Source organism: Peromyscus californicus, unplaced genomic scaffold, assembly GCF_007827085.1.
Source record: "Peromyscus californicus insignis strain IS unplaced genomic scaffold, ASM782708v3 Scaffold_9__1_contigs__length_137607984, whole genome shotgun sequence".
NCBI lineage: Eukaryota > Metazoa > Chordata > Mammalia > Rodentia > Cricetidae > Peromyscus > Peromyscus californicus.
Window position 1 is genome coordinate 94130685 of NW_026294617.1, and position 144179 is coordinate 94274863.

The window sequence follows — 144179 nt, forward strand, 5'->3', positions numbered from 1 at the left end:
GCAGAACTAGTACTCAGTCACAGACGTGTGGAGAAACACTATAATTTTTCCCCACTGAAATTGTTGAGATTTGCAGGTTTTTATTATATATCACTTTTATTTTATTTTATTTTAAATTATATGAGCAAGAGATATTGAGAAAGGTCTGGAATTCCCAGGAGTTTCTGGACACTGTTTGCCTGTTTTCCGTATTAGAATTAATGACACACCTGCCATTATAGCTGCTTCAATAGGAAGTTGAGAGAAGTCGCCCCAGGAATTTATTCAGGTGATGATGGTTAAGTCCAGAAGAGATCAAGGTGGTAGTGGTGCACACCTTTAATCCCAGCACTGAGGAACAGAGGCAGGAGGATCTCTGTGATTTTGAGACCAGCCTGGTCTACAGAGCCAGTTCCAGGATAGCCAGGGCTACACAGAGGAACCCTGTCTCGAAAAACAAAGACCAAAGTCCAGAAGAGATGTTCCTTTAAGCTTCTTAGGGTAAGGGGGCGTGAAACCTTTTGTTTTTATTGGACCAGCTTGCTGTTTTTCATCATACTCTTTTTTCCCTTAGAGGCAGGTCTCCCTAGTTGTGGCTGGTCTGGAACTCCCTGTGTAGACCCGGCTGGTGTCAATCTCTTAGAGATCCTCCTGCCTCTGCTTCCTGAGTGCTGGCATCACACCTGGCCCTCTCATATTGATAAAATTGCTCACTTGGACTTTGGGGTTGTGTTTTCATCTTGTTAAAATAAAATAACCCATTTTTCAGATAGGGAAATGGAAGCTTTCGTAGTCTCACAGTTGGCGTTCGATAAAACTGAGATTGAGATCACATTCCACACTCTTTTTATTACAGGCTGGCCTTGAACTCACAGAGATCCACTTGCCTCTGCCTCCCAAGTGCTGGGATCAAAGGCGTGCGCCACCACCGCCTGGCTCCTGCCCGGTGTTCTAAGAGCTGTCATACTGTAGTCTGATGATATCCGCAGGTGACGTGTTCTTCATCTGGAGATGGCGGCCCCCGAGTTTCCCGTGAGTGCCCTCCTGTTTGCATTGCTCCTTTGTTCCGTGGCTAGTTACCCCAACGGAAAAGTCACCATGTCCTGCGGGGGGATGACCCCCCAACACGGCCACAGCCCACAGTCTGAGCCTGTTCACCAAATCACAGTGAGTCAGATGAAGTTCAAACCCGGAGACCAGATTCAAGGTACTAGTGCTGGGTATAATGATTTGCATTTTGAGTTTGGCTCTTTTTCTACTTGTCTTTACTATGACTGGAATGAAATCATTTCGTTTTAACCTATTTACTTGAGTTACCACAGCGTTATCTACTTCCATTTTTTGTTTACTACCGATGTCTTATTATGTAAGTGGCATCTATTCCTTGTTAAGATCAAGGTCTAAAAAAGTGTTTTTTTTTTTTTAGAGTACCAAGGAATATGTTTGTTTTATTATATTAACATTGCATTCATTGTGTACAGAAAAAAATATTTTATATTGTTTTACTTCTCCCCACTTTAAAAAGTAGTTCAATCTCTTGTGGGTCCCTGATTCCTTTGGCAAAATGTAGGCTGAGTGTTAAGGTTTATCTATAGCCAGGTGTGGTGGTATGTGCCTTAATCTTGGCACTCTGGAGGCTGAGGAAGAATCAGGGTTTGAGGCAGTTGGACTATATAGCAAGACTCTGTCTCAGAAAAACAAAACAAAAGGCATGTCTGTCATAGCATATGAAATTCCTGTATTTTGCAATTATAGAAATACATACTGTTAATAGGAGTTTTTTTATTTGTTTTTTGTTTTTTGTTTTTGAGACAGGGTTTCTCCTTGTAACTGCCCTGGCTGTCCCGGGACTTGCTTTGACCTCGCAGATCCACCTACCCCTGCCTCCTGAGTGCTGGGATTAAAGCGGAGCACCCTCACTGCCCAGCTTGTTAATAGGAGTTCTTAACAAAAAGGATGCATGAAGAAATAAATGTGGAATATCCTGTGTGCTTTAGATATCTCTTAGAATTTTACTCTGCACAATAGAGTACTAATGATAGTCAGATTTGTAATAAAAAAACATGTTCTTTTCACCTAGAATTTTCTAAATTAATTTTTCCCATAGACAATTACCTAGTCATCATCCATGCTTTACCCTCTTGTGGAACTGCTATTAATATCTCATGATGCTAGGCCTAAAGACACAGGTCTATAATCCTAGACACTCAGTAGGCTGAGACAAGATGATTGCAGGTTCAAGGCCAGCCTGTGCTACAGAACGAATTCAAGGCTAGCCTGGGTTACTTACTGAAACTCTGTTTCCAAATAAAAACTAAATGAGGATTGAGGATGTAGTTCTATGATGGAGTGGTTGCCTAGCATGTGCAAGGTCCTGGGTTCAATACCTAGTTCTACAGAATAAACAACCAGCCTACCCAAAACAAATCAAAAAAAGCCTCCCAAAACATGGCATTTGTGCTCTATGGGACATAATTTAGACATTCTTCTGCAGGATGATTTCCGTCCTGTGTGTTTTGCAGAGATACACCCAATTCTGACTAAATGAGCTTCTTCTAAACAATTTTTCCTAGCATATTACTAACTCTTTTACCCTACCCTCTCTCTTTATCTGTTGCTCAGTTACTGTATCAGGGCCGCCATTTAGAGGCTTTCTCTTAGAAGCTCGTGATGCCGAGGATTTGAGTGGTCCTCCTCTTGGCTCCTTTACATTGATTGACAGTGAATTGTCGCAGCTTCTGACTTGTGAAGATGTACAGGTTTGTGTGTGGTTTGGAGTTGATTTCTATTGGTTCCTTTTTTTTTTTTTTTTTTTCCGAAGACAGGATTTCTCTGTGTAGCTTTGCGCCTTTCCTGGAACTGCTTTGGAGACCAGGCTGGCCTCAAACTCACAGAGATCCACCTGCCCCTGCCTCCCGAGTGCTGGGATCAAAGGCGTGCGCCACCACCGGCCCGGCCCTTTGGGCTATTTTTAACTCAAGGGTGGTGACTAGCTCAACGATGGCATCACCATGTGTAGCAGGCATTTGGATAGATTTACAATCATCAAACCTGACCACTGGTTTACCTAGCAGCATCTAGGGATGTGAGGGTAATAGCCTGAAGAGTTTATACTTGGTGATGGTTATATTACATTGGTAAATACTGACCTCAATGTAGGACAATTACATGCCCTTAATCCCAGCACTTGGGAGACAGGGGCAGGCGGATCTCTGAGTTCGAGGCCAGCCTGGTCTACAGAGTTAGTCCCAAGACAGCCAGGGTTACACAGGGAAACCCTGTCATCTCAAACAAACAAACAAAAGTTTAAAGACAATTTTGTGTGTGTGTGTGTGTGTGTGTGTGTGTGTGTGTGTGTGTGTGTGTGTGTATAGAAGGTACAGAAGGGGGCATGCCATCATACATGTATGGAGGTCAGAAGACAACCTAGTGGCGTCAGTTCCCTCCTTCCATCTTTACATGTGCTCAGCTAATCAAACTCAAGAGTCAGACTTGAGTCATTGGATCCCAAGTGCCTTTATCTGCTGAGCTGTCTTACTGGCCCCAGTGTACTGATTTTTAAAATGATTTCAGCATTGAAGAGACAGTTGTAGAATGGGACAGGGGTGTAAGGTTTGATGTTCATTCATTCACTCATTCAGTCAATAAACACTATGTCAGGAGCTTTGCCGAGCACAAGGATATGGTAACAAACACAACTTACTCCTTTTCCTTGAAGACCTCAAACTCTTACACTAGATGAAAGCCTGTGGCCACAGGGTAGCTGGCATAAGGGTGTGGCATGCCACTTAGGACAGAGACATCAGTAGAATAGTATGAAAACTTAGGTTGGAGTGCGTACAGAGTCAAGGAATTGTAGCAGAGGAAGTCACAAATTGGGGCATGTGAATTTTAAGTTAGGTTTTGAAGAATGTGTAGGAGTTTGGCAGGTGAAAGAAAGTGGAAACAGAGGGGTTGGGGATTTAGCTCAGTGGTAGAGCGTTTGCCTAGCAAGCTCAAGGCCCTGGGTTTGGTCCTCAGCTCCGACAAAAAAAAAAAAAAAGTGAGAACAAGACTGTTCAAAAGTAGGAATTGCTAAAACAGGATATATGTTTGGAGGTGTGAAATTGGTGTTTTTGTTTTTTTGTTCTTTCTTTTAAGGAATCTTCTGTATTTTATTCACATCTATTAATGAGAAGAATACAAATTTAAAGTGTAAAATAAGGCAAAGAACAACCTTCAAATAATATTAACACACCCAATATTCATGGCTTCCTTCAGTATTTAAGTTTCTGATAACTCTACTTTATCACAGAATTGATAAATATGACTGATAATACATTGTCAACCAATGGGTATGAATTTACTGAGGACCTAGCCTTGCTCTATGTAAAATAGTCTTCATCCAAATGCTCTGACCATTTAGTGATCATTTATTTTGCAAATGATTGCATTCTGACCATGCTGAGCTCTCCAGTGATGGGATGGTTGTGCCTTTCCACTTTATCTCAGGGTTTCGCTGTGAGTCATACGAGTTCATCCAAGAAGACAGAAATTAAAGTATACTGGAACGCCCCAAGCAGTGCCCCAAATCACATACGATTTCTGTGAGTATGAGAGCACTCACCTCTGTAACCACTGCCATTGAGATGGAGATCCTCACGACGTGTACCAGTTTGCCATTGGCTGCTCACCTGTGTAGGAGAGCTTTAGCAGTTACAGCGTACTGATGGAAGGTTATCTTGCTTCTTTCCTTTGCTATTGTTTGAGGCAGCGTCTTGCGATGCAGCATTGGATGACCAGGAACTCCCTATGTAGATGAGGCTGGCCTTGAACTTGTAGCAATCCTCCTGCTTCTGACTTCCAAATAGACCTGGCCTTTTTTTCCCCCCTTTGCTACAACAGCAAACTTTTAGCACATAGCCCAGGACTTTGCACTGTCTTTTTTTTTAAAGGCCTCTTCCTGCTTTTTCCTCCCACGTGCTTGGATTACAGGCATGCACCGCCAAGCCTGGCAGGACTTGGTACTTAAGGGGCCTTTACTAGACATTGTTGAGTGAGTGAAGTATTACACTACTTTAGGACTCCCAAGAGCCATCAACTAGTACTTGAGCATGTGGTGTGTAGAGTAATACTTCCAGGTTTTGTGTGAGAGTATAAATAAGCCAGGGCTGAAAGTAGGGTGACTTCTTTGGCAGCACTACAACTTGTAGATAGCTTATCAGGAAACAAATCTGCTGCGTGCCTCTTGGAACTGTGAAATCAGAATTACGATAGGGTCCTTTTCCTATTCAGCGGCACAAGGCAGAATGGAATGCCATAAAGCCGGGTAATGATTCCTGAGCTGTGTTCCAGACATATGTCTATCTTGTAGGAGAGAACCTTCTCTGGACATGTTTCTTTTCTGCTTAACTTTGTCCACAGGCCCCCAGCACACTGGAGCACTGCTTTGCACCCGTGTGTTAGTTGCTAAGGTGGACCTCAAAGACACTTAGCTTTAGGCGGTCTCTATGGAGCTTCGGTCGGTGGCTGCCTCTTACACACGCCCTTTGGAGGAATATGATGCGTGCACTGTGAACTGATTAGAAGTGTGTTCTTGTCAGGGAGTGGAAGACTATATAGTTGAGTTGTGCAATTCAGCATTTGTGGCTGTTGTTAATAAAAAAACATACAACCAATAAGAAAAAAGGGAGGCAGGGAGAGAGAGCAATAAAGTTCGTCTAGTAATGGGTGGAGGACAGGCACAAGAGCTGTGCCCCACACATGTGGTTTTTTTTTTTTTTTGAGGCAGAGTTTCTCTGTGTAGTTTTGGTGCCTGTCCTGGATCTCGCTATGTAGACCAGGCTGGCCTCGAACTCACAGAGATCTGCCTGGCTCTGCCTCCCAAGTGCTGGGATTAAAGGCGTGCGCCACCGCCACCCAGCCTCACTTAAAGTTTTGATTTGCTTATGATGGGCCACTGCTGGGGTTTTGTCTAATCCCATTGGTACTCTATTTCAGAGCCACAGTTGTTGAGAAGTATAAGATCTACTGGGTGAAGATTCCCAGTCATGTTATTTCACAACCAAATGCTCCTCCCTTTACGACGCCTGAAGCTACAGCCCAACCGTTGACAACATCACCTTCTGTCGCCCACTTAACCAAGCCAGTGAGTAACGTTTCTGTTCCTTCACTAAATGCAACTGAGAGGAGCTTGCCTGGCAGCTGATCCTGTGGGTAGCATTAGCTGGACTGCGCTGTGGGAGGGAGTTTTGGGGGTCTCTGTAGAAGTCTGAAGGAAGAAGTCTTTGCTGATTTACAGGTTTGAGTAAAGGACATAAAAGTTTCTCCTTTCAAAGCGTAGGTGCAACACTCACAGTTAGTTTTGCTAACAGGAAGTGTGTGTTCACTTGAAAACGAAGCCAAGAAAACTTCGCCCTCTCTTCACGTCTCCTTCCTTTTTTTCCATTCTCCTTTCCTGCAGAATATTAAACATAGAAAGGAAGTTTCAGTTACATTTAGACAAGATTTGGAGGAGAGTCTTGAAGTGGTAGTATAATATAGACTTTATCTTATTAAAATTAGAGTGTTGGGGGACTCTGGGGTATGGTGGCAACTGCCCAGAATCCCAACAGTTAGGAGGCAGAAGTAGGAGGATCGTTGAAAATTTGAGGCCAGGCTGGATTACGTGGTGAGTTCTAGGTCAGTCTGAACCATATAGTAAGACTATGTCAACTCCCTTGCCCTCACCAAACAAACAAATGAAACAAACGACATAGGAAGTTTGAGGCCACATGAGGTTCTGCTCTCTTTGTCCCCCACATCCCTGAACAGTACCAGACAGTTCAGTGTGCTGAGTCACAGAAAAGAAAAATCGCTCTCAAATCATGTCAGCTGCAGTTCCATTTAGGCTGTCTGAGTCAAAAGAATGATGACTGAAAAAAAATGTGGAAGGGGTGGTCATACTAGAAACGTCAGGAAGGTTTTCTCTGGAGGACATTTGGGTGAATTAGACTGCTTCTTGCAGAAGTGCACACACAGAATGTGTCGCCATAGTTACAAGAACATGCTTGTGCCTAAGTCTTGACTTGCCTGCCTTCTGGGGGTCTTTGGGGGAAATTATTCCTATGTCAGCTTCAAAGGGGAGAAACAATCATGTGTAGCTCTTTATGGCCAAGAATAGCCATCAAAATAATGAATGCATGCTTTTACCTGTGCCTTGTGCCGCACAGATATGAGGTGAAGTCTAGGGCAGAGGTTCTCAACCTTCCTAATGCTGCAACCCTTTAATACGGTTCCTCATGTTGTGGTGACCCTCCGCCCCCCGCAACCATAGCATTATTTTTGTTGCTACTTTGTAACTGTAATTTTCTACTGTTATGAATTGTCATGTAACTATCTGCAATTTCCCATGGTCTTTGGAGTCGCGACTTGACCGCGACTCATAGGCTGAGAAACACTTCTCTAGGTCCTGTTTTCTTTGCTTTTTGTCTGCATAGGTATCTCTTCTTTCCCTAAATAAGGGATTGGAGAGGTGGTTCACCAGTTAAGAGCACTTGTTGCTCTTCTAGAGGACCCGAGTTTAGTTCTAAATCCCACATCAGACGAATTACAGCTGCCTGTAACTCTAGCTGCAGGAGATCTGATGCCCTCTTCTGGCTTCCTGGAACCCCTACAATACATTTACACAGACATATATACAAATAAAACTAAAAATGACTAAATAAACCATTTCATCTACGTAATAGTGGTCTTATTTAGCATTCTTCTCCTCCACAGTTTTAAACACTTCCATGGATGTTGTATTTGATCACATTGTAATGAATGCTGCACTTTTGTTTGACTGAAAAGTTATTGAAGAGGTTATTATCTGTATTAGCTCCTACTTCACTCTTAATACTTATTTAAAAGCTGCTTTAAGTAAATGCAGTTTTGTACAGCAGCTTCCTAATAAAAAATATTGCCTTTCACGTAGTCAACAAAAGGGGCCTATTCTTTGAAATTTTACCATGCCTCTGTGCCAAGGTGATAATCTTTAATTATAGGGAGATTCATTCAGAGCCCTGGCATTTCTAGGGTTAGAAGAGACCTCAGGGTCTCTTTCGGATTGCCAAAAGTAAAGAGACTTTTAGAGAATAGGTTCTTTGATAAGCGGAATAGACCAAAGTGGAGCTCACAGACCACAGTCACATTTCCAAGGTCCTAGCGGCTCTATTAAGCCTAAGGTGGGAGTTGGGTGGGGGGGCCCTTAGGTACCACCACTGGAGGCTCTGAGTTCAGTCAGTGTAGAACTCCTACAGTTATTTGCGGTGGTGGTATTTACAAGCATCCCATCTTGTCCTGTCACTTAACTGCAAGCTTTGACTGTAAATGTTAAAAGCTGTTCCCAAGATCTATACATAAAGACTTGCCCATGTTTGACTTGCCTGCTTTTGAAAATACTACCTCTTGAAAATTAGAAGGTACCTGCTTAGACAAGATTGCCAGTGTAGACTTTTTCCTAAGAAATGTCTCAAATTTGCAGGGAACCTTGCTCCTCCGGCTCTTGGATGGTGGGAAGTATTTTATATATTAAATGAACATAAGCACTCTTGTACCACTACAGGCTGACTAGTGTAGTTTTCCAAACTGTAATTAAGACTAGCTACATTTAAAAATCCACGGAAGCTGAAGAATGCTCTGATCATTTCTAATTTGTGATGTGTCTTCTGTTCCCTTTTTTGAAGGTTTTCTTGTTGCGGCGCGTACTTGAAGGTAATGGCTGTCCAGTCCTTGGCGGTGAACTGCTCGTTTCGTAATTAGGACCTTCCCCTTCTTGTCATTTTTCTAGTTCAGTGCCTCCGAGTGTGGGGACACGAAGTTCTGTGTCAGGAGTCCTTCGAACTGTGATCCACAGACCGAGCCTGCCTGCGTCTTCTTGTCCTTCACCAGAGATGACCAGTCGGTGGCGGTCGAAATGAGTGGTCCCAGTGAAGGCTACCTGTCCTTTGCATTCTCTCGTGACCGCTGGATGGTTTGTATCTGTTGTTTGCATTTGGGACGACAGCAAGAGACTAACACCAGCAGTACATCAGCTGTGTCTTCCAGATCTGAGGGTAGACTAGGAAAGGAAATACTATGAACTGATCTGATCACGGTGGCTGCTCCATGATCTCGAGTGTTGGGCAGTAATTTCTAAGAGCAGGTCAGCTGGGAAGACCATTTGCCATCCTATGTTCTTGTCTCTTTGTGTAAAAGCAGGAATCACAGACAAAAGAAATGCCTACATAAAATGTCGGACTATTGTTCACTCAGGCACCAGAACTGAAGCCAGCGCCCCCTACTGGTGGTGTCCCTGTCTTAAAGTCTTAGCAAGTTTCCCACCAATGAGGGCAGCGTGTATGCAGGCCATGTTTACTGGCTGCTCCTTTGTCTGATGTGTGGAAGGCAGCGTGTATTTTTCCTGATTCTTTCTCTTCTGGAAGGGGGCTGCTGGATGGATTTAGGGATTCCGTAGGTGGTACCCTTGTGCTGCTGAGGAAAAACAGGATGCTGCAGAAGTGTCTAGTTTCCCTAGGGAGAGGAAAGAGGACCCTTCGTGTAAGTCCTCTTCGTAGAGGATTGGCAGTGAACAGAGTGGATGGCCACCAAAGTGACTCCCTCATTAGGAAAGGCAGTCTTTGGAGACTTTCCTTCATGTCAGGGTCTAAACTTGACATCCCCCCTTTTGAGGGAACCATAGTTCAAAATAACAAAACAAAACCAAGGAAAACAGAACTCTGGCATGGTTGTGAAAGAAGAACCAAGATTTATTCTAAAATGCACACCACCCAAGTTGTTGGCACAGGCCTTTAATCCCAGCGTTTAGGAGATTAAGGCAGGAGAATCAGGAGTTCGAGGTCAGGGGGCCAGCAGCATGGGGATGTGAAGCCCTATCCCCAAACACAGAACCATAGTGACAAGGCAACACGTTACCTCATGCACTTTCAGAAGGAAGAACATTTCAACCTTTTCTCTTCAGAGTTAGTTACTTTTATGGGAAGCTTTATACATTTTTATGGAACATAATGCTGCAATTGTGCAAAATATTTCCCCTGCTTTCTCTCTGTAATTACCATCAGACCTGCAGCGTATTCTTTTGGGTGTTCTCAGTACTAGCAAAAATGAATCAAATTTGGTGCCTGAGATGAATAATGAGGTTGAGATCAGAGTCAAATGTGACTCTAAAGCAATAAGGAAAGGCCGTGGTAATGCTTGTTATTCGAGCGGGATGGAATGGGTTGTGAAGCAAATTCTGAAGAGGACTCCAGATAGGGTTAAAAGGCCTTGTTGGATAAACACATAATTTCCTTGAGGTGGATCTCTGGGACACTGCAGTCATTTACGTATGTCAGTTATGCATTATTATACATGACATATTACATCATATTTGTTTGTCATTGGAAAGTAAAAACAACTTATTCCTATAACTGTATAGCTCAGATTCATGCTATAATGTAATAGCGCCTTTCCTCCTACTGGCCACAGTGAATGGGAAAGAGGGAAGGGTACTGCTGTTGAGTGTGATGGCGGACTTCCCACAGGCAGGTTAGTTCTTGTAAATTGTAGGCAAGATGGCACAAAAGCATTTATCTCTAATTTGAGATATTTTTATCTCACTTAGAAATCTTACCTATTTCTCTTATAGTGCTCATCAAAAGTGTTTATAAAAAGACTTAATTATGCAGGTGCAGTTGGTTTACAGAGAGAAGCCTGCTTAATGATTAAAATCAGTTGTACACCTGGTTGCCTAAATTGGTGAAAATGGATCGTCCTCAGAATATACTTTAAAAGTGGTTATATCTATTTAAGGTTGTTATTTTCAAAACTTTAGTGTATTTTTATGAACATTTTTTTTGAGACAGGGTCTCACTATGTAGCCTTGGCTAGCCTGGAACGCTGTAGACTGGGTTGGCTTCAAACTCCCATAGATCTGCCTGCCACTGCCTCTTGATTACTGGGATGAAAGGCATGTGACACCACATTCAGAGTTCTGTTATTTTTGACTATATCATATAAGTTGAGATACTGAAGATGTTTGGTATTTTAAATGTTGATTGGATAACAACCTAAAGTCTACCTAAAAAAAAAAAAAAGTCTCATAAATTGACAGCAATTGCTTTCATCACTGAAATTGAAAAGTATAATTTTCCAAATTTTTGCTAATACTGGCTTGCTTATTTTTGCATTTTGGTCTTCTCTGTGATTTTCATTATATAAAGTTTAACAAGAAAACACGTTACTAGCTTCTCTCCCCATCCCCCTCTTAAGTAGAAAACAGTCAATTTCTCCAACTATATACTCACAAGTTGCTTCTGTGATCCTCCTAAGTGTGGGGTATCTCACCACACACCAAGCAAGCAATTGATTTTGCAGCAGGTATTCAACCTGGAGATAGTGTCAGACCCCCTGGGTTGAGGACTCAGTCCCTGGGACTGCCCAGCCCCTACTGTTCTTACCTGTGCTTTTGACTCTAGGGATGACAAACCAGTATTCTCAACACCCCGTCCTGGGGCTGGAGAATTCAACAAATTCAGGGAAGCACTCTTTTCTGTTTATTATAAACGATATGTCAAAGGATACCAAAAGAGAGGTGCACATGGCAAGGGGTGTGTGTGGGAAGTGGCAGGAGCTTCCGTGGCCTCTCTGGGCACACCATCTTTCAAATCCAGGTCTCTCAGAAGAGCAGCCAGTGCTCTTAACTGCTGAGCCATCTCTCCAGCTCCTTTCAGGAACCTCAAGTTCAGCTATCTGGAAGTTCTCCAAACCCTGTCCTTCTGGGGTTTGTACATACTTCATCACATAGGCATGATCCATTGAGCCTTTGACCGCTGATGACCTACTTAACCTTCAACACCTTCTACTCTCTTGGTATATTAGGGGTGAGATTAGGGTCTTAATCTTTTAATCATGTGGGTATCAGGGGCTGCCAGTCATCAGTCAACTCATTAACACCCCTTCCCCCCAAAAGAAAACTTTTAGAGAGTCCAGAGGTTATAGGAGTTCTATACCAGGAGCTGGGGATGAAGACAGAATATGTATCTTGCTGTATTATATGTGCTGCATACATAACCTTTCAGTGACCAAACTCTAGGTTATTCTTAGCTCTGACCTTACTTGGGCCCTGGATTGTAGATTTCACTGTTGGCTGGTCTCATGCCAATGATTGTTTTTGGACAATACTGTAACATTGAATTTATGATCATTTTCTCTCCTTGTTTTCCTTATTCTTGGTGGCCAACAATTGTATTAAGTCACTTAGCATTATTGTGTAGTGGCTCCTCGTCAGGTACAGTGTGAGGTAAATCATAGGACATCTTTTCTATGGCTGTCATCCTCTTCCCTTGTTTTTGGAAGAATTTTGGTTTTGATCGTGGCTTGGATTCCCTTCCATTCATAATTTTGGTTTTGATCGTGGCCTGGATTCCCTTCCATTCATAATTTTGGTTTTGATCGTGGCCTGGATTCCCTTCCATTCATTATTTTAGTTTTGATCGTGGCCTGGATTCCCTTCCATTCATAATTTTGGTTTTGATCGTGGCCTGGATTCCCTTCCATTCATAATTCCTTCTTCCTCCTGTCTCAAGCTTCTCTGTCTATGTTGTTTCTCTTTTGCGTGTAGGGAATCGAACTCGGGGCCTCAGTGCACATTACACGGAGCTACATTTCCAGCCTCACTGTCCCTTTTTACAAACTTTAAGGCAGAAATGCCGAAAGAATAGTCCAATGAACGCCATTAATCCTTCACCTAGATTTGCCCTTTTACCTTCATCCTTCTGTGTTCAGGTCCATTACTCTGTCTCATTTGACTCGTGTGGTGTATATAAATACAGTTTTCCCTCTTAAACTCTTCGAGAGGAAGTGGATATGACAGCATTTCATCTCAGAGATTTTGGCACTTCTCTCCTAAGAACAAGAATGTTCTCTTGCAATTACCACAATTTTATCACATTGAGAAAATTTGATAATGAGACTATCATTTTGTGCACTACATAGTTTATATTCCATTTTCCCAGTCATCCCAATAATGTTCCCTTGTACCTGTTTTTTTTTAAAGAAATTTCTTATCCAAGAGTGAGCAATTATCTTTCAATGCATTTATGTATCTTGATCTTCTTTACTTTAGCAGTTATTCTATTTTTTTCTTGATATTTTTTTCTCTTTTTTCAGGCCAGTAGCTTTGTCGAGAATTCTGCTATTTTTTTTTTTTTTTTTTAAACAGGGTTTCTCTGTGTAACAGCCCTGGCTGTCCTGGGAACTCGTTTTGTAGACCAGACTGGCCTCAAACTCATAGAGATCGGCCTGCTTCTGCCTCTTGAGTGTTGAGTTTTGGGATTAAAGGTGTGTGCCACCATTGCATGCCTTTAGTGTTCTGCCATTTACATGGTAGATTCATATTAAGATGTAGCCAGAAGGTTTTCTCTGGTCCCGCCTGGCCCCGAGGTCCCACAGCCACTTATAAAATAATCACTCAGAGGCTTAATATTATTTATAAACTGTATGGTCTATGGCAGGCCTCTTGCTAGCTAGCTCTTATATCTTAAATTAACCCATTTCTATTAATCTATGTTTTCCCAGGTGTTCCCTGGCTTTACTAGTTCTTTCACATCTTGCTTCTTCTGGCAGCAGCTGGTGTGTCTCTCCTCTGCCTCTCCTTTCTTGTCTCTGTCTTGGATTTCCTGCCTGCCTATAAACTGCCTTGCCATAGGCCAAAACAGCTTTATTTATTAACCAGTCATAGCAACACATATTCACAGCATACAGAAAGACATCCTACAGTATTAAGATTTTTGTCACAGGGCTGGAGAGATGGCTCAGCCATTAAAGGCTAGGCTCACAACCAAAAATGTAAGAATTTTGGCACAATGGGCTGGTGATATGGTTCAGTGGGTAAAGGTGCTTGCTACCAAGTTTGGTTACCTGAGTTCATAATGGCAGGAGACAAATTACTCTTACATGCTGTCCACTGGCTTTCCCTTGTGCGCGTGCGCACACACACACACACACACACACACACACACACACACACACACACCCCAGTGTAAGTGGTAGGATTTTTGACAAAGTACTAATAATGACTCACTAACAATGAATCAGCACGTCAAATCAAGGTGTACATCGTTCTGTCTGTGGTATCTGCTAGCTTTCTCCATTGGGCAGGTGAAAAACACAGGTCTTTGTATTTAGTAAGTAATACACAGGGTGATGTTTTAACTCTTTGTGAACTTTGTGCTCTTCAGTAACCCATGGCCAAATGACTTCAGCATGGGATGACTGTAAAGCAAGTTGCCACATCTGGCCTTGCAGAGTGGTGACTTCCGAGTTACCAGTTGAGAGTCCTCTGAAAAGAAGAGCTTTCTCCTCTACACTTCTTCCTTTAGAGACTCACTCTATAGATTGATGGATTGGATTTTTTTTTATAATTAAACAATTTTATTCACTGTGTGTGTGTGTGTGTGTGTGTGTGTGTGTGTGTGTGTGTGTGTGTATAGCATGCATGTGGAGGTCAGAGGACAACGCTGTGGAGTCAGCTTTCTCCTTCCACCTTTCTGCGGGCTCTGGGAATTGAACTTGGATCACTAGGCTTGCTCTGCTTACCTGCTGAGCCATCTTTCAGCTCCTAGACTAATGGCTTTTTCTTGCTCATTGTGTTGCAGTTTATTGAGGAACTCTCTTCAGCTTGCCTTCTGACCTCTCTGGGCATCTCTATCCATTTTGAGCATGTTCTAGATTTCTCTGGTGTCAAAAGATGTTTTCCACTCGTACTTCATCATTCCTCAAAAAACCTGTTTCTTTTTAGCAGTAATAGTTTGTAGAAGTTAAGGTTTGAATGTTAATATGTTAGCAGATACTGTATCTTTCTGTGGATTGATTTTGAGAGGAGTTTTCAGGATAGGCAAGTACTCAGTACTGCTGAGCGACCCACATCCGCCCTCCAATGTACTTTTTAAAAACTTTATTATTTTTTACACTTTCTTACTTTGTGTATGTGTGTGTCCCTGTGCGGGCACAGATGTGGGGGTCAGAGGACAGTGGGTGGGAATTTCTTCCACACTGTAGGTTCCAGTCCAACACGTAGGTTCTGGCGATCAAACTTAGGTCATCAGGGTTGGCAGTGAGTGCCTTTTCCTCCCGAGCTGTCTTACCACCCTTCCCACGGACCTTTGACCCCGTCTCCAGCACTGTGCTTTAATTCTCTTCACCGCGTTGTCACCGTCTCTGGTGTGGCTCATCCCTCTCCCTGGTCTTCCTGTCTGTAATCTCCCCTCTGTATTTCCGAAGGTGTGTGCTTCTGTAACTCCGAAGAGTGGCGTCTTCTCTTCCCTTCATTTGGGAGGTGAAGACTGCGTTCTCTGCTCCTGTTCTCACCTGTCCCGTCTTCTCCGATAGTCAGGATGCCTCTCTGTTATCGTTAGTACTGGAGTTCTAATCCGTTTGCTTCTAAGTCAATACTTGGACTAAGTAATACCTGGACTGTATTATTATTATTATTATTGGTTTTTTTAAGACAGGGTTTCTCTGTGTAGCTTTGCACCTTTCCTGAAACTCACTCTGTAGTCCAGGCTGGCCTCAAACTCACAGAGATCCGCCTGCCTCTGCCTCCCAAGTGCTGGGATTAAAGGCGTGCGCCACCACCGCCAGGCTATTATTATTTTTTTGTATGCATATTTCTTTGCAGGTGCATTTGGAGGCCTGAGGTTAAAGTTAGGTGTCTTCCTCAATCGCTCTCTACCTTTTGTTTTAAGACAAGGTCTCACTAAATCTAATGCTTTCACTAATTCATCCACCTCTGGGATTGCAGGTGTACATCGCCATATTGCCATGCCTGGCTTTTTATGTGGGTACTGTGTTTTTTTTTTTTGTTGTTGTTACCATGTTGGCTTTAGGGATGAAATTCAGGTCACCAGGCTTGGCATCGGGCACTTTACCCACTGAGTCATTTCATTGCTTCCCTCCAATTTCTTTAAACAAATTATATTTTTATCTTTATAATTACATCATTTCCATTTCCCCCTTTCCTTTCCTCCCTCCAAACCTTCCCATGTAACTCCCCACCCCTTGTTCTTCTTCGAATTTATGGCCTCTTTTTGTTCGTTGTTACATACCAGTCCCAGGTGGGGCATCTGCAACCCAGCTCCTGCCCCTGAGGCTCAGAGATCAGTGCCGAAGAGGGCATGGAGAGGTCCTCGGAGCCAGAGGACCAGGGAGTTTGCTGGGAGATTTGGTCTCTTAGAAATGTTCGAAGCTATACCCACAAAGTCTCACCTACATGGCTGCCTGCATGTAACCTGAATAAGGACAACGCTAATAGGCATGCTGATGTGGAAGGGGGAGGAAAGCTCACTAGGCCTCAGCCCTAGAAAAAGAATTACAGGCAACTACGGGAAGCTGAGAGTGAGGGAAATAGTCTTCCCCAGGGTAGAGCAAACCCATTGGTTATCCAGTATCAGATGGTCAGCCCTGAAAACATATATATATATGTATATACACACACACATTACACAGATGGAGCACATTGTGCATACACACATATATAATAACAATAAAGAATTAAAAGGAGTTAGTAGCTAAAGGGGCTCGTTAGCTTAGTGGGATACGGACAGTGACTTCAGACTGACATTTGTACCATTGCTTCAATGTACTCTGAAGTCACAGCCTGACTTCTCAGAGCCATTCCAAAGAGGAATAACGTAACTTTCAGAGTTAAGGAATATTGGAGACTAAAGGATTAGGAAGAATTGTACTGATAGGAAGTTCCTACCTCAACTCTGGTATTTTTGATCTCAAAATTCCATGTTAAATCCAGTGAATAGGTACAATATGCAGCAATATTTTATATATATATATATATATTATATGTATATATAAAATGCTGTATATTCACAGTCACAAATGTGTATGACGTGTATATTTATTTGAAAGTCAGTCTCTCATACAGTGCTCACAGTTAAGTGATACGCAGGCAACAGAACTTATTTTCTCCTCTGAGAAGGAAGAAACAGACAGATGCCAATGTTGGAATCCATATGCACGGAAGTGCTAACAGTGGCATCCATTTGTGGGTATAAGAATAGGAAAGCATGCTATATGTCTTTTAAAGGGAGCAATTCGAGACCTATACATGCTGGGTAAGTGCTCTACTGTTGTATACTACCTCCAATGTGTCTATTTTGATCTGTTACTTTAGGGATTTTAGTGCTCTTTTATTCTTTTTTTTAAAAGAGATTTATTTATTTATTATGTATACAACATTCTGCCTACATGTACTCCTGCTCGCCAGGAGAGGGCACCAGATCTCATTACAGATGGTTGTGAGCCATCATGTGGTTGCTGGGAATTGTGTTCTTAACCTCTGAGCCATCTCTCCAGCCCCACCCTTTTATTCTTAATTAATCTTTGAGACACTGTGTAGCCCTGACTGGCCTGGAACTTGACATGTAAAGTAGGCTGGCTTAGATCTCAGAGATCGGCCTCCCCAGGGCTGGGATTAAAGGTTTGTGTCCCCACTCCCAGATATTTATTTATTTTTGAAACAGGGTCTTACTATGCAGCTGTGCCAACAGGCCTCAAGCTCACAAAGATCTGCTTGCCTCTGTCTCCTGAGTGCTGGGGTTAAAGGTGTGTACCACCACACGTAGCTCACAAATAAACAACTGGTTCTCTACATAGATCATTTACTGCTGAGTCAATTATGTTTTAAAAGCATCAAATGCTACTTGATTAGGGGTGCCTTAAAATAATGCGCTTGTTTTCCAGGGTGATGACGATGCTTACTTGTGCATTCGTGGAGACCAGACAGTGTATATACAGCCTTCCTATTTGACAGGGCGAAGTTATCCTGTGATGGGCTCCAGGGTGAGTGTGAACATGCTGGCAATGCACATGCTTGGTCCACTGCTACGTGTCTACCACTGATGTGGCTGTGCATGTAGCCAGCCCTGTAGTTAGCCTCTCACCCGGGCAAGGGCCCGACCGCAGCGTTCTTCTCAGAATGATCGCCAAGAAACATTCTGTACTTAGAAAGCACAGGACAAAATTCTCTGCTAGGAAGTGATCAATTATTGCTCCCATCACTTAATTCCTTTTCGTTACATCTTATGGAAAGGTATTTTATGGCTTCTTGACATGATCAGAAAGCTTATAGGACAGGATTTTAAGATGAGACCTGGGGAAGGGTGTGCCGGGGATCAGTCCCCAGCACGGCATAAGCGGGGTGTGGAGGCGTGTGGCTGTGATGCCAGCACTAGGTGGGTGGAGCACCAGGATCAGAAGTTTAAGATCAGAAGCCCCTGTGGAGGCCCATACCTTTAATCTCAGCACTTGGGAGGCAGGTGAATGAATCTCTGTGAGTTCGAGGCCAGCCTGGTCTACAGAGTGAGTTCCAGGACAGCCAGAACTGTTAAATAGAGAAATCCTGTCTTGAAAAACCAAAACAGGAGAAAAAAAGAAAAAACAAAAAGAAGGAAAGAGGAAAAGAAAAAGTTCAAAATTGGGACTGCAGAGATGGCTCAACAGTTAGGAGCACTTGTTGCTCTTGCAGGGGACCCTGATTATGTTCCCAGCACCCACATGGTGGTTCAAAACCTTCTGGAACCCTAGTTTTAGTGGATCCAGTGTCCTCTTCTGACGTCTGTGGGCACCAAGCATATACATACATATATGCAGGCCAGGCACTCATACGCATATAGGAAAATAAGTAAATCCTGAGGGTGGGTGGTAGTTTAAGGTCCATATTCCAGCAGCAGACAGGAGGAACAGCTCCCCGAGGGACTGTCCCCACACCTAACCATTGTCCTGACATTTGCCATTGAATGGTGACCATGCAGCCACGCCAATCACAGAAGAGTCAGCAGAAGCCAGAGTCACCGCTTGGAGTCAACTACAGACCATATGCAGGGACTCGAGTATTATATAACTTGGCCAACAAGAGTGTTTGGTTTAGGCAAATGAGATGTGAGGTTTTGGGATTTGTTTTTGTTCTTGTTTTTGTTTTTGTTTCTGTTTCCTCCCATCCCTAAAATATTTTTTTCCCCCAAACTTGGGGCTGGATGTAGACTCTCAGCCTGTGGCCCAACTCTGACCCCCAGAACTGTGGTTCCCTCTGGTTTGACTTGTCCTAACCAAATAGAGAGCTTGTGGTCACATTCCCCAGTGGGCATGCCTATGGGATGTTGAGAGGGGGAAGAGGGACAGAATTCCACCTATTTGTTGTAGGCAAAGAATATTAAAATGTGAAATACTATAAACAGATGAAGTTGTTAACAGCACACTGGAAAAGGACCAAAACCCAAACACTCCATTGGTCCAAAAATGTGTCAGGTTAACATCGCCTTGGAGGAAAGCCCCTCAGCGTGGGTGGCATTGTACGTGGGCACTGGGACCATCCCAATGCCCTGGGCCTAAATCATGTTCCCTTTGGTCATGTGGCTTCCCTTTGTGACGCCACTGCCACTGTGCCTAGCTTTCCTGTGGGGTTGGTCGGCTTGCTCAGAAGCCTGGGACTCCTGTCTAGATATGTGTTGCATGCTGGCCTCCAGGGTGTTCCTCAGGTTTCCTGTTGGTGTGCGGATGGCCGATTGGGGTTAGCACGTCAGTTAGATTTTCTTTTTTCTTTTTTTTTGTTTTACGAGACAGGGTTTCTCTGTGTAGCTTTGCGCCTTTCCTGGATCTCGCTCTGTAGACCAGGCTGGCCTCGAACTCACAAAGATCCGCCTGCCTCTACCTCCCAAGTGCTGGGATTAAAGGCATGTGCCACCACCGCCTAGCTGTCAGTTAGATTTTCTAAGCTGGGTAGAGGAACTGTGAAGATCTGGCTCAGAGTGAAAACATAATGTTTGCCAAGTGGCATAAAGACAAACTGGAATAATAATAATGAAAATCTTGGTGTTCTTTGATAAGGAAGGACACTATAGATAAAACAAGCTTCTCCAACCTTAGAGAAAGGAAACAGAGCAGGGCAGGGTTTTGAGCGTGTCTTATTTTTTTAGCAAATCTTTGGAAAGTGTTGAGAAGCTCCTGTGTTTGTAGGGGACTCTCAAGGATATGGCCTGGAGGCTGGCGGATGGCGTCATACAGTGTTCATTCAGAAGAAACATCACCCTGCCTGGGGTTAGGAACAGATTCGTGTTAAACGAAAGCTACTACATCTTCCTAGCAGCAGGTGCTGCCCACGACGGTAAGCACTTGGGTTAAATCTGTCTTTGCACATCGTCCTTTTTCTCTCTTCCTCTGGCCTCTCCCATGCAGATACCACTGCAATTGCTCATTTTGAGTTATGGAAGGGGTTCTCTTTTGATCGTGAGTTACGTTTCTGGCTTAACTTTCATACAAAGAATGTCAGCCAGGTTACAAGGCAGCATTGCTTCTGATTTCAAAGGTGCCTGTTTGGTACAATGAATTTGCACCAGAACTGTAAGCACCTTACAAGAAGTTACGTATGTCTTTGGGCTTTGCTGCACTTTCCTAGGAACAGTGCCTTTTGGATCGTTGCAAGAAATACCAGCTCTAATCTATACTGGACAATCTATCCAATCTGGGTCTGGTCTCCTTGGACATGAGCTTCTCCAGGAGGTAGAGTACCAGCCCTGGCAGTGATTCATGCTAGAAGGCGCTTGTGTCTGCTTGCTCTGCTGCATCATTTCCTAAGTAAACGGATGCCCTGGGATCCCAGTATACTTTAGGAATCTGAATGTTTGTTTTGTTTTGAGACAGCTCACTATGTAGCCCTGACTGGCCTTCATGACACTTTCTGTAGATCAGTCTGGCCTTGAACTCATAGAGAGCCACTCATCTGTCTACTGAGGGCTGGAGTTCAAAGTGTGCGCCGCCCTGTGCAGCCTCATCTTCCTTTCCGTCAACAGTATCTTCTGTATCAGCAGCTTTGCCATCTTGTTTACTTCTAACATCATCTGTGACACTTCTGTGCTCTGAATTACCAAACACTTAATTGATTCTACTGACATTTCCTTTCTGGTTTTATAGATTACTGATTTAGTTTGCTTCTCTGATGCTCTGAGCAAAAGCAGCTTGCGGGAATGAAGGGTTCTGTTTGGCGGGTTACTGTCCATCATCAAGAGGAACCGAGGTGGGAGCTGGAGGCAGGAACCGAAGCAAAGACCATGGGGGAACACTGCGTACTGGCTTGCTTCCTCTGCCTTGCTCAGCTACTTATGTACCCCAGGACTACTTGCCTAGGGATGGTACCACCCACAGTGGTCTGGGCCCTACCACATCAACCATTAATCAAGAAAATGACCCAGAGATGTGTCCAAAGGCCAATCGGATGGTGGCAATTCCTCATTTGAGATTCTTTCTTTCTAGGTGACTCCAGTTTGTAAAAACTAACCAGTACAGTTACATTTAGTTGTTTTAACTAAACCACAAATTAAATGATCGCTTCAATCCTTTGTCTTTACTGTGATTGCATCCAGGTGTTTTGAAGTATCTTCATTGTTAGCATCTCTAAGAAGACTTGTGATTTTAGTTTTGATTTCCTGTTTAAACCAATAGCTTAAAAAAATAGTGTTGGGGCTGGAGAGATGGCTCAGCTGCTAAGAGCACTGGCTGCTCTTCCAGAGGACCAGGGTTCAATTCCCAGCACCCACATAGCAGCTCACAACTGTCTATAACTCCAATTCCAGGGGATCTGACACTCTCACACCAATGCACATAAAAAAAAACCCGAATAAAATTAAATAAATTATTAAAAAATAAAAAATAGTGTTATAATATCTAGTTGGATTATCTTCCCTCTTTTTATTTTTTCATTTTGTTATACAGATAATATAACCTGTATCTTTCATAAATTTTTAAAAGTTAATTTAGTTAATTCAATTATTATTATTTGTGTGTGTGCAAGTTCTATGACTCGCTGAGACATTCGCCCCCTCCCGCCACTGCCTTTTGAAATTACTGTGATATAGTCTGGTTATAGTCTGGTGCCTGATAGCTAGCATTTGTTTTCAACAAAAGTTTATATATCTGTTAAGTTTCTTAACTGTTTTTGTGCTCACATATTTTTCTAAAAATATGTTTTTGTATGTCCTATAATTTATTCTATTCTAGTGATGGACATTTAGTTTACATTTTCTCTTTAAACAATATAAAAATGTTGCAGTGAATATTCTTGTGCCTATATTTTTGGTTCATTGTGCAGAAGAGGAGGCAGAGAGATTGTAGGAGCCAGAGGAGGTGGATGACTTCAAGGAAACAGCATCTTCCAGCCACAACAGGGCTGATGATGTATGAACTCACAGAGACTGTGACAGTGTGCACAGGCGTGCACAGGTTCAAACCAAACAAAATCCCGTCAAGGAGAAGGGGAAGTGGACATGGAGTCCTAGTTCTAACCACAAAGCTATTTGCAATTGATACCTGCTGGGAAAGGGAAAATAGGTTTTCTCCAATGCAGAGTTACTAGGTATATCGACCAGATGCTGGGGTTTAAAAAGTTATGTTACCTGTAGAGTAGAGTGAGCACATACACACATATATACACACACTTGGAATAGTCCCATATTTTCCTGATTTGATTTCATGTACAACAAATAGTAATAAAAGACACAAATAAGGCCAGACATGGTGGTGCATGCCTTTAATCCCAGCACTAAGGAGGAAGTGGCAGCGGCAGGGCAGGTGCAGGTGGAGTTTGGGGCTAGCCTGGTCTACATAGTGAGACCCTAGCTCAAAAAACAAAACAAAACAAAACAACAAAACCCGAAAGAATGAAAGAAAGGGAAAAAATAGAAAAAAGATAATGTTTTCTCAGTTTTATAAAAAAGTTGTTTTAGATTTCTTTTTTGTTATTTTGCATGTTTGGGTGTTTTTCTTGTGTGTGCCTGGTGCCCTCAGAAGTTAGAAGAGGGCCTCAGGTTCCCAGGTCCTCTGCAAGAGCAAGCGCTCTTAAGCACCAAGCCAACTCTCAGCTCTTCTGTAGCTGGAGTTTTCCTGCCTGGCCCATAGTCAGGACAAATCTCTCTCACCTGCCAGTCCCACAGCCGCTCAGACCCAACCAAGTAAACACAGAGACTTATATTGCTTACAAACTGTATGGCCGTGGCAGGCTTCTTGCTAACTGTTCTTACAGCTTAAATTAATCCATTTCCATAAATCTATACCTTGCCACATGGCTCGTGGCTTACCGGCATCTTCACATGCGGCTTGTCATGGTGGCGGCTGGCAGTGTCTCTCTGACTCAGCCTTCCACTTCCCAGCTTTATTCTCCTCCTTGTCCCGCCTACACTTCCTGCCTAGCCAATGGCCAATCAGTGTTTTATTTATTGACTAATTAGCAACACATTTGCCATACAGAACATCCCACAGCACTCTTCCCTTAGTTTCTTTATGTCACTGGTATACGAGACTCTGATTTGTTACTTCAACCCAGTCGGAGCTGCCCGTCCGACAAATTCTGTATCATCAAAATGCTTTTCTTAGCTGTCTACGCATGGTCTTCCCAGGCCCAGTGTCTGCGAGCATATCCTGGGATTTTAGAACGCAGGCGTGGTTAAAAGGCTGATAGGTTTCCATTACATCTGTCAGTGTTGGAGAAGCACAGTGGGTATCTCCAGTGACTGGTCATCAGCCATTATTTTGACATTGTTTAACCTGTTAATTGCACACACTGGTTCTTTTCACTTTAACCCTTCCATTCCCAGTCCTTGTTTTGATTCATCTCGTTGTTGGTTAAACTATTTCCTTGATTTTCAGGAAAGTCACTGTATCTTTGTGTTGCTTCTACATGTGGATGTCAACTCTTCCTAGCCGATAATGTTTCATTACTGTAAGATGTTTTCTTTCTATTCTGTGTCCACCTCTCAGGCCGAATTTTTAGGCACTCTCAGCAACCTTTGATAACGTACGAAAAATACGATGTGACAGGCACGCCAAAGAACGTAGGGGGGTCCCACTCATCACCCCTTTTAAAGGCTCATGGTGAGTTAACAGAGCATCATTATCACGTTTTGTGGGATGTACTAATCAGTGAGCAGGCGCTGGCTGGATCAGGCACGGTGGCAGGAGTCACCCTGCAAATGTTCATGTTTCTTTTATCTTTCAACATTAACATTTTCAAGTAGATTGTCTCTCTGAATGTTTGTCAGTTTTTATTAAAAGAGGAAAGGAAATCTCATTCAGTGGTACAAACACCGGCGACACATTAAAATCAGCAGTGGGAATTTTAAATTCATTTGGGTTGAGTATTACTGGATGAATGAAGTTAATGCTTTTGAATCCTTGATTTTTTTTTTATTAAAATAAATGCTAATTCAAAAGCGATGTGTGGTTTTGGTTGTTTAGTTGTAACAGCAGTTTGGCTTCACAAATGTCGTTTCACTCTTGTGTTAGTATTTCAGCACAGGAAGTACTCAGTGCAGTGCTTAGGTTTTGGCTATTTGGATGAAGAATGTCACCCACATGGGAGGATAGTTGCTTGGATAAGGGATAAGGGGCTCTTCTGTGCTTTGGGTCTACCAATGGAAGTTGATTCTACTTGCAAAGTGCACTGGCTTACACTGAAAAGCTAGGACTCAAAAGCAGGAACACATGCAAACTGACCGTTACCACACGTTAGCCTCTCGGGGATTTTTCTCACCACATTCCCCTTACGTTCTCCAGAGTTCTTTGTGGCGATGGCTTTCCAGGATTATCACCACAGCTCCCCTTGAAAGCCACTTTTCCTGTCTTCGGCTGGACTCTGCTCCTGCTGCACCCCCAGTTGGGCAGGAATGAGATTCGGAAGTCACACGTCTTCTTACCTTTCATTTGTTGTTTGGAGTGAGATTATGGGAGAAGAGAGCTGCAGACAGGCTGCTGGAGAAAGATGGTTACCACGCAGTGCCTGTAGTCAAGCTGTTTGAGTGCTGCTCTGTGCCTTTGTTTCCCCATTCAGCCAATTGGGACACTATTAATACCCATAAACAATGGCAAAGGCCACTTGGACTAATACATGTAAAGCACTTGGGGTGTCTCGTAATGGCTAGGGTATGGCCTTGCTGGCTGTTAGCAGCAACAGTGGTGGTATAATAAGAACTATGATAAATTGTGTGTGTGTGTGTGTGTGTGTGTGTGTGTGTGTGTGTGTGTGTGTGTGTGGCGGGGAGGGAGATCATATTTCTGTCACTTTAATGTAGTTTGCTGGTTGTTTATATTTTCTGAGCACTGGGTTTGGCCATTGATGAAGGAGCTAACTTACTCTGTGATATGAATCACTACTACATCTTTCCCTCCTGCAGGTGCCTTAATGTTTGTGGCATGGATGACCACAGTTAGCATAGGAGTGCTGGTTGCCCGGTTCTTCAGATCTGTGTGGTCCAAAGCTTTCTTCCTCGGTGAAGCAGCTTGGTTTCAGGTAGGTGACAGAAAAGGCTTAAAGCCATTTCTGTGTTATTCAAACGCTGCAGCGTGAAGTTTGTGTGCTTTTGATTTTACATAATTCTGTGTGTGTGTGTGTGTGTGTGTGTGTGTGTGTGTGAAGTCAGAGGACATCTTTTGGGAGTCAGTTTTCTTCTACCATGTGGGTTCTGGGATCACTCACTCATGTCAGCAGGCTTCCCAGCATGTCCATTTACCCGCTCAGCCATCTCTCTGGCCCACATGTGCTTTCCTTTTTTCAATTACAGCTATTGCAGGTCTTAGATCCCCTCCCCTCCCCCCAGTTTCCTAAGCAGCTGAGAGCCAATGCAAGATCCCTTACAAAGTCTGGCTTGGTGATTTTGGAGAACGTATCAGGGTCAAATGACCCTTCCTGACCCCTAGGTTTGTAGTGGGAGAAGCTGAGAGAGGTTCACTCACGGCACTAAGTCACTTTGAGGTATGGAGGGCTGGCAAACAGAAGAGAGAAATGGCGGTGCTCACGGCATGTCTGTCCTCTGCTTGGTGAGCCCGTGAGAGCTGGACTCTCCCTACTTAACAGTCAAGGTCGTCTGATTATGTGTGGGAAGAGAAACTGGAAGTGCTCTTTTCCATGCTGAGCTTTCCTGTGGATGGGAAGTCGGGGTCCTACAGAACACAGTGAGGGTCAACAAAAGCCTTTCACAGGAAGGCAGAGCAGCCTTGTCTCCATGGGCTGTAGATGATGGGAATTTGCATATGTAGGGAGCCACCAGTAAGGGTGTGTCATGAAAATGAACACATCTGCATTTTAGGAAAATGGAGGCATTGTGACCTCATCAGAGAGTGCCCTTCACTCTTCATAGTCATATAAACGTATAGATTTGAGGTTTCTCTTATCTTACCTCATTTCCCTTATCTTACCTCATTTCTCTTCTTGGTTGACACAGTTATCTATTTTATTTACTCTCTTTAAAAACACTTCTAGCTAGGTGGTGGTGGCGCATGCCTGTAATCCCAGCACTCAGGAGGCAGAGGCAGGTGAATCTCTGTGAGTTCGAAACCAGCCTGGGCTCTTGAGTGAGTTCCAGGAAAGGCACAAAGCTATACAGAGAAACCCTGTCTCGGAAAAAAACCAAAAACCAAAAACCAAAAAACTTCCTAAAAATTATTGTATTATTATTTTTTTAATCTGTATGGTCATTTTGCTTGCATGTGAGTCTGCATCACGTGCATGCCTGGTGCCTGAAGAGGCCAGTAGAGGGCATTCAGATCCCTTAGAACTGGAGTTATAGATAGCTGTGAGCCACCATGTGGGTGCTGGGAATTGAAGCTGTGCCCTCTGCAAGAGCAGCCAGTGCTGAGTCATTTCTTCAGTCACTTAGTGAGTCTCTTGTATGCTATGCGTCGATTCTGTCTGTCTTTGCCTGTGACTCGTTATCTCTCATGCCTGTTCATGTTATCTTTCTCCTCCTCCAATCTGCTCTGTGGATTTTCCAGCTGGAAGACTGTGTCCTTTATCAGTCCAAGCCTTCTACTAGTTTCTATTCTTTAACATTTATTTACTTATGTATGTGTGTGGGGGGGCACTACACAGTCATGTGACTGTTCATGATGTGTGCATGTGTTATGCTCAGCTCATGGGAACCCCCAAAAGACCACCATGGAGATCGAATCCCACATGTAAAAGCAAAGAGCCTTTATTCTTTTCAAGCTCCGAGTTTGGTCTATCTGTCTGTCCAATGCAGCGGTGAGAGCAGAGGGCCCTGAGCTCAGTTGGGGCAGAGTTTTTAATCATAGCAGAGGTTGGGGTGAGGGGATTTCCAGGGTTCAGGACCCTGATTGGCTGACAATTGTCTTGGGGTATCTGTATAGCAAAAATAGGTGTGTGCTAGACTCAAGGACATCTGGCCACCTTATCTAATGGTTGGAATGTTTGGGATGTCAGGTACTTCCTCATCCCTGGGTGGATCCCTGGGTGGATCCCTGGGTGGTATGAGCTTAAGGCTTTTCCTGGATCTGGGTGTTGCCTGCCAGTAAGCCTGTCACAGAAGCTGTGTCTAGGCCCCTAAGCCTGTCATGGCTGCTGTGTGGTCAAGCTGTTTTGGGTCCGTCCACACATGGGGGAGTGTGTACCATAGTGAGCATGTGTGGAGGTCAGAGGACAATTTTGTGGAGTTGATTCTCTCTTTACAAAGTGGGTGTGCGATATCCGTTCCTGCTGCTGTGAAGAGACAGAGCCTACCAGGAACTGAACTCAACATCATCGGCCTTGTGCACCAAGTGCTTTTATCCACTGAGTCATCTCATCTGTCTTTCTGCTGTTCTTCAGCATATGTTATTGATGTGTATGTATGTTCGTGACAGTCACACATTCACAGAAACTTATAGGGTCACTATCTATTATACTATATATCATATAGCACAACCTTTTCCTGGAACAATTTTGACTTAAACCAGTTGCCCAATACATAACAGTGCCCATTTTCATTCTTAATATTTTCTTGATCTTCCACAAAGAATTATATGTTCCATATAGTGTTCATTTATCTTTTCTGATTATACGACAAGCCCCACAGGATACAGTGTTTTTTCTTTCCTTGCTGTCTCTCACTCTGCATGGTGACAGAGCTTAATACATACCTTTGGAAGGAAGCGAAGGTCTTGGCAAGTGAGCGAGCTTTGTGTGTGAGCGATCCATGCTTGCGGTAGGGAGTAGGCGAAGCCTTAGTGAGCCCTTTTGAATGATGAGATGACAGCATGGGGTTTTCTTGAGCTTAATGGTCTATGACATTTTACTTTTACTGTTTGGATGTAAGTGGAATGCATACCTCCGGTGAATCTCCCATGATTGCCCTGCTGTGACACCAGGTGTCTTTTATAAAGCTAGTCATCTTCTCCCCTTGCCGTCTCCCCTCGCAGGTGCATCGGATGCTCATGCTTGCGACATCTGTGCTCACCTGCATTGCCTTTGTTCTTCCTTTTGTGTACAGAGGAGGCTGGAGTCGGGTAAGTGTGCCTGCGACAGGATGTCTCCCTGAAAATCTGTTTTGATGTCAAAGCAGACTGCTACTTTATTCTCAAAGGTGGATAATGAGACATTTCTGTGTACATCCTTTTTTCCTTGACTTATCTGATGACTTCACCTGGTCGGGGATCTGGACTGAAGGGAGGCTGTGAATACAGATTGCCTGGTACTGAAATGTGTTTTTAGGCCATATCTCATTTCTTGCATTCCTTTAGTGAGTGTGTTTTCCTTGTAGAATGTTGAAATTTGAAGTATGATGTCTAAAATTTATTTATTTATGCATTTATTTATCTTTGTTTGTTTTTTTTAAGATAGGGTTTCTCTGTTTAGTCCTGACTGTTTTGGAACTTTTTCTGTTGACCAGGCTGGCTTTGAACTCAGAGATCCGCCTGCATTTGCCTCCCGAGTGCTGGGATTAAAGTCATGAGCCATCATAGCGCAGCTATTTTTGTTATTTTAATGATGTGTATGTGTATTTGTGTGGATCTGTGTAACTCCAGCTCCAGGGGCAAGCATAGTGGTTGTGAGGTGCCTGATGTGGGTGCTGACTGAAGCTGGGTCCTCTGGGAGAGAGCAGCAAGCACTCTTAACCCCTGAGCCATCTCTCCATCCCAAGTGTGATGTCTAAGAAACAGGACCCATTAAAGTGGTTTTCTCTTATGATTATCATTAAGCTAGTAGAACTCGCCTCAACGCTATATGAGCAGTCTTGCTAAGTGCTGTATATATACTATCAATTTTTTAAAAAGTAATTGAAATATAATAATTACATCAGTCCCCTTTTCTTCCTTTATTCCCTTTAGCCCTTCCCATGTTTCCTCACTCTGGCTCTTCACATTCCCCCTCACTCCTCAAATTGATGGCCTTGTTGTCTTTGATTATTAGTCTCATTCTCTCTCTCTCTCTCTCTCTCTCTCTCTCTGTTTCTCTCTCTCACACACACACACCACAAACATAAAAATAATAATATAACCTTCTGTGTTCATTTAGTGTTGCTTGAGTACATATAACTTTGGAGTTGATACTTTGCGTTGGATAACCAATTAGGGGACTCGTCCCTGGGAGAGACTAATTCTTCCTCTCTCAGCAGTCAGTAGTTACCTGTGGTTCTTTGTCTACGGGTGGGACTTCACGACATTTCCCCCTTCTGTGTTAGCATGCTTGTGGGTGGTGGTGGTGTTCAAGTCTTAGTCAGGCTGAAGGTAGTTTCTATGTCATCTCTAGGACACACAATCTCACAGCCGACTTCCTGGTCCTCTGGCTCTTACAGCCCTTCTGTGCGCTCCTCCGCAATGTATGGTTTTACATTTGATTTCAATTGGCAGGCAAGGCTGACTATTAACGATGCCCTTTGTTCAGCGCGCAGGCTACCACCCGTACCTCGGCTGTACGGTGATGACTTTAGCTGTCCTTCAGCCTCTGCTGGCCACCTTCAGACCATCTTTACATGACCCGAGGTACGGACAGCTCTTACACAGAAATGCTCTCAGTGTGTGTGTGTCATTAGATGGGCAACCAATTTCTTTTCAAAGTAGAAACACTTTGCATTTTGTAGCACGCAGTGATTGATTGTGTTTGCATCCAAGGACTTTAAAATGGGTTTCAGATACCCAATTCCCCGGCAATAGGGAAATTGCATGCTTCTTACTCTCTCGGGGATAAATTGCTATTGCATCACTTTAAAGACTAGCCGCTGCTTCTTTCTTTTGGTAGGAGGCAAGTGTTTAACTGGACTCACTGGAGTGTGGGGACAGCTGCTAGAATAATAGCAGGTAAGTCCCTGCAATGCCACTTACTCATATATAATTGCTGGTTGTTTACAGTGAAAGTTGTAATTTGGCTTAAATGATTTTAGATGCATTAGTAATTGGAGTAATTGGTTGTTGAGGAGAAATCAGCCTGAAACATTGAAATCCAGAAAGTAATTTCTACAAGTAACTATTTAAGTCATTATTTAAGCTTCAAGTTTTAAAAAATGACTTTAAAACTTTAAAACTCAGCCCTTTCTTTCCCATTTCCCTGCATCTGCCTTTGCAAACAAATGAGGTTATGGTAATGACTACACACAAGGACGGCAAGTGAGGTCCCAGGGCGAGGTGGATGGAGTGTGCTGGTCCCAGGGCGAGGTGGGTGGAGTGTGCTGGTCCCAGGGCGAGGAGGATGGAGTGTGTTGGTCCCAGGGCGAGGAGGATGGAGTGTGCTGGTCCCAGGGCGAGGAGGATGGAGTGTGCTGGTCCCAGGGTGAGGAGGATGGAGTGTGCTGGTCCCAGGGCGAGGTGGGTGGAGTGTGCTGGTCCCAGGGCGAGGAGGATGGAGTGTGCTGGTCCCAGGGCGAGGAGGATGGAGTGTGCTGGTCCCAGGGCGAGGTGGGTGGAGTGTGCTGGTCCCAGGGCTAGGAGGATGGAGTGTGCTGGTCCCAGGGCTAGGAGGATGGAGTGTGCTGGTCCCAGGGTGAGGAGGATGAAGTGTGCTGGTACAAGCCCTCTGGCTCCAGCCCATCTCCCGACTGTCTGTCCTTGTAGGGCAGCTGGTCTCCAGAGGGCAGCTGGAATTATCTGACACAGTTTTTCTTTTCAGTACCGGGGACTCAGTCCCCGGGGCCTCAGAGAACACTAGCACCCACCGAGCTGCATCCCCAGACCTTTTATACTTTTTATTTTGAGACTAGGTCTCACCAGTTTGTCAAGACTAGCGTTGAGCTAACTCTGTAGCTCAGATACTCTTTGAGCTTGTGGTCCACCTGCCTCAGCCTCCCGAACAGCTGGGTATAGAGGCCTGCACCAGGCACATCTGTTTGACTCCGAGGGAGGCACCTGTCACCTTACATTCTATTGCTTGTGGGATTAAGTGCGGGATGAGTGTAAGGTCAACAGTCATTTCTTCATTTCTCCCCTTTTTCTTCATTGCAGACTTACATTTCTGGAAAGGTACCTTTGTGGTTGTTATGGGTATCGAACCCAGGGCTTTTTAGGCCTGCTGGCTAGTGCTCTACCCCTGAGCTGCATCCCTAGTTCATGGGTGCTTTCTTAGCAATTCTTAGATCCTAATTTCCTATCTTGTCTTATGTAGTCTTACAATAAGGAAGATCAGATTATCTCAGCCCCCAAGATTATTCTTTCCATAAATGTTTAATATATTCTAGTTAATGTAATGCATCAATTATTCTTTTTCCTGGGCACTATATTTGAGTACATTTTATTTCCCCTCTTTTCTCCATAGTGGCAGCCATGTTCCTAGGAATGGATTTACCAGGACTGAATCTCCCCAGTCCACAGAAGACCTATGCCATGATGGGGTTTGTGGTCTGGCACATCGGGACGGAGGTGCTTCTGGAGATCCATGCTTATCGGCTCTCTCGAAAAGGTACCCAGCTTGAAAAGTCTTACTGTGGGGCCGGAGAGATGGTGCAGGGTATGCGTTTGCTGTGCAAGCATGAGGATCTGAGTTCAAATCTCCATGTGAAAAGTCGGGCATGATTATGTGTGTCTGTGACCCCAGGGCTGTGCAGGAATAGAGACAGGAGGAGGGATGGCTGGGATTTGCTGGCTGCCAGCCTAGCTCCAAGTTCAGTGAGAGACCTTGGTTGAAGGAAATAAGGCAGAGAGTGTCTCTGTGTGCTTGCACATGGCATGTGTGTGCACGCACACCCCATCCCACCCAGGTGCAGAAAGTCTGCGACATTTAGTAGCGTGAATGGCCAAATCTACATCCTAGAAAATGGGGACTGTTAGGATTCAAGTTTTATCTTCTTTTTGTGACAACTAGTTTACTTGCATATCCCCATTCTTACAAACATACTTTGTTCTTGACAGTTGAAATATTGGATGATGATAGAATTCAGATCCTTCAGTCACTAACTGTTGCTGAAGCAGAGGTGAGATTCTCCTCTCTTGTTGATCGACACAAATCTTAATGATGATGCTTTCTGCTAAATCTCAGTTTTTATTTCAGGGCCATGTTTTTAAGAAGGCGGTGTTGGTGATTTACATATGTGGGAATCTGACTTTCCTCATGATATTCTTATCTGCAATCAACCAAGTATGAGCAAGCAAAGACTGTTTTTTTGTGGGCCTGGGTCATAATCATCAAAACAAGGAGACCCGGAGCTTGTCCTGACTGCCAGGAATATGTTTTAATTCGGAAGACTCATGGGCATTTCTAAAGAGGAATTCTGAAGTCTGGTTTATCCAGATTATATTCAGCCAGGCCATACCAGCCTGTGCACTGATGTCAATCAAGCCTTTGTGTGTTACTGCATCTTAAAAGGAACATTGTACTTCAGATGACGGGACTCTCAACATCCCATGCCATATTTAAAACAGTTAACTAGAATGATTAACAAATGAAGAGAATTACCTCAGGCAAAGGATAAATGGAGATTGTATCTTTGGGAATGGGACAGATTTTGTGTAGCCCAGGCTGGCCTCCAACTGCTGTGTAACCAAGGATAACCCTGAACCTATCTTCCTGCCTCTGCTTCTGGATGGTGGGATTACAGGTGTGTGCCACTCTATCTGGTTTTAAAGGGACTGTAATTTTCATGATGCTGCTGCTGTGGGAACTTTAAAGAAAACATTTATGTTGACTAGTTTATTTAGAGATCTTAGATTTTAAAAAATTCTTACTACATTTTGATGTTTTTATGAACACACACACACACACACACACACACACACACACACACACACACACTCCAAACAAAGAAAATCTACAAGAAAAAAACCCCATGTTTTCAGTCCTGAGTTTGGGACACGTTCTTTGCTGTGTGTGTTGCATTATTTCTGGTACATTTTGTTAACATTTAACTATATTGTGAATATTACGTTTTCTTTGTTAGCAGTGAAATGCAGTAGGCATCTTCTGCTTAGAGATATCCTTTATTTTTTTCATCTATGGAGCTGAAACGACATTTTGTTTTGTTTCAGCTCTAAGATGAGTCCTTCCTTATAGGAGAGAGAGATCAAAGCCATGAATTCCACATTTGCTAAAACTCACCCTTGTGAGCGTGTCCAACCGGTGCTCTCATGTCTTGTGAGGATAAAATAACATGGACGTGTTCCTTTGGAACATCCCTGGTGCTCTAGTAACTCAACGCAGCCAGTGAGTGATATTTTCCTCTCTACTTATCATTTCTATCTCGATGTTTGCTATGAGGGCTTACAGCCAGTGGGTGGCGCTGTAACACCGGAGGACTCATCTGTTCACCTTAATTTTTTTTTTTAAATGGGGCTATTTTCTTATACTCTATGGCTCTTAATTTTTTTTTTTCCTTTTTGGGTTGGGGTAGTAGGTTCTATAAACTTAAATTAGTGACTGGTGCTACTACATTATGACAATTTAAAAGAAAATAATTTATACCGACTGATATTTTCTTTTATATTCCTCCAACCCTGTAGCAAATGAAGATAATTTTCTTAGGCAAAGGAGACAAACAAAATTGGATATTTAAAAAATAAAAGAATTGGGAGGAGATATATTTTATTTCTTTGAATATTCTTTCCGATTATGATATAGTTTCTGCTTGGCCCCAGAACCCTATTTCTATCTCTGAGTAATGACTTCAGCATCATGTTTTTATTTCTAACAAATAAAGTGAAATTTTCCTTTTATTTTTTTTAAGTAGCTTAGGGTTCAGATAGGCATTTCCTATGTTCATGTTCAATGGGTTCCGTGGTATAGTTTACACTATCCTGTGAGAATGTTTTTATTTTAAAAGGAAAAGGGCTGGAGATGTGGCTCAGTCGTGTGGGGCTTGAGTAGCATTCATGAGACCCTGGCCCTCGTACTAGCATTGGAGAAACAAGACATTCTGAGTAACAATGTAAATCTACATGAAGACATTTTCTTTCGGTTTTCCATTCTGAGCTGCTGAAGGCCAAAACATCTCTCTTAATAAGTCATGTTCAATACCTGACAAGAAAAGATTCTTTTCAGGAAAAGGTGGAATTTACCTGGGTTCTGTTTCCAGATAGGTGAACTTGCTGGATTTCTAGTGCTGAGACCAATATTATAATGTATTCTTTGAAAAGAAATATTTTTATCAATTCTTTAAGGATTTCACATAGTGTATTTTGATCATATTCCCCTCAGCTCCTCTCAGATCGGCCACGACTTCCCTACTTCCAGACTGCATCTTTATATATGTATTATATGATTCTGCTCTAGTTTGTGCGATCTATACACTTCTGGGTTGGGGGCCACCCACTGGGCAGCAAGGTCGATTTATCACAAGCCACACTCTTAAAGAAAACGGACTCACTCCCACCAGAAGCCTGTCCATAGGTCCTCAGGGATGGGGCGCATGGACCTCTTCCAGCTCCACGCTAGAGCGCGGACTGGCTTGATCTTGTGCGGTTTTGTGCAGGCAGCTACAGTGGCCCTGAGTTCAGGAGTGGAGTGGTCCTGTCAACTCCTGAAGACACAGTTTTCACCGTTTCCTTCTTCCCCAGCCTCTGGCTCTTACAGTCTTGGTGCCTCTTCCTCTGAGATGGTCCCCGAGCCTTGGGAGGGGGGTGCCATAGTGGGTCCCACTTATGGCTGAGCACGTCAGACACTTATTCTCTGCACTTTGACCAGCTGTGAGTTTCTGCATGGCACATTCCTTTTTACAGATGGATGCTTGCTCTGGTTTGTTCCTCTGTTGACTTGTGCAAGGAAATCTGTGCCGCTTAATCCTAGTATGCCTGTTGTTTCCCTGAGGAGCACATTACGACCCTTCGGCTCCCTGTGCTTACACTGTCTCCACAAATGACAAACGCTGCTTCTTACCCCTCAGTTTCTGTAATAAACAATCTGGGTAGTTATATATCTATATCTATATCTATATCTATATATATCTATATATATCTATATATCTATATCTATATCTATATATATCTATATATATGTCTCTCTCTATATATATCTTTTGATAAGAACAATTGCTAAGCTCAGTGATTTTTCTGTGTTAGGCGTGTTTTCAAAAACAGTAAAATCATGTTTTCTTCAGGGATGTTCTGTAAAAGAGGGATCAATATGTTTTTCATACAATAAAAAACATAGTCTAGGAAACCCTGGTTAAGGTAGCACGCATAAACCGAGTCTGGGGCTCGGAGGAGATGAAACAGGACACAGGTGGCCTATAACTTGCTGTTGAACATGTGAGTCCTATTCATGTTAGCGCTTCTCAGTTTGTGTCAGGCTTTGGAGCTGGAGGTTGGGTGGCACCTCGCCCTTCCCGTATCCGGCTGCAGCCTAGGAGGCTGTGGGAAGGCTAACACAGCAGATGCCAACCAGGAAGCCGTGGGGGCTGTGTGGCTCTTGGCTGCGAGTCTATTTATCTGCGTATTCTAGTGAAGTAAGGGGAAACAAAGAACAAAGGGCCTTGTTCGAGATAATCCATTATTAATGGAACCAGAGAAACGACTCTTTTAAGTTCTTTATAAGCGGATCAGCCTCCTCACAGCTCCCATGTCCTTCTTCCTTCCTTGTCTAACCCTGCCACACACTCTCCTGTGCCCACAGGCTTGTGCTCACCCACCTGCAGTGCCGCCCTCCACCTGCAGTGCCCTTCTCTTCCCGCCCTGGCCAGAATCGGCAGATTTATGTTTTACTCAAGTTCTTTGGTCTCCCTGGTGCCTCCTTATCTCGGTCCCAACACTGTTCCCTCCTTGCCCTGACTATCTTTGTCAGTGGGTGGTGGGGCAGGAGGCAGATGCTACTGCAGATTAGAAAGGGCCAGGGGCTCGGAGGCCAGAGGAGCCACTTTTGCTCCTGAGTTCCATGCTCACGGTAGGGTCATTTGTGTTCTGTGTCCTCGTCAAAAGTCGATCTCACTAAACTTCGTGAGGGCTGAGCAAAACGAGGCCAGCCTAAGGTGCTTGCTTTGGACATGTTGCTGGTAAGGTCTCTGCCACTTGGTTACAGTGTTAAACTTTAATGGTTTTGCATATGAAATGTGTTTATAAGAATGTGTGACGCTCATCTTGAAAACATTGTGCCACATGAAATAGTCCAGACACAAAGATAATTGATTCTGTTGTGGGACCCAGCAGGGTCAAATGTGTAGAGAATCACGGTAGAATGCAGGTCAGGGGGTGGAGAGCTGATAGCCAGGGGGTGGGAGTTGTTCTTTAAGGAGTAGGAAGTTTGTGTCTGGAGAATGGGTAGCGATGATTGTACAACTTTCTGAATGTATTTAATGCACTTAACTCTGCACTGAAACATGATGAACATGGGAATAAACAAATGAAAACCGAGAACAATGTTCACTGTGGTGCTGTTCATATCAAATGATGAATGGTACAGCCCACACGCCCATCGCCAGACTGTAGAATGTACATGCATGGAACATTGCTCAGCCATACAAAGGAATAAGGCACCGATACCTGCTATAATGTGAATGAACCTTCCAAATATGCTGAGTGAGAGAAGCCAGAGGCAAAGGTTCACTATTGTGTAGTTCCGTGTATATGGAATATTCAGAACAGCTGAATCAGTAGAAACCGGGAGAGTACTGATGCTTGTTAGGGGCTAAGTGGGGGCAGGGTGTGGGAGGCAACTCCTTAGTTGATGTGAACTTTTATTTTGATCTGACAAAATGTATTGGAGCTTGATAGAGGCACAAGATGAATGTCAGGATTGTCCATTTTAAGACAGCTAAATTTCGTGTTGCTCAGGGATTTAAAACGTGGGGTTAAAAAGATCTGGAGGCCATGCTGGCTGTAAACTTAGTTTCAGTTCAGTCGCTTATTTTGTTGTCAAAGAAGTTAATGTGATTATGCGCTGACTGGTCTCTTAACTCTGTTTCGGGGGTGAGGAAGGTCCAAAAGAGTATACTAAGAAATTTGTCTTTTTCATATGACAAATGTGTCACATATAAAGAGAGTTCCACTGCTTCCCTGTGGGGACCTCAGTAACCTTTAGCTTTACATTCAGGCCCTGATAATGGTGATCAGAATAAATTTCCTCAAACCATGGAGTCTAAATATCTGATGTTCATTAGCACTGTTTTTGGATGTTCAAAAAAAAAAAAAAAGTTTTTAGTAAGCCCCTGCCCAGCCCCCACAAACAGACGGACAAACAGCTGGTGTCAACACTGAGACCGTTAGTTTCTAGAGGAAGCAGATGCAGCAAGGTTCTGGTAAGGAGTGCACACTCCGAGGGGAAACCCTCTGTTTTGGAGCCTTGGTTTCCATCACTTCAAATAGTGGCAATCAGCGTGCTGCCGAGTGTCAGGGACCCCGCGGAAAACTAGCAGGTTTTCTGGTCTAGAAACCTGAGGACTCATGGCCTGGAAAGCAGCAGCTCCCAAGGAGAGGTTGAGAAGATCCTTCGGAAAAACGTTTGGGGGAGGGGGACCCTAATTCCTGCCTGCGCAAATGAATCTCTGGTTGGCTCCTGACGTGGAAGCACTCGTTGCGAGCCCTATGATAATGTCACACTTTGGAGGTGAATGACCGAACACTTCTCCCTGAGATGCAGTCCAGGAAAAAGAGCGTCTGGCCTCTCCACTTTGTCCCGTGTAGTTGAGGCTGAAGGAGGAGCACATGGGTGCCACAAACTCTTTCGTAGACAGACCTAAGAGACCCACGAACCAACCAACTGGGGCCACCAGAAAGCTGGTGGGGAACACAGCCGTTGCTTGGAAACCAGCAGCATCTCTCTATGGTAGTCATGAGCATGAAATCTGAAAAATACAGTTCCCTTCACAATAGCGTCAAAAAACTAAGAATGCCTTTAACAAAAGAAACACAGGACTACATGGAAAACTTCGGAAGTCCTGCTGGAAGCAATCAGAGGATCTAATGGACTGGAAGTAAACACTGTGTTTTTGGATCAGAAAACAGTAAAAGTAGCAATGTTTCTCAAATAGCTCTACAGAGTCAACACAGTCACGGCCAGGCTGCCAGCTGTCGCTTTTTGTAGGAATTGGTTAAACTGACCCTAAACTTTCTTTTAAAAATACTTTAGCCAGGCAGTGGTGGCACACTCCTTTAAATCCCAGTACTGGGGAGGCAGAGGCAGGCAGATCTCTGTGAGTTTGAGGCCAGCCTGGGCTACCGAGTGAGTTCCAGGACAGGCTCCAAAGCTACACAGAGAAACCCTGTCTCGAAAAACCACAACAAACAAACAAACAAACAAAAAACAACTTTAGATATGTATATAAGTATGTTGGTATGTGAATGTGCACGTGGATACCCACCCAATGAATCCCCCTGGAACTGGAGTTACAGGTTGTGAACTGTCTGATGTGGACACTGGTAATCAAACTCAGGTCCTTTTAACTATGGAATTATCTCTCCAGCCCCTTACCTTAAACTTTCTATGCAAATATAAGGGACCCAGCATAGCCAAAATGCTACGAAAGAAGGACTGTGAGGGAGAACACACACTTCCCAATATTAGAACCTGTGAAACCACAGTAATACAGGCAGCGTGATCTGGGTACAAGGATAGGTATTGGTTAACTGAACACAATGAGTTCAGAAGTAGAGTTTCACATTTATGATCATCTAAAAAAATTACTTTATGGTGGGTGTTTTTCCTGATGTATGTCTGTGTACCACGTACATACCTGGTACTGGGCAGAAGATGGTATTTGAGTCCCTGGAACTGGAGTTACAGAAAGCTGTTACCCTCCATGTGGGTGCTGGGAATTGAACCCAGGTCCTTTGCAATAGCAGCCAGTTCTCTTAACTGCTGCCATCTCTTTAGCTTGTATAAACACTCTTCAAAGGCACTAAGGTAATCTAAAGAAAGATTATGTGACATTTTCAAAGAGAGTGCTCAGAAAGCCATGTCTATATGCAGCAGGATGACTTTAGACCTTTGCTTCACACTAGAGAAAGATTCATTCAAATTTGATCATAGACCGTAGATGAAAACATAAAACTAATTTTCCTGGCTTTGAATTAAACATTAATTTCTTAGATAGAACATCAATAGCATAAAAGATGAAAGAAAAAACCGAAATAGAAAAATTTTCTGCTTCACATGACAATATCAGGACTCTAAAGACCCAGTAGGCATGGCGGTTCATGCCTGGAATTCCAGTATTTGGGAGGGTAAAGTATGAGTATGGCTTGAATTCTAGGTCATCCTGGTTACATTGTATGATCCTGTCTTTGTTAGGGTTACTATTGCTGTGATGAAACACCATGACCAAGAGCAGGGAAGGGAGGAAAGGGTTGATTTGGCTCACACTTCCACATCACACTCCATCACTGAAGGAAGTCAAGACAGCACTAGCAGGTCTGGAACTTGGAAGCAGAGTTGATGCAGAGGCCATGGAGGGGTGCTGCTTACTGGCTTGCTTCTCACGGCTTGCTCTAATAAAAAGAGTTCACACTGCTCTTTTCAATAGAACCCAGGACCACCAGCCCAGGGATTGAATCACCCACAATGGGTTGGGCTTTTGAGGAATACTCCTTTACACTGTGTGAAGATGTATTCCTGTGATTGGCTTAATACAGAGCTGAGTGGCCAATAGCTAGGCAGGAAGAGGTTAGGCGGGACTTCTGGGGACAGAGAGGACTCAGAGAGGAAGAAAGGTGGGATTGCCAGTCAGACTTGGAGAAAGCAGCATGAGCAGTATGGAGAGATGAGGTAATGAACCACACAACAGGACACAGATTAAAATAAATGGGTTAATTTAAGTTATAAGAGCTAGTGGGACAAGCCTAAGCTAAGGCCAAGCTTTCATAATTAATAATAAGTCTCCATGTCATTATTTGGGAGCTGGTGGTACAGAGAAAGACTTGATACTTGGGCCCTCCCCCATCAATCACTAATTAAGAAAATGCCCTACAAGCTTGCCTATGGTTAAATGCCTGATCTTATGGAGGCATTTTCTTTTTTTCTTTTTCTTTTGAAGATTTATTTATTTATTATATATACAGTGTTCTGCCTGCACACCAGAGAGGGAACCGGATCTCACTGTAGATGGTTACGAAACACCATGTGGTTGCTGGGAATTGAACTCAGGACCTCTGGAGGAGTAGCCAATGCTCTTAACCCCTGAACCATCTCTCCAGCCTTGGAGGCATTCTCTTAGTTAAGATTCTCTCCTCTCTGATGACTTTAGCTTGTGTCAAGTTGACATAAAACTAGCTAGCACAGATCCTGTCTCAAACAAACTTAAAAAAAACTAAACAAACAAAACCAAAAACTAAAACAAGCAACCACCAACCAAACCAAACCAAACCAAAACAAAACAAACATCCCTCAAAGAATGTAAATATAGCGCATACATTGGGAGAATATGTATTTTTGCAAATTACATTCCACATGTTCATGAGGAGTTCTTACAACTAGGTAAGGAGACAATGTAACTAAAAGTGGTCAAATAGATTGAATAGTGATTTCTCTAAGATCACGAAAAGATGCCCAATGTGATTACTCATTGGAGATATGCAAATGAAAGCCACAATGAATACCACAGTGCATTCACTCTAATGACTACAATGAAAAATGACAGGTAATAGCAAGTGTTGGCAAGGATGTAGAGGATTTAGAACCCCGTGCATTGCTTCTTGGAATGTTAAAACAGTGCAGTCTTATTGGAAAGTATTTTAGGAGTTCCGCAAAATGTGCAGTGTAGTTATGGCATGACTCACCAATCTTAAGTGTGTATGCAGCAGGAATGAGAACAGGCCCACTAAACCAGTTCATGAATGTTGATAATAATGCCTGTGCTGGTTAGTTTCTAGTCAACTTGACACAAACTAGGGTCTTCAGGTAAGTGGGAATTGCAACTGAGGAATTGCTTCTGTCAGAGTCTAGAGTGCTTGCCTAGTATGTGAAGGTCCTAGAATCCATCCACAACATCACAAAAGAAAAAAAAAGGACACTTAATCTGGGCAATGATTAAGTGTCCTCTTGTCCCGTCAACAGTACTTTTACTTGCATATACTATTGTGCTGCCATATAAAAGAAAAATATTGAAGATATTCTATATTTTATATATAGGTTTATGTATTGTTGGGGATGTTTATGCTGTACTGTTTTGGACAGAATAAAAGAATTGTGTTTTGAGGCAAAAAAAAAGGGGAAAAAAAAAAGAAAAAAAAGTATGTGTGTGTGGGGGGAGGGTAAAGCAAGAAATTCATGGAACCTTCTTTTTTTAATCTTTTTTTATTTTTTATTATTTATTTATTTACTTATTTATTTATTTTCATTCCATGGAATCTTCTTAAAGGGCAAAGGAATTTATTAGGGGACAAAATTCACTGCACAGAACAGAATTGTTGCAGGTTCTGGAATGCTGTTCTGGCCGCCTGAGTCAGTACTGCATCCAAGCCCAGGAGGGAGAGAAGGGAGAGCCTACATGCATCTTAGGTCACAAGGGTAGCCCTGAGCCATGCCTTAGGGGCAGGTACGTCAAGGTCATAGGTAGGAAGGGCAGTGACCTGCTACATCTGTAGGGGCGGTGCTTCAAGGTCCTGGGTAGAACAGCAGTCCACGACAGGAGGAGTACAACATGCAATGGTAAGAGGTTTCAATGGCCAAAACTTGAACAATTTGAGCAATAAATTGTCTCGGCTGATAAATGATTTATTTGTTCATAGTAACTTAAATAAACTAATGAAAATATTGATAAAAACAGCTATATTTGTCTAGAGGAATTGTAAATGAATATTGTGTAGTGTCTCAGATCTCCAGGAGAGGACTCATACTCTACTCCTTCAAAGCGGACAGTCTTCCTCCCAAAGGGGAAGAGAATAGCTTTGATGATAGTACAACACTCTTCTGATGATTCCAGCGTATCAAAGGGAACATCAGCAGTTGTCAATCATGTTGAAAGAACGTGTGCCCTTGATATGTGATGAAAATTTCGTTTTATATTTGTAAGCTTCTCCAAAATCCCCAGCCCCAGCTTAAACTCCAACGACAACAACAACAACAAAACAAAACAAAACAAAACCCTCCAAAAACCCAGAAAGTATGTAATGGAGCCATGTCCTACAAAATACCTAGCCAGCAATTTTCAGAACTGTCAGTGTCATTAAAACAGCTGAAGTCTGAACCAATGGTCACAGCCAAGAGGAGGCCAAGGACACATACTAACTAAAAACATTGTGGCTTTTTAGATTTTTCTGAGGTATAAAAGAATGTTATGCAAAAACTGAGACTATCTGAAAGAACCATGTGACCCTAGTAGCAGAGTGCTATAAGACACTGACTGAAGCAAATGTACAATGGTAACATACAAAGTCAATCACAGCCCAGACTAGGTGTGTGGGGAGCAGGGGGAGGATGGAGAGACAGAGAGAGGCAGAGGGAGAGACAGAGACAGATATAGAGAGGGAGAGAGACAGAGACAGAGACAGAGATGCACACAGAGAGGCAGATAGATTTGCTTGACTGAATCCAACAAGTTTTGTTGTTTTGGAAGGCCCAGCATTATCTGATCTGTGTTCTTTCTTTCTTTCTTTTTTTTTTTTCTGTTCTTCGAGACAGGGTTTCTCTGTAGTTTTGGTGCCTCTCGCTCTGTAGACCAGGCTGGCCTTGAACTCATAGAGATCTGCCTGGCTCTGCCTCCTGAGTGCTGGGATCAAAGGCATGTGCCACTGCGCCCAGCTTGATCTGTGTTCTTATTTACAAAGGTATAGTATTAGCAACTAGAGGTAAAATGTGGTCTTGGCATGATGGATATATTTGAATGAAGCCAGAGACTCCATCTGTCTGAAGGTCAGCACTTAAAAAGCAAATAGATTTTGAGCAAAAATGTCAAAGTAATTCAATGTGGGAAATACAGTTTTTAAACAATCAGAGCTGCAGCAACTATGGTGGTCTGAATGAAGCGCTCTTAGGAGGTGTGGCCTTCTGCGAAAAAGTGTGTCACTGGAGGTGGACTCTGGGGTTTTCATAAGCTCAAGCCAGGCCCAGTGTCTCTCTCTTCCTGCTGCCTGTGGATTCAGAAGCAGAACTCTCAGCTACCTCAGCTGCACCATGTCCACCATGCTTCCTGCCATGATGATCATGGACTAAACCTTTGAACTGTAAGCCAACCCCACTTCCAGTGTTTCCCTTTATAAGAGTTGTTGTGGTCATGGTGTCTCTTCATAGCAATAGAAACCCTAACTAAGACAGCAACTGAATACCTCTTGGGGAAAATTACCTTAATCTCTCTTATTTTTAAAATTCATTTGATTTTTTTAAAAAATTTCTCAAGATGGTTTCACAAGGCAGCCCAGGTTAGCCTTGAATTTGAGATGCCCCTGCCTTGCTCTCCTGAGTGCTGTGACCAAAGGCTTGTGCCCCACGCCTGGCTCGCCCTACCTCTTGTTTTATTTACCCTTCCATAAACATTTATTTTTCTAACTTAAGCACTAAACCTATAAAACATCAAAGTGTACAACGAGGGGTGTTGTGGGGTTAGCCTTAGATATGTGACTTCTCAGCCAAAATTTACTAGGCTGGGACACTTGATATAGTCCACTGACAGACCTACTGAGTCCTCAGACAACCCTGTCGGGCTTGTGACACTAATTGGCCTCATTTTTGAGATAAGAGACCAAGTTTAGGAAGGTTGTTTGCCTGAGTGATAACAGCAAGTGTGGCGGATGCTGTTGGTGTCTCTGCCACGATTGCAGCGGACCGCCCCGAGAAAGCTGAGGTGCTGCCACTGTCTCCACGACATGTCCTGTGCTCGTGTCTTTTTCTCACTCTGAACCATCTCCAAGGCTGCAGGAGCCGGTGTGTCTTTATTGGAAGTGCAATCCGAAAGTGTGGGAGAGTCAGTCCTGACAGTAGTGACCCTCAAGAGGGAGAGGAGCTGTGGGTCGGGTTTTCCAGCATCCTTCCCTTCAGACAGACATATTTAGATGTACTCAATTCAGTGTTTAGAGTTATGGTCCGAGTCAGTCTTGCTGCCTACAGCACCATCTTGCCCTATAAATGGCCGTTCTCACCTGCGTCTTTCTTCCTGCTGTTGAGATCATTTCTTCGAGAAATCACTAGTTCCAGTAGGAGTGTCTAGTCACTGGTCAGATGGCAATGAAGGCGGTAAGTAGATGGTGACAGCCACTGGCAGGCTGTGCTGTGACCATTTCCAAGAACCACACTTGCACTGAAATGGGATGATGGGGGCAAACCCAGAACAGTTAGATTCTGTGGTAGTTTTGAATTTGACTGGTTGGGACAAATGTATTGCTACATACTGACCTGTATGTAATCCAAAGTTATCTCGTTTTTGATAATTGTCTCAGAAATCTTGAAGAAAAAGAATTCAGGCAAGACCAGCCAACTATTGGGAAATGCCAGGAAGCCGGAGAGGTTCCAAGGCATACCTAGTGTCATGTGTTGCAGACTGTGTTTAAAATAAAACTCATACTGCAAGCTTGGAAGTGGCAGGACCACACAAGGCTAATTTGCAGGTCACTCACTCATGCTAAAGCCAGAACCATGAAATGAAGGAGTCCCTTGGACCCAGAGTAGGGTATCTTTTGAGATTATCTTAGCAATGTAAACCGTTTGGTTGTCTAGAATCTTCCAGGCCAGCGAAGGAGCTCTCTCCTGCCAGGGAACAGCTGACCTTTGGAAAACAACTCATCTGAGATACCTTCATGGGCTAATGCTTGTCTTCCTAAGAAGACTTACTGTTCTTACCTCTTATTGCCTCTAGAGCAGCGGTTTGCAACCTGTGAGTGGCCACCATAGAATACGTATTTCTGATGGTCTGAGGAAGAGAGACACTGCTTAGTAGCAAAATTACAGTTATGAAGTAGCAGTGAAATAAATTTATAGTTGGTACTTTTGCCTGCATTTATGTCTGTGTATTACACAAACAGTGCCTACTTTTGACCAGCTTTTGATCCCCTGGAACCGGAGTTACAGACCACTGCTAACCATCATGTGGAAGTGGGGAATTGAACCTGGGTCCTCTGGAAGAGCCAGTGCTCTTAACTGATGAGCTACCTCTCCAGTCCCAAGGGGGAGCAGTCTTGAGGATGTTAGATGGAGGACAGGATAATCACTGGCACAGAAATATTCTCTTTCAAATCAGGGTTGAACACCTTGGAAGAATACCTAGGAATGACATGCTATACATGCTCCTTGGCTTTTTTTCTTGTGTGTGTGTGTGTGTGTGTGTGTGTGTGTGTGTGTGTGTGTGTGTGTGTGTGTGTGAATTTGTAGCTACACATGCATGCATACATGGAGTGCCATCTAGAGTGCTGTTCTCAGGAATATTGTCTACCTCCTTTGAGAATGGTCTTTCATTGAACTGGAACTCACCAATTAAGCCAGACTGGCCGACCAATGAGCTCCAGAGATTCTCCTGTCTGTGCCTCTCCCATGCTGGGATGGCGAGCACATTCCGCCGTGTTCAACACTCACATGCACTCTGGGGACAGAACTTGTGCTTACAAGTCTGTTTTTACTTTTTACCAACTGAGTCATCTCCCTCATCCCCTCTTTCTAGTTTTAATTTGAAGATTCTCACTTGTGCACCTAGACCAGATTTGTGCCCTTGGAGACTATGGGAAGTTCTTTACTAGTGCCCTTAAGCTACGACTGTTTATTGCACATTGAACTGACTTAAGGAGAGGATGATGGTCCCTGAAGAAGAATGAATGTTCCAGTTCTCTCCTAGAAGGTCATGCGTATTAGCAAAATGATCTAAGCACACTCTCAAAACATAAGCATGATTGTTATCTATGGGTTTTGGAGGCGTGCGATGGTTTGGCGTCTCAACTGAGCCAACTGAATTGATCTTCGGTGTGAGAGTTCAGTTACCTCAAAGAGTTACTGACTTTTAGAGAGTCGTATCAGAGTGGAAGGCTGATATCTGTGGGATGAGGTGCACCTATGTATGATCTTTGCGTTTAGCAACATTACAACGCCAGTTAAGATAGTCAAAGTATTTTAAATAACTTTATTCTTAAATTTAACAAGCTCTTATTAGAAATGCTTTGGTATCAATACAATAAAAATATACTGGTTCTCCCGACCCACTGAGTCATGTCAAGTAACTGGAAAAGTTAGCATTTGTTTTCCCCAGCTTTGGGGGGCATTTTTTCCACAAATAATGACTACTATTTATTTATGTGGCTTACTATAGGTATAATTATATATATATATATATATTTGGACTTTAGGAAAAAGAAATAAAAGTATTCAGAAAAGAAATTTTCAGGCATTTCTTGGCTGCTTCTCCGAAGGTTCCTCAGGTGGGCACTACAGCTCAGATTACCTTTTTCCCCAGTTTTGCCATCCTTATCCTTAAAGCTGTAAATTAAAGTAAAAAAAAAAGCAAGTTATAAAAGAATCATAATTTTTACTCTGAATGACCATTTCATAGAAGGCAGGAAAGTTGAGAACATACCTCAGATGGTTTTATCCAACAGCGTGAGCATTGTTTTAGTAGCATAAAAAGATAGTAGAAATAATGAGCTCTGGTTAACTTAGGGCAGGGGTAGGTTGAGAACTAGGAGGAACCTACGTCTACAAAGGTCAAGAAAGTGAGCAGAGAGAACACAGTACAGGTGGATGTTACATATTTTCACGATCAGCCTAGATACATATTCCTTTACATCAGTTTTGTGCATATCCTTAACTATGTACCATTGAACCAAAAAGATACTAATACTTAAACTATACTTAGTGATTAGATCTTCAAAAAAAATCTCATTAAACTTGGTTGTCCAAAGGCTCTCTGACCTTTGGATGTGCAATGACAAGAATAAATTTATGTATGAAACAATGTGAACTAATAGTTAAGCATTAATGTGGAATTATGTTTTCGAATGGCAGGTGTATCTTTGCATATGCTCTACTGCTGAAGAAGTGTTGGCTGTAGAAAACGTTTATAAAATTGTAGGTGTGGAATTTATAATACTCCTTTGGTGTTCTGGTCTCACGCCTTAATATTTAGGGCCTTTGAGCAGAGCTGTCTCAATCATGTTCCAAAAGTTGAAAGATGCTTTCAAGGCACTGAGCAAGTGATTGTATTAATTACGTAATATTACATTCATGTGTAAAATGGCCCAAGAAGCAGCCATTTAACTAATTGCACAATTTTGTTTTAATGAAACAATAAAAGGGAAGACATGTTTTTTTTTCCCATCTCTATGTCACACATTATTACCTATTAACCAAAGAAATGATCCTATCTCTAAGAGGCTTTTTACAAAAACCTAAGAAGAGATGGGGACCTGCTACTGTTTTGAGGTCATTTTCATATGTCTGTGACATAGTTTCATTTCAAGGAAAGTAAAAAGCATTGTTTTTTTCCCTTGGAAGAGAAGAGGAATGATCACTTCTAACGGCAAGACCAAGAATATTCCTTTGACTTCAGGATGTGTTGAGAGAATTTCCTTTGCTCAGTCAGCAGGATGGGCTCTGTTGCTGGGAGCTGCTGGGTGGTGACCTCTGAGGAGCAAGCAGCCCGAAGTCCCACAGCAGAACAGGCAGCAGGCAAGGCTTCAGGAAGGGCTGCTCTTGGGTTTTGTGGCCCCTTGCATTACCAGTGCCGGGAGAGAGCAGGGATAAGGGATTGTTTAAAGGTCTGTTTTAAGGCAGGGACAAAAATCCTCTTCCCTATAGGTACGTCTCATCTTGCGAGTCTGGAAATAGAGACCACCCTGTGTCCCAGGACCTGCAGTGAAGTCAGCTAGCACCAGCATTCCCTTTTCCAAGCCTGTGGCAATAGCCCTAACTGCAGCTGGAGGTGTGTGCAAGGAGCGGCTCCCCAAACACTGTCCCATTGGTTCTCTTGCCCCTCTTTCCTGCTCTTGTCTGAATCCCAGTCCTGTTTCCCTACAGCCACACAGACAGACACTTTTAGCTGTTTAAACTTGGTGGAAGAGAGATTTGTGGTTCACCCTCCGTCTTCTTCCTTGACCTCTACTGGCGGTTTCTGAATCGATGGTGTGTGAGGGCTCCAGAGCTAAGGTTTTTCTACCTCTTCATCCCAAAGTGCCATTGACATCTCTAAGACCATAGAATATTGAGCTGGAACAAGACTAGGTGTGTGAGGTCTACTGAAGAAAGCTTAGCTGTCTAGTTGCTGTCGTTGGGGTTAGTGGGATCTCATGGAAAGCTTTTGGAAGCCACACAATAGTGAGTGCGTCTGGACCATATCAAGTAGATAGACATAAGATTACCTAAGTTTTTCTGTCATGTTTAACAGTGTTCAAATTTTTACTAAAATATACTGTTTTTAGACTATCCACATTGGCAAGTTTTCATCTTTCTTCCATCTACATATAGTTTTTCCAGTTAAAAACTGCGTGTGTGTGTGTGTGTGTGTGTGTGTGTGTGTGTGTGTGTGTGTGTGTGTGTGATGCATGCACTGGTGTGTACAGGAGGCCAAAGCAGGACCTCAGGTGTCTGCCTCTATCACTCCATGCCTTGTTGCCTTGGGACAGGGTCCCTCCCTGAATCAGAAATCACAGTTTTGGCTAGGCTGGGTGGCCAGCAGGGTCCTGGGATCTGCCTGCCTCTGCTGCAGTGGTGGGGTTCAGGCATGCGCACCCGTGGCCGGCTTTTTCCGTGGGTGGATGGAACCAAACTCATGCCCTTATTTTATAGACCAAGTGCTCTTACCCACTGAACTATCTTCCCATCCCCACGAATTGCTTTTGAGACAAGATTTTGATAACTATATGTATAACAAGTGAAAAGATAATTCCTTATTATTGTATCTACCAGAGCTATTAGCATTTAATAGGATATTTGTACTTTAATAATGGAATTGACTTAATTGTGGGTTTTTAAGTATTGTATCATTTCTCTCTGTGTGTATGGATGTGTGTGTGTAATGTTGAAAGCACAATGTAAAACGTACTTGTGAAATTGAAGTACATAGGTAGCTATGTTCTTAATGTATGTAGATGGTCCTTGAAAGCATAATATGATTGACTTTTGTAAAACTCACCCATACTAAACACCTCCACTCTAATCCATGTGATGATTTGGAAGGCCGAGACGTAAAACAACGTCACAATGAAATGTAAGGAATCTGGAGCATTCTCTTTACGAGATATTTAGTTTGCTAGTACAAGACTTTGTATTGTTACTTTGTCTGGCATAAGTTTTCCTAATTTTAGTTCAGTAGCATGGTTAGTGTTGTCTGTAAATGTTAGTCACTTCCTGTCATTTTTCTAGGGGTAAATGTTAATGTGTTTAGGGGAGAAGGAGTAAGGGTGTTTGGGAGGAGCTGGCTAATATCCAAGATCAAAAAGGGAGTTTTTGCTTTTGTTTTTTACAGTGGTTCATGTCTTTGTAACTGACCATAAAATAGGGCGTTCCTTTTCTCTATGCCTCATGCATTGTTTTAAGAATGAATTTCAAAGGAAACATTTGACTGTAAACAAAGCTCATTCTCTAAATGGAAAGGAACTTACTATCTGCAGCTTTCCATTGTGGGGAACATTACTCCACAGTCTGAGGAAGATATATGAGTGGACACTTCTCAAGAGGGGAGGAATTCTTCAGATGATTAAACTCACAATGGGTTCACCTAATTCAAGGATTTAGAAGAATGGAAGAATGTCCCTATTACTGTGTTGTTAGCAACACAAGATTGAGTTTATGGTTTGATGAGGAAGAAACATCTTGAATTTCTGCCACGCTTCTATAAAACTATCAAGTTATACTCACTGGGCTGTCTGCTACTGAGTAGTTATTGCTTTTTAATGATCATTCTTCAATTAGCAACATTTAAAATTACTTTCCATTTTTAACATTTAGAACCTGTGTATTTGTGTAATTTGACTTAGATTTTTAGCTAGGGTTTGCTCAGTTATTCTAATTGTTTTTGTCATTTGCTATATTCGAGCGATAACAAGGAATTTAAAATTGAGGAGCTGTCGGTTTGTAGAAAAAGTGTTACAGTTACTTTTCATTCAATGTTGAGATAGCTAAAGAGATACAAAGCTATAAAAACTTCATAGAGAATGAGAAATGTAGCTATATAGAAAATAGAAAAAATAAATCTGCTAAGTTGGAGAAGACCATGAAAAGTTGAGTCATAGATAATGCAAGATAAAATGTCATTCTATGTTTAAAGTGTAGAAAATTAAAGAACCAAAGTTAATAAAATAAAAGTATAGAGAAAGGAGATATAGCTGAGTAATAAAATGAGAAGAAAATAGTACATGTTCTCTATTTCTTTGCAAAATTAAGGCTACTTGTTAACTTATGAATAAAGTGTAAGTCACAGGAGGCACAGGCAAGTAGTCATCATTGGATTCTGCTGGGAAAAGTATGCTTCTGATGATCAGGACGTTAATTAGCATCCCCAGTTATTCACATATGGTATTGCTCCCTCACAGAAGACACATTTCCAGTAACTAAGGGCGGTCAATGCAATATTAAAACAAAGCAAGACACAGTTTTCACTTTCGTTATTTTTGAAGTGACTTACTTTGCTCTGATGATAATTCAGCGTTATTAAAAGCTGTCAGCGCATATTAGTTTATGAGGTGGTCATAGAAGCTGAAAGTCAGAATGCTCATTAACACAGAGAAGACTGTCACATGAGTAAACAGCAGTGGCATGCCTTGTCATTTTTATTACCTGTTAAGGATGGATCCTCAGTCCCATCTCCAGCCATTGGAACACCCAGGGGAGAGTGGCCGGCAGGGCTGCCTAAGCGTTCCTCTTGCTCTTTCAGAGATATGGAATTTTTGTGGGGAGATTTATGGTTTGTGTTTTCATGAGGACTAACTTCCGATCTCTTTCTAGGAAGTGGGGTTGGTTTGGTTGGCTGGTAAACTTGACTACAGGGAGCTACGGGATGGTAGGATGGCTTCTCAGCTTGTCCGTCATCCTCCTCCTCCCCCTCGTCATCAATCACGACCAGCTCAGCATGGATGACCCCGTCATACCCTGTCAAAAGCTTCTTTTCCTCTTCATTATCATCTGCCTGCTGGTACCCCATGAAAATCATCGTTACGGGTTCTGTGTTGTCCACATCAGAAGGCAGAGAATGAACGATGTTGTATCTTACATCTTCAGCCTCCTCCTGGCAAGTGGGTGAAGAACCCTGGGGTCCTGACTTCCCAGGGCTTGCTCTGCGGGGGCTCAGTCCCGTCCTCGGAGAAATCTCATGTTCGCTCTGCCCCATGTTCGACTCTTCCCAAGGAGTCACCATCCTCTTTTGCCGGGTGTGGACCATCTCTTCTGCGGGCTGAACCGATGCTCGCGGCTGAGGTATTGGCCGAGTCGGGCTGGTGTGAGGGGCCCCATTGCTTCTCCCCTCTGAAAGCGCATCGTTAGTATTGTGCATGGGTTCATTTGCATGGTTACCCAGTCCGTTAGCTTTCATCATTATCCTTTCTTGAAAGTTTGGTCCAGGGCTTACTCTCTCTCTTTGCGGGGTCACAGGCCTGCAAAACGGATTGGCATACACGGGCTCATGGTACTCCGTGGGTGACTTAGAGTTCCTCTCTGAGGCTTGTCTCAGGAGATCCTCCACTTCCACCGGTGCGAGGCCGTCGGTGCCGTTGTAGCTTGTGTTCTGATCGGAGCTGACTGCGTAGACTGACTTCTGCCCATCGTCGTAGACCTTTATTCCTGCGCTTTTAAAGTCATCTGATGGGAGGGGGATTGAAGATAGAACAACGCTTTCTCCAGTCTTCAAGTCTTTTTCAACTTTAATTTCCATGGCATACAAAGCTGTTAGAAGACAAGTTTAATACAAATTTGAGTACTGGCTTTCTCTTATAAACTAGTCTGTTTGCTTTTACATCCTTTGGTGGTCTTTTGTGTGGCATTTAGAAACTTCTAACCCAGCAGTGGTGGCACACACCTTTAATCCCAGCATTCGGAAAGGCAGAGGCAGGTGAATCTCGGTGAGTTAGAGGCTAGCCTGGCCTACAGAGAGAGTTCCGGTACAGCTAGGGCTGCACAGAGAAACCCTGTCTCAAACAAAGCAAAGCAAAATAACTGCCCCCAAACCGCCAAACCCCTTCTGATTTGGATGCTGGAGAGATGGCTCTACAAGAAGGCCAGAGCTACATCCCCAGCACCCAGGCTAGGAGGCTCACAACCTCCTGTAACTCCATCTCCAAGGGATGTGATGCCCGCTGGCCCCCAGCAGACCTGTAGGCACACACACATATATGCATAAGAATACATACATAATCCCCCCCCCCCTGGTTAGTTCTATAACAACCAACCATGTAGCCACATGGTATCCTGGGAAATGTAGAATTTTGGAAAAATGATTTGGAGGAGTGAGGAAGAGAATAGATCCACGTAGCTGGCACTTTCACAGAGAACCAAAAGATATCCTTTTCCAGTTAATAAAAGTGACCAGCCAGACTTAGACTCTTTTGTTTATTTATTAATCTAATCTCTGCCTTCTTTACCTTGGGAGAACAGTCACACTGTGGGCTGCAGCGGGTTAAACACCCAGCAGGGTAATTCGTTGTCAGATCCCTGCGGCAAGCTCAGCTGCCTACGGAAACTGTAAAGTGCGCTGAGGCCTTCACAGTATAGGGAATGCTTAGATGTGCCACTGTACCCAAAGAAGTTAGAAGCCTAGAGTCCCATTTTTCTCTCTCTTTTAAAATAAAAAAAAAATGTTTTATTTTATGTGCATGGGTGTTTTGCCTGCACGTATGTCTGTGCACCACGTGTACGTCTGGTGCCCAAGGACACCGGAAAAAGGCACCAGACCACCTGGAACAGGAGTTATAGATGTTTGTGAGCTGCCATGTGGCTGCTGGGAATTGAACCTGGGTCCTCTGCAAGAGCAGCAGGTGCTCTTAATCACCAAGTCTCCTCTCTAGCTACCTCCCTTTTATCCTCCTAATTTAAGACCACTTTCAAGCAGATGAAGGGCTTAAAGTAGAGCAGTCACAACTGTACTGAGACAACTGGAGGTGACTGGTGAATGGCGGGGGGAGCCGACGTCTGTCTCGTGAGCCAGGCAGGAGCCCCGCGGATGGAATTTTAACAGGGGAAGGGAACAGCATTCTTTGTAGAACTCGGATGTGTCAGTCCTTGCTCTTGGTATGTCTTCCTATTTTCCTTCAGCTCATCTTACATTTCTTGTGTCCTCTGTTGCCTGACGTGCCGCAGCTCTCCCTGGGTACCCAATTAAACCTGCAAGATCTCCACCCATCTCCCCCCTGCCTCACATCTCTACCTCCTTCTTCAGCATTGTACTCCCTGAACGTTTGATTTAGTGAAGACCTACCATGTGCCTAAGTGAGCTTGGTGTAGAGTAGTTATTCATGAAATATCTGTTGTGTGAATAAGTGACTGCTACCTGCAGACAGAGAGTAGCTTCTTTTTCAATTCTAAAATTCCAAGTTCTCCTCTTTGGCGGAGCCTTCATTTCCCAGGGACTTTAAAAAATTAGCTTTATGAAAATCGTTATCCCACGAAGATAAATAAGGCCCAGCCTTTCCAAGGGGACATTTTCACTTAAAAATGTTTTTAGTAACTCAACATCTACTGGATGAAATTTTTGAGCAGAGAGGCTTTGACGCATTGCTTGCCTGTTTCAGACCTTATCTTACTTGTTCCTACCTAAACTTTACCCTCCTTATCCCTAACTGTGCAAGTCCTGGAACTGTCCCGTAGCCCTAGGAACTTTGTAAAATCGACCTTAAATTGCCTAAACTGGAAACACAAGCAAACTGTGAAGACTTAATATAAAATCTAAAATTGAGGACCAGGGACATGGCTCAGTGGGAAGAAATTTGCTACCCAATGACTTTAGTTCAACACCTGGAACCCAACACACACACACACACAAAAGGCAGATGTGATGGTATGCACCTGTCCATAGGTGAGACAGGATGCAGAGACAGGAGAATTGGCTTGAAACTCATGTGTCAGCTAGCCTGCAGGATGCTGCACATTGGCAGACACAAGAGAAATCCTGCCTCAGACAAGGGAGGAGGAGAGAACTGACTCCTGAAAATTGTCCTCTGACCTCTATGTGAATGCCATGGCACGTGCGCATCCACACTCAGCACACACTGAAATTGAGAACATGGCATTGAATGTTGGTTCACAAATACCTTTTCTGTTCTGTTCATCATCATCTTGTCCTTCGTTTCTTTCCTTTCTTAATCTGGAAGGTATGTAGGAACTTGGAAGGTCAGGGATGTTAGCATAGATGTCCTCAATTGACTCTGTAAAGTTGATATGAATTCAAAATACATGTAAGATATTTCTAATAGTGAAACAAGGCCAGTGATCTTACAAAAATTACCTTGCTTCGACATGGAACAGGTTGCTTAAAGACATACCTTCTGGGATTTCTTCCTTTTCCACTTTCACAGACTGTAAGATAAAAGATTTCCATGATGAACTTAGTTAAAAAAAAATCTAAATCTAGAAATGCTTTGAAGAAATGGCTTTTGTGGGTTCTTTTGAGAGGGCATCATTGTTTAAAACTGAGTCACACTCACTCTTATTATGTCTTCAGTAGTCCTCTCGATCGATTTTAGCTTCTTTAGAATTGCCTCTTCATTGGCTGAGATTTGCAGTTCAGCCCTTTCAAGGTCTTGGATCTCTTTCTCAAGCCTGACAGTAAAAAGGATACATTTCTTAATGTTTAATGTGGTATACATGCAGGGGTCTCAGATGCATCTTTCTCACATGCAGATTTAGGAGCCAGACATCTTCCAAACGTGTGGCATCCTGTGGAGCATCATGGTTTTACACCAAGTATCACATCTAACACATTGAAGGTTCCAGACACTTGAACAACTTCCAATCCAAGTCTGCTTACTTTTATTTTGTTATTTTTAACATAAGGACTTTTCAGGTAGAAAGGTTGGGCATGTCTGTGAGGGGTTTTCCAGGGAGACTTAACTGAGATGAGGAGACCCACCATACCAAGGACTGAGGACCCAGACTGAACAGAGATAGAAAAAGGAAAGCTAACTTGGCATGAACATTCCTCTCTCTCTGTTGGCAATGTGATCAGCTGCTACATGTTGCTCCTGGTGCCATGCCCTCCCTGCCATGATGGACTGTATCTCCTCAAACCATGGGTCCCAATGTAGATGGAGTTTTCCTTCCCAGCCACCCAGTCCCAAATAACTGATTCAGAGGCTGAATACGAATTATAAATGCTCAGCTGATAGCTCAGGCCTGTTACTAGCTAACTCTTACATTTTAAGTTAACCCATATTACTTATTTATACTCTGCCATGTGGCAGTATCTTTATTAGCATGGCACATTCATCTCCTGCTCTTTCTGCATCTGTCTGGTGACTCCTGACCCTGCCCTTCTCCTTCTCAACATCCTTAGTTTGGTCACCCCACCTATACTTCCTGCCTGGCTACTGGCCAATCAGCATTTTATTAAGCCAGTGTGAGTGACAAATCTTTACAGTGTACGAGAGGATTATCCCACAACATCTCCGTACATCTTCTCTGCTTTAAGTTGCTCCTTTGTCACGGCGATGAGAAGACTAACTAGCACAATAGTGAAGTATTCGGCTTTGGCTTTATTTTCTATGCTGCAATGAGTAATGTTGCTTCCATATAAACCAGAATAGTTTATTTTGTAAAGAGACTTTTTTTTTCTAAAGATTTATTTGTTTCTTATGTATACAGTGTTCTGTCTGCCTGTATGCCTGCAGGCCAGAAGAGGGCACCAGATCTCATTACAGATGGTCATGAGCCACCATTTGGTTGCTGGGCATTGAACTCAGGACCCCTGGAAGAACAGTCAGAGCTCTTAACCTCTGAGCCATCTCTCCAGCCCCCCATAAAGAGACTTTTTTTTTTTTTTTTTGGTTTTTCGAGACAGGGTTTCTCTGTGTAGCTTTGCGCCTTTCCTGGAACTCACTTTGGAGACCAGGCTGGCCTTGAACTCACAAAGATCCGCCTGGCTCTGCCTCCCGAGTGCTGGGATTAAAGGCGTGCGCCACCACCGCCCGGCAATAAAGAGACTTTTTAAGCCAAATGTGGCAGCACAGAGGTGATTATAGCACTCAGGAGGCTGAGGCAGGAAGAGTGAGGGTTTGAGGTTAGCCTGAGCTACAAACAACGTTGTTTCAAAATGAGAGATAGTGGGTAGGAAGGAGAGAGAGAGGGAGGGAGGGAGGGAAAGAGAGATTAACTCAAAGAAATGGTACATTTGTAGTTGCATGGTCATTTAGATTTTTTTTTTACTTAACTCTCCATATATTTAGAAAAATAGCTATTATTATTAAATTTGACTTAATAATCATAGATATTTAATGAATAAATTCCTAGCCTTTTTTTTCTTTTTTAAGACAGGGTCTTATTATGTAGCTGTCACTGTACTGCTGTACTGGAATTCACTGTGTAGACCAAGCTGGCCTAGGACTTACAGAGATCCTCCTGTCTCAGCCTCCCGAATGCTAGGATTAAAGGAGTGGTCCACCACACCTGACCTTAACATATTCTACAACAAAAATTACGTTGTTTTAAGCTCCTTGAGCACTGTGCTATTTTCCAGGTAGAGTGAAGAGATGGAAAAACGGACAAAATCCCACTTCTGTTATAGAGACTACATATTCTGTGGTGTGATAGTGGATGGGGGGGCCCAGGGGGGTGGCAGGGAGTAGATACGTATAGCCCGATAATGCATAAGGGAATTAGAAAGACAAAGAGACATGGAAGTGGAGGCTTTTCTCTGTCAACACCAACCTGCAGAATTCCCACATCAGAGACACATTTTAAAATGGACTGTTACACATACCCTGAATTCATAACCAGCATTCAGACGAACCCCAGGATGTGCCATCATGACCTCTGTGTGGTGCCATGGACCCTGGCAGCTGCAGTTACTAAGGCTGGCCCTTAAGCCATGAAACACGTGTAGTCTTAGCCAGACACTCTGAACTCGAAAGTCAGCTGCCTCAGAGGATGGCTGATTTGATGTAGCAGCTGGTCCAAGAGATGACAGCTGTGGATATTCATGTCAGCTAACATAACTGTCAGTTCTCTTGGCGTCCTTCTTAAAGATGGCCATGGGCCTGGCTGCTCCAGAATCTTGGGCTATTGTCACACCAATAAGAATCCCAGGATGTGATTGTCTTGGCCTTTCTATTCATTGCTTTAACTCTAGGTTCTGATATTGATGCTGCCTCTGGGCATCTGTAGGCCATTTATAGATGAGAAGGTTTCCCTGCACATCAGAGAACTTTAAGTGAATTATAGTACCCCTGGTTTTTTAGGAGTTGCCAGGAGATTCCCGCCATTCAAAAAAAAATTCCTTAGGTCTCTGGTAGCATTTTCCCATCAGCAGAAATATAAAATATGTGCTAAGTTATGAAATGTGTGTTGGTCCAGTCTGGTAGAGTGGAAAACTAAAAGTGATAGCTTTTGCTACATGTTGTAGTCAATTTCTTAAACCTCTTCAAGGCTCAGTTTTGTAATGTGCATAATGAAAATAACAATGCTTGCCGTGTTTTGTTCCGGTGCTAGGTGGTAGGGCAGAAGATAAGAATGCATGCCAGTTGAACATGGCAGGCGGCAGGCATAAGCTTATTCAGGAGCGAATTCTCAAGGCTTTCCACAACACATTCTACCTTTGTCTCCTTTCTTTGTCCACCAAAGATTTGTCTTCCTAACATCTGTGTTAGACATGGTGTATAAAGGGGAACCTGGGTAGAAATGAAGGAGGTTCAAATGACTACAGCTCCTGAATTTCAGGACTCAGCTGTGGAATGAAAGAAATTTAGCTTGAATTCTGCCTCATCTGCCAACTTCCTGTGGTACCTGAGACTGATCGCTGAGACTAATCATTGCTTACGCATCACTTACGCACCCACATAGGAATGTTTATTTAGCATCTTCATTGTACCAGGAACTCTTCTATCATGGTGATATTCTAGTGATATGATAGTGAAGAATGGAGAAGTTGACGTTCTAGCAGGGACAATATATTAGTACACAGGCTGGCAGGGTTGTTCTGTGAAAGACTTGATGCAAATGTCAACATACAGTTTGTGTTATTCCTTCATTCATTTCCCCCTTATTTCTGCTGTATAACCCTTTAATTTTATATGTGTGTGTGTGTGTGTGTGTGTGTGTGTGTGTGCATGTGTGTGTACCATTCCTATTTTGTGTTCATAAAAATATGGGTCAGAGTTATATGGATTCTAGGCCATAGTTTGCCAGCCCCTGCATTAACAAGTGTATGTGTGCATGCATGTATGCGTGTTTGTGTACGGGTACACACACCTACTTTCTTATATACATATATGTATATTTATTATATGTGTATATAAGCACATATATTTATGTGTGAAGAAAAATATTTCCGTGAAAAAAGAACAGGATAATTGATTACTAGGATTCAAGGCCCACATCGTCCAGGAAAGTCTCTTTAAACAAATATTATGGCCGGGCAGTGGTGGCACATGCCTTTAATCCCAGCACTCGGGAGGCAGAGCCAGGCGGATCTCTGTGAGTTCAAGGCCAGCCTGGGCTACCAAGTGAGTTCCAGGAAAGGCGCAAAGCTACACAGAGAAACCCTGTCTTGAAAAACAAAACAAAGCAAACATATAAACAAATATTATTTGTGAAAGTAAGTGGGGGCGGGGCATAAAAATATGTTCCCCAGAGAGCAGGGTACCTGAAAATCTTGAGGCAAGAGCTGAAAGAGTAAAGAAGAAAGAGCTGACAAATGAGGGGAGATGACAGGTAGTAGTAAAGAACCTTGGACACAGGTAGGTTTGTGGACCGGAGGGTCAATTGCCATATCACTCTCAAAAGCTGAGCACGGTCAGGCCTGTTTACTACTCGGATGGGCGACCACACTGGAGAGGCAAATATGGAGATCAATTGTCAATAGTCTGGAGGAAGATGACCTAATCTAAGGTGGTTGCTGCTAGAAGGGCGAGAAATGGAGGGGTTCTGGAAATATTTAAAAGAGAGAGAGATTCCAGAGTTTGTTGATGATTATAGAGTACAGGTGTGTGGGGGGAGATGAGGTGAAGGATGCCGTTGTTAGGACCCGAGTAACTGGGAAACCACAAATGTAACTGGGAGATGAAGGCAGGAGGCAGGTGGCCTTGGTTAAATCTCAGACAGTCAAGTGTGGTGTGGAAGTGATGGAGTCTGGGCTTGAAGACATGAATTTGGAAGGAGTAAGCATGCATAGCCGTATGCATGGGTAAGATTTCCTAGAAAGTAAAAGTGATAGACAAAAATCTCCAAGCTTGAGACCTGCAGGATGGTGTGAAGGTGCTTGCTGCCAAGCCCTGTCAACTGAGTTCAATCCTTAGGGCCCGTATGGTGGAAGGAGAGAATTGACTCCTTCAGGCTGTCCTCTGACCTCCACAGGCATACTGTGGCACATGTAGATGCCTGTCACTCCCTCACAAGTAAATAAGAATGTATTTTTTTGAATATCAAGATTGATAGAGGCCTGGCCAATGTTAACTACTCATCAGGGCTTAACTAAGAAACAAAAGACGTAGAGTGCACAGCAGGTCCTGCTTCCTGTCTCTGCCCCTTTCTGATTAGCTCTTAGTCTGCCTGGCCAGTGTCGTCTTGATGAATTATGATGTGCACTGGTATCGGGTATTGTTTCCCTCTGAAGAAAGGACCCTGGAGAAGGGAACGCTGTATGAGTCACATGAATGGTTTTAGAATAATATGATAAGAATATGAGGCCGGAGCCTTGCTAACCCCGTCAAAGTATTTGCTAATAAATGTTTGTGAAGCTTTGCAAGTCTCAGGTGAAAGCCGCATTACTAGGAGGCGTCAGTTTAATGACACGTTATGACGAGTGTGAAAATTAAACAAAAACAAATGCTTCCCTCCCAGTCCTCATTCTTTGGTTTCATCCAGGACAGTAAGGAAATGTCTTGGTGGGAATTACTTAGAAGCCTCTGGTAGGAGGAGCTTATTGATGGAGAATTTCTTCTGAAGTTTCCACTGAGTACAAAGCTCAGCTTTTTATTATTGTATCTTGATTTCTCACTCATTTCTCTTATTTATGGATGTTACCATGAAGAGATAAATGGTTGAGATTTGCTTTTTTTCTGAAAGCTTCCCAAAATATCAGGATGTTTGTTGTGGAAGCTAAAGGACAGTGACTGAGAATAAAGCACCAGAAATTCTCGGAGTTCCTCCACTTGCTTAGGACTCAGCAGTCTCCAAGAACTCAGGCCTCCTATGTAGGAGGGATGGCTGAGAGCAGGGTGGGAAGACACTCAGTCCTTGCTCCACCTCTGGCCACCTGGAGGTCAAAGACAGCTTGAGTGCTGTGCCACACATTAACACAAACCCCACTCTCATACACAAAGAAGAGTGTCCCTTGTTATGCAGCCTAAGTCTTGTACGACCAGCTTCCTTACCTCAGTCATGGTTGCATACATTACATATTAACTAAGCCTGCTTCCTCTTGGTGAAAGACCTTGTCTTCCTTTGAAAACCTTTAAGACTAGCCATGTTACTTTGTTTGGCGGGACTGAAACCTCTTACTTTAGACATCTGTCAAATTGCTTGCTCTGTTGTTACGATATCATTCACCTGAAAGACAGCTTGACTCAGCATCTCCTTCTCCTGACCTCCACTCTGTCTCCCTAAAAGCCTAACAAGAGAAGGCCGACAATAGAAAGGAGGCAGTCACAAGGGGACCCACAGAGACAACTAACCTGGGCTCGAAGGAACTCACAGACACTGGACCGACAGCTAAGGAACTCCATGGGACTGACTTAGGCCCTCTACATATGTGTGGCAGTTGTGTAGCTTGGTCTACCTGTGGGACTCCCAGCCGTGGGAGCGGGGCCTGTCCCTGATGCTTTGTCAGGCTTTTGGAAACCTAATCCTCATGCTGGGTTGCCTTACCAAGCCTTAATACGAGTGAAGGGGCTTACTCCTACTTCAACTTGATACGCCATGCTTTGTTGACACCCATGGGAGCCTGCCCCCTTTCTGAACAGAAACAGAGGAGGAGTGGATTCAGGGTGGAGGGGCAGAAGGGAGGTAGGGAGAGGGAATGGGAGTAGAGGGGGAAAGGGAAACTGCAGTTGGGATGTAAAATAAAAGAATAAATTTAATTAATTAAAAAAAGAATGGGAGGTAGTCTGTTAATTGTTACATTTGATAACACATCAGGAGTTTGATAACCATTAAGGTGTATTGCAACCAGAAGGCAAGAACTGTTTTTGAATATCCCCGGTAGAGTGGTTCTCAGGACTCCCAGGGATGTTTGTCAAGTCTGGAGATGCTTTTTGGTTGTCATGGTTGGGTACTAGAGTGCTGCTGGAATCTAGTAAGCAGAGAGGGTGTTGATAAATATCCCATAATGCACAGAAACAGTTCTCTCCTAAGACAATGCCTGGTGGAGTGTAGTCCTCCTGTTACATGTCTTATGAAAGCTGCATTTCTCATCTTGCTTGATGTTTTAAAATTTTCATCATTGCCTCTTCCTTTTCTAATTTTTTTCTCTTTCCAATATACATATGTGTGGATCTGTCTCCCCACTTCCCAATTAATGGCCATCTGTATTTCCCCCTTTCTAATATACATATGAGTGCATCTGTCTGCACCACTCCCCAATTCAATGGCTGTATAAGAACATATTTATTTCTGCTTTAAAGATTAACTATGTAGTACTTACCTCAGGGACTCAGGCCAAACCTCTTCCAAATATGTATTTTGGAAAGAGAAAGAAATTAGTTATTATAAATGAGGTATTGAGGGACTAGAGAGATGGCTCGGTGGTTAAGAGCACGTGTTGCTCTTGCAGAAAACTTGGGTTAGCTTCCCTAACCCACATGGTGGTTCACAACCATCTATAATTCTAGTTCTAGAGAATCTGATGACCTTTTCTGACCTCTGTTGAGTACTAGGCATGTACTTGGCACACATCTATACATGCAAGCTAAACACTCATGTATATAAAATAATGTAAATAAATCTAAAACAATAACCGATATACTGAGAAGCTATATACATGTGCATATGCATACATTTACAAGCACATACATGTATATATAGCTATATATTCCTATATCTGTACATGTGTATGTACATAACTGATATATATGCACAATACACATAAGAGTTAATTATTATTATTTTTTACAAGAAAATGATATAGGGATGCTGCTGGGGCTAAGTTTAACCTTCCCCTGGCTACATTTCAGTGGATGGCTTAGAATTTCCTTAAGTGCTATCCTCTGGTCTTTAGAGGGTATAACCTTTCCGAATGGGAACTGAGCTTTTTGAATTGCTGATTTGATTCAGACAGAGGCAGGCAGCCTAGGAAAAACCCTCTCCTTTCAGGTGCCTCTGGACTGTGAGGTGGGGCCTGATGGATGAGTCAGTATCTCTCTTAACTTCTGAGAGATGGTGGGCAGGCATCATGCGCCAATTTAGATAAGTGGAGTTCACGAGAGAGCATTCTCAATGCTATCCATTATTGGGATCTTTCTTCTCCTTGCCCATTTGCTCAGGGGAGAAAGAGGGCTATTTCCAAGAGCTCCCTATGTGAAAACAGGTGGCTTTCATTTTGTGCTCTGTGGTGGTAATAACCTCCCTTAATGATTGGGAGATAATGTCCTCAATCCAATTTCAACAAGAAAACTTTTTCTCTTAGAGAAAAAGACTGCTGCACCTAAATTCTGTATATGTCAAGAAGAGGTAATTTCAGAAGGCAATTTTTCTGCAGCTAAGGGTCCATTTATCTCATTTAGTTTTTGGTGGCATTAACAGGGACTAACAGTCTGATGTTCACCAGTAGGGACCAAACAGACTAGAATTCATGGGGAAAAATAACCACCAATCCAATTCATAGGTTTACAGCTGAAACCTTTCAGTACTGGACTTGTTAGTGATTAGAAAACTGTTTAACAAGTGCTCTATATTGACACTGCACTAAATGTGGCATAATTTGTTCTCATTGCTACCTATGAGTGGGCTTCCTAGTTCCATTGGACTTATGAGCAAGCAGGTCACCTAAACATATGAGCAAGCGGGTCACCAAAAAAGGCAACGGATCCTGAGCTTCATAGGCAGCCTGAGGCCGGAGGGAATTTAAAAGCAGATCTCCACTCAGTTTTTCTCAGTTAGCCACTGTGGAGATTAAGTCTTAAAATTGAAAATTTATTTCTGTGAACTTAGATATAGCATTCATGTTGACTGGCAGTATGAAAGGGTTGTGTTATCGTTCATGGTAACAAAGTGAAGGTAGCTCCAGCTGCCCACACTGTCTCACTCCCTGGGATTGTCATAGATGGCCCACCCTGTCTCAGCAGTCAGAGGAAGAGAAAAGGGTAACTTGTACTTATTATGGAACTCCTCCACCCCAAGCTTTGTCCTTAAGAAGCTGTAACACTTCTCCAGCATCAGCTTTGCCCTAGTATTTGTGATGGAGTCTTTTAATACATTTTGGCAGATAGAAAATCCTACTCTAAGTTTTCCTTTTTATTTTTTTGAGACAGAGTCTTGCTATGCATCTCTGCCTGGCCTGAACTTGCACGTAGACCAAGCTGGACTTCAACTTTCTACAATCCTCCTGTTCCATTTTCCAGTACTGGGATTATAGATTCATACCACTATATCTGATTTGACTCAATTTTGAGAACCTTATTCCCTCTGCTCCCAAATCCATTCCTCTTTTCCTTTTTAGTAATATATTTCATTGAGTTTCATCTGCCTCAATGGATATCTGGAGGTAGACTAGATGTCCCATTCTCTTGTGTATTTAGATGGTGTAGGACACTAGCAGACATCCATAGCTTTCAGATCATATCCTTAAAATAGAGCAACTTGCCCTTCATTCATCTCTCCTGCTTAATTTGGAATGCCATCGTGAGCTGTTTTGAGCATATACAAAGGAACAAATGAAAAGGAACAGGCTCTCTCTGACCTCTGAAAGCACTGGTATCATCTCCTCTTGAACACTTACCAGTTAAGATTTTTCTGTGTGAGATAAAGGAGACTTTTAATCTGATACTAAAAAGCATTTAGGTAGACTCCTTTAAATCAACAGAACTAATGTGCTAACCATTGTATAACTTCACAGGGGAGAAGTCAATATGTGAAAGATTTTGAGTTTCTTTCATTGAGCTGAAGAATTCTTCAGTAGTATTTTGCATTTTGGGTAATGAACTAGCAGAAAAAGAAAAACAAGTCTTTCCTCCTAGTGATGAAAAGACTTACCATAATGATTATATGATATATGATTAATGATCTATGAAATCTGACATGGTTTATATTGACAGCTCATATACTTTCACTTAGCTATTTTTTAATTAGAAAAAACCCACAACAGTTCAATATTAAATGGCTAAAACTTCTGATGAAAAACAACAATCTTTTAATTTATTTTTTTTTTAAATCATAGCTTATGAGTGAATCCCTGTGGAAACTCAGTGGATGTTATTGATTATACAAAATTGATAACCCTAGTCAGATGATCTTCACTGGGAACATTAATTACTACTAGTGGGGCAATAGTTAAAGATATTGTGATACCAGCCAAACTAAATTTTCCCAATAAAATTGAGAACATGATCTGGTACACTGGCTCAAGCTGGTAATCCTAGCACCCAGGAGGAGAGGCAGGAATATTATTATGAATTTAAGGCCAGCCTGGGCTATAATGTGAGACCCCATCCCCAAAAGAAGCAAACAAAAATAAAATTGAATGTATGTAATCCAACTGAGGAGGAGATTTAAAATTTATTTTATTTAAAAAATTTAAGCACTAATAACACCTTTACTAAGAATGTCATGTTTGTTTGTTTTGCTCACCAGACATGAAGGCATATCAAAAAGATGATGCACATTGCATAGACATGAAGTTACAGCCATGTACTGCTGTTCATTGTAAAAAGGCATGTGTATAATAAAGAAGACCCATCCACCAGGGTAACAGTCACATGCTAGGGGTACCCAAGTCAGAAAGAAAGGGCACTCATAATAGCAGACATGCGGTTTGCCCTGAGCTAGATCTATTGACACTAATCCTGAACGTTTAAGAACAGGGCAAAGAACACAATGCAGCTTTCAGATGACTACAAGTTGAGAGGCAACACAATGGTATGGGAACAAACATCAGTCTGAGGACTGGAAACAGCAGGTGTTTAAGAGAGCTAAATAATTTAAAATCATATGCAGACAGCCTGATCTCCTACTATACTGAACTCTGTAATGAGTCCTAACTGTTGGACAGGCTGATCAGACCACCATGGTTTGCTACAGCCACACAGACAAGTGACATTCGAACAGAGTGAGTTCATGGAGAAGCCTACTTGGTCAATCAGAGTAAGGTTTTGTATATTAAGAGTGTCAGTTATCACAGAAGGTAAGAAACAAAACTGGTTTTTAGAGAATCATCCACACCGGGTGCAAGTTATTAGAAAAGTCATTTTCAAATGGACGCCAATAAACACACACTGGAGGCTGGTGTGGCAAAAGGGAATTGGTTAGGTTGGGGCTCCTCAAATGATCTGGTAGGACAGAAGTGTACTGTGTAGATTTTAATTAGGGCATGTGGAGAATCCAGTAGTACTTGCCAAACACTTAACAAGAGCAAAAATAATTGTAATAATAATTAGATTTGATCTCTGCCTAGGTGTCTTGAGTTTCTCAAGCGACTTCCAAGTACTGTTGCAGCCAGCACACTGTAAGCTAACTCAAGATGGCCCAGCCATGCTTCAGCTCCTGGCCCCTCTAATTGTTAAAAACTTAGGGAAGGGTCAGGCATGCTGGCCTTTCATCTCAGCACTAGGGAAAGAGAGGTGGGTGGCTCTCTGAGATTTCAAGGCCAGCATGGTTTACCTAGTGAGTTCCAGAACACCTGCTTAGTAAGGTCTTGTCTCAGGATCTTTTCTGAGGGGAGATGGAGGGGGAATGGATATGGGAGAAAGAGTAGATGGTGGTGGGGAGAGTCCACGGGAGGGGAAGCTTTGGTCAGGATGTAATATACGAGAGAATAATAATAATAATAAAAATCTGAGGAGAAAGGATGATGACGGTCGTCTGACGACAGATCATCTGTGACTCAGTTTCCCTTCCTCCACTTTATCTGCTTTTCCTCTCTGTTTTGTCTCTTCCACAAGTTAAATTTTGCTAATGTTTGTGCCAATACCGAGGGAGGATTTTAGCACTCCGTTAAAGTTTTCTCAAAGGCATTTATTTCTTTTTAAATTATCTTCATTCATTCATTCATTCATTCATTCATTCATTCATTTTTGAGACAAAGTCTTATGTAGCCCTGGCTGGCTTTAAACTCCTTGTGGTAGATCAAGTCAGCCTGGAAAATCTCATCCTCCTGCCTCCATCTCCAAAGAGTGGTGTTACAGGAGGGTATTACCCTGCCCAGAACTTTGCTCAAATTCTAATGGCCGTGCTTCATTCTGCAAACCCTAAAAACATTTTTATTGGCAATATAAGTCCATATTTTCATATTATATGTCAAAATTATGTATTTTGTAAAAGTAATAGCAATTTAACTACTTCTAAACATTTCAAATCAAATCTAGTAAACAAAGCATTTAAAACTATTATGTGGAAAGGGATTGTCAGGGATCTACACGGCTATTGACTGCCTTCATTCAGAAATGGCCACTGGCTTTGAGCCATGTAACCCTTAACATCTGTCTCTAATGGTGTCACAGAGTAGCTTCTATATTATCTGTGCACTTCAGTTTTGCTTTGTTTCTTAGAGTTATTGTTCTTACTTGACTTCAAGGAGAGGGTTTTATTATCTGAAGACCAACAAGTATAAATTCCGATCCTAATATAACATCTGACAACCAACTTGGGGGGCCAGTCCACTGCGGGTGGTCCAAACTGACTCAGCAATGGTTGTCTGATGGCAGACAAAGGATGTTGTTGCAAGGGGTTGGCCTGATCCATCTTCCAATTGGTAAATACTCCCCGGAAATAGAAAAGCCTGGTACCATGGCAATACAGATCCTTCCTCTGATGCAATGTCTCTGCTTTTGAAGATATTTTTTTTTTCTGTAACCGAGACTTAAGGATGGATGCTAGAAATCAATTCACTTCCTGCTTTTTTCCCTGTATTTTCTTACATCATCAGAGCCCAAGATCTACACATCCTTGCAAAGGCTCTTAAATTTGTGTTTTAAGACATGGAATGCCATTTGGAAAGAGAAAATAAATGTAAAAATACTTCGAAAAGTTAAGGGGTCTAAATCTATGTGTTTTCTGGGGGAGTCTATGACTCTGGAGTCACCTTCAGAAGAGTGGAGGGAAAATTCAAGGAAATGACTGAAGGACACGTGGGTCCAAAATCAGCCTTCTCAAGGCCTGGCTGTTACTACATTCATAATGTTCCGTTCTTTCCTGCTTTATGTGTAAAACTCGGTTGGGACTGCCTTTGGAGGATGGCCTAGAACAGTGCTTGGGATGCTGGCATCATTGGGCGGAAGGCATCATGAAAGGACCTTTGGAGGTTGTTCTAATCTACCTCTAACGACCACGGTGGTGGGTGCGTATCCTGGGTCAGTTATCATTCAAACTCTGTTTCTGATGACGTGAGATGAGACTATTAGGGATGAGCAAGAGAGAAGGCACGGGGGTGGGCTGAGGAAGCAGAAAAGCGTGAAGAGAGGGAAAGGGAAAAGTGATGGTGAGATGTTAAAAACATGCCATCAACAACTCAAAACCCCAGGTACTGCTACCATATAACCTTCTCTCGACCCAAAGGTAATTGTGTGTTTATTATTTTTGTTTTTGAAAGAAGCTTGAGGAGGTTTTTTTTTTTTTCCAGTTCAGTACTATACAAGTTATTTACTATTCTATTTCTATCATTCACTCATCTATCGACCCATCTATCCCCTACTTTTCTCCCTATAACCTATATATTCAGAGCTATTCTTAGTACACGGAGGACTCTGTGTGGTATGTGTGTGTATTTGGTGGAACTCGCAGCCTTTGTTTCCTTCTTTGTTGGAAGTTGGGTTTTTACTTAGCTTATTTGGCTAAGTTAAAACCGAGGCTCCCGACTTAAATATAATCGGTCTATCTGGGAAATTAAAAACAACAGCAGATGAACTATTACAAATCTGGTAAACCAATTAGTCAAAGATGGAGAGTGAAAAACATGCTTGGAATGATCCTGACTCATGTAATTGCCTCAGAATAACTTCTTAAGTGTTTCTAGGCAACAGAACTTTAATAAGAGACAAGTGGTGGGTTTCTCACCCCCCCTTTTCCCTTTCTCTTCTCTCTCATGTTGTCACAGAGAACAGCTTGACTATGTCCCTGGTATACAGTGTTAGATATACTTAGTTGGGTCAAAATAGGAAGGCAGAAGCACTTAGAAGGTGCTATTTTCATCCAAATCTCTCACTTATTTGGTGAGGCACTAGTTTCATGAAGGTACAAGTGCCCTGCATTAGGTAAATAAGATCATTAAGCAGCAAAGAAGGACTGAACTTTATATTATGGGTTTCCTTTTGTAATTGAATCTTGCCTACTATCCTCTGAGCTGACCAAGTGGATTCCTGTTCTATGATATTGGGCAGAATGTATTGTCTCATATTCCATCCCCCTTTGTGGAGGGGTGTTTTTAGTGCTGTGGGACGTGGCTTCAGCTGTTGTCCCCACCCACTTCTTGGCCTTCCTTACACTGCAGAGTCACACAGAAACCCAATACTTCACACATACCTTTGCCCAACTTTACTGTATGGGTAAAGCAGCTTCTCACTATCTGGGCACCAATGAAAGCTTTATTAACAGAAGGCAAAAGGTCAGAAGGGTCCTTGGGAATGTGAAAAAAAAAAGCTTAGAGAACATTTAATCGTAAGTAGCTTAGCTTATCCTTCTCAAAGGGAATGTAGTGTGTTTGCATCATTCTCCTTGGCAGTTAACCTTTTACATTTTTATGCTTATGACATTTCTGTCAGGCACTCTGCATGTGCCAATTAAAGTCAGAGGTCTTTGGACACAGTTCAAGAAGTAGAAAGTGTCTAGAGAGGAGCTTGATTGAAGGCAATTTCGATCATGGAGAGCCATATGACAGGTGCAGGAAAGGACCCAGGATGGTAATAACAATTTGCTAGGAACACAGCTCCTTTGCAGACTTCTTGAGTGTGTGTGTGTGTGTGTGTGTGTGTGTGTGTGTGTGTGTGTGTGTGTAGAATCATGGATGTCCTATTAAGTGTGTGTGTGGGTGCAGAAGAGCAGTGAAGTGTCAGAGAAGGACACCTATACTACCACCTAGGTTGTGTGCAGGGCGGTCTGCACCAAGAGTTCAGAGTAGCTGTACCAGCAATCATAAAGTAAATGGTTTAGAGGTCACAAGACAAGCAAGGATCCTTTAAGAGGCAAACCAAAGCTCTGAGTGAAGTAGTTTAGGAGATGTCTAATGTGGCTTTCTCCTGGGAACGTTGCCTCCTCAGGTATTAACCAGGGAACCAGGCAAAATACTTAGTAATATGTTCCTGGGCTATAGTTGCGATTCAGGGACAGAAACCATGGAAACCCGCTTAGTTTGTGCAATGTTGTTTTTCTCTGGAAGGAAAAAACCACAGGGATGAGTAAAAGACACAGCTTTACTTAAAGGTTATGTGTGAGTTTGGGAATCCTTGAGCCCCCCACTTCAGCTGTTTTAAATGCTCAGGTGAATGTCTAAATACTGAGACATTTAAGGGTGAAACTGCTGCTTGTATTGGAAATAAAAAATGCTGTCAGAGTGTTCAGGACTTAACTCTGGTAGAATATTTCCACAGGATTGGAGGCACAGTCTGTTTGATGATTAGGAACTGGATTTCAGATTAAAACCCGAGCTGCTAACTTTTTAGCAGTGCAATGAGGGGCGAGTTAACCCTTATTAATGTTAATTTTTCTGTTTGTTAACTACCACACAGGTGGGTGTAAGATTTAATGACATGTATGTATGGAGGAATTTTCTCCATCAGACTGATCTGTGGGGAATTTTCTTTACTGTTAATTGATGGAAAGGGTACTTTGGCTGTGTAAGAAAGGCGGCGGAGCAAGCTAGGGGAAGCAGGCCAGTAAGCATCTACCATTAGATTTCTGCCTTGGTTTCCCCAAATGACTGTAACTTTAAGCCAAACAGCCATTTTCTTCCTCAAGTTGCTTTTGGTCATGGAATTAGCTAGAACACTTGCACAGCCATGGCTTTAGCCAGCTCCCTAGCCCTTTGATTTATACTTTCAGTGGACAATGGTATTATATATCTCTCAATATATTTATATTAATCCCCTACTGTGTGTCAGGGAAATCACTGTATTCCCCAGAGTCCTGTGATGTGGCTCCAGTTGTCCCAACTGGCAAGCAAGGAAACTGAGGCTGAGAGCGGTACAAGCAGACTAGCCGAGCTCACAGACTGTGGGTAGTGGAAGAGATTAAGAAGCCGAAGGCAAACTGTCACAAAACCATGAACATAGAAGGAATGAACACTTCCCAGGCGGGGTCTGCCCTTGTTGCGAACTCTGAGGTAATGGCATCATTTCTATTTTGATGTTCCCGTTTAACTCTTATCCTTTTGCTGAGGGGCCTGGCAGAGCGACAAATGTCACTCCTGGGCAGGCACCTAAGTGATAAATCACAGGCAGCACTTGGATTCTTTCTCTGCTCAGGGAAGGAGGCACAGCTTTGCTTCGTTTCACTGTATCAGTTGGCTATGGAGACCTAGCAGGAGCCTACTGATTTCATTGGTAATAAAAGATTCTTAAGCGCTGTGGTAATTATTTAGGCAGAAGATTGAATTGAAAAACATGCACCTGATTATTTAGCAGCTTTAGAAATATCTAAGAAAAAAAAACTGTCCAGCGGCTAGGTTAAGCTGCTTGGCATTGTGATTAAACAGTGCAGAGCACTTGCTGGGCTGCTGAAATATAGACAAGGCACACATATTATTCACATTCATGTTTTGTTTCAGAACATTCTGTTCTTGTACATATTTAAAAAAACAAGATAAACACGCCTCTAAAGGCCAACAAAGATGTAGATTCTTTACGAACTTCTTGCAAATACATCTCTTTAGGATAGTTCCTTGAAAAGAGCTGTTTGTTGATTATTCAAGATACTTGCCCACATCAACAGTATCATTGCTTCCAAAACATTTCTACTTAAAGTTTTCTTTTCCTTTTCTAGCTGCAGAGCTCTGACTTTAGAGCTTGGCCTGCTCTCTGTGGGCCCCGTGGCTGGGCACAAAGTCCCATACCTTCTTTGAGCCCATTTCTTCATCTATGGCATGGAGTTATTAGTGTTTTCTTTTCAGGATTACTGTGACTGTTAAAAGAGTTCATGTCTGGGCAAATACTTCATAAATTTTAGGACGCCCTTTTCAAAGAATGATTATTATTATTATTTCTATCAGTGGACTAAATTCATCTGGTGCTCAAAAAGGAGCCCTGCCCAGCACTCGGGAGGCAGAGCCAGGCGGATCTCTGTGAGTTCGAGGCCAGCCTGGTCTCCAAAGCGAGTTCCAGGAAAGGCGCAAAGCTACACAGAGAAACCCTGTCTCGAAAAACCAAAAAAAAAAAAAAAAAAGGAGCCCTGATGGCTTAACAGCATCCTGAAAGGCCAAAATTAAGTTACAGCGAGATGCCGGAAACAGGGCATATGAGTGACAATTTGATAAAGAGAATAGAGGGAGGTGGGCGGGTTTTCTGTTAAGAACAAAGGGACAAACACCACTAAAGTCTTCCTATGAGAGAAAATACCTTTCTGTGACAGAGCTTTTGAGTCTCTAGAGGTTGCTGTGTGACATTTTGTAGTCACTGAGAGAGTTGGATGAGAGAATACCTGTCTGTCTGCTTTTTTTCAGATCTCTCTGCAAAAGGTGATGGATGTCTTTCTCTAAAGGTTATTAAGACCGAATGGGGACAGCATATCCTCTATACCTCATTAAACATCTCCTCCCTCTTTAAAATTCTTGCTGAGACAGGAGCTCTGTCTAGACAGCCACTATCACTATGGCTAGAAGCTATGTGCTTCTTGGAGCATTCAGGCAAAGCTGAAAGGCAATCAGAGAATCCTAGTAAATACTCTGGGATTACAAAGAATTGCTACGTAGACCTGCCCCTGCACCCTGATTGTACATAGCCACTTCAATTATCATCAGGTTCAGGGAGAGTTGTAGGTGTTCAATATGTGGAAAGGCCGGAAAAGGAGGTTCTGAGGTGGTGTCAGCATGGTGGGGAGGTTTATGGGGATTAGCCTGGGAGTCATTAGAGATAAGGATTCTGTGTAGGGGAATGGAGAAAGACATCACCAGCTTAAGCTGGATGGACTCTTAGCTAAAGGAGGCTTCCTAAGGGATGGAGTAGTCAACTGTAGAGGCAGTTGGTTCTTGCTGTTTCTTTTTTTCTTTTTTTTCTTTAAGATTTATTTATTTATTATGTATACAGTGTTCTGTCTGCATGTATCCTTTCAGGCCAGAAGAGGGAGCCAGACCTCATTACTGATGGTTGTGAGCCACCATGTGGGTGCTGGGAATTGAACTCAGGACCCAGTGCTCTTAACCCCTGAGCCATCTCTCCAGCCCTGTTTCTTGGTTTTTAAGACAATGTTTATTATCTATTGTTAAGACCTAGTGTTAGAGGGGAATAGAATTAAAAAAATCTCAATTACATTACTGTTTAAGAGTTGTTCATTTAAAGCCACCTAAGCAAGGTAGCACAGCCAAGAGTATAATCTACTAAATATAAAATGCATGTAAATGAGCAAGTGCAGTGGAAGTCATCAGAAAAAAAAGGCTTTTCTCCCGAGTTGTTTATTTTAGGACTAATGAGATCTGTTTGTCTTCTCTGGTGAGCATGGGGAGAATGTGGTCCAGCAGGTCTGCTGAAGACTCTCACACCACACCTCCTGCTTAGCCCTTCCCCACTCTTCTCCTTTTAATGAGGTCCTGGAAGTTCCTTATATTTCAAAGAGGAATAGACTTCAAATTATCGTCATGATTAAACCACAAGACATTCCATCTTTGGGGGGTTGGGGGGAGGGTTAGTGGATAAAGTGCTTGTTTCACAAGCGTGAGGACCTGAGTTCAAGTCCCTAGCATCTATTTAAAAGCAGGGCATGATGGTACACACTTGTCATCCCAGCAGCTTAGTGGTCAGTAGCCTAGCTGATGCTGTGAGACATCCTGATTTATAAGTTCTGTGAAACATCCTGTCTCAAAAAATAAGGATGGACCAATGACCTTCTGATTGGATTTAAGACCTGTTCCACAGGGGGAAATTCATGCTTGGTACTGTAAATGTGGCTAAGAACCCATGGTTGGGGAGCTCACAGATCCCAGGGTTGAACTAATTACTATATTCTGTTAAAATTGACAGTATCAAATTGTCTTCAAAGTGTGTGTCTCTCTACCCATAGATGAGGGCAAATCTTAGACTATATTAGAGAAATTTCTTTGTACAGCACATAGTGGTTAATGAGGACACTCAGAACTGGTCATAGTGCAGAGAATAAGTGTCTATGGAGTGCTAAGCCACAAATAGCACATCTATACTACATCCTCTTCCCAAGGCTCAGGGACCATGAAGGAAGAAAGTGTGCTGAATAGGCTTATGTCAACTTGACACAAGCTAAAATCATCTGAGAGAAGAAAAACACAATTAAGAAAATGCCTCCATAAGATTAGGCTGTAGGTAAACCTGTACAACATTTTCTTAATTAGTGATTGATGTGGAAGGGCTCAGCCCCTGTGGGTGGTGCTATCTCTGGACTAGTGGTTCTAGGTTCTGTAAGAAAGCAGGCTGAGCAAGCCATGAGGAGCAAGCCAGTAAGCAGCACCCATCCATGGACTCTGCATCAGCTTCTGCCTCTAAGATCCTGCCCTGTTTGAGTTTTTATCCTGACTTCCTTTGATGATGAATAATGTTGTGGAAGTGTAAGCCAATTAAACCCTTTCCTCTCCAGGTTATTTTGGTCATGATGTTTCATCACAGCAATAGAAACACTGACCAAGAAGGAGGGGTTGGAAAGATTGCAAGAGCCAGATGTTGGGGAAGGTTGGAGTTAAACAGCATCTCTGGACATGACAGGATCATGTGTTCATGAGCACATGACAGCCTTTGGGGAGCTGAGGAAGCCCAGACTAAATATGTAAAGAGCAGATGAAGGACACATCCATGTCAAGGACCAATGCCTCAGACCCATGGAAAATAGGTAAAACCTTGTCCATACAGCTCAGGCTTAAAATGGCAAAGCTTTCCTGTGGCACAAGTTGGAGTGTTTGCAAATGATAGATCAGTGTGTTCAAAAACTAGCAACTGTAGCTTCCTGCTGCTGGATGTTTACAGCCAGAGACTGCTCACCTCCAGACACCTCCAATCAAGACCAGCTAAATGCTCCCTCTATGCAGCACATAATAGACACGCTGAGGTTCCAGGCTGTTCTGGCAGTTGATGCAGCTCCTTCAGAACACACACAACCCTCCTGATTCCAGCCTTTCTGTATGTGCGTCTGTTCTTTCTTCATTTCCTCACTGTCCCCAGTCAGGTTCCAAGGACCAAGACATGTTGAACCCAGCAGTTGAGGCACAAGACTACACAAGGTCAAGCTGGTCAACATTCTAGCATGGAATGGGAACGCAACTATAAGCTCACAGCCCTAAATGATAAGCTGCGGGCAATTTGTGGTTTTTGTGAGGAGATTCAGTATTCTGTAAAGGTGTAGCTTCTGGCCATCTGACCACACTTCAGTGGAGGTCCCCACACCCAGGTTAGCACATGTTGGAGCCCATGGCTTATTTAAAACAACAACAACAACAACAAAGAGGACATGAAGTTCTGGGGGTAGGGAGGAAGGGATTTATCTGGGAGGACTTGGGGGTGAGTATGATCAAAATACATTATATAAAACTCTCAAAAATTAATAAAATATTTAAAAATAATGGAAGAAGCAATGGAGAAAGGCATGCCAACATCAGCCTTTGGCTTCTATCACACATAGGATAGCTATGTGTGAGCATACCTGTGCACACACATATATACATGCACACACACACACACACACACATAAAAGGAAAACTTGCCATCTATCTTCTGTGTATAGGTTGGAAAATAACTTCTCCCCTCCCCTACATCTTTCTCCCATGATACCCGTGTTTGTGGAATCACTAATAATCCCATCTAATACTTAAACTTTCCAGTTTTCTTCATGACCACCAGCTCCCTTTTAGGGAGGGAGATTGGAGAAGTACCCCAGAAAGGGCGTACCTGAGGATGCTTTGCTCTAGAACCTGGGTCTGGTGCTGGTCTTGCTGATTTTGCTTCTTCATCTCTTCCTGTTCTTTTCCACTGCTGATTCCATCCAGGAGCCATTTCTCCCTCAAGGCTTTTTTCTGATGTCAGGAAATATAAACGTATGTTCTTATATTTGCCAACAATTCCCCAAATCTCTTATTACTTGTGAGTCTTATGAATGGCAACAGTGGACATATTAAAGAGGGATTATTTTTTTCCCACTGACTTAGCTCAATAAATCTGGCATCTTTCCATTTTTGTAAACTCCTTGGCCCCTTTCTTCTTTAAAAAGAAACCAAATCAATATTACAATAACTGCAGATAACCAGTATGATCATGTAAAAATCCGTTAGAGTAAGGAGGTCTGAAAACAGATGCCGCAGAACCTGGGTTACAGACCACTAGATGAAGTAAGAGCCCTACATCATCACGTGTTGTTGATCCTTTCAGAATTTGCAGTCATTTCATCTGGCTAACACACACCACAAGAGCAGTTTGTGTTACTGTTCTGGGGCCAGAGGGTCTCCCCAGTGAATCAAAACCTTCATAATCATAGCTGATTAGCTGTTTACAAAACTGGTCCCTCTTCAGACCCAGTGATCAATAATAATATAGGCCCATGTTTGAGTCCTGGGGGTTAAGACACTAAGAAAACTGATCAGCATTGTAAGAATTTACCTAGATTTTAATTTATTTTTTTATTGATAGAATTTGAGGATAGTTAATGTGTAGTAAAGAGGACATTTACTTCCTTATATATATCAACAGTTTCAAAAATCTCTTGTTGCCTTCAAATGTCATGAATTGTAATAGTGGGCATGGTAAAGAGCACACATTTTCTCCTGTTATCCTGTCTCCATGAATTTGGTGTTTTCCTTCTGCGAAACCTGTAGGCTCTTTTCTGAAGCTAGTTTTTAGACATTTAAATCTTGTGTGTGTGTGTGTGTGTGTGTGTGTGTGTGTGTGTGTGTGTGTGTGTGTGTGTGTGGTGTATGAGTGTATACAAGCTTGTGTGTGTATATACTTGTGCATGTGACTATACATGTGCACATTTGTTGGTACATGTGGAGGTCAGAGGTCACTGCCGGTGTCTTCCTCTCTCACTCTCCAACTTGGTATTTTTCAAATTGCATTTTACTTATTTTGTGTACACAGATGGTGCGCATGCCTCGTGTGCTGATGCACGTGGAGGTTAGAGGACAACCGGCAGGAGCTGGTTTTCTCCTCCCACTACATGGGTCCCAGGACTGAATGTAGGTCACCAGCCTTGGCAGTAAGCAGCTTTCCTCAGTAAGTCATCTTGCTGGCTCTCTACCTTAGCTTTGAGACAGGATTTGGCTCACTGATTTGGCCAGACTGGTTGACGGCAAGCCCCTGTCTCCACCTCCTCAGAGCTAGGATTAGGAGTGTACACGGGTGTGCTTGGATTCATATATGTGTGCTGGGGATCTCAACTTAGGTCTCTGTGCTTCTTTGGCAAGCACTTAACCAAGGGAGTCATCTTCTTTGCCCTTTAAATCTTATTTACTTGCAAATCCATTCTTACACATCAGTAAGTTCTAGTCTTTATGAATCATGCCTAAGGACAGTGCCATTTGCTTGCCTGTTGATCTAAGAAACACTCAGATGGTGCAGTCCGGTGATACTAAGCTAGATGAGCCAGACAGTAATCTGTGATACCACCAGGTTAACTAGTTCATGACAATGAAGTTCAGAATCAAAAGCAGTATGGGCTGCTGGTGTTGCTCACTGGGGACTGCTTGCCTAGTGTGTATAAGGCCCTGGGTTTAATCGCCATCACCACAAAGGCAGATAATAGAACCAAAGGCTCAAGTAACTAAATGAAAATAAAGTGATATAGTAACATACAAGCCATATTTGTCAGTTTTTATAGAAAGGTCTCCTGAAGTGTTACTATATTGCACTCAGCAATTATAGCAGACTTGGAATAAAATTTTTTTTCTTATGGTGAGTTGAATGGACTTATAGAAAAGAAAAAATTCTATATTGACTTTAATTTGTTTTTCCTGATGAATGCTATTACAGGCAAAGAGGTCTGCAGTATACATATTTCAGAATCATTTGATTGTAATGTAATGAATGCCCATGGAAATTTGCATGCATATTGTGGGTCCAAGCATCAGGAGATAATGATCACAGTGAGTATTCCAACCATTCTGGTGTGTGTGTGTGTGTGTGTGTGTGTGTGTGTGTGTGTGTGTGTGTGTGTGTGTGGTACAGGAGGAGAAGATTGCAAATGTCTATGTGTACCATTGTGGTGTAATAAACTAGCTTGCAATTAGGGAAGCAGCGAAGAGTCATGGGAGCCAGGACAGCTGGATGGAAAAGAAAATAGGTAATAGAACTTTCAAGACTAGGCAAAATAGCATGAAATCGATTTTAAAAATACTTTTACACATTTTTGAGACTGGTTTTGGAATTGGGCCTGGTTTCTGTTGGAATAGCCAGTAATTTCTGCAAACTTGGAAGAATGTTGAAATAGCCACTCTTTGCCCTGTATTTCCTCTGCAGTCATTGCGCCCAGCACAGTGTTCATCACAGGACAAATGCCACTAGGAGCCATGTGTCAGTTATTTCAAAAGGCACAGGGCAAGCTTTGTTATATTTTTAAGGTCTTGTATAGCACCTTGAAAGTAATAGGTGCTATGTTCACTGAAAGGTCCTACGTGTACCTCGGTCAATTCTACTTACCATCTAAGGCTCTCTACTTTAAACCCACATCTTTATAAAAATTTTCTTTGACCTCCTCATATTGCACAGTTAATGTCTATTGTCTAAATAGGAACACCACCATTTAATTTGTCTTCTTAAATTTAATCTTTAATTTCTCAAAGTAGGACATGTTATTTCCCCCTTCTCCTCATCTCCTCCCTTTTAGGTCCTTGAAGGAAAGTAGAGAACACCTTGGAGCAGAAAAAAATGAAAACCTCTTGCTTCAGGTAGAGGCAGGCCCTGGGTAGAGGGCACAGCGGGCAAGGGGGCGTGGGTGGGTTTTCAGTGGCTCATTTGCAGGGTGCACTACACAGTCTGCACAATGGTGGACAGTCATCCAAAGCTCAGTACACACATTGACTGGGTTAGAAGATGCTCCTTGGTTTCAGAAAACACGTGAATAGGAGAGATTATACATTCTTGTTGGGACTGTTTTTGACACAGACTGCCACCAAGGCCACCTCAGAAATGAATCTTTGAGGGAGTCAACCTTTTCCTGTGTGAAACTTACTTCCTCAAAAGAGCTGAGGGAATATTCAGACCCCTTTGGTTATTGTGAGCTCGGCAGTTACATGGCCTTCCATGCTGCACAAGTCGCAGTCCTTGAGTGCCAGAGATGTGTCGTTTTACTCTGGAGTAGCAAACTCTTGTTAGCAGGACTCAAATTGTGTATGTGTGTTTGAGAGGGAATGGGAGGGGAGCCAATAATTCTGAATCTATCTCGAACATTTGAGAATTGACTGACTTCATTTGAATTGCTAAGCTTTGTTTTTAATCTCATCGATTTTTCTGGGTGTGCACATTGTATCTCTTGAGTGTGTCTACTATTCAACATAAATTCAGTGTGATATTTTGTAAGAATAGCAGGTTAACTATGACTTTCAGTCATCCATCCAACAGTGGAAATACCACCTTCGATAGGAATACAGTAATCAACAGAATACTGAGGACAGAGGCTAACCAGAGTCCTGAATGATGTGCCTTTTCAGAGGTCAATATTTTTTTCCATTAGAGAAGTGGATGTAGCTGAATCTGGCAAGTTTAAGTTGGGAGAGTTTTGACTGTGTGGCATTGTTCATTGAGAGAACTCGTTCGATCTATTGATAGCAGCCCTGCCAGATAAGAACAGTTTCCTGCTTGGGCCTATTCACAAGGAGCTCCTGTTTGTCCTTTACTTGGATCCTCTGACCAAACTACGTAATACAATGTTGAAACCCTATGTGCTTTAATTACAGAATGACCACACCCTGTGGAAGATGTAAAGTCTGAGTTTTCAAATGGAGACTTATTTATAGTTATGATCTCATGTTCTGTCAAAACAAAATAAAATAGAAACCCAACCATATGCAAACAACATTGGACTCATTGCAGGGAGCTTTGGAACACAGGCATCCTTGACCAGGCGAGACAGTGTCTGCTCTGTAGCCCCTGGGGAAGGGCTGGCCTTTCATTGATTTCAAAAGGAACTTCCTAGCTGGATCCACTCCCCAGGGATGTTAAGCAAGGCTATACCAGGGCCAAATTCTCAAGGCTGACTTCTCAAGGTTGCTGAGGAAGATTTGGAAACCCTGCATCCAATCATAGACGCAATAAAACTGTGTTCCCAACTTTCCTTCGGTTTGCCAAAAGGTATTAATCTCAGATGCAATTATCAGTGGCTTACTGGCCTCTTCTCAGGTGACTAGAATGGTGGTTGAGATAACCTGGGAAGCCTTTCTCTCCTAAAGCATCTTTATGGTGGTGGGCTTGGAAATGCTGTCAGGCTGTTTGAACACAAGACCGTTGAAAGGAAACGGAAGTCAGATGATACCTTTAGATGTTGGTGTTTCGATTTTTCCTCCTCTATTTTCAGACGCTTTTGTGAGATTTCTTCCTGGATTTTTCTTTTATCCTGAAATTAAAGAAAAGTTCAAGCAGAATTAATTTTAAAAGTTTACATAGGGGTGAGATCTGGAGGCTGTCATTGTCTGAAGGGATAGGCAGCGATACACTGTTGGCCTTGGGAAGAAGCCACCCTGGAAACTTGTGTGTTACAACAAAGGAGACAAAAGTTGGTGGTGTGTGTGTGTGTGTGTGTGTGTGTGTGTGTGTGTGTGTGTGTGGCAGTGACAAAAAATGTGTTTTAGCGGAGAGGAAAAGTTTCACTACCTTCTTTCTCTTCTCCCTGTTTTTCCCTTCACCATCAGGCTGGTGATATAGACTTAGGAGTGAAGTAATGGAAAAAAGGTGAGTTTTAAGGAGGGAGTTTTGAAACAGGCGGAAGGGGACTGCTCCTGGCACAGGCTGAAGACGTTGCTGGGTGAAAGGCCCACACATGTGGAAAACAGGAAAGACAGCCAGGGGCCGGATCCACGGAGAGTGAGGAAGCTGGAAAGTGGGGTGGCTTCCTCCTGGTGTCACACGCAAGACAATGAAGAAAGGGAGCTTAGAGGTTACTCTGTCACTCTCCGTCAGCTGAGGTGAACAATAACAATGCACGGCAAGATATATTTTCCACCAAATTTAAACCCAGTACCTCAGTGAATGAGTCAATGAACCAAGCGATCAAACAACCTTACAATCGATCCCAGAACAGAAGAGCAGCGTCGTTACTGCTGGTAGGTTCTGTTTTCTAGCAAACGGTAAACATGCTCAACAGGCAGCCTGGGTTTGGCTTCTGACTCTTCCATTTCTCTGTTCTATGTCATTAGAAAAAAATTCCATGGCTCCTCAAGGACCTAAACTGTGAAATGGGGAAACTGAAAGTCCCTACCTTGTAAGACGTGGACACAGGATAAACTAGTACCCGTGAAAGTTCTTAGGGCTCCAGAGGTGTCTGTTCAGTAAAATTCAATAAATAACTACGTAATATTAGTATTCATATAGAAAGCAACTGGCTCATGCTGACAGTGTTTCTATTTATCCAAAATGCCCTAGAGATGCACTGGCTGGAATCGATATATTTGGTTATCCAAGTTAAAAGAAAAAAAGTCTTATTTTCTCATTAAAAACCGAAAAAACACAAAAGCAAAAAACAAACACAACCAACCAACCAAACAAACAAAAAAATCTGAGGTGATATTATTCTCCATCTTATTCATGAGTTTGTCTTAAATCCACTTTCAAAACTGAAAATTCTCAGTGCATAAAATTTTGTTGCCAACAAAGGCACCTGGAAGAATCCGAGGCCAAGCCAGGGGCTGATGCAGAGGGGAGATTATGAAAGTATTTGGCCACGCTATTGGAAGTGCACGGCTTCCTGAGGTGATCCCTTTGAAGATTAAAAGTCTTCTTTTTTGATGTGTGAGTTCAGGTACATTGGTTGAAGAAAAACACGTTGTTCCCAGCTGTTGTGCTGGGCTTCCCTTTGTGCATAGGAAGAATACATGACTTTGCCAACATTGCTGTTGTAATTTTTATAAATAGTTCTTTGGGAAAAAACAACCAGGCAACAAACAAGCTTGGGTTTTTAGAATCACTTTTTAAAATTTTAGGTTCTTTTTTTTTTTTTTTTGGCAAGTGTGTGTGTGTGTGTGTGTGTGTGTGTGTGTGTGTGTGTGTATGTGATGCAATCTAGACATTGGTCACAAAATTCTGTAAACCTCTGTGAACCAATTCTCTATTGCTTGTGCAAGTATTTTGTTCAGTGCCTCAGAGACACTATTTCACTTAATAAGATGTCATAACAAAGACATCCCATAGTAATTTCTTTTTACAAAAGGGAAGATGAACGTTTAAGGAGATGAACTATTCAAATTCTCCTAACTACTAAGTGATAGACAGAGCCAAGATTGGAACCCAGACAACTTGAGATTGGCTTCTGCACTCTTAACCAAATCACTGTAGCATTTTCTTAAGTAGGAAATTCCTTAAGCAAGCTTTGTCCTCTGCATTCTGAAGTCCTGAGGTTCGGAGGCAGCTTCAGGACAGCCAGCCAGAAGTGAGACCCATCATTAGTGTAGTTCCCCCAGGGGTGATGCTCCCTATCCTTCTCCAGGAGTAGCTCACAGAGAGATGCACAGGATGTGTGACTCAGTGTCGGCCAAACCCAGCAATACCCCCCTAGTGTCGCTGGCTGCCAGTTTGTGTTGATTTTCTCTTGGGGTTAGTAATCAAACAGTGGAAGCTATGGGTTGAGGTTGGACTTCTAAAGTGTTTGGACAACACAGGGATTATGCAAGTGTTGCTTAGGAATACCAGTGTTTTGTCACTTGGAGGCAATGTGATGCCTCTCTCCCATCAGTCAAGGCAGGTGGGAAGGGAAGGTAATTTTATAATGTTATAGGCATGATCCTATTTTAAGATAGGAGTGGCTTTTTTTTCTTATAAGGCACTAATCAGCAGTAGATTGTTATTCCTTTACTAATTTGATAGTAATATATAAGCATTACTGAAATACTCTGGGAATAATTTAGTTTCAATATTGCCAACTTTAAGTTTTATAGCGCTCTACTGCTACTGTTCCAGAGGCTACCAGCCAGTTAAACCCTCTGCAACCTAGTATGAAACAAATGGATGTGAAATGTTACCTGCTTCCCCCAATTTCCCAAGCAGGAGACTTGGCATGCCGAGCATTTGTTATTGTGACTATTCTGAGTGACTTTTTTTTTTTTTTTTTTTTTTTTTTGGTTTTTCGAGACAGGGTTTCTCTGTGTAGCTTTGCGCCTTTCCTGGAACTCACTTGGTAGCCCAGGCTGGCCTCGAACTCACAGAGATCCGCCTGGCTCTGCCTCCCGAGTGCTGGGATTAAAGGCGTGCGCCACCACCGCCCGGCTCTGAGTGACTTTTATTGCTGATGACTTCATCAATGTACAATTAGACTTCTAGCTCTATTAGATTTTTGCTCAGTGATCAACTGCCTGGGTTTTTGGCTGCTTTACTGAGCTTATTTCAGCCGTTGAAAGCCACAAATTTCAACTCTATAAAAGACTACCTTTTATTTTGAAAATTAATCTATTCACTTTGTGCAAATGAAAGTCATGATGACCATGTAGTATACAATGACATTGCCCCATCTCATACTTCACGAAAGTAAGCACAATACTTAAGAGCGTATTGTGGAGATGTTGATTAATTATTGATCAGCAATATTCATATATGATTGATTCTTCCAAGCAGGATTTATATTGTTATTTATTATTAATTTATCCAGTACTTAGATACTTATGTACAAATGTGATATTCACATCAATAGTAGTTTTACAGTGTTTCAAAAATACTGAGGTTCTGGTAAGATGTTTCAGTGGATAAAAGCATTTGGTGTGCAACCTGATGACCTGAGTTTGATCTCCAGAACTCACATTTAAAAGAAACCTAGGCAGGGTGCATGACTTTAATACCAGCACTCAGGATGCAGAGGCAGGCAGATCTCCGTGCATTTGAGGCCAGCCTGTTCTACATAGTGAGTTCCAGGACAGCCAGGGTTACACAGAGAAACCCTGTCTAAAAAAAAAAAAAGAAAAAGAAAAGAAAAAGAAAAACAAAATAAACAACAAACAAACAAAAAAACCCTACAAAAAAACTACCAGGTCAGATATAATGGCACATGTCATTAATCCTCATATTTGGGAGGCAGAGGCAGGCTGATCTCTGTGAGTTTGAGCACAGCTTGGTCAGCACAGTGCATTGCTTGGTAGCAAGGGCTATAGAGTGAGACTCTTGTCTGTAAAAAAGCAAAACAAAACAAAACAAAAAAACCCAAAAAGCAGACATGGTTGCACTCATTTGTAATTCCATCACTCCTCGGGTGAGATGGGGACAGAGACAGGCAGAGACAGGGGGGACCCTCACCTTAACAAACTGGAAGGAGATAACTGACTCCTGAAAATAGTCCTCTGACCTCCACAAGTGCATGGTGGCATGCATGTGCCTGCTTTCACACATACACATCACACACATATTATAATAAATACATATATGCTTCTGAAGTAGATACTATTTCTAAGATGCTTACATTCTCATGAAGACGAAAAATAATTTCTGCAAGACAGGACAGTCTGAGAAACATAGTGACAGTCATTGCTTAGGCAAAAGAAAGGTCCTGCGAGGTTGAGGAGAGACAGGGAGAGGTTGCTGCTAGCTGACATTATTAGGAGAGGCTCAGGACAGCATTTGAGTGGTGAGGTGGGTGGTGGTTGGAGACTAGAGAACGGTTGGGAGAAAGGGCACTCAAGTCAGAGGTTCAGTGTGACCCAGAGACTGAAACGGGAGCCCTGGACATTATTTGGAACAGCAAATATGGAATCTAAATTGTTAGATAGAGTAGCATGCAAAAAACTAGGAATAACAGGAAAAAGACAGATTGCTAATGGAGACTCTGGAATTACCACGAGGAGAGGCTTGGAATTTATTTACCTTTGAGATAGTAAACAATGAGAAGTTTTCAGAGAGAAAAGAACAGTTAAAATCCTGGTTTTAGAAGTTGAACATGGCCTCATGGTGTAGTGAGGGAGAAGCTGAAGGAGAACCCTGGTTAGACTATTGCAACAATACACAAGGCCGTGAGTGTTTGGTCTGAAGAAGCAGAATGAATGGGTTCTGAGAAACATGGAGGAGGGGGAGGCAAAGATCACGTGGGATACAGCGCTAAGTAGCAGAGAAGAGCATATCATTCACAGAAACAGGACATTCAGGAGAAGGCTAGAAGACTCTGGAACTCATACTGAGTTGGAGATGCCTTTGGAACCACTTGGTGGAGCTAGGTGTTAGATGCTTGGAATAAGGATGGAGGGAGATGAAAAGAAGATTCTGAGCTGGAGATAAAGATTGGGACATTTGGAAGGGATGGATGAGACATGCTGGAGAACTTTTTTTGTTTTTTGTTTGTTTTTTAAATAAAAAGAGAAAAAAGGCCGAGGAAGATCCTTCACAAAGCACTTAGGCCTCAGGAGTTTCACGTAGACGTTTATTTTAGATTCAGTCAGATATTATTTATAACGAGATATGATGAATTGGGCCACATGACTAAAAGAAGCAACTGGAAGATAAACAGATTGCGAGAAGCAAGAGGTCATAACAATAACTGTGCTATGGTATTATAAGATAGAAGAGATTTATTGCTCACATGGTCCAGATACTTCACATGTAAGAGTTTACCTTAAGGAGTAAAGCAACTTGCTTAGTAAGCTTTTCTTAGTAAGGGAGAAGATCTCAGGAATTCTCAATCCTGGGCTCCATTCACTTTTCCCCGAAAGAAGGGAGCACGGATGGGAGCACTGATAGTGAAAGTAAAGGAAATCGAGGCATCCTGCGATCGCACTAGATCCTACCTGGATAGAAAGAGAGCATTGTGGGGTTTGGTTGGAAGAGGCAGGCTAGAGCGAGGGGAGGGTTTGATGAGTCAAATGGTTTCGGATCCATTCTGCGAGAAGCCGCGTAGCTTGTGACGTCATGACCAGTTCGCTGTTACTTCCATCCTTAGGATCTGAAGAACAGCAGCAGAAGTCGCTCATTTAAACACTACCAACATGTAGAGCGGGCTGAAGGTGTGTAAGGAGTGACAGCCCCGAGAGTGAGGCATGGGCGAACACACAGTTCTTGAAGACAAATTCTGACGCCGTGAAGAAGTTGACTAGATTTTAGTGAAAGTAGACGTCAAGAATTCTTGGAAAAAGTTACTTAAGAAATTCTCGAGGTGGGTGGAGGAATTGCACAGCGGCAGAGCCCTTGTCCAGCCTGCAGGAGGCCTTGCTCTTGGCGTTGGAAGCGAATTCTTGAAAAAAGGAACAAATATGTCAATGGGGAAGACAGATCATGAGACAAGGGTAGTTTGTGAATGGGAATGTCTAAACACGATGAAAAAAACCATCTCAGAAAGGAAGACAAGAAAAGCATGACACAAATAAAACAAGCCAGACGAAGTAGTTTTACTGTCTAACTGGGACCTTCCCAATGACCTCACACAACCAAAAATAAAGATAAGATGGTGACAGCCATTTTTAATAGTATAAATACTGCAAAAATTCAGGATGACATGAGGATGGAAAACACAGAGCAAGTGTGTGTGTGTGTGCGTGTGATGTGTGTGTGTGAATGATGCATTAAACTGATAACAAAATAATAGAGGTAGTAAGACGACTGAATATATACAGATATATTAACATGTATTATGATGACAGATAAAATGAGACTGTTCTACTCATATTTTGTTTTCACTTTTTAATGTAGGAGAAAAATCTTGTCCTGTCTTAGAAAGGGCAGGACATGCGTACCTAAGGAGAAGTTGATGCTTGAGAGGAAGTGGAACCTGTAACAGCTACACTAGGTTTCAGTCTCTGGTGGTTTTCATTTAGGAGGAAAGAAAAATTTATAAACACGACGGTAAAAATTATATGATGCAAACTCCTTGGAATCTTGGCCGAAGTGAAAGATATCAAAAGACATAAAATGGCAAATGTCCCAATTTTTGGAAGAGGTATAACTATGTATTATGAGTATTTGAAGACTGATAAATTTATTGACGATTCCCCGGCAACACTGTAGAATGAGTTGTATTTAGACAAGGGATGTTGTATGTAGATAGGAATGTCTGGGAGGCGGGGTTTGGGTCTGAAAATTAAAGACAGGGTGAGGATGTAGCTTAATGTTTCTATTTGCCTAGTATGTGTGTGGCCTCGGTTCATCCTCAGCACTCCAAAACAAAACAACGAACCCAAATATTTGAAGCTCACACCTCCCAGGCCCTGTGTGGTTTAGTTATTTCGAGATCCAGAGATGAGGATTATGACAGTCCAAATAATGGCTAACCCTGACGAAGTGTTAGTGTCAGGAAGCACTTAATGCACACAGACACGTTAATTTATTTAGTTTTCCTCAGATCTTTGTGAGGTTGGGACCATTTTCTTTCTATCATGTGAAAGAAACCGGGAACCAAGACACCTGGATCATAGGGATGCAGTATTTTGTGGTTTCTCCACGGCCTTACACAAAGCCTCATTATATGGTGTGGATATGCAATGTTCTTCATGGATTCCTGTGGTGATTGCTTAGTTTTCAGCTGGTGGTGCTAATGTGGGAGGTGGCGGGAGCTTAGGGAGGATTAGCTATAGGAAGCAGGCTGCTGGGGGTAGGGCCTGGGAAGACTGTCTCCTTCTCAGTCCTTTCCTCTCTTTCTTCTACCACATACCTCTGCCATCATGATGCTCTGCCCAAGGGCATGAGGCCAAGCAGTAGAAGACTGCACCCCTGAAACTCTGAGCTGTAATAAATCTTTCTTCCCTTCGTTGTCCTTTCAGGTATCACAGCAATGAGAAGAAATCAAATATACTTGTGGTGGTTTGAAAGAAAATGGCCCCCATAGGCTCATAGGGAGTGGCACTATTAGGAGGTGTAGCCTTGTTGGAGTAGGTGTGGCTTTGTTGGAGGAAGTGTGTCACTAGGGGGCAGGCCTTGAGGTCTCAAATGTTCAAGTCAGTTCACTTCCTGCTGCCTGCCTATCTGATGGCAGATAGATAGAACTCTCAGCTCCTCCTCCAGCACCGAGTCTGCCTGCAGGCTGCTATGCTTCCCGCCATGATGATAACGGATTAAATCTCCGAAACTGTAAGCCACCCCAGTTAAATGCTTTCCTTTACAAGAGTTGCCATGGTCATGGTGTCTCCTCACAGCAATAAAACCTTAACTAATACTGTGTTGTAAGTTTCTGCAAATGTTAACAGAAAGGTATATTAATTTGAAATTGACTGTTGTGCTTGTGTGCATGTACACGTGTGCACGTGCCTATGAAGGTCAGTGGCCAACCTTGAGAATCATTCCTCACATTTCACCCACCCTGCTTTTTGAGACAAGATCTCTCACTGGCTTAGAGCTGACCAGTCATGAGACCCCAGGATCTGCCTGTTTCTACCTTCCCAGGATTACAAGCACACCCTACCACAACAGAGCTTTTATAATGTGGGTTCTGAGGGTTAAAATCAAAAATGTCTACTCAGCAAGAACCAACTAACTGAGCTACCTCCTTGAAATCAACTCTCTTGGTATTTTTAAAAGCAGTGCTCTGTAAGGAGACAGATAGAAATCCGAGACTAAATGCAACAGACATATAAAAGAAGCCATCCAGATAACTTTCTGTATCAAGTTTTCAAGGATGAAGTAAGCATGGACTGGGATTTTACTATTAAAAATGTTTTCAGGAAACTTGAAAGCTCATTAAGTGAAACTGTGTGGCCTCATTGGCTAGAGCCAAGGTGGATGAATAGGAGAAACAAACCCAGAGAGTCGTTCTCGCATGGAAGAGCATCCAGAGCCACCACACATCAGAAGTTCTGGATATGCAGCAACTGAAATGAATAAAGAGGATGAGAACATGGAGAAAGAAACTACTGATTTCTGGATCCTGTGATGATCTCTACATGTAGTTAAGGAGCACCTTAATTTCTTTCTTTCTTTCTTTCTTTTTTTTTTTTTGTTTGCAGCGTCAAAGTTTGATTTTGTTTTCTCTTCTTACAAAATGAAGTCTGTGTGTTGCTGTGTCTTGCTGCTTAGCTTTGCACCTTTCCTGAAACTCACTCTGTAGCCCAGGCTGGCCTTGAACTCACAGAGATCCTCCTGCCTCTGCCTCCTGAGTGCTGGGATTAAAGGTGTGCGCCACCACCACCCGGCAATTTCTTTTATTTTAAAAATAACATAGGTTGATTTTTATTTTATTTGTATTTATGTTTATTTTTGTATCTTTAAAAAATGTGTGTGGGTGTTTTGCTTGCATGTATGTCTGTGTATCATGTGTGTAGAGCCTGCAGGGGCTAGAAGAGGGCATTGGATCCCCTGGAAAGGGGGTTCAAGATGGTTGTGAGTCACCATGTGGATGCTGGGAATCTAACCCAGGTCCTCTGGAAGATCAGCCAGTGCTCTTAAATGCTGAGCCTTCTCTCCAGCTCCAGTACCTTGATTTTTATTTCAGCCATGGCAGTAGGGCTTTGGATTGTCACTACTCCTTACAGAATAAGTTCAAAAGTTCCACTTTTGTCAACATCATTTCACTCTGCAAATCTCTCCTCTTTTCCTAACCTTACAGGACACTCTAACAGTTCAGGCTCTGTTCTTTCATTTCTGTCTAACCTTGTTTAGTCTAATGAAGAGTGACAATGAAAATATGGACAATTAACAAGCACAAACAAGTCTCTGAATTATTAAGAGGCTATGGTAAAATTGGCTTGGTTTTCAGTTGAAAAAAAAATCTATTAGTGGGCCACATGATCATCAGCTCACTCCTTCTGCTTCACAGCCTGATTGTATTTGCTCACTCATTAACTTATTATTATTTATTATTATTATTATTATTATTGTGTATCAGCTAATGTTGAGCTCATTGCTGGGGTAACTGAAAGATGCAAAGATATCCTGGCTTTCATAAATCCCGGCAGGAGGGAGATGAGTGATGGCTGGGAGATGGGAGGAGGTAATGGAGGCTGGAACAGTGTACACTCTGAGAGTTGACTTGGAGTCCTTCAAACCCTCGGAAAACAGTGCCAAGTGCTTCTGAAATGGCAGCAGAGTCTCTTTGCCCACTTCTAGTCATAGCAGACTGAGGAAGGTGGGCGGTGACTACAGGGGTAGAGGAATAATCCGTGTTGGAAAATGGGGTCAGTAGAATCCACCAAGGATACTTCTTGCCCCACGGGGATGCACATGATGAGTATGCTTTGAGACTTAGAGATGGGAAAGTGGAAATTCTGTTTCAATAATAGCATTGAAGTAGGCAACATTTGTTTAGACTGTAGTTAAACATTGAGACTAGAGTTTGTTTGGATCATAGTTTTCTAAAGAAGCATATTTTATTTTAGATCATCCAGTGAGGTCCAGAAAATTCTGTCAGTAGAGGATCTAGCAGAGCAACTTTATCACTCAGCAGCACATTGGAAAAACCTTCCCACTATCAAAAAGAAGTTTCCTTAATGAGCTATCAAAATTATTGTACCTCATCACATGACCTCCTTTATGGGTGGGCTGTTATGTTTGGCAAAGAAACATGGCCTGGCACATTTGTTTGAAGAAACCTCTCCTTCTCTGGAAGAAACATGTAATCTTGGTACAGCATGGTGGAAAACGGCAGAGCTTCATTGTTTGAGCATTCTGGCACAGGGTCTCTTTAGGCCAAGTGACCTGTGAAGTCACAAGAGCCAGTGTGCTGAGAAAGGGCCAGCTCTGATTCTAATATTTTGGTGGTATTACCTTGACATCTCAAATATTGGGTCCTTCTTGCATTTTGGTTATGTGCTGGTACCCTCACATTTTAACAGGACGTCCTGCTTCTGGGTGATCAGTTACTTTACTGACTGTTAGATGATCCCAAATATTGACAGAGACAGAGTGGGAGTGCCCAGGGATAGGGATTGTGAACTGAAGAGCTATCGAGAATTAGTATTATGTTATGATTTTAATATGCTTTCTTAAAATGGGGGAGATTTCCTCGGCTTTATGCAAGAACTTCTTGCCTCCTAAATTCCTTTAGGTCAAGAAAATATTCACTGGGAGTGGAAAGAAATAGGGAGTGGACCCGGGGAAATGTGAGAGAGCCTTAGTATTTTGCGTCATGGGCAGCTTTGGCCTGCAAATCTGGCTCCGTTGCTCAGCTTGCAATGTCAGAACTTTCTGTGGGCCCTTGCCAAACAGAGGGAGGCCTGGGCAGGTGCTTTGGCTTCTGATTCCTACTGTGGCTCAACTTTTGAGAGAGCCTACCTCCTTCATGTCTGTGCCCAGGTGTTAACCCTTTTGGGAGGCCCACCCTCCCAAATCACTCCACTCCATCACTCCACTCACAACTGCAGCCCTTTCCCACCTTCACACCTGATGCCCTCAATTTCTCCTCATAAAACTTTCAAATTAGATGCAAAAGACTCAATAGATGATCAGCCTTTGAATGAAGGTGTGAATGAGTTGATAGGCACATCCATAACCATCAAAGTTAAGCCTTTCAGCGAGAATAAATGTACCAGCTAACTCATTACCTCTCATCTCCTAATTGGGTCTGTTCTCTGCAAATTGACATTAGTTCTCAGAATTCATCAGAACATTGTCCAGAAATACCCTGTGTTCCCAAGTCTATAATCTCCAGATGTGTAAGATCCAGTATTTCCATTTGAGTAGGGCAATGTTAGGTGCTGTGTTTTCTAACATTCCCAGAGGAAATAAGATGCAGCAGCATATTCCCCATGGAAGGACAAGTAGACTGACTGGATTTTACTCATCTGAGGGGGATCTCTCTGTTCTCTAGGAACCCATCTGGGATTTTTTTCTGTTCTTCACTTTGAACTGTGTTTACTTCCAGGGAGTAGCTTGTAGAGATCTTGTTGTCGTCAGTGTGACATGCCATCCTGCACATTCCTCAAAGTACTAGAGAAACTGGTATCCCCATTTCCAGTAACACTAAATATCAATTTCAAGTTGAGTGCATTGGCTCACACCTTTAAACCCAGCACTTTGGAGGCTGAAGCAGGCAGATCTCTGTGAGTTCAAGGCCAGCCTAGTCCACATGGTGAGTTCCAAGCTACCTGGGGCTACATAGTGGGACCTCATTTTTTAAAAAAAAGGAATTAAAAGTCTATGTCAACAGCTCTTTGTCTGTATAAAAAAAATCAGTTATTTGTTAAATGTGTACTGACTTGAAAATAGCCTCAAGAAACTTTTGGGGTTCAAAGTATAATATTTAGTCAGTGTAAAGTTGCCCTGTTTTCAAATTACAGTTGGAAATGGAACTTGTTGATTAACGAGTATTTTGGTCATCAATTTAGCAAATGAAGAATTGCTACAGGGTGGAGCATTGAAGGCAGAATGTGAGGGTAACTAAATAAGAGATTCTGTTTCGAGCATCCAGACTGAAAGGCCTGCCTTTCAATGACTCTTTCCGAGTACTTTCATAATTCGGCCTTCATTGTTTTTAAATCTTTGAGAAAATTTACGAATAATCTTAAAATTAAATTTACTGGTATGAGAAATGAATGGCATCATCACAGGGTTAAAATATTTTTAAAGCAATATTGTCACTTCGTTCAGCCAAATTATATGCAGATGAACTTTTTTTCAATTATTCACAGTAAGAAGAATGCCTTTTTAGTCACTTGAAACCCTGTGGAGTAAGTATAATAATGAAGTTTATTTTATTTATTGCTAGGAGTTAGAGGATCATAATTTAATAAAAAAAATCAAACTACTTTGCAGCGTCAAAGTTTGATTTTGTTTTCTCTTCTTACAAAATGAAGTCTGTGTGTTGCTGTGTCTTGCTGCTTAGGAAAGTGCTTCTGATGCAGTCATTGAAGTATATAAAAATATATTTCAGTCTAGGAGAATGGTTAAATGATGATCTCTGAGTTTCAGTCTGGATCAGGGCCCCATAATTTTAATGCCTTTCAGAAATGAGATAATTCTTGAAAGTTCCCTGTGTAACTGTGTGTTTTCTTTTCCTAGGTAGAAAGAATAGCTGGGGCGGCTTCCTGGGCAAGGCCAGGGTGGAGAAAGCTGGCATTTCCCAGGGTGCCCAGGGGGAGGGCAGTTATGCTGTCTCCATGGACACAGCAGTGCTTCATTTCCCCTCTAGGTGGTGACAAATGGGACCGAGCCCTGTGCGGTGGAGGCTAATGGAAATTCGCTCCTATAAACTTTGGCCAGTTTTTGCCCTACAGGCTTTAAGCAAGAATTTTACTTTCAAGCTGAATTTTGTGACCTTACTTCAAAGACTTAATTAACTCTAATGGGATGTGTTTAGGCTCACAGGACCATTAAAAAAAAGTTTTATTATTTTTAATAATAAAAATAGCTCTATATTCAGGAATTAACCCTCTCAATTCCTTTTTAAGGCATTTTGACCTGCCTTCTATCTCTGTTTTGCATGTGAACCCTCTGAAAATTCCTAGGCCCTCTGAATAACTGTATGCGGCCATCTGTTTGGACCATGGACTACTTCACCAAATGGTCTAAGCTACAAACCATACGTAACAAGACTTTAAAACGAGACGTTCCCCACTTCAACAGCAGAAGCACAGAAGAAGTGTGCTTCATTGAGTCTTGGTTTCATCTGGTTATTTAGGAGTTGGAATTTTGGGGGTGGGTGGGTGGGGGGGAGAGCAGCCTAGTTCTGAACAACCCGGTTCAGTGAAGTAACCTTCAGACAACAGCTGTAATGTAAAAAGGCCATGCCAAGAACAACAGAGTTCAGTGGAGTTCCTGTCCCTTCAAGGGGGACAGCTGAGGCTGGGGCTGGATTTTACAATACAACCAAACTAACAAAAAGCCAGCCCAAGGCTTTTTGGTGAAAGAAAAAATACAGTGATTAGAACTCAGAAATTAAAAAGTACTCTCTATAAAAAAGCGCCCAAGCTTATCTGTGGACTCTTGGCTTCTTTTCACTGGTGGAGAAAATATTTTTATTTATTCAATACTTTCTGGGTAGGAAAAAAAACCCACTGCCTTCACCTAGTAAAAAAAAAAATCCTAAATTAGAATTAGCTTAATTAAGATGAGAATTTGACGAGCAAGGAGGAATGACCTCATGCCTTCCATGATTCAGTATCAGTTTTGAAAAAGTATTTACTTCTTTTTGACAGTCACTTTTCAGGGGCAGAAAATGTGACACACAGGAGTGTGGATTTGCAAAGCTGCTTTTCCTCCAAAGTGCCACCCCAAGTTACAGCTAATGATGATAGATGACTGGGCCGGGATTTCCAGGTTATTGCCAGATACAACACTTGGGAAGCAAAAGAAAAAGAATGGTATCATTTAAGAAAAGTAATTCTTTCCTTGCTTTGACTCTTTCCCAGAATAAACATAAAATGTGCTACTTTTCTTCCTGGCATTAGGGAAATATTTTCCAATCCATCTCATGCATGGCATTCCTTTATCGAGATCCTATCCGGGCTATGTCTACTCTGGAAACTGATCTCTGAGAATTATTCTCGTGCGTGGCTTCCCGAGTTTTCTCCCGTTTAACACTTCGCTTGAGTATATGCCAAGCTTTGCTTTAATTCGGTTAGGTTTTCTGGCATATACTATGACACTAAGAATAAAAAAAGTTTCAGATTTTCTTCCTTTTGGGATCCTCCTTTAAAAAAAAATTAACTTTTGGGGGCTATATTCACTGCTTTAAAATGTTTCATGATTGGGTGGCTATTAAAAATTTTTGTCAGCGAGAAGGAACTTGAAGGAAAAAAACCACATTTCTAATATTACCCAGAAGGTGAGTGAGACTTTACAAAGTACTTAAAAACAAAACCAAAAAAACTCTTGACGGCTGTTTAAAATGCAAACACCATTTATAAAATCCAGAAACATTTTCCTTGATCTCAGGTTCTGAAGCCCCCGTGTCACAGCGGGTCCCAAGGGTTAAGAGAAACAGACTGGAGTCCATGAAGGCTGACAGTTCTGTTTTTCCACCTGTGACGACTGACTGGGAGACAAGGACAGCTAGCCACGGTGCCGCTCATCTAAGCGGCCACCTTAATGACTGAAAACTCTGCGCAGACTTACTGTGATGGCCTGGAGTCTTCCCTTCACCAGCTCAGCTTCTTCCATTCTAGAAGTCAAGGACAGGCAGACGCCGAAGGAAGTCCCAAGCTACCATAAATCAAGGTGCCTCCTTGGGGAGCGGAGCTAGAGGTGACAGAAGAGACACGGAGAGAAATCTGCTCTTTGCACCCGGGAGAGAGGAAGAGAATCCCGGCTTGTCAGGAGCGCCTCTGAGCCGAGGCACAGATGAGGCCAGACAGACACATGTAATGAGGGTGTGCTGGGGAGGCAGACGCTGAGGCTGCTGGCACCAGTTGACTGACAAGTTTGAACGGCAGCCGCACAAGCCCTTTTCCTTCAGGGGCTGCCAGCTCTTTGTTGTTCTGTGCACGGTTAGCGAGGCACATTTTCTTATTAACTGTTCCTTCTCCAAGTCATTATTTTCCAGGAGCGGCACAGGGAACTGCCCTGCGTGCGTGCGTGTGCGTGTGTGTGTGTGTGTGCCTGCGGAGTGTCAGGCCAGCCAGGGTTCCCGCAGCAGCAGCACACCCTGGGTGTTGTGAGCCTGTGTGCTTAAGGTTACCTCACTTAGTGGACCTCAGTCTGGCCGCAGAGCTTACACACACACACACACACACACACACACACACACACACACACACACTCACACACACACACACAGAGACAGAGACAGGGGCATAAGTGCTAAGTCATTTGTCTGTGTTCCTCCCCCTGCTTGGCTTTAGATAACAATGATGGCTCCTGTAGTTACCTAAGAACTCCTACAGTAGGATATTGACATTAATCTCCCCTCCCCTCCCAAAGTCCCACCTCCAACCTTCTGTCACAGACCTTGGAATCTTAGGTCTGGGGAAAAATCAAAGGTGTTAAGGCGCTGATACTAAAAAACTGACTCCCTGGAAGTTCTTGGTGCCATCCTGGGATGTCTGGGGGAACGCAGCTCCTGTTTTTGGATCTCATTCAGAAATGACACTCTTCAATTACGGGAGGGTGCCCGTTTTGACCTCAACAGTTATGCAAGGAAAAGGAGTGAGCCCGAGAGAGTGTGACCAGGCATTCGGTAACCCTAGGTGGACAGTCCCTACCCTTGAGAGGAAGGCAGCGAGGCCCGGTGAAACTCAGGTCAAAGTAGAGACCAGGAAGCCCTGCAATCGACTTTTGTTTTCTTTTCCCTCCCTATTCTTTGGATGCAGTTTGAAGTCTTGAACCCCAATTACCGTCCACCACATTATTATGTGTTTGGATGCTATCAGCCCCTTAATATCACCGTTCAGCCGGGGAGGTTAAACAGACAAGCCTGGCCCTTGAATGAATGCACGGCTTACACTTCTTTGTCTTTCTGATATTTGTCATAGTAGTAGCAAATATTTGTCCGTAGACAAAAGCATTTCATCTTATTTATCTGCGAGGTGTTGATAGGTGCTATTATTCCTATTTTAAAATGAGGCAACAGGTTCAGGGAGATCATTTGCCACATGGCTAATGAGTAGCAAAGCCGGGATGGGAATGTCAGCTGTCTGACTTTGTAACAGACATCCATTAAGCAATGCCCAAGGACATAGGGCAAGGAGAGACACAGGCTAAAGGTTAAGTCAATCTTTATGAGGGAGTTGGACCCCAGCATCCTCCTCCACCAAGCTCCCGGGATACTTAACAGCTAGATGGAAAACTTTAGGCAGAACCCTATGTTATTCTGTTCTGGGGAGATTTACAGAACTCAGTGAAATAAGATTGCTTCATACTTTTATTCTGATCTTCCCAACCACAGAGACCACACCCTGAGTCAGTCACCTGCACAGGAAGCTCATCACTTTCAAGAATCTGAAATCACAAGGGGTTTAATATCTAGAATATATAAAGAACAGGAAAAATTAGACACAAACACTGTTGTTGGTGGTGTAAACTAGTGCAGCCACTGTAGAAATCAGTGTGGAGGGTTGTTAAAAAAAATAAAAATAGAACTACTGTATGATCCAGTTATTCCACTCCTGGGGATATACCCAAAGGATGCCATATCCTACTATTAAGACACTTGTATATCCATACTTAGGTGCAATTCCTTTCATAGTAGCAAAGACATAGAACAAGTCTACATGTCTATCAACAGATGAATGGATAAAGAAAATGTAGCATTTTATTCAGCCATAAAGAAAACCAAAGTAATGAAATTTGTAGGAAAATGGATGGGACTGGAAAACATTATTTTATGTAAAGTAACCCAGCTCAGAAAGACAAATACTGTATATTCTTTCTCTCACCTGGGAATTGTGGCCTCTAACTGTTAACTGTGTGTATACAGATGAGAGGTAATATGTGTAAGCATGAGGAAACTAAAGGGTCCTGTCCTAGTGACTGTTTAATTGCTGAGAAGAGACACCAAAGCCAAGGCAACTTATAAACGACTTAATTGGGGACTTGCTTCCAGTTTCAGAGGGTGAGTTCATGGCCATCATGGTGGGGAACATGGTAGCAGGCAGGCATGGTGCTGGAGTAGTAGCTGAGAGCTTCCATCTTATTCCCAGACTGTAGGCAGATAGAAACCCCAGAGCCCATCCCCAGTGACACACCTCCTCCAGCAAGGCCACACCTCCTCGTCCTTCCTAAAACAGTTCCACTAACTTCAGATCAAGCATTCAAATGTATGAGCCTGTGGAGGCCATTTTTACTGAAACCACCACAGGTCCCATGTGACTAGAAAAGAAAAAGGGGGATGAGGAAGAAAATAAAGCTAAGTGGAACAGGAGAGGACGATAGAAGAAAGGTTCTGCAAGGAAGGATAGGCAGAGAACTGGGGGCAGGGAGTGGGGGAGGTGGGGAACAGGTCAAAATGAACTGTATCTGAAGGTCCTGTCTGGAAATACACTACTTTGTAAGCTAACTTAAAAAATCAAATAAAAACAAAAGGGTCTGGGGCCTGGAAAGATTGCTCTGTGGTTAAGAACATGTCTTCCTCTTCTAGAGGACCTGAGTTTGATTCCCAGCATCCATGTCAGGGGCTCATACTCACCTGTAACCTCAGATCCAGGAGATCTGACTCAGGGCCTCTGCAGGCACCTGCACTCCTGTGCACCCCCTCCCATACACATGATTAAAAGTATATTTCAAAGGGAATCTGAGATCATACTGGAGAAAAATTGGTCTTTTTTTCTTCTATTCTTGAGAGACATTTAGGAGTAGAGAATAAGAGGCTGAATTAGGCAGGGATCAAATTTGATTATTATTGGATGGATGTTTAAACCAACAAAAAAGATTAAATCTTCAAACCTTTTGATTTTGCTTATTTAACTGTAGATCCTGACTGATGTTAAGGACAAGAAAGCAGCCATGATGAATATCTCAAGTCAGAATTCTGCATTTGCTTGCCAAAACTAATGGGCAGCCACCCAATTAATAATGTGGATCTTTTCCTAAAATCAATTTATCACCCAAATCTCATTTTTGCTGTAGGAAAACACAAAGATTTTTCTTCTTGGGTGAGAGAGGCAAGCAAGAGGAATTTAGGACAGAGCAGAATTTTGAGAGCTGATAAGTATTGTGTGTGTATTCATCCACACAATTAATATTGTTAAAACTGATATTATTTTTCAAGCACTTTTCAGTCATTTACCCTGCATTCATTTACTGAATGGCCATCAGGTAGTACTGTGCTAGGTGTCTGGGATTCTTAAACAAAATTCTTGTTCTCTAGAAATTTATCTTCTAGTAAGCAATAAAAGACAAATATAATATGCAATATATTACCCAGAGGAACCAGAATAGTGATTGTACTATTCTGGATCCTCTGAGAAACAAATGCCAAGAAAGGCTATGTGGACAAAACTTTATCATGAGAAATGAATATATAAGAGAAAATTGAGAGAGAAGCAGAAAAGGCTGAAACCGGATCAGTTTGGGAATCTGAGTGGAAGGGAGAGGGAAAGTTGTGTGGGAGCAGCTGGTTCTGCAGTGCTGTTCAAGGGATATTGACTATGACACTTGAGAGTCCTGGAGCCAAGGGCAACTGTCAGAGTGCTCCTGTGTCCTGTAGGAAGGAGCTCATGTTAGTATTCCTGTCATATTCAGTGATTGGCTGGGAGTAGCCCCTGGGATACATGGCTCAGATACAAACCCAGAGGTGGAGTTCAGAGAACAGCAAACCAGACTCTTGCTCAGTCATGCTTCTGTACTTGATGTCCCAGAGAGATGCTTTCTCAGGACATAGTGATATTGCCATAGAGAAAAAAACGTGGAGGAGAATGAAGATTTCAATTTAGAACTGGGTAGTTATGATAATGTAGATAAGAGGGGCACATTTGAATAAGGCCTTAAAGGGAAGTGGGAGCTATCCATGAAGGTACTAAGGGCAAGAACATAACAGGAAATGCCCATGGAAAGACCCTGCAGCTAGCATTCTGTAGGATCAGTCTAGTGTCGTTAGAGGTGGGCACCAAGGGAACGGTCGTGACAGGAGATGTGTCTGGGAACATGATGGGTCTTAATCCACATAGTACCCTGTGAACCATGGTTAGGACTGTAGATTTCACTCTGTGTGGGATAAGCAGCCGCCAATCATTTTCAGTACAGGAGTCTTCCAAAGATGGAAGAAGAGGCAATAGATAGGATGGAACTGTATGATCGATGATGGTGGCTTGGTCAAAGGTGGTAACAGTAATTGTGGTGGGAATTGTTAGAACTGTGTATATGTTTTAGTCTTTTTGGTAGAATCAAAACGATCCCTGGGGTATAGGATATGAGATAAAGAAAGTTCTGGATAGCTGGGTGTTTAGATCTAAGTAAACATAATATCATCCATCAACTGAAGCAGAGAAATTTGTGAAAAATAATTTTGTGGGGAGAAGATGGGGTCAGGTTGGGGGGTGAATATGACTATCAAGAACTTACGTTTTCACCAAGTCATTTAGTTATCCATTATCCAATAAACAGTTGGCTATGGACTTTGGAATTAAGGAATGATGTCTCAGACAGATTTATAAAATTTACAGTAACTTTAGAAGTGTAAGTTGGCTCACAAAATATCTAGAGTTATAAACATAACTCATAAAACAATGTAGCCTATTGAACCAGCATTTATTAAATGCTAAGTATGTAGTTATGATCAGAGACCTTTGCAGAATAGTAGTAGATCTCTACCTGCTCTCATTGATTTTATTAAAACAGTTTAACTAGATCTCCTGTGTTTGTTAACCGATATCAATGATGATGATGAGTTAAAAGTTATACTTTATTACCAGCATTACTTACCTTCTTCATCACCATGACCAATGCCTGGCAGAAGCGTCTTAAAGCAAGAGAGGTTTACCTCGGCTCACAGTTCAAGGGATATGGACCGTGGGAGGGAAGGCATGGAGGCTGAGGTGGCTTGGACTGGGGTGGCAGTAACTTGTGGTCAGGCTTGCTGCATCTTGAAGATCAAGAATAAAAGAGTCTGAGCCAGAGGCAGGGACGAGGTATAACCTTTAAAAGCCAGTCCCGACGGGCCCACCTCTGCTAGCCCTGCCACTTGTTTCAAAGGGTCCACAACCTCCCCAAACAAGACTATCAACAGGAGATCAAGCGCTCAAACACATGAGTCTATGGGGACATTGCACATTCAAACTGTAGCATTTCCTGACTTTTACTGGGAGTCAGTGGGGTATAAGTAATTTGAAACAGTTCCTCTTTTTGCAAAGAATTTTACTGTCTGGTTGGAGAGGTAAGATATGTTTGAAAAAAAATAGTGGACAAACAAAACAAAACAAAACAAAATATACCAATAAGCCAACCACCATTGTATCTTGCTGTAAGGAAGTATTAACTATCACACTGTTTGAGACCTTATTACCTTGCCCTGGCAACATCCTGTGGTGTTTGGGGATTGCCCCAGGGCCCCTTTCATAGAGCATGTGAGTAACAGCCATGGTGGCATCCACAGTAAGCGCAAAGTGAGCGGAAGAAGACAGAGACTGATGGGAGGGGCCAGGAAGTGACCTCAAGGAGAAAGCTGGACTTACAAGCAGAGAAGACATCTTCTAAGGTTAGAGGACTGAAAGATCATCTTTCTTTGAGCAAAGAGAAGTATTAGAAAGACTGACAGAAATATATATATCTGTACACAGAGCTCGATGTTCATGGAAAGTGAATGAAACTCTAGGACAGGAAAGATCAGATTTATGTTTTAGGAGAATGAAGATGTCACCTTTTCCTAGGACACATAGGAAGAAGGAAAAATAAGGCAAGAAGAGCTACTAGAAGGTAGGAAATAGATTCCCAGAGGACCCTGTCTCTTGGTGTGGACCCCAGTCCCCTGCCCTTCTCAGTTTTTCCTTCTAGCTTATCTGCATCACTTTGTGTCATCTCTGATCTGAAGAAGCACTCTCTACCAGGAACACTGTAACCACCACACTTGCCTAGGATCCAGAATGGTCAACTGCAACCAAAGAATGGAATACCTACCCATCAAAGACACAACACTCCCCCCCCCCCCCAAATGTCATCAATCCAGATGTGCAGATCCTGTCCTCCAAACACAAACATGAACAGCTAAGACCACATGCTTCCTGAAGAACTCAGGGACCCTATGGCAATAGACCCTGAGGACAGCAAGTTAGCTGAAATATAAGACAAATATTTCCAAACAGCAATCGTGAATATGTTCAAGGACCTTAAAAAGGATACTAATAAATATCTTAATTATGATCATGAAAACCCAAACAGTTGAATGAAATAATGAAAGCATTCAAGACATGAAAGTAGAATTTAACAGAGAAATAGAATCATGACAGAAAACTCAAACTGAAATAAAACTGGAAATGAAAAATTTAGGAAGTTAGTAAAAACCTCAGATGTAAGCCTTACCAACAGATTAGAAGATGGAAGTGAGAATTTCAGATCTTGAAGACAAGTTGGAAGAAATGGATAGCTCAGTTGAAGCATACATCTACAGAATATTCCACCTAACACAAAAGAATATACTTTCTCCTCAGCAGCTCATAGGAAGTTCTCCAAAATTGACCTCATACTTGGAAACATAGCAAATCTTAACAGACATAAGAAAATTGAAATAATACCCTGCATCCTATATGACTCCCATGGATTAAAGCTAGATTTCAACAACATATTAACATATTTGAAAATAATATAAATGGAGTCACTAAATAGTACGAAAGACAATGGCCCGACTAGATATCTTATAGCACCAAGTAAATCCACTAGTCCCAGGAATAGGTTCCATTTTGGTGAGTTGTCAAAGGGGCCCCATGGAAATCCTCAAACATCACAGGCTATTGTCTGGCTATTGATTGCTCTCCACAACCCGATGGTAAGGCCCAATTGCTGAAGATAACCTGTATATATGTCATAGAACAGAGAAGTTGAGCTGGTGCTTAACTAGAAGTTTCATACCTAGTATCACACATTCAAGGTATTGGAAGGTACTCTGCATGCTGCCAGAGGAGAAAGGTAATCATTAATATCACCCAGCTATGAACCCTATGACCTACAGCAGTGACCTTCCTGTACGATATACTGATGTAAAGGTGACAGAGGCACAGGTGTTATGGAAGTAACCAACTACTTTCTGATTGGATTTATGGTCCACTCCAAAGATGGAACCCATGCCTAACACTGCTAAAGTGGCCTAGAATCTGAGACTACATAGATCGTGGGTCTAGGGGAAAAATCTAATACTGGTATTTCGCTAAAGGAATATAACATTAAAATGATTCCTAATGACAAGCCGCTATACTTACAGAAGTGCCTTGCTCAACCCACATCAGAGAAGCTTCTTCTTGCGGTAGATGGGAATTAAGACAGAGATCCATGACTGGACCATGTGCAGAGAGCAGAGGCTTTGGAATACTCAGTCAACAAAAGGATTTTTTTCATCAGATCTCACTTTTTAAGGCTCAGGGATCTAAGTGGAAGGGGAAGTGGAAAGACTATAAGAGCCAGAGGTGGTGATGACTCCAAGGAAACAGTGTTTTCCCAGACACAACAGCACTGATGCACGTATGAATTCACAGACTGTGGCAGCGTACGCAAGACCTGCTCAGGATCAGGCCAGATGGGGGTCCCAGCATTGAGAGGGGAACTGAACAAGGAGTCCCATTCCTAACCAAGAAGCTATCTGCAATTGATACCGGCTGGCAAAGGCAAAGCTGGTTTTCTTCAATGGAGCCTCACTGGGTTTATCAACCACAATTCAGGGCAGTGCCCATGCCCAGGAGTAGGTGGCCAACACAAAACAAACCCAGTAATATTTTTGTGGACCTTTGGTTTCATATTGCTTTGTTTTGGCTTTTTTCCCCCTGTATTGTTCTTTTGCATGTTTTAATTTTAATTTTTTGTGTTATTTTTTGTTTGTTTTTTAAAAGAGAGAGAGAAAGAAAGAACATAATATTGAGTGGGTAGGGAGATGGAGATGGGGAGGATTTGCGAGGAATTGGGTAAGGGGAAAATGTGATCAAAACACATTGTATGAAACCTTTTTTTTTTTAGTAATAATACTATAATACTAATACTACAGGTAAGAAATAGGCACTGGGAGTACCTATGGGAAAATATTAAAACCTTGCTGATGATTGTTAAGAGGTAGAATACCCAGAATTCTCCCTAGTCTTCAGAAGGTCTGGACCAAGAAGCCAGGTGTGGTTTAAGCATCCCTTCAAAAATGGAGGAGGAAATTTAATCCACGTGCACTTTTTAGAAGTAGTTAGACTCAAGGGCACCTTTGCGAGTCAGTGCTACATTAGTTAAGAAAGTGTGTGCTTTTAATTATATGATAATTTTCATCACTTTATGATATAGCCAAATATCTCCTGCAGATACAACCTCTTGACCTGGAAATACTCAGTCTCCAGAACTATGAGCCAAATAAACTTCTGTTGCTTGTAATTTACATTTCTAATTTACACAGTCTGTGGTAGTTGCTATAGTAGCACAAAACATGGATGAATAGAAAGGATAAAGCAAGTGGGATCTTGGTGCTTAGGTATACATATAGATATAAATATGAATAGTAGGTAATCACACACATCCTAGAGTTGTCATTTCTAGGATGAATATTTGAAACATCTTTTCTGGAATCTTTTGAAAAATATTTGAAACATCTTTTCTGGAATCTTTTGAAACAAGGTCTTGTATGAGGAAATGGACTCCTAACCTCTCAGACTTCTGGAGGCCTAAATTGGTATAAGTCTAAAAATCTATTTTTTTTTTTTCAGGTAGGGTCTCTGTCATAGTTAGGGTTTCTATTTGCTGTGAAGAGACACCATGACCACCATAACTCTCATAAGGAAAAAAACATTTAATTGAGGTGGCGGTTTGCAGTTTCAGAGGTTCAGTCCATTATCATCATGGCTGGGAGCATGGCAGAGGGCAGGCAGACGTGGTGCTGGCTACATCTTGATCAGAAGGCAACAGGGAGTCAACGAGGACACGGGGAGTAGCTTGAGCATAGGAGACCTCAGAGCCCGCCCCCACAGTGACACACTTCCTCCCACAAGGCTACACCTACTCCAACAAGGCCACATCTCCTAATAGCACCCCTCCCTGTGAGCTTGTAGGGGCCAATCACATTCAAACTATCACAGTCTCAGTGTCTCAAAACTGTTGTTCAAGGCCTAGGCTCACCTTGAAGTTGGCAGTCTTTCCGTGTCAGCCTCCTGAATGCTGGGATTGCAGTCCTGGGCCGCCATACTCACTTGGTTTCCTTTGTAAATGTTTTGTCACTTTGCAATTTTTCCTTTCTAGATTTTGTTTGGGATGGAGTCTCCTTATATAGCCCAGGCTGGCTTTGAACTTGTTATGGATCCCAGGCTAGTGTCCACCTCCTGATCCTCTGTCCCATCTGCTTACTCCCGGCATCACAGGCGTGTGCTACCACAGGGGGCTGAGGAGCTTCCTCCTTGTACTGCCTCTGGAAGGGCTCATCCAGACTATTCTGGAATCACAGGTTTCCACGTTAAACCATCCTAAGAGCCAGCTCTTCCTGACTCTGTCTGACAGCCCTCCGACTGTGTCCTTCTCCAGTGGACCCCTCAATGAGACTGAATTGCTGTGGACAAGAAATACACTGGTCTGTGACTAGGGGAACCACACACACTGCAAGAGATCTCTGATACTGGTGTATTTTCTTTTTCTTTTTCTTTTCTTTTCTTTTTCTCTTTTTTGGTGTATTTCCACTCCAGGGCATTCTATATTGTCAGAACTACAGTACTATTTATTTCTTTGCTAGGTAATTTGATCTTTAAGGTTGCTAGGATAAACATACTTCAGTATGGTCCATAGTGTTGGTGCTCATCTTATTTGAACTGTACGTAGCATTGTGCAGAGTCCACCCTTCTTCTCTTCCTTTTCTCTCTTGGCCACCTAACATCTCACTCTCTACTTTGATCCCTCTTCACTGGTGTCCCTTCAGCCTTATTTTCTGGTTCCTTCTTTTATTTCTCTTAAAATTGCCATAGGCTGGTGCCTAGTTAATGGTGATCTTTTTTAAAAAAATCTATTCGCTATGTATCTTACAGCGTTCATGCCAGTTAGATGCTAAGATGCCCAAGTGTATTTATAGCTCCAACTTAGACTTCTGCCCTAGGCTTCAGATATCATCTCTGTATGGAGTTCACGTGCCCACATGACTCTGTGATTCAATCCTTTACTTTTAACTATACATTTTCCTGGATGATCTCTTCTCAAAGAGCCCTACCTTGACCACACCATGCAACACCCAAGATCTTTCTGCTAATACCAGCCCCAGCAGCCCACTTTATTTCTTGTTTTCACCACAACCTTTATTGTTTTCTACAATATCATAAAATGTGTTTCTGTTGTTGTCTGTCTTCTTTATCTACAACAAAACTTCTGCATAACAAGAGTTTTTGTTTGACTTCTAAATGCTTAGGTAGATTTGATAGTTAATGGACACCAATTAATTGTCAAATGGTGGTCTCCTGATTCATTGGACTTTTCAATATGTATCAAGGGCTTTATAGACCTACCTAGTAGACTGGGAATTTATAAAGTTTATTTATTTATTTATTTAGTTTTTTTGAGACAGGGTTTCTCTGTGTAGTTTTGGTGCCTGTCCTGGATCTCCCTCTGTAAACCAGGTTGGCTTTGAACTCACAGAGAGCCACCTGGCTCTGTCTCCCGAGTGCTGGGATTAAAGGTGTGTGCCACTGCTGCCCGACTTTATTTTTATTTTTTGAGACAGGGTTTCTCTGCATACTCTTGGCTGTAGCTAGAGTTTTCCTGCCTGGCCCACACACAGGACAAATCTCTCTCACCCGCCAGTCCCACAGCTGCTCAGACCCAACCAAGTAAACACAGAGAGTTATATTGGTTACAAACTGTATGGTCGTGGCAGGCTTCTTGCTAACTGTTCTTATATCTTAAATTAATCCATTTCTATAAATCTATACCTTGCCACGTGGCTTGTGGCTTACCGGCATCTTCACATGCTTCTTGTCATGGCGGCAGCGGCTGGCAGTGTCTCTCTTCCCTTCCTGTTTCCTCAATTCTCTCTGTTAGTCTTACCTATACTTCCTGCCTGGCCACTGGCCAATCAGTGTTTTATTTATTGACCAATCAGAGCAATTTGACATACGGACCATCCCACAGCACTTGGCTGTGCTGGAACTCACTCTGTAGACCAGGCTGGCCTTGAACTCAGAGATGCACCTGCCTCTGCTTCCCGAGTGCTGAAATTAAAGACATATGCCACCACTGCCCAGTCATAAAGTTTTATCTTTAATAGACATATTCTAGTTGTGCTCGTGTAGGGCACAGTTTGATATTTGTTTCTATACATGCATATATTCCACAAGAATCAAATCAGGGTCATTAGCCCATTTATTACTTCAATCATTTACCATTTCTTTGAGATGAAAAGATGAAAAATATTTTCTTCTGGTTATTTTGCAATATACATTGTTAGTTGCTGTATACTAGAACTTCTATGGTTTGGGAAATTAACACTCAAAAAGATTAAAGTATGAACAGGTCATAAATATGGTGAGCTATGAATTGAGGATTTAAATCTAGGAGCATCTAGCCCCAAAGCTTCATCTTAGTGCTATAAACCATCTCACCTCTAAGTTCACATAATCATAAGGAGATGCCTCACTACCAGTTTAAACAATATATGATCACGTACCTCGAATAATGTGTTATGTATGGCATATAAATTTTATCATTTTGATGGTTTATAAAATCAAACTTTTTAAGGTTGGACACGTCCATAATCATCTTTCTTAGACACTTACTGGAAGATGTAACTATTCAGTAAAGGAAGTAGTCTGAAAGTACAGTAATCTACTAAAAATGACTACAATATTAGATTACTGTGTGTGTGGCTTAGCAACCTGCTTTCTCTTTGAGCATTGTTAATTAGATTGGGTTTAGATTAGGCTTCTTAGAGATCAGACTACTGTTGGGGAAAAAAATAAGCTGGAAAAAGATATTTAATGAAACCAATTTTTTGGCTGTATAGAAATAAAAGGTGCAGCTGTTTTCACCCTATTACAAATAACCACAGATAAAAACACAACATATTAACAAACAAAACTTACACAGTAATTTCCCCGTAAGCCTACTAAGTCAAGTGAAAATGGTTCCTTATGTATTTCTCTTCCCTTGCTCACATAAACGATATACTACTATTTAGCATATCTGAGACCCTCTCTGAATTTACTGCTCATCCATCAGTCCCTTGGACAGTGTGTACTAAGGAGGAAGATGGGAAGGACCATGTTGGTCCAAATCTGATTGTATTTGCTGTGAGCAGGAGCATTCACTGAGGACCATTGGCCTGACTCACTCTCCTTCCTCTGTTGGCAGGGAAGGAAGCCGGCCTTCCCTCAGCGCTGTTCTCAGTGTTGGAGTCTTTCCAAAATGCTGTCCCACTGTGATACCTTCACTGGACACTTCCAGTTTGAGACAGCTGATCCAATGTGATATTTCAAATGTTTGTTTCCGAAATAAAATGTAGTTTGAATGGCGTCCATCATATGTGAGAGATCATATCAAACTGTCCTTGGTAGGTGCTTCTCTGTCCCTCCATTTTAGCATTGAGTGAGACCCACACAAAACACCATTGTTAGGTAACCCGCATCCTGTTCAAGAAATTATTTTTTACTGTGCCTCTCCAGGAAAAAGTTGTTGGGTTTCTGTTTTGTTTTTGGTTGAGTAACTACAAACATTGTCAAGTTAATGAAAATGTTGGATTTAATAATTGAGTTAAACTAAAATTTAAAACTTAAACACCTAGATTGCTTCTGATAGATAGTTTTTGCACTAAAAATATTGACCTTTTATTACTTTTTAAAAAAGATTTTTAAAACTTTATATGTGTGTGAATGTTTGCCTGCCTGCATGTATGTGTACCACATGTGTGCCTAGTACAGGCAGATTCCAGAAGAGGGCATTGGAGTTACAGGGAGTTGTGAGTTACCGGATGGGTTCTGAGAACTGAACCTGGGTCCTCTGCAGAGCAGCCAGTGCTCTTAACTGCTGAATCACCTCTTTAGTCTTCTTGCTTTTGGTTTTGAAAAGTTATTTCTCTTTTATCTCCAGAAGTCCGTGATTTTAGTTTGAAGAGTAACTGATAATACTTTATAACATTTGAGTAGCTGGAAGTTTTGGCCCCAGATTTGCAAAAATAATTTCTTCTTCTTCTCCTCCTCCTCCTCCTCCTGCTCCTCCTTCTTCCTTCTCCAAGACAGGTTTTCTTTGTGTAGCTTTGACTGTCCTGGAACTCACTCTGTAGACCAGTCTGGCCTCCAACTCACAGAGATCTGCCTATCTGTGCCTCCTGAGTGTTGGGATTAAAGGGATTCAAGGCATGCACCACCACTGCCCTGCTAAGTCTTTTCTATCTGGTTAAAATCTTACATTCCCCTTTCATTATTTTCCTGTAGCTTGAATTACATTTGCTGATGGTATGGCAAAAAACATCACCCAGCATTTGTACAGAGCCAATAAAAGCCAACAGAGAACCTGGAACATATCTTTTAGGAGTTGTTTCCCCACAATCAAGTTGTTGATTCCATGACTCTATTAGCTTCTCAAAATCGGACTTGGGGATTCTTCAAATAACTGTATTCCCTAAGAAGTTTCATAGAACATTTTTTTCCCACCTCACATGTGAGATATTTGGAAACTGGATACAGAAATGTGAAGAGAGAGCACTGCTGAGCAGAAGCTCGCAATTCTGAATTCCAGTTGCTTCCTGCTTCTATCCATACATCACACACTTCGTAAACCAGCTACTGACTATGTAACAACCTGCCGTGTGCTACAAAGATAAATAAAACAGTGAACTCATTTCAGTGAAGAAGACAGAGGGAATGGAAGATAGAAAACACTGAAGAAAGTGAAAAGATCATTATAATCAGAGTTAGGGCAGAGGAATGGCCAGGTTCAGGCCATTCAGGACAGAAGGACTGTTTGAAAGTTTTAGATTTGTACAAGTGAGAGTCAATGACGAGAATGAGTCAGGAGTGTTCAATGGGGGAAGCAAAGGGAACATTCCATAGTCACAGACCTTGCTTTTTGAAATCTTCATAGAATCTTTCCAGGTTCTTTAGGGCACCATGGATGACATACTGCCCAGTTGTCACATATAGGCATATAAATGCCAGTTTGTTACGTAAGGCACGTGGTTTTCAAAGTATGTCTCTCTGTATACTATATTTGCACATATATTACATACACACACGCATCCATACACATACATGATAAAGAATGTTTATCTCTATGTATTTATTAATGACACTCAAATCCCATATCAAAATCATGGTTCTCTTTGCCTGTGAACTCTTCAGTAGGAGGGAATGCTGTGTGGAATAGGAGGGACTGCTTCCTTCACATTCCTGCCTTGATGTCTCTCGATGATAGATTGTGATCTGGAGACGTAAACTAAAGTAAACTGTTTCATCCTCTAAACTACATTTAACCAGAGTATGTTGTCACAGCCATGGAAAGGAAACTAAAATGTACGTTATTTTTCATTTAGTGCCTTCACACTTGCCGAGCGCATCTGTCTCCACATACACGTCAGTACCATACCTGACTGGCTCAAGGGCAAGAGCACACTCATCCTTCTCCAGGATCAAAAGCCATCCAACGATTTTATTCCGAACATGGGAAAACTGAAGCCAACTTGGGCAGGGTGCCAGTTCATTAAAAGGTAACATTCCCTGTCCAGCAGATTTTCCATTAGACTGCCTGGAAATCTTGGAAGGTTGGGTTTGATTCTCTGTCATTATGGAAATATTCTATAAGCTTATCCAATTAGTTCAGCTTCTAGGCAGAACCATCACTCTAAAAGCCAGGGTGTGAGCCAGTTATGTTAAAGTGGATTTACACGGCAAAGCAGAGATGAGCCGGCTGTCAATGGGTCTGCCCTTCAGCCCATTCCACTGGTGAGAATGAGGGCTGGGGGCGTGCTTACTGACAGATTGGGTTCCAGACCATTGTAATTCTAGCTTCAAGATTTTTGGAAATAAGTGTTTTGAAAGATGCCAACTGAAAGCTTACTTCCAAAATATTTAATGGGTCTCTTTTTAGAGAGATGGATGCTTTGCCAGTGTTTATTATATATGCCTTACGTAGACCTTTTGAAAGGACCCTAAAAATGCCCTCTCCCCCCCCAAATCCTCATCATTTTCCACTTGGAAGTTATACTCTAAAATAGGAAATATCTTTGTTGTTCCATCATTGAATCTATCATACAAAGTGAAATTCTTTTGGGGCCATACCCGTTATTTTCCTTCCTTCCCTTCCCTTTTCTCTTTCTCCCTCCCCCTCTTCTCCTTCTGTTCCCTTTTCTTTTCTGGTGAGACTCTAAGTGTAGGAGTTAGATTGCTTAATGTGTGCTCAGGGCAAAGACTGAAAGGATTGCATTATACAGCCATGCTGTGGTGTGGGTGGGGTGAGATTCTAAACAGTACCAAGCTCCAAGAAATAGAATCACCACAAACAGATCTGTAGGGACTTCCTTAGAGTTTAACCAGAGTCCACATTTCCTGTGGAATTTGAAGACTTAGAATGTCACCCAGCAGTGACAGGGACAGCTGCCTGTTTATACTGTCATCACTTGTATGTCACCCAATTCTTAAAATCCCAGTAATAAAAATATCTTCTTAATATACTTAATTGAAATGTTATACAAATACATTTTGAAGGGAAATTTTAAAACAAAATATAAATTTCTCGCTTTGTGGAATTCCTAAGGTCAGTCTCCCCCACCCCCCAGGAAACTTGGAATTCTTTAAGATGAAATCTGAGGCTGTTAGTGTGCCCACATCATAAGCAGCCGCAGAGGTCAGTTCCTGAGTAGAATAACAATAGCAGCTCAACTTGGAAACCAAGGTCCACCCAGATAACTATCTTCTGTTAATTTTGTTTAAGGCTTTATTGCTTAAACGTTCTCCATGTGACAGTTTTATTCTTATCGAAGTGTATCCTTAGCTCCTTCTTTGGTTTGTATCTCCTCTTTGAAGATGGATAGGGGTGGAAACAAAAGAAAACAACAGCACGTCAGCCTTTTCGGGAGTTCCTTCTTTGAACTTAGCTGGTCCCTCTGTGTGAAGGGGAGAGGAGGTGCATCTCACCATGACGGAATGGAGTAGTTTCCGGGAACTGGTGGAGTGAGTGAGCTTGTCAGGCCATGTGAATAGTTTCAGTTTTCATGAGCTTTGCGGGACTGTAGGGTCTTCCCCCTTTCCTACAAATCCACAAGTGTGGATGCACATGGGGACAGATGGAAGGCAAGCAGAGGAGCAGAGGACGCACAGTGGGTATACAGCAGGGGACTTACCCAGAGGGATCCTTGTACACCATTACAAATGGCAGCTGCCAAATGCCAAGCTATTTATAAAGAAGAGGCAGTGACTTGTTAGCACAGGGCACCAAATAAAGACAGGCTTGTGCACAAAAAAGAAAGTGACAATTCAGTTCTGGGCATTCGTTTATTGATGATCTCCTTTTCCCCTCTTTAAGTCTTGATGTTCCACAAAAAGCAGACTACATGATCTCCCCGTGGGGAACATCTCAGGATTTAGCTTTATTCACAAGCTTCTTTATTCCAAAGAGCTAATGTTCTAGGTGACAGAGTACATGTTGCACGGCAGCCTTCTGCCCTCTCTACTTGGGAGAAATATTTACTCCTACAAAGAAATCCTAAATGCTAGCCAATTCGTAGTCAGCATTTCTTTTCGTATTGACCTAAACCATTGATTTTAGTTTACTCTTTTGTTTTTTTTTAATCAATCAAGTCTTTTCTCTGTTTTATGTAAGGTTCTTCAAATAAAAGAGCTCTGAGCTATTTGAGCTTTTACATTTCCTCTATTTGCTTTGAAGACCAAGTTCAGGCTACCTCAGAGTTTCTCCTTAACAGGAAAAGAATGAAGCAGAGCAGAAGAAAACTTAATTTGAATCATTTGGGGGATGTGGTGTGACCAGGGCACTTGCAGGTGGCATTCTAGGAGAAGTGGGTGGACAGCCATGTTATGTATTCTTTGACTCACGGGCTCTAGGGACTTCTAGCACCTTGAGTGTGTAACATTCACCTTGATGTGGGAGACTGTTGAAAAGACACGTATCTGAGCTGGGGATACCGATTAGTTATTTTTGGGGAGGTTATTTTTATGTGTGTGACCGAATCATCCCAGATTTCATCATGAAGGAATCTGACTTCATATAAAGCTTAAATACAGGATCTGGAGACATGGCTCAGTGTTAAGAGCATTGAATATTTTTTTTCCCAGAGGACTGGTCTCTATGGGCACTGCACGTACATGTTGTACAGACATATATGTAGGCAAAATATCCATATACATAAAATAAAAATAAGTCTCGCCGGGCGGTGGTGGCGCACGCCTTTAATCCCAGCACTCGGGAGGCAGAGGCAGGTGGATCTCTGTGAGTTCGAGGCCAGCCTGGACTACCAAGTGAGTTCCAGGAAAGGCGCAAAGCTACACAGAGAAACCCTGTCTCGAAAAAAAAAAAAAAGAATAAGTCTCAAACGGTCAGTTCAAGGTGCTGCCTTTAAAGACAAAGAAGGATAAGAGACCTTTCTCCCAACCTTGGTAAGCTCTGAGTGTGGCTAAGTAGGTAACCGAGAAAAGTCCAGAGGAGGGACCAGCATCACTGAATGAGCAGCTGATACAGATCACTAGAGGACAGACAGGCAGAAAATTCCAACAGAGGAGGAGAAGACTATGGGACCCTCCTGGGGCCAAAAGAAAGGACTTGAGCTTTTAGGAGTGTTCTGCCCTCCCTGGCTAGGAACAAGAGAGTCAAAGGCAATTGCAGTTTCAGTTTTATCCTTCACACTTTCCCTGGCTGTCTTGCTTGGACTGTGGCCTGAGGAAAGTTCTTCTGAGTGGGCAATGGCCTTTGTAATATCAAGATACAAAATGAAGCACTGCAGCTTTTATTCCCATTTCTGTCAATAGCTCTTGGTTCTTTCTGCCAAACCAAGAAGCGCTAACACATTTAGAGCTTGTAGCCAATGTACTGACTCAAGCAGCATGCATAATTAATCTCATATCATGGCTGCTTTCATTTACTCTCTTTCCTCCAAACGTTCATAGATTTCTTGGTCATTACCTCATGTATCCCTACTACTTAACAAAGCCCCTCCATCCACTTAATCATAGCCTTATTATTTTTAGGGAAAACCAGAAACAAGTCTAGGTATATTTATTAGTCTACCACTTCTCCAAGCATTTAGGTTAACTTGAATTATACATTTAGTGGTGAAAATACTTCCCATAATCTCAGCGAGATGTGCACCAAATCAAACACTCAGACGCTGCTCTGTTGAGTGGTCAATCCTTGCACTAAAAAGCAATCTTCTCCCTAAGGAAGTAGCTTGATGATCAGGCCTATAATAGAACATCCATTCTACCTACTATCTGTGTGTCAGTAGGTCATGTGTTAGTGTCTGTGTGGTTAGTTGGAAAGGAAAAATTCAATGGAGTGTCAAATTAATTTGGTTTCATATTGTTGCTGTGGGACTGGAGAAATGGTTCAGTAATTAAGAGCACTTGTTTTTTGCAGAGGACCTGCATTCAATTCCCAGCATCCACATGACCGTTTATAGACACTCATAACACCAGTTCCAGGGGAATCATACATGCTCTTCTGACTTCCACGGGTACCAGGAACGAACGTGGTACAAAGACACTTATGCAGGCAGCATACTCACACACATAAAATAAAATAAATAATTCAAAAAAATTAATAAGAGGTGGTCAGGACCAAATAATGAAGGAAAGTTCTGAGAGCATCTATTCACAAAGTGAATGCCTCCACTGCCGTACATCTTCAAGTTGTGATTGCTGTGGAGCAGTTGGTTCTGTTCATGCAACAAATATTTATGACCCGTCTACCATGAGCAGCTACTAGACAAAGAGCAGTGGTAGAATAAAAAGAAAAGCAGCCCTTGTCTGCTCTCCTGGACCTCAGATTCTGTGGTGAAAGACTTTAGGCACAAATGAAGTATTGGACTGAGTTAAATGCTACAGAGGAAACCAAGAAGGAGCTCACACAGAATTAGTAGATGGGGCAGTGACTTTGGTAGGATGTATCTAATTTAGACAGAGACATCAAGGAAGGATTTTCTGAAGAGATATACTTGAGTTTTCTCAAGGTGAAAACGGGTTCTTTCTGAGTCACATTCTTCTTTTCATATTCATAGACCCATGAAGTTTAGAGAAATATTTTATTTTACATATGAGTGTTGTTCAAGCAATTATATATATGCACCGTGTGTGTGTGTGTGTGTGTGTGTGTGTGTGTGTGTGTGTGTGTGGTGCCCATGGAGACTGGAAGAGAGTGTTGGATTCCCTGGAACTGGAGTTATAGGTCATGTTATAGGTAATGATTATAAGCCTCCGTGTGGGTGCTGGGAACTGAAACTACGTCCTCTGCAAGAGCAGCAAGTGCTCTTAACTGTGGAACCATCTTTTCAGCCCCATTTTATTTTATTTTTATTTATAGTTTTTAAATTAGGCCAACCTTTCCCCACCCTGAACCTCAGAGGAGTGTATATGAACATTCCACAATCATGCATTCTCTGCACAGTGACTAGTTATGAGTCTGTAGTAATTGCTACTCACTGCAGAAAGAAACTCCTCTAACATTGTTAAGTACACTAACCTACTATTTAGAAGGCAATCTGACAGGTACATTTTACCTACTTAACAGAACAACAGCAGTGGCTTCCTCATTATGACTTCCCCAGCCACAGGCCTTTGGCCAGGTATACGGTACCGGATATGAATTTTGTGCCTATGGAGCAGGCATAAAATCAGACTAGAAAGCTAGTGGTCACCTCATAACAGTCAGGCTTTTATTGCACATGTAGTGCATCTGGCATGAAGGGACCACAGCTAAGTGGGATTGTTAGGTACAGTTCTTTCCCAGTACCCTCCGCGGCATCTTGGAGCATGATAAACACGACCATCAAGAAAGGAGTTTCCAGCTCAATACCTCCTCAATTTTTTATGTTCTGAAGCCAAAATGTATGGTGTTCCCCCCCCCCCACCCCAGAGACAGAGTTTCTCTGTGTAGCTTTGTGCCTTTCCTGGATCTCGCTCTGTAAACCAGGCTGGCCTCAAACTTGCAAAGATCCTCCTGCCTCTGCCTCCCGAGTGCAGGGATTAAAGGTGTGGGCCACCACCACCCGGCCTGTGTATGGTGTTTTTTTTTAATCTATGGGTAATTTTTTCCTGTTTCCATGTTTGTTTTCCTTTTAATACGTACAGTATCTTCTAACTGGGAAAAATTGCCTCCAGGTAATTGGTGGTACTTAAAAAATTGACTCAAGACTATAATAGCCATGGTCTACCTGTGAACATAGCTATTTTCAGAGATAATAGATATTTTCTCCCAGTGAGAAGCTACTTTGGTTTTTGTAATTCCATATACTTTTATGAGTATTATGGCTTCCCAAATAATGTATGTCAGCTCTTTGCAGAAATTAGTTGTGTGAAAAGGAGTATTAATTTAGGCGATGTCTACCTATAAAGTAGCCACACGCCTCCTAAGGAAACACGTTCTTCTCAGTGTTTCTCCTACCACATCTACTGACATCTGTTCTTCATTCATTTTGATAACTACGTAGGGAAGGGAATTCTGCATGAGCCTTTCAAGGGTGTCAGCGTCGTCTCCCTCTTTAATCCATTCCATAATTTCTGATTGACACACGTTGATAAGGTAGTTAATCGGCACTCTTAGACCCATTTGCTCACTTCTCACCCTTGTAAGTCTTGCTGAGACTAGACCTCTCTGAAGCCCACCTTGAGGGACAGAATTAATCATTGTCTCATGTGTCTCCACACATTTTAGGTCTAATTTTGTTATTAGTAAGTACTCTATGACTGTAAGAAATAATAACTATTAATAATATACACTTGTAAGTAGCTATTATTTTTTATTACTTTGTAAATTGTAATTTCAGACACATTAGAGTATCTGTCTGCCTGCTAGAACATAGGTCTGCAAATTCAGAAAGTTACAATTCCTGGTAGCAAATATTTGTTGAACTATTAGTGTTTAATTCATCTGATACTTTTTTTGGGAGAATTTTTCTATGAATTTACAAAGGCCATTTTGATAGCATGGAGCCTGATTCATGTCAACAGGTTAACACAATGTCAACAGGTTAACACAGACATTAGGTCTGAGTATTTGGGCGGAGCTATCCATGTAACAGCATCATTTCTTTTTGACAGCAAGAATTAATTTCATCCAAAGACAGGAGTAGTATTATCTGGGAGAGAAGGGAGGAGAGTTTGAAAGTACTGTACTTCTTTCTCCCCCCTCCCTCCCTCTTTCTGTCTCTCTTTCCTTCCCCCATCCCTCCTCCTCCCTCCCTGCTTCCCTCTCTTTCTTCTGTCCTTCCTTTCCATGGCCTGGAGTGGAGACCGCTGGAGCACGAATCTGAACATGCACTGGACTCTCTAGGCAGCTCCCTTCCCAGTCCTAAAATGGTACCATTATTATGACTAAGCAGGCAGTGTGCAACAGCTGCTTCATAACTGTTTGCTTTGCTCAGCTCATTTAACTCTCACAATGATACTATAAGCTAGGTACTTCAGGTTTTCTCTCCCACTGGATGTTGAGACTAAGAGCAACATAGAGATGTACCTAAAGTCACACCCACAGCCTGCAGCAGAACTAAGATTTCAGTTCATTTGGGCCTGAAACTAGATACTGAACTCCGTTCACACAAGGTGCTTTGAAAACTCCGGGTTGGCTTGGGATGTGTTTGCTAGGGGAGCACTGGCCAGCTCAGGCAGCAGTGGGTCCAAGAGAGTGGTAGAGGCAGTTTAGCAATGCGCACAGAATACCAGCTGGGCCCTGGGGGTTAAATTCCGAGAGAGACAGGGCTTCCTTTAGTGTTTGACAATGTTTTTTTGTAGCCTATTTTAATGCCACTCTTCATTCATCCAGACACTTTTTCTCTATTCTCTTTTGAGGTGCCAAGGATTGACCCCAGGACCTCAGGCAGGCTGAACATGCACGGCCACTGAGCCACACCCCCAGCTGAAAATGTTTTTAAATTAAAAATAGTTTTAGTGAGATACAAATCACATAGCATACAATCAACTCAAGTAATTGTGTAACAGTTTTCTAAAAATGTATTTGTATCACGATTAGTTTTAGGACATTCTGATTAATACCAGAAGAAATATCTTGCCTCTGAGCTGTCATTCCCAGTCTCTGTACTCATGATCTTACAGATTTGCCAATTCTGGACATTTTGCATAAATGGAATTGTATAATAATTAGCCTGGTTTGTGGTTGATTTCCTTTCTTTAGCATAATAAATCTCATTCATGTTGTGATGTCATCAGAACTTCACACATTTCATTGCCAAATAATATATCACTTTATGGATTTATTACATTTTACATACCTATTCATTAGCTGATGAACATTTGGAATGTTTCTATGTTTTGACTATTAGTAATAATACCTATTGGAATATTAGTATTTTCATTTTTCTACTGAGAACGCCTATTTCTTCACATCAGATTTGTGTATAGGGGTTAGAGAACACTGGGTCAATTTAATTATCACAATTTGTACTGTAGTATCGATGACTAATACACTGTTTTAGTTAGCTTTAAATAGACACAGCCTAGAGTTGCCTGAGAGATTGTCCAGATCAGATTGATCTGTGAGCATGTCTGGAGGAAAATGCCTTGGTTGTTAATTGATACAGAAAGGCCCAGCCCGCTGTGGACAGCACCGTTCCCTGGAAAGATGGTCCTGTACTGTATAAGGAAGGTAGCTAAGCACTAGCCTTCTAGCACGCCAACAAGTAGCATTTATCAGTTGCTTCTGCTTTGAGTTACCGTCCTGACCCCTTAGTGATAAATTGTGACCTGGAAGTATAAGCCAAATAAATCCATTCTTCCTCCAAGTTGCTTTTGGTCATGGCATTTGTCACAGTGACAGAATGAAACTGAAACATACACTAAATGCATTTTATTTTCCATTAAATATTTATTTTGATAACAATTTGCCTGGCATATCTATTTCCCCCATTATATTCAGCTCATTAAAAAAATCAAGAACTAATAACTACACAACCAGGGTATTTAGTCTACCATATTTGCATAGTAATAGTAATTTCAGCTAATATGGTACACTAATATGCAATACACTTTTATGTTACTTAAATACGTTTTAAAAGGGGGGGGGTGTATAACCTCAATAAATATCTAGTCTGTAAAACCACTGTGGATATTTTCCTTGGAGAAATGAAGTCCTGCAGGGCCTTTGCTGACCCTGCCCGCCGTCTGTCATTTTCTCCACACCCACAAAGTGCCCATAGAAGCAGTTCAGCAATCTCAAGTTTCTGGAAAGCTACTAACCCACAACGCTGTGTTAAAACCTTTTTCATCTTCTTCTGCTCACATTCTATTGTCCTTTCTGCAGTACTTTACCCTGGGAGAATCACAAGATCATTATTTTGAATTTTATTACTGCCTAGAACCACAGCATCTTTGTAATTTCTTCCCTAGGAGACCATTCTGTGTCTTGTTGGAAACTCTTTCCAGAGCCATGGTCCTGACAGAATTTCCCATATCCACCCAAATCTCCAGTCTTAGGCCCTCCCTTTGCTCTCTATCAAATTTCTACCATTTTCAACCATTCCAGAGGTTCCTCGTTTGCTTTGGTTCCGGGTTCCTACTCGCCGAGGCTAGAAGCTAAGTCTATGTGTCTCTCCATGGCACAGCTGCGTGGACGCATCTTGGTGGGACTAGGACACACTACCCCACTGCGGATGAAGCCCCACAGTGAGTGAAGGACTGCCATCAGATGATGCTGATGCAGTGGTCCTCATGTTGTCTTAAATGATGATTCCTCGGTTCATTTACTTCCCCACTTTGTTTGTTAATTTTTATTTATGTATCTCTCTCAAACCTGATATGTCTTCACAATCCTCAATTACAACAGAAAGAATTCTCCAGCCCCCAGATACCATGTTTATTCATCTACCAGTGTCCATGCCCATGCACTGTGCCATCAGAGCTTGCTTCTCCTTATTTTCCTTACTGAGAAGACTGATCCTTCCCCTGTGTGCTCAGCTCATCTTTTCTCACCTGCTTAAAACCTTTGTTCTTGCAGCCTCATCTGCCACTCCTGCTTCGTCCAGTTTCCAGTTTGCTGAAATATTATCACCTTTTAATGTGAATAGAGAGATATACTATTATAGGTACAACACATGCACTTTATTCTTATGTTGAGTGTGTGTGCATATTTGTGTGTGTGTGTGTGTGTGTGTGTGTGTGTGTGTAAACCAAATAACATCCTTTGGTGTTATTCACTTTTTTTTTCAACACAGGTCTCTCATTGGCCTGGAACTTGCCAATTTAGAGCTTTCGTTTGTTGTAACACTTCAAAACAGTTGCCTCTGTGGCTCATGGAAATCACCACTATATTAAAGCTAATAGTAGTCAAGCCCAATGTGTTCAAGGTAGGACATCCGATCTACAACTTTGCAGTCCTTCACCCCAGCTACCCTCCTCAGGTGATGACAGTACACTCTCTTAATTGCTGAGGACCAAATCCTAATTACCCCATGCTTTCGTCTTCTGTACCCTGTTTCTAGACAGAAAATCCCATTTGCCCATTTTAAAATTACACTGAATGTTTTATATGATCAATTCTCCCTATCTTTATCATCAGCACACTACTACAAGCCACTTATTGCCTCTAACTCCTTGTTTTCCCTGCTTCCATTTTTCCTCATTACCACTGGATTTAATAACGTAGCTGGAACAGCTATTGTAAAGCATAAGATAGCATTTCACTCCTCTTTGCAAAGCCCTTACTGTAAAGCCAAAACACCAACGATGACCTGTACAGACCGAGTTTCCCTCGACCCTTACCTCGTTTTCTACTGTTCTGCACCCCTCTTCCTATTCTCGAGAACTGGCATGCTGCACCTCAGGGTTCTCACACAGATCTCTGTCTGTAATGTTGTTCCTCCCTCAGCTATGTTTCTTGTTTGCTGGATCGCTTTCTTAGACAGCTTACTCAGACTACCTTAGTTAGAACTGCAGGACAGCTCCGCTTCAATCTTTCCACTCAGTTGCTTCTCCACAGTGTCTGTTACTTTTTACACACACCGCATCATTTTCCTATTTTAAAAGTGTTTATTTTGGGGGCTGCTGGGGAGACATCTCACTTGGTAGAGTGCTTGCCATAAAAAAAATGACGATCTTATTTCAGTTCTGTCGTACCCATGGTACCCATGTAAAAGCCAGGCGTGGGAAATGGACACAAGAAGATCCTTGGAGCTTATGGACTAGCCAAACTAGTGAAGTAGATGTGCCCGAGGTTCAGTGAGGGACCCTGTGTCAAAAAAAAAAAAATAAGGTGGTTAGCAATTGAAGAAGACACTCAAGATTGATCTTGAGGTACCATATGCAAATGCACACTCATGTACCTGCACACTCAAATGCACAGCCCACCTGAACTATAGACACAACACACACACACACACACACACACACACACACACACACACACACACACACACAAAGAGAGAGAGAGAGAAAGAGAGAGAGAGAGAGAGAGAGAGAGAGAGAGAGAGAGAGAGAGAGATACTTGGGATTTTAAACTATTTTGTTCCAAGCAACGGTGTACCACAGTAGCTGCTCAGCAAATATTTGATCAGTGGATTAATCCGAACCTGAGACTGGTATCAATATAGCTTATTAAAGTTGTTGATCAAATTGCTCTACTAATTTACTGAATCACTCTACCAAATACCAACTAACTTAAGTTTACTAATCTACTCTACTAAATACCAACTCCCTTTGAAGTTTTGATGCTGAAATCATTATTAAGCATGATGCATATATATATTTATCTTACAACATTGCTATATACATAGAAAGCATTTGCTATAAAAATCTTTGGGTTAGCCAGGCGGTGGTGGCGCACGCCTTTAATCCCAGCACTCGGGAGGCAGAGCCAGGCGGATCTCTGTGAGTTCGAGGCCAGCCTGGGCTACAGAGTGAGTTCCAGGAAAGGCGCAAAGCTACACAGAGAAACCCTGTCTCGAAAAACCAAAAAAAAAAAAAAAAAAAAAGTCTTTGGGTTTTTTTTGCTTATGTTGTATTTCTAACATAATTCTTTTGATAGCAGAAACCTTCTAAGTAACATGCATTTATTTTTAAAAGACAAGTTTGAAATAGTGGCATTAGCTTCAAGTCCTGGAATGTGGTGTTGAGGACTCCACGGAATTCTCCAACTGCTGCAGATCTAGCCGACAGCTGAGAATAACTCCGAATGTAAACGTCTATAGTGCCAGCTGTGCAAAGAATTTTTAGAAGCGAAGTGTGACCGTACAGCATTGTCAGAAAGCTTGGGGAATCACACTCTATCGTTTTAAGCAGTGGCTGGTTTCTCTGTGTAGCCCCGGCTGTTCTGGAACTCACTCTGTAGATCAAGCTGGAACAAAACTCCCAGAGATCCGCCTGCCTCTATCTCCCTAGTGCTAAAGGCATGTGCCACCACTGCCCGGCTAGTAGTGGTGGTTTTCAATGATGCATTTTATTGCTGTAATTTCAGGTGGGTAAGTTTGTAGGCCCCTGTGCCCCACTGCCCACACCACCAGTCTTTTCATTTCTCGTATTCACTATGTCCTTAACTTTCCTATGAGAGAGCTCAGGGCAGAGAATGTAGCTGATCAAGGTCACGTGTTTGCTGCCAGAGTAGGTGGGAGTACTCTCAAGGCTCTCTAGAAAAGTACTTGGCAATTTTGCTCAGCATGAGGTTATGTAATTCATTTGCTCTGTTCTAGGACAGGGACCTTTATTTTTGTTTGCAGCCTTTGGAGCAGGTAGAATTTAGTCTGAATATGGGAACTGAAGTAATATTGGGTTTGCTTTCTTGCCTCCCTGACCTTCCGGGACTCTCATTTCTCCTCAAAATCCCTAGCTTCTGGCTTATTCCTGGAGATTCCCTCTTCTTTCCTCTTCTGTGAGTGAATGATGCTCCGATGTACCTGCTCCTTCTGTTCTGAGGCAAACCTATTCTTTTTTGGGGAGAAATCAATACTTTATTTTTTTTTTAAAGTTGATATCCTTTCCTGTTTGAAAATGTTGTGATTGCACACTTCCCTCTTCTTTATGAGCAAAATTGATAATAAGGTTGCCAAAGGGAACTATTTCCACCATGCTTATGGCGCTACTCCTTCTGTTTGGTAGATTTCTCTTTCTCCATGGAACTGATTTGAACCTCAAACACTATTGTACTTATAGCACATTTCATGTGAGGTGGTTCGGCCCCAGGCCTAGCTCCTGCTTGTGAATTTCAGGTCCCTAACAGTCTTGGAAGGCTTTTGGTGGCTAAATACCCATGCATTTCCCAGTGTCATTAAAGGCTTGATTTTATAGCCAGCTCTGCCATGTAGCTCTACACTTTTGCACTCAGTGTGGGCCATCAAGTCCTCCATAGGATCAACTTATTAAAAGGTGTGATATCATTGGATGTGGCTTGAAAGACTAATTCTCACAGGCAGCTCCATGTAAGAACATGTTACAGAGGAGAACAGAGTAAATGAGTCTTATTGTCTATTCTGAAATTGGAAGGACTCTACGGAGATTAATTGCTGGCCCGTTCTCCCTGGGACCTTGGCTATAAAGTACCCCAGGGAGTGCTAAAGATTACAGTCATTACCCTGATGGAAAGCCAAGCTAATTTTGCCTGGATCTAACCCTCTGGTTCCAGGGAGCTAATTTTGCTTGGATTTGACCCTCTGGTTCCAGGGAGTCTGGCTATTCCAAACCTGTCACTTAGATGACACATTATAAATGTCCACGTCATTGTTGAGAAGGTGATCAGCTGTTCCTTAGGGGCTGACCCCTCAACATTTCTTTTGCTGTTCACAGATAATTCCTGTAATTTAAAACAGCTTTTGAAACACAGGGCCTTCCATTCTCTGTCCACTGTTACTGCTTTGGGGCCAGTCAGCTGCTACAGCCAGTGTAGGTGGACTGTCAACTTTTGACACGTGGTGAATCCTGCTGGGACTCCAGTGGAGCCACAGAAGGAGATGAGAAAGTGACGGGGGGGGGGGGGGGGGGGGGGGGCAGGGACGGGACTGCAGTGCGCAGTCAGGACAATGTTCACCAACAGGGGTGAGCACAAAGGAGGCTGACTACCTGCAGAGGAAACTCACCAAGTTTCCTGCTACTCTCTAGAACGTTCTTTGTTTCCATGTGACTGACAGACACCCACAGTCACACATGATTATAGCATAGCTTTCTTGGTTACCAAGGCAGCTTCATTACTGAAACCCAGTGAAATATCATAAAGAAAAGAGGCATGATGTGTCGCTGAAGAGTCCCAGTGAAGGAAATAAATTCTTCAAGAAGAGATGGTTTGGTTCAAGGTCTCTCAGCATGAAATGCTGCTTTCGTGATTCAGAATAGATTTGGGAGTCAGATGACAAATTTAAAATACTGTTTTATTTTGTTGTTGTTGTTAAACTGTAATTTCAGTTCATGGATAAAAGTGGGGGGTTGAGATTAGCTGGAAGTTAAAGAACTTTGGCTGTATCTATTTAAGTAATAGTTGACAGAGGTTGGAATTTCCGGAGCAGACCCCAAGAACTCCTAGGAGTCCCTTTCCTCTAGGGGTTCATCCTTAAGAACTAGACTCTGCAGAGTGTTATTGATACCAGGAGACTGTAATTTGAAAGAAAGAAAAGTGACCCATGTCAACGACAGCATGTGCAGGCAGGACACTGCTCTGCATGCTCACCCACCACAGCTTCTCTGAGAAAACTTACACCATCCTACTCTCCTTTCTAGTTACTAAACAAAAGAACATTGAAATTTCTTAACATGTGTATGCGTGTGTGTGTGCAGGCGCATGGGTGTGCACGTGGAGGTCGGAAGACAGCTTGGGGGAGTCACTTATCTCTTACTGTGTGAGTTTCCGGGATCAAATTCAGGTCATTAGACTTGGTGGCAAGTGCCTTTCTCTGCTGAGACATCTTGCTAGCCCTTCTTTGTGGTTCTTAATGGCAGAGATACTGGGCATGAAGTAGTAGTCTCCTTTAAGTTCCATGTGTATACTAATATGCACAATCTCAATGCAGGCTGGAGACAGGATATGGAAGGGTTTTGTATGTTAAATTAACAGCACAAAAACCATGTAGAAAGTCCCACTGTTTTCTATGACGTGAACCCAATCCTTTATGGCACAACAATGACCCCCCCCTCTTGTTTGGAAGGGCCACTCCGCTGTTCATTCCCTTTACTAGAGTTCCGTGCTCCGGCTTGCTCACTCGAACATGAAAGGGCTATTTATATCACACAGAGCTCAGTGTGGATTGGAAACCCTGACTCATCCATTCTCACTTTCAGTAACTACCTAGTGTGAACACTGGCCTTTTTGACAGCGCTCAGTATTTACTGTGGGAAAGAGAGGTGATCAAATGTTAGTTCCAAGGCACCGAGAAGAGCTTGACATAATTTTTGTAACAGTTGTGTTCTTAGTCTATATCCCTGAGACATTTTCTGCTACTCAGGAGGCATTCTCAAGTATAAATAATAGGAATAACAACATTTAATGAGAACTTACCAAGTACTAGACTATGTAAATGATTTACATCTGTCAACACACTTAGTTCTCAATGCCACTTAAAGGTGTTAAGTCCTGTTTGTGTTACTTTAAGGAAAGGGTTGGATGGCCAGGGATTTGAATTGTCCATATGAACAGAGAGATGAAGTGGGAACAATTGAGTTACTCATCTGTGTTGAGTGCCTGGATCCAGCAGTTCTTGTCTGAGGTGACACTGCTGAACAAGACCCAAGCAGGTGAGAATTACAGATGAATTGGAAATCCAAATATGTGAAAACACTCTGGCCATATCTCTGATATGTGAGTTTAGTTGTGACCTTAACAGTGGACTGTGTCCTTATAACAGTCCCGGGGCCGGGCGGTGGTGGCGCACGCCTTTAATCCCAGCACTCGGGAGGCAGAGCCAGGCGGATCTCTGTGAGTTCGAGGCCAGCCTGGGCTACCAAGTGAGTTCCAGGAAAAGGCGCAAAGCTACACAGAGAAACCCTGTCTCGAAAAACCAAAAAAAACCAAAACAAAACAAAACAAAAAGTCCCGGAACTCTGTAATGTTGAGTCAAGCTATGGTGGTAGTGGACCAAGGGATCGGTCCATTCTCTCTGTTCTCCTAGAACTTGGATGAATGAATGAACCTTGAACTGCACTATGAATTCTCCTGGAATTCTTGGGCAATTAAGATAAAATGGGGGTGACATTTTAAAGAGAACAACGATAGACTTCCTGATGAAGCAGGTCCGGCAACCAACTGCAAAAATAACAGAGACGACTGTGTTTACTGGACACTGGATGGCAGCCTCAGTTCTACAGACACTGGAAGGCAGCCTCACCTCTACAGACACTGGAAGGCAGCCTCAACTCTACAGACACTGGAAGGCAGCCTCACCTCTACAGACACTGGAAGGCAGCCTCACCTCTACAGACACTGGAAGACAGCCTCACCTCTACAGACACTGGAAGGCAGCCTCACCTCTACAGACATGGGGAAGCAGCCTCACCTCTACCAATCACCACCTGCATAGGTCACTGCTCTGTTCAGAAATCTCATGACTTTTTGCTGCACTCAGCAACGAGCTCAACCTTCTCATTTCAGCCACCAAGGCGCCTCACTTCCTGCTCTTCTTTGGGGGTCCAATATGACTCTTTCATTGAGAAAAGCAGTCTCATTTGTGTTTCCTAAACATGATATGCTTCCCACTTTGAAGCTTTGGCTGAGATTTTTTTTTTAAAACTGAAGATAGATTTTTCTCTCATACAATACATTCCCAGCACAATTTCCCGGCCCTCCACTCTTCCCAGCCTCCCAATCTTTTCCCCTGATCCACTCCCCCTCCATTTCCCATCAGAAAAGAGCAGATCTCTGAGACACAACAATCAAACATGACAGAATGAAATACAGTAAGGCTAGGCAAGAACTCTCATAGTTTGGGCAGACACAGCAACCAGATAGGAGGAAAGAAATCCCAAGAGCAGGAAAAATGTCAGAGACCCACCGCTTCTACAGTTAAGAGTCCCAGGGCACAAATAGGCTCACAGAGCTTTGGCTGAGATTTATTCAGCAGCTCTTGATAGGGCGAGCCTCTCCCTTCCCTGTTCTAATTGTATCCTTCATTTGCTAAAACCATCCTTCTTTCCATAACACTTTTTTTTAAAGCCCATGTGAATCTCCTCCTTCTACGAATTCCAGTGGTATTTGCTGTTTACATTGTTTCTTTGCTTCTATGAGAAAAATTGGCTAGTTATCATGAAATACCTACTTGGTATATGTGATGGGTTGGATGAAAAATGTCCCTATAGACACATGTGTCTGAACACTTGATTCTCCATTGGTGGTAGTGTTTGGGAAGGTTGTGAAACCTTTAGAAGGTGTGGCCTACCTGGAGGAAGTCAGTCACTGAGAGAAGACTTTAAAGGTTCATGGTCTTGCTTCACTTTCTGCTTATTGTCTGTGTTAGCAATGTGTGGCTGAGATGTGATCTCTGAGCTTTCTCTTTCAATTGTTGGGAACAGTCAAAAGCATCTTGTCCTTAGTACTGCTATTTTTCCTTCAGACTCCATTTTACCTGTAGGGTGAAACAAAGTTCAGGTCCCCAAGCCCTAGGGGATCTGGGAACCTTCCAATAGCTGACCCTTCCCCTTGAACCATAGAAATTCATCTTAAGTTCTCTAGAAACGTCATGGCTGTTCCTAACAATAGAAAGAACAAATGAATCTGATTGGTTGGACTGAAAAGTTTGCATTGTATGTTGGGTGACAATGGAGGACCACTTAAGGAAAGCCCCTAATCTTTGAATTCTGATTGGTGAAAATTTGTAACTGTAACTTAGCAACAAATGTTTTTGATTTTTATGCTTAAATACTTGTTTCAACTGACATTGGTTGTCATAGTTCAGCTTCTGAGTCTGCTCCCGACCTCTTGCATCTGCGTGGGTTGATTGGGAGCCTTGGACCACAACAGTATCACCACGCTTTTCATGGATATCTAGCCCTCGGAACCATAAGCCAAAATAAACTCTTTCTCAAGTTGATTTGATCATGATATTTTATCATAGCAAGAGAAAACTAACTAATCCAGTATATTTACAACTTTTATCCTCTACAAACTTTAAGTGTGAAAATACAGGATGAGATTTTACACTTCTTTTTTATCTATTACATGGTGACCTGGCAGAGGAAAGGGAAGTCTCAGAAACAAAGTTCAATCCTGGTACCGCTGTTGTGACCATAGGCAACTGTTTTTAAAGTCTTAGTTTCTCCAGCTACTACACTGAATTAATAATAACAGTCTCAAAGGGTTAATGTGAGAGTAATGACCTGAGTATCAGAGATATGTAAATTATTTATTCCTAATGTCTTTTTCAATCAAGTGACTGATTCCACAACCATCCTTACCTAAATACTGGAAGTAAAACCATTTCAGTAACTTTATGAAAGAATGCCAGAGTATATCAAAGTGTTTAAACTTCACTTTCAACTTCTCTGTCAAGCTATGACCTTCCTTCAGAGCTTCATTTGCTTTCTGAAGCAGCCTGGAAGCTACTATTGCTCATCATAGAGAGGTACTATCCACAGTGTTAGAGTCCCTTCCCACACTGATCGAACTTTTCAAACTTGCTCTGTTTAGTATCTCTTATTATGTAATAAATTCTCCTCTACCTTTAGTGCTCAATATAGTGATCATCTCTTATTAGTAAGCAATTCTGTCCCATGGTTCTCTGGGTCAAGAATTTAGGATCACGTCTCAGTGTTGCATTCACATGCCAGCTGGGATTGCTGAAGTCTTGATAGGGGCTAGTTAAATTCCATTTATAAGGTGGTCTCCTGAGGTAGATATTAATCAGCTGCCTCTATTATTCTTGTAGTGGTTGCTGTCATGTTGAATTTTCTCATAGTATATAGCTGCATTACTCCAAAGCAAATGAACTGAGAGATCAAGATAGCAGCTGAAATGTTGTTTATACTCTACTCTTAGAAGTCACACACAGTCATTTCTGCCATATTGAACTGGTCATATGGGGTGGTCCTGATTCATCCACAGAGGGAGCTGTTCAGGTCAGGAGTATGTGAAGGCAAGGATCACTATAGATTATCTTTAGAGCTGATTACCAAAGGCTAACCTCTTCTCTCCAGTGATTCAGATGCCTCCTACTTAAAAAGGTACCAACCTCCTTTGTTTTTTGTTTTTTTTTTTTTTTTTTTTTTTTTTTGGTTTTTTCGAGACAAGGTTTCTTCTGTGTAGTTTTGGTGCCTGTCCTGGATCTCGCTCTGTAGACCAGGCTGGCCTTGAACTCACAGAGATCCTCCTGCCTCTGCCTCCTGAGTGCTGGTATTAAAGGCGACCACCACCACCACCACCACCACCACCACCACCACCACCACCACCGCCCGACCAACCTCCTTCTTAAAGACTCTCAAGTCTCATGTGGTTACAGTATTGTCTCAAAGTCTATGACAACATTACACCAGTCAGATCAGGGTGCATTTCCTTGAATATTGTTCTTCTAGATCTCAGGACTTGGGTATGTGTTTCTTATATACCCATAAACCCTAGATTATGGAATAGGCAGAGGAGAAAATGAGCCACTGGCCCACTGTAGTTCTGAAATACAGCCAAACATTCCTTGCCAGTCCCCGATGAGTGCTTGTCTTACTCCCCGGGAAGGCATCTTTATGTGGACCTCCTGAGCTTTCTTTCTTTTTCTTCTGCTAGACCAGAATTCACAGCTGAGTGATCTTCTAAACTTGCTTCTTGTTCATAGTGGTTTGAAGCTCCAAAGCTCTCTCATTTTTGTACTGTGAATACAAAATCTCTTTGAGTTTTATTAATATAACCTAATTCTTTTAAATGTTTGTGGGCTCCTAATGACCAGTGTGTTCCATTAAACAAAAGCCAAGCAGGCATGCCTTTTCAAGATGCATCCCCTTTATCATAGTCTTTCCCCCCAAGGCCACTGAGGAAAACATTTAAAGGTCTTAGAACATGCTCTTTTTAAAGGAGACACAGCTTTGAGAACTCAGGCTTGTTGACTGAGTGAATACTTTCCTTGGACACTCCCCGAGGTATGTCTAAGGTTTTTGCCAAGGATCTTAGAAGTTTTTCCACTGGATTTAGCTTTTGATTTAAATTTATTCCTTAATTTGATAATCTTGAGAGAGCTGAGAATGAGAGTTTCATTTTTAAACTCACCCAACCTTGGCTGCTTTATATATGGTGTTTCTTCTTTCTTCAGCTCATCTCTCCTCTTCTATTTTACTGTAAGCATGAAAAAGAAGCCAGCTGGCACTATTAGCAGCCTGCCTGGAGCTCTCCTTAAGTGGGATCATCCAGTTCATTAAATACATTTCCCACTTTGCCTGTTCCTGCAGACAGTGGTACTGCTAATCTTTTTGTGGCTATGTGGGGAGGACGCCTTTTCATCCATCTTCCAGTAATGGATGCTGCATTTTGATTTCTCCCCTTGTTTTCTAGAAACAGAATAGGTTTAGAGCAATGGAGTTCCCATACATGCCTTCCCTGACACAGGCAGAGAGCCTCCCCTATAAACTTCCTAGGTGGAATGTAGAATTTGTATAGCCAGAGAGACTGCATGGACACAGCATTCTCAACCAGAGCCCACAGTTTATGTTAGTGTTCACTCTTTGTGAGTTAGACAAACGTATAGAGATGTATCCAATATTATAGTATCATTTACATAGAGCACACATGTACACACACGCACACACACACACACACACACACACACACACACACACACACACCTGTATTTCCTGGTTTCATCTCTGTTGCTGGGACAAATACTATGGCAAAAAACAATAAAGGGTATGAAAATGTTTATTTGGCTTAATTATTATTAATTATAATTAATTAATTATAATTATAACTTAATTAATTAATTAACAATAACTTATGATTCCAAGTTATAATTAATCGCTTTGGGGAAATCAAGGCAGGAACTTGAGTAGCTATTCACATCAGATCCACACGCAAGGACAAAGAGAAAATAAGCACATCCTTGCTTGCACTAAGTTCACTTTCTCTTTTCTTCTGTGGTTCAGGACCCTTCTGAGTAGGGAATGGCACTACCCACAAAGGGCTAGGACTTTCTGCATCAATTAACAAATGCCCCCAGAGACATGCCCACAGGCCAACTTGCTCTGTGCAATTCCTTATTAAAACTCTCTCTCCAGGTAATTTTAGGCTGTGTTAAATTGATGGTTAAAACTAACCAGCACAATACACACATTCTTTTTATTGTCATCATCATTTTGTCCTTTCCAGAACATCACATATTCGGACTCATACAGTATGCAACCCTTTCAGATTGGCTTCAGTCACGTGGTAATGTGCTTTCAAGTTTCCTCCCTTCCCTTTCACTGCTTGTGAGCTCATTTCTTCTTAGCCCTGAATAATGTGCCGTCATCTGGATGGGTCACAGTTTAGTGATCTGTTCACTCAATGTCTTTAAAATGTGTGCTGAAAGCCTCTTTGAAGCACCCCAGGACTTCACCAGCCCTTTCTTCCAAGTCCATTAGGTTTTACTAGTATTCTTTTCAAGGTCTCTTTAGGTCTGTGGGTCACCCCATCTCTAATCGTTCCCTTATATTTTAGGTTTTTGCTACAGAGCATTCTATTTCCAGGTGCCAAAGTATCTGTACCTGCCAGAGTTTGTAAAGAAAGCCATATCGACATGTAAACATGCCTTATTGTGAATAAAAATCAGTAGCACGTATGTGCTGTGAAAGGATTTTTAAAAGAGCTTTGTGTGTGCAGTTGTGGAACTGACTGCAGGATTTACAGGAAGCTGTTGCTTTTGTATCTGGTAATGGAGTCTTTGCAGTTTGCAGGATTCACAGCCTGAAAGGGAAGAGAACAGAGATTGTCCCTGAAGACAGTTTGGCATTTAATCATTCTTTCCCTGACTCTAAGCCTCTAATGTGATTGATGGGCATGTCCGCCAAAGGAAGTTGGCAGTGCTCGCCACAGAGCTAAACACACACCTGGCTCAGGACTTGGAGAAGCTGGAGCAGGTGTTTCAGCAGGAGATGCGAAGTCACGTGCTGGGCTGCTCTGGCTAAGCAGGTGAGCAGCATGTCAGCAACAGGGCACTGTCCTTCAGAGAACACAGGGAGACTGCGGTTCCCTTCCAACCATGTGTATGCCTCTTGTGTTCCAAATTCTTCTGGACCTAGGCAAGGAGAATGCTGGGAAATTTCACTAAGTCCACATAGTACCAGTCTGGTACAAGTACACTTGTTCATCTTAACGTTTTTAAAAAAAGATATTTTAAAATTAACTTTAAAAAGTAGCATAAGATAGGATGGGTTTTATGAAGCCAATTTCCTATATGACTGCTATTTCCTTAAGTTCACCACACTATCGACCGCCTCTTGTCCACTGCTCTCCTCTGGACTCTTTTCTTCCTCCGAATAGTCTCTTTTCTATTGTGTCTTTACTCAATTTCATTCTTCCTCTTCTTTTTCTTCCTCCTCCTCCTCCTCCTCCTCCTCTTTCTACTCCTTTCTCTCCCCTCCCCACTCCTCTCTCCCTATCCTTTTCTCCCTTTCTCTTTCTCCTTCTGACAAAGTCTTATGCTGTGACCCATGCTGCTCTCACCCTACAAGCCTGACTAGGGGCACTGAGAAAATGAAGAAAGGTCAAACACATAAATGTGCAGGAAAGCTGGGGTGTGTTCGTGTGTGTGTGTGTGTGTGTGTGTGTGTGTGCTTTCTGTGATGGAGTATATCTCCTACCTCCAGCAACCCAGAACCTCAGTGTATTTATTATGTGCAGTACGTGGGAAGGGGATAGCTAGTCTTGGCAGGATGTTTTTGTAGGTGAGCAGTCACAGGCTGTAAGCGTTCAGGGAGAAGAAGCTGCAGTTTCTAGTCTTTGCACACACTGACCACTCATCCATAAACACTCATTCTTGGACCCTGGAGGAGAACTTTGCCACGCCCCCTTGAGCCTCACCCAGGTACGTCTTTGCTACTCCTTTGGGGCTGAGGCATTGGAGTCCTAGACATGACTGCGCTCATGTCAACAATACAAACTCAGGGCTCTACTCACTCAGTGCTTCCTCTGTTCCTACAGTCTTTCTAAGTATCTTGAACTGGCCTTAGTCCTCTGCCCCAAGAATGCTGGGATCATGGGCTCTACATCTCCTTGTCTGGTTTTATTTATTAACTGAAGGATTAAAAGATAAGATGTGGGAGTTTATGAAGACTGGATTAAGTTTGCAAATTCGATGAATACTTTTTTTTTAAAGTTAAAATCCAGGAATTTTTAAAAGTTAACATTGATTCTTTTACATTTATTTATTTATTGGGTATGTGCACGTGTGTGGGCATGCATGTACCATGTGTATGTGTGGAGTTCAGAGGACAACTTTGGGAACCTGTTCTTTCCTTCCACCCTGTGGGTCCTGGGGCCTGAATTCAGGTTGTCAAGCTCAGCAGCAGGTGCCTTTCCCACCTCACTGGCTCATGTCTTTTTTATTATTAGTAGACTTTCTCCTGCCCCTGCCAGCATGCTCAAGTCCTTCTCAGCTCTGGCTGAATGAATCCCTAACAGCACTAGTTTTAGACTCTCTTAGTCTTTTCAAATCTTCATTGTAGCCTAGGTTGTTCTCTCCCTATTATCAGTGACAATTAAGGTGAAGAGCTCTAGACAAGGCCAATGTTTCTAAAGCCTTAGCGCAAGTAAGATCCACTTGGAGGCTTCTCTAAGGCAGATTTTTCATTCTCATTGGAGGAATTTCTGATTCAATATGTCTAGGGAGAGCATGAGAAGCTATCTCTTTTAGCAAGTTTCCATGGAATGTGAAAACAGCTACGATGGTTAGTCATGACCTAAGGGTGGGATTGAACCGGCTGAACTGGACGAGTATTCACAGTTGTGAGGAAGTCTCTGAAGAGATGCTGCCCATGGAAACACTGGAAACCTTGGAAACATTCAGATAGGTTTCCTTGCTCCTGATGCTGCATACCACTACAGCAAGTGTTGGCTTTGTGGATTTCTGGGAAGAGCTTGAGAAGATGGCATGCTTGTTTTGATTTTGACAAGGAAAAAAAAAACTCATACTTGAATGAATGCACATCTGGACCACTGATAAAATGGTGATGATATGAGGAACAGAGGTTTACGGTCTTTCTGGCTTGGTGCAGGCATCTGGAAATGACTGTGCTGTGCATTATTGTTATCGTTGTTGTTATTATTTTGTGTGTATGTCTCTGGTCTCAGCCCCAACCGTGTACTCTGCTGGTGTGTAAACATGCAGTGACTTGTAAGTGCGGTACGTCTAACAGGAGTGAGTCACACAGCACTAAACAAAACAGAGCAGCAACAAATCAAACAACAGCAAAAACGCCAAACGGAACGGTGAAACCAAGCAAATAGACCAACCAAGCAACAGCCCATCCTCTCTTCCTTTATCTAGTGAGGCCAAAAGTCTACTGTAGCTAACCATGTACTGTAGCTGAGGAATTGGCTGCATTTGAATCTCTTGTCTCCCTGACATATTGTGTGCGTTCTGAAGGAAGCTGGCAAGAGACAGTCCTTTTGTACATCTATTTTTATTTTTACTTGACTCTGTAATTGTACAATCTGGCGTATACTGTGCTTTTTCAAGATATGCATACAACATGTAATGATTATATCAGAATAATCAGCTTATCTGTTTCCCAAGACATATCATTTCTTGGGTTCAGACACCTTCAGATTGTCTCTACAGGTGACTTTGTCACCCACAGTTATCCTGCTGTGTTATAGAATATTAGAAATTATTCCTTATATTCTTCCTGCACCTGTGTACCCACTTGCTAAGTGCCCTACCTCCCATACCCAGCAGTGGCAATCACTGCTCTATTTTCCACTTCTTTGAGATCAACTTTCCAGCTTCTGGTTATAAATGAGAACATGCACCATTTGCATTTCTGCAAAGAGGCAGTTTTTACCAAGAACATGGAAGAACATAAACCACTCAAGATTGGCTCCACTTTATAATGACAGAATTCTAGCCAGGAGGAAGGAGTCAGGGGTCACAAGGATGAGGGCAGGAGGCAGGGCCAGAAGGCTGGAAGCAGATCCTGGCTTAGGCCACTTAAATTGTGTGGTCTCTGTTTTCTGGAATGTAAAGTTAAGGGAACAGATGTGGCATTTCTCCAACTTGCAAGTCTAAAGTTCAGTAACAATTTTAATGGGTATGCAGGATCACTAAATCACAGAATTGGTTTTGTTATTCTGGGGAATATCATGGAGACATACTAAAATGAAAAAAAAACCACTGAAATAACTTTTTGTAGCTTTAGAAATTTGAGGTAAAATAATTTAATGTGTTTTGAGTGAACTGAACTTTTTCTGGAAAATAGGAGGACTAGCCAGCTCTACAGCTATGCCCCTTGGTACACTAACCTCTTGGTTAATGTTATTTGTTTTCAAAGGCCAGTGTCAACATCAGGCAAACACAAAGCCATGGAGCCACAGTTTCAGTGTCTAAGCGACTGTCAGGGTAGGTTTTAATGGACAGAGTCTAATAAAACATTAAATATCACTACCGATAAGTGAAAATTGATCATAAATGGATCTGAACAACTTTGATGTAGACTGTTCTATATGAAGGTATGGCTTTGGAATTTGGCTATGTCATCTAGTATTGATAATTGGGAGAGATAATTTTTAACCTGATATCTTCAGTATAAAGACAGTGAAATTTGGATTGTATTTCTGGAGAAAACCAAATTATTTATTGCTCTATGGAAATTATGATGAATGAAAAATAGGTTCTCTCTCTTTCTCACTTCCCTTGAGGAGCAATAAAATTTTAAACAAAATTTAAATTAGAAAAACTTTCTGTTAGGTCTTGGGAGCTAGCTCAGTTGGTAAATTTGTCTTGTGAGTACAAAGACCTGAAGTTGAGCCCAGAACCAAGAAAAAATGCCAGATGTGTGCATGTAATCCCAATACTGGGGAATTAGTGACAGGAGTTTCCTGGTCAGATAAGCTAGCTTACTTGGTGTGTTCTAGTCCAGTGAGAGACCCTGTCTCAAAAAGCGTAAACAAAAGCAAAAAATGCAAACACAATAACAAAAGTCCTCTCCAAACAGTGCCACCAACTGGGACCAAGTGTTCAAATACCTGAGACTATGGGGGAACTTTTTCATTTAAACCACCATAATGGATACTCTCCTCAATGGGATATTATCCATTCTTAAAAAAGAAGGGCAATGATGAACAGACATGGATGACTTTACACTACGTAATATAAGCCAATCACAGTAGGACAAAGGCAGTGAAGTCTGACTTACAATAGAGTAACAATTCCTCTCCTCAACCACCCACCCCCTGTCTCATACACACACACACACACACACACACACACACACACACACACACACACACACACATCTTCTAGAACTCAAAGACTCCAATCACAAAATGATAATAAAGGAATGAAAACATTAATTACCTTGCTTTCATCAGTACATATTATATGCGTTCATTGTAGTGATAGTTTTTCACAGCTATCTTCTGCCAGATCTCATCCATGATACCTTATCCTCTCTGATCCCAGGTCCTAGGGCAGAAAAGGAAGAGCTAAGTGGGGACAGAGGTGGAGTCCCCAGGTCCACCCTCTTCAGCCAGAAGGCTCTTCATGAACCTGGACCACGAGACAGTCCTCCAAGTACAAAAACTGCCAAGGAGGTTTCCAACTGTACCCACTCCCCGCTTTCACCTGCCTTACCCTTGTTCCTGATAGAGAAGGAGAGCTTTTAGAGCCATAGCCCGGGGAAAAATAGGCTGTCTGATTCAGGAGGCTATGACCCTAAAACCAGAATTTCTTAGAAGGAGAAAGTATGTTCAGCTTATGAATGCCCCATCAGTGCCTTTCTCAGAGATTAAATATGGCTCTTTCATGGAGGCCTACATAGTTTTGGGGCCCAGTGAAAATTGAAGGTGAGCTGGTCGGTTCTGTGTCAAAAACATGCTGCTTTCTAATAGGGAGCAGAGCATTGAAGAGGATGTGTTGTGTGAATCCACAAATCTCCAAGGGCATCAGATGACACCGTTTGATTTAGATGGCATTCTGGAAAAGGGGAAACTTTGACGCAGAGAGTATATGACCTCTCCCAGTCCTTCAGGTGGATCTATACTGAAGACAACTTGCTTTGAAGATTGGCAATCCACGTACATTCCAAGGGCCGCAGAGTGGCAGGTAAAGTTGATGTTCGGCTTTCAGAGCTTCAGCCTGCCTCATGTGCAGGCACATACAAGCTCTGGGATGATTACCTCTATCATTTTTCCCATTTTTGAGGGAAGGGTCAAATGTAGAACAGGAGATATTTATTTCAACAGTGAAGGAGGATTAGTGTTCATAATTAGCTTATCTGTTCAGAAACCAAGTGTGACATCATGGATAGAGGAGGTCACAGGAATGACAAAACACATTTTCTATACTGATAAATTGTCCACTTCTTCCATTTTCTCTCTTTCTGACTCTGGAGCTTCAGAAAAAGAAATAAAGGAAACACTCTTCTGAAGAACTCGCCACTTGGTTTACATTTTAGCCAACAGATTTAGACATATTCTTAAGGAAGCACATGGTTGTGGTCTAAGAAGGTTGAGGACCATCAAAGGGTGACTTCCGAATATTCTGGAAATATTTCTGAATCAAGATGTCTGTGGAAATGAGGTAATGTAAGCTGTTTACAAAACGGACTTACTAATGATTCTGGGAAACGAGTGAGCAATGTTCCTAAAATTAATAGTTTGCACAGGTGTGGGGCAAAGTGGACTCCCTATTCACGCTGGTGGGAGTGTGAACTGGTTCAGCCACTGTGGACATCAGTGTGGAGGCTTCTGAGAAAACTAAAAATAAAGAGATCATAGATCCAGCCACACCGCTCCTTAGCTTTCTCTCTATATACATATACCCAAGGACTCAATATACTGTCATGGAGACTCTTGCATATCCCTGTTCATTGCTGCTCTGCTCACAATAGAAAGACAGTAGACTCAGTTTAGATGTTCACCAACAGCTCTAGTGTGAGACAGTGCAGCAGTGCATACTGGAATTTTATTGAACCATAAGAAAAATGAACTAAAATTTGCAGGAAAATGGGTGGGTCTTGGAATTGTTACATTAAGTGAGGTAACTCGGGCTCAGAAAGACAAATAGAATATGTTCACTCTCATATATGCATTCAAGTTTCTAACTAATTATCTGTGTGTGTGTATATGCATGCATGTGTGAATGTATGTGTGTGTGCATGTCTGTGTGTGCATGTATGGATGTGTGGGGATGAGTGTATGTGTGTGTGCATGTGTATATGTGTGTGTTTGCACGTGCATGTGAGTGTGCATGAGTTGAGTATAGGTCATGAAGCTAGAAATCATATTTTTGAAGAAGAAAAATAGAACAAGTGAGACATAAATATAGAAAGAAGGGGTAAGGGTGAAGAGGATGCTCAGCAAAAACATATTGTGTGTGAATATACCACAGCAAAACCTGTTACTTTGTATGTTAATTAAAAACAAACAAACCTAAAAGAACATGAAGATGGAAAAATTGATTAAGATGCTTAATGGAAGACAAATCCATTAGTGAAATAAATCTCTCTTTTCTTTCTTTTTCTCTTTCTCTTCTTCTCCTTCCTCTTTCTCTTCACCTCCCCTCAGGTTTATCACCTGTTGTGGGGTATTTTGATTGCACTGTGACACTCCAGACTGTCAATAAAGTTTACCTTGAATCAGGGGGCGGAGTTAATAACTAATTGACCAGAATAAATCATAGAGAGGCCAGCAAATTGGATAGGGAGGCCACATGGGAAGAAAAGGGCCAGGACTAGAGTTTGAGCTTTTCAGTTCTGGGATAAAGAGAGAGACATGTCCCTTGCCATGTCTCTAGCTAAAAAGCAAGGCCAACTAGTTGCTACTCAACCTCTCTGAGCTAGGAGGTTTTCACCCCAGCCATTGACTCCTGAGTCTTATTGATAAATACAATGATAAAGACTTAATTTAAACCCATGTATCACAGTGTAGCAGAGCTGGGGCCATGGGACCGGAAGCCCTGCCAGGCCACACTCCAGGCCACAACCTGAGTGGCTGGTGGGGGCACTGACTGTGGGGCCATGGGGCCACAGACGATAACTGAAATATTAGTAGATTCGTGTGCAGCTGCTAAGCCGACAGAAAAACATCATTCTCCTTTCTGTGTGAATGTGAATATGCATGACACGTGGAGGGCAGAGGTCAACCAGGGTGTCATTCATTAGCAACCAGTGACTTGGGTTTTGAGGAAAGGTCTCTCAATGGCACCTGGGGTTCACTGCCTGGGGTAGACTGGTTGGTTTGTGAGCCTCAGAAATCTACCCATCTCACCCTCTCCAGATCCAGGATACAAGTCTGCCACCATGCCTGACTTTTTACATGGGTGTTGACGATTGACCTCAGCTCCTCATGCTTGTGTGGCAAAAACTTTATGGACTGCACTGTCTCTGCGGCCCCCCAGGGCTGCACTGTCTCTGCGGCCCCCCAGGAGTCTCTACAGCCCCCCTTCCTTCATTTTTTTTTCTTTCTTTTTTTTTCCTTTTCAATTTTTCAAAACAGGGTTTCTCTGTGTAACCCTGACTGTCCTGGAACTTACTCTGTAGACCAGGCTGGCCTCAAGCTCGCAGAGATCCACCTGCCTCTGCCTTCCTGAGTACCGAGATTAAAGGCATGTGCCACCACACCCAGTCATTTTTTCTTGAAGAATAGCTTGATGTTCTTGTATTCAAGAGAGATTATGCTTTACACTGAAACGAGTTGTTCACTCATATGTTTAGAAATGGTGATGTACTTACTAGAATATTATTTTTGTCTAAAATCAGTTTGTGTTTATGAGTTAGCTACATAACTACAGATATCCCCAGATAAAGATCATCACTGGCAGATGTGGAAAGACCTGGAGAACACCACCCAAACCATGTGACTGAGGATTGCATCACCAGGGAGGTCATGTGTGCACCCCATCCCTCTGTGGTATCAGAAGGGCATTTCACCTGAGTAGCATTCTTCCCTCAAACCCAAGCCCTCTTCTATCCAAGAGAAAAACAACAGCCCACTCCAGTTCTAAGGACATGGTAAAAAAAATGTGTCACAATCAGCACGCATTCTAAACCCTCAAGGTCACAAAAATCATAAAAGACTAAGATATGATCATACGCTAAGGGACACTGAGGTGACATGGTAGCTAACCACTGGATTGGGTACTGGGATAGCAAAGGAACACCAACAGATAAAGAAATTGGAATTAAAACAGAAGTCTGGAGCCTCATTCAGAGAGCAATATGGCAGTGTTGGCTTCGTGTGGACAAATGAACACGGAGACGTATGATGGTAATGTTAGGGGACAAAACTGAGGAAGAGACAGAGGACCTCTGTACGTCTTTATGCTCAAGACTAAAGTTATTAAAAAAGAAGAAATTTTGAAATATAGCTTCCATGTTAAAATCTTTTAAAAGCATTTGTCTACCATTATTGTGTGTGTGTGTGTGTGTGTGTGTGTGTGTGTGTGTGTGTGTGTGAACAAGTACACACTGAGAGACTTGGTTCTCTCCTCTCTTTCCACCATGTGGGTCCCAGGGATAGAACTCAGGTCGTCAGGCTGGGCACCAAGAACCTTTACCCTCGGAGCCATCTCTGTAGCCTGATGTTAAAATCTTAATAGTTAACTCATTTAACAAATAGCTACTGTTGTAAAACAACGACCAAGTAGGAGGCCCCCTCTCTATTCCTGGAGCTCACTCTTTAGTGGGGAATAAAGTCAATAAAGAAGTTCAAAATAATTTGGTGATTTGAGACACTGCCAGAGGGTTAAAACACCTTTAAAAACCTCCTGTAGTGACATTAATAACTATGGAATGTTAAATAGACCCGGAACACAGTGAGCATATTAGCACACAGACCATTTCTATTGAACACTTTTCATATTACGTAATTCCTACCTACTTAACTATTTACTAGGTATTTAAAAAGTTTTATAAGGAGATTTGGGACCATTTTTTTTAGTTTATTATATATTATTCACCGAGGAATTGTTCCCTTAAAGAATATTGAGCTTTTTCTCTTGTTCATGCAAAGATGAAGAGTTACAGTGATTTTTCTTAAAATACCTTTCAGTTTTTAAAAGACTATGAAAGTTGTCAAATACAAGACTTTTTTTTTTTGCCAGTTAGGGTAATACAAGTTTAATTACTGATTACATTAAAAACAAATATTACATCTCCTTTTATCATTAAAGTCTTGTTTTCCCTTTTAGTAGGAGTCTGTATTCCAGTGTTATCCACCAGAGGCGAACACTCAGTCACAGTTTACGGCCAACTGAAAGTCTTTATTCCAGCTGGGACTACACTCAGGTATTCAGGTCCTAAGTGTAGCACTGAGTATCCAGGGCACAGGGTTTTTGAAGGTAGAAACCATATCCTGGCATCTCATATCACTGGGCAGCTGCAGGGGGTGGATGGAGGTGGGCAGTTTGACAGAAGCAAGATAAGCAGTTAGCTGGAGGCGGGGTTCTGCACAAGCAGGCTGTTTAACAGAAGCCAAGCTAGGACATCTTGACCTCGGGTTCCTAGAATAGAGTGGCTGATTTTCCATGGGATTCTCCACCAAGGAGATCAAATTCTAGTTAAACCTGAAATGGCCTCTGCAAGAATCCAAGATGGAGGAACGTTTGCATTGTCTTACCCTGTCACACCAAAGAAGAAGAAATTTCCATTGTGGAAAAAGAAAAGGCTCTCTCTCTTAAGGCAGAGAGAACTGTTCTGGAGGCTGAGCTCAGAAATTTAACTCTCTTAATCTCTAGCTCTTCAGCTGGAGAGCCTGCTCAGTCAAACATTAGGAATGGGTAGTGTGTGTGTGTGTGTGTGTGTGTGTGTGTGTGTGTGTGTGTGTGTGTGTGTTAATGCGCACGTGGAGGCCTGAGGTTGACATCAAGATCTTTCTCAATGAACCTAGTATGGAAAATAAAATATAACACTTTTACTATTTATGAGGTCTAGATCAATTCTGGCAATATTAAGATACATTTTTGTGTCTTTTATATATTTTCAGGAGTTTTACTAAATAATTAGTCTAATTTAATCTCATAATCTTCAAATGTCCCTTGAGCGAGCTCCTGATGGCATTTGCTTCCTGTGTGGTTAATTATAAAGCAATTAGTTTTGAATGAGGTTTTGCTTCCTGACTCTGTTTACCACTGCAGCCTCCACATCCGCCCATTGATGCCAAATGTGCGGAAGCATCGCTTTGCTAGAAGCCCTGGTAGAACAGTTAAGGAAATTCCTTAACAGTGAACCTGGGATGTTTTTTCTTCTCTTTCGGTTTAGACGCTTTGCAGTAAACGTATTTCCGCTACTGAGCTGGGCAATCAGAAAATGGAACCTCTGCCCCTGCGAACACTCCTGTTCTTCCTGACTCAAGTTTCATTAGAAAACTTTTTATTGTTTTGCTCTGTCTGGCCTGAAACTCACTATGTAGCCAAGGCTGGTCTCCAATTCATGGCAATCTCCTGCTTCAACCTCACGTATTATATGAGTCATTATATGGTATTATAAGAGTCATTATCCTCAGCTGAAAACATTTTTTTTACTGGGGAAGAAGTGAAAGTGATGTTCTGAGAATTTCTCAACACAGAACTGGAGAACAACCTAGATTCACTCTCCGATTATACAACACGCAATGGGAACACCACTGCTTTGCAGACATAGCATACTGCCAGCTACTTTTAATTCCAAATCAGATTGCCATGGAAAAAAGAGCATCAATATAGGCTGAGCACCTACTGTGTGTCAAGCACCGTATAATAATTTATTTTCATATTTCATTTTATTTAATGTTCAGTGCAAGATTATAACTGGGTATGTTTTTTTTTTCAGTACAAATAATTAGAAATTAGGGAGTTAAGGCTTAGGGAATTTTAATAACATGTTCAAGGTCATCCATCTACTAAATTGAAGGCCTTAGATTTGAAATACTTCATGTAAAAATCCATATAATTGCCACTATGGCACAAGTTTCATGCATATTTTTCTGCACTTTAGAGTCTTGCTCCCTGGTTTATGGGGCTGGCCTAGTCACCTTGGTGTGTTTCCTAAGACAAATGGGCTAGTGAATCCCTAATTGCAGAGTGTAAAGAACCTGTCATTACCGAAAAAAAAGCCATGGCCTTACAGTGACCGACTCAGACATTTTTCTTAAGAGACTCAGGATAGCTTAGGAGGCTATCTGTGTACTCTCTTTAGCAGCATAATCACAAGGAGCAAACACACTTGGTAAGCATTTCCATCCACAGTCACTCCGTTCTTCTACAGGACCAACTTCTCTTCAACCTTTAGAGTCAGCGATAAGGGCTAGGCTGCTGTCTGTTTTGTTGGGCTTGCCTTCCTGCTTCCCTCCCTCCCTCCCTCCCTCCCTCCCTCCCTCCCTCCCTCCCTCCTTCCTTCCCTCCCTTCCTCCCTCCTTCCCTCCTTCCCTCCCTCTACTACTTCTTTCCTGTTTTTATTTTTTTGAGACAGAATCTTGATGTACAGCTCTGACTGCCCTCAAACTTGCATCAATCCCCCTGCCTCAATCTCCCGAGTGCCAGCCTTCTGCCTTACTGAATTTCTTTCCATAAGAATTTATGAGATGTAAATTAGCATGCTGCTAACATTTTGGAATATGCCTGGGTTTATAGCCCTATTTCAGAAGAGGGGGTCTGTGGTTACAATGTGAAAGAAAAAGTATACATCGTTATACCATATATGTAATTGGGCTATAAGTTCGCAATGTATAATACAAAATACATCTATATATTCATAGATCAAAAGACTGAGATAAAAATGTCCGAATGCCCCTTACATGTGTAGGTGAAGGGACTCAGAACAATTCCACTCTATTTGAAGAATATTTTTTCTGCATTTTCTAATTAAAAAAAACCTAAATAGTCACACCCCAACTCCCATCCCCAACCCCAATCTGAGAAATGTGATGCATTCCATCCATATTTTAAAGATGCGTTCTTTTGAAAGGGCTCTGATGGGGTGGGAGGTAGCACATAGCCTCAAATGGAAACAATTTTGTTTGTGAGAGAATTCAGCTTCAAAATGGAAGTGAGGCGCTTGTCTCTCTGATGCCATGGCAACCAAAGAGAAAGCACAAGGTCAACAATGGTATGAAACGCGCCTCAGGAGTGGGTAAGGAGGCAACCTTGGACTTCGATTCCTTCGCATTTCCCCGAGAACAGAAGGTTGCATTGTATTTCCACTGCTGGCGTCATCATTTTCCAGTCAGAGAGCTGCCCTAAGAAGGAGCCAGTAGTAGCAACAACCTTTTCTGTATGCAGCTTTGGCCAGTTCCCCAAAGTGTGCCCTTTCTCTATGCCATTGTTCTCCTTTCTCCTCTCCTTGACATCTTCACATTTGGTAATTTTTTGCAGAGAAGCTTCTTGGTTTACTATATACATTTCTGTCAGGACATCCCTTGACTGGTTTGACTGACTGGAACAAACAAACCAGCAAACAAAACCTAACCTCAAAACCTTCCCCACTGTGTAGGGCTTGATAATGAAGTTCCTGTCAGTTGTTTAATGGAACAGTGGAGTACATGATGTCAAAGTCACAGCACTTTGGGGACCACCAGCCCAGCCCAGGGGGCCGGACTTGGCAATACCTCACACGGTTGGCATTGCCTCGAATATTTTTCAGTATTCACCTCGGCTGTCTCGTTTGACCATCACTGCAGGTAAACTGAAGGTGTCAGGCTGGTATAGGTAATAAACAGACTCAGATGGGTTGAAGAGGTTTTCTGCCCCCCATCCCTCAGCGGCCTGGCTGGGTTCAGGGGCCAACATACCAGCACGTTCTGAAGTTTCTGTGTGACACTGCACATTTCTAAGACTGAGTGCTGACCGTGAGTGCTCAGGAAGGAAATACACAATTCCGCTGGGCTGAGCAATTTGCGATCTTGATGGAGTCTACTGCTTTCCAACTTGATGA

General features: G+C 42.3%; 2 protein-coding genes across 5 annotated transcripts; one reads left to right on the forward strand and one right to left on the reverse strand.

Moving 5' to 3' along the window:
• Nucleotides 1–948: 948 nt before the first annotated feature.
• On the forward strand, nt 949–35102 carry Frrs1 (ferric chelate reductase 1). The gene is made up of 15 exons (XM_052730892.1): nt 949–1186; nt 2602–2738; nt 4471–4565; nt 5959–6106; nt 8768–8950; nt 17713–17811; nt 19984–20131; nt 23776–23889; nt 25188–25303; nt 28207–28293; nt 29672–29769; nt 30026–30084; nt 31532–31675; nt 32125–32186; nt 32264–35102. The coding sequence occupies exons 1-15, from the start codon at nt 991–993 to the stop codon at nt 32354–32356; spliced, it is 1779 nt and encodes a 592-aa protein (XP_052586852.1). The 5' UTR covers nt 949–990; the 3' UTR covers nt 32357–35102.
• Nucleotides 35103–46140: 11038 nt separating this feature from the next.
• On the reverse strand, nt 46141–95193 carry Palmd (palmdelphin). 4 transcript variants are annotated; one of them, XR_008216356.1, is made up of 9 exons: nt 94567–95193; nt 79943–80023; nt 75373–75497; nt 54670–54784; nt 54508–54541; nt 54277–54390; nt 50816–51916; nt 46620–50734; nt 46141–46522 (listed from the first exon to the last, which is right to left on the reverse strand). XR_008216356.1 is itself a non-coding variant. In XM_052730708.1 (8 exons), exons 1-8 carry the CDS (start codon nt 94609–94611, stop codon nt 46479–46481), a joined length of 1659 nt encoding a protein of 552 aa, XP_052586668.1. In that variant the 5' UTR covers nt 94612–95192; the 3' UTR covers nt 46141–46478. The 4 variants fall into 4 exon arrangements, 1 of the variants encoding a protein (XP_052586668.1); XR_008216355.1 differs by having other exon boundaries at nt 46620–47750; nt 94567–95192; XR_008216354.1 differs by having other exon boundaries at nt 46620–51916; nt 94567–95192.
• Between the last annotated feature and the right edge of the window lie 48986 nt (nt 95194–144179).

Excerpts from the sequence above, each read along its gene's own strand:
- Palmd (XM_052730708.1), bottom strand. The coding sequence starts at position 94,611 with ATGGAAGAAGCTGAGCTGGTGAAGGGAAGACTCCAGGCCATCACA. Across the intron at positions 51,917-54,276 it reads TGATGAACAGAACAGAAAAG|CTTTGTATGCCATGGAAATT; the intron begins GTATTTGTGAAC and ends GTCTTCTAACAG. Across the intron at positions 46,523-50,815 it reads TGAGGATCCATCCTTAACAG|CTTTAAGGATAAGGATGGCA; the intron begins GTAATAAAAATG and ends TTTAATTTACAG.
- Frrs1 (XM_052730892.1), top strand. The coding sequence starts at position 991 with ATGGCGGCCCCCGAGTTTCCCGTGAGTGCCCTCCTGTTTGCATTGCTC. Across the intron at positions 1,187-2,601 it reads ACCCGGAGACCAGATTCAAG|TTACTGTATCAGGGCCGCCA; the intron begins GTACTAGTGCTG and ends TCTGTTGCTCAG. Across the intron at positions 25,304-28,206 it reads GTGAAGCAGCTTGGTTTCAG|GTGCATCGGATGCTCATGCT; the intron begins GTAGGTGACAGA and ends CTCCCCTCGCAG.